This window comes from Pithys albifrons, chromosome Z (genome assembly GCF_047495875.1).
Source record: "Pithys albifrons albifrons isolate INPA30051 chromosome Z, PitAlb_v1, whole genome shotgun sequence".
Taxonomy (NCBI): domain Eukaryota; kingdom Metazoa; phylum Chordata; class Aves; order Passeriformes; family Thamnophilidae; genus Pithys; species Pithys albifrons.
This window is the reverse complement of record NC_092497.1, coordinates 21,167,711-21,311,889: the sequence shown is the minus strand read 5'-3', so window position 1 is coordinate 21,311,889 and position 144,179 is coordinate 21,167,711. Positions and strand designations below refer to the sequence as shown.

Below are 144,179 nucleotides of genomic sequence, written 5' to 3'. Positions count from 1 at the left end.
TCTTTTTGTTTGTTTTGTGTTTATGAAAACTAGCTAGGCTAAGACAATACTAAAGGAAATCTACCTATTAGTTGTTAAATTACCTGCTGTTTGGACACTTGTAGTAAAACAGGTTTCTCAGTCTCTGCTACAAAGTCCATTTCTTTACAGGCAAATACATTTTCATCATTATGTAGGAACTTTAAAAAACCTAGTGTCCTAACAGAACTGATTCAATAGCTAATTTCTTCTTACTAGTTAGTATTTAATTCAGATTAACCCCACCATAACAAGGATACACTAATTGGGTAGCTCTGCAACTGGACTCATTAGATGCAATACTTACTGATTAAATTTAACGCTACTGGGTATCTTAGCACATGACTAAGAATTACTTTTCTTTTAATTCAATGATCTGTTTCTTGGAAGGAAATTAATTTTGCTTGGAATTATTTTAATAAGCCTGTGATAGTGAAGAAGAGCTATAATTAAAATGAGGTATTAGTTACCTTGAAGGACTTTTTACTTATATTGCCTTAAATGCCCCAAATTATATTTTAATCGAAAAACCTACATTCAGTAAATTCTATGCCTTGTATATGTAAAAAAGCACCACTACTATATAATGTGGAAGAGTTCCCCACTATCATTTCATCTTTGACAGTAGTCACTACCAGAGATACTACCTGAAAAACATTCCTGGAGTTATGGAACGTAAGTGTGCAGACAGAAAAATAGATACATATCTGTTCTGTTCCTATTAATTTTGACTTGATTTGTCACCTTTAGAAAACTAAGCATACACTCTTATCCTGTATCATTGACTAATTTGGTTCAGAGACTCATACCTTTGTAAAGTGATGATACAGTGTTTCTCACTGAATGAGAATAAACTATTAAATATATTTATAAAGCTCCTTTCATGAAAACCCACTTCAGTTCTCAGCATATAATACTCTAGGACTCTGGTAGAAGGTGACCACCCGTGAGCAGTCAATGATGGCAAAGGAAAGGAGTGTACTACCACCAGCAAGTGACACTCCTGAAAAACACAATTTCAGAAAGGCAAAAAATAAAAACTAAGCAGTGTTTTTTCTCTAAGGCGTGGGTTTTGGCATGTTGGGGTGTTGGACCTCTCTGGCCTGAGAGCTCTAAGCACCTGACTGTAGACAAACAAGGTAAAAAGCAGTGTCCAGAGCTTATAGCAGTCATTGGCAAATGCTTATATGAACAATTGTTAATGAACATAAATAAATCCAGTTTTCAAACACAGCATTTAGCTGAAGTAACTATAAAATTCACAGAGACATGCAGAAGGCACTCTACTATTTGTCTGAGTGCTAACTTCTTTATTTCTGTCACACTGTTGAGGGCCTGTAGCTTATTCTCCATTAAAATACTTCCTGAACTGTTTTTGAATGCACCTTAGCCTGAAGGAGCACAGATGTCTCCCAGAAGGCTATCGGGTTCAGCAGGAGAAGCTTTCCAGATGATCTCAGATGCATCTCCACCACAGGAGTATCTCAGGAAAATGACCAGGCTGGGGTGCTTGGAGAACACAAGCCTTCCAGAGGCAGAGTGTCTCAGGGATATACAGCAACCACTCTTCAGAATGGAAGTGTCAAGTCAAAGACATTTCCATAAATGGGCTTATTCAGCCTGCTAAAATGAAATTTAGGAGAGGGTTGGATTACTTCTGACAAAAACAAAATGCAAGTGTCTTCCATTCTATACCCCTGTAAAGAATAACCAAACAAACTTTCATAACAAAACCAACTCTGTGATCCCTTTTCATCTTTTAATGGTCTCCTCACCTACCAGTCTGTGTAGCAAAACCTAATTTGTTTAGGGCTAAATAATACACCACTTTCTTCAAAAGAGTGGTATGTATTTAGACAAGTACTCTTATGAAATTAACAGGACTACTCCTTCAATGAAGAGTTTCAGGTTACGACCATGGTAAAGACCTTTTATTGTGAACACTCACAACAAAAGTGCTTACATAAGAGCTAATTAATATGGTAGAGCAGAAGTTTTCATGTTATCTGAATTTTAGTGGTGCTGGGCAGCCTTACCTCCTACTGAGGCACTCACACACTCTAGTTCCCCAACCTTCATAGAATCATTAAGGTTGAAAAAGACCTTCGAGATCCTTGAGTCCACCTTTTGACCAAACATTACCTTGTCAAGTAAACCATAGCACTAACTGGCATGTCAAGTAATTTCTTCAACACTCTTTGGTGGGATGACTCCATCACTTCCCGGGGAAGCTCATTCCAATGTTTAACAACCCTTTCAGTGAAGAAATTGTTTCTGATGTCCAACCTGAACCCTCCCTGGCACAGCTTGAGTCCATTTCCTCTCATCCTGTCACTGGTTGCTTGGGAGAAGAGGCCAACCTCCTTCTGGCTACAACCTCCTTTCAGGTAGTTGTAGGGAGCAGTAAAGTCTCCCCTGAGCCTTCTTTCCTCCAGGTGGAACAAGGACAGCTCCCTCAGCAGTTCATTTTAAGATTATAACTTTTCTCTGGACACACCTCATCACCTCAATGTCTTTCTTGTAGTGAGGGGACCAGAACTGGACATGAGATTCAAGGTGTGGCTTCACCAGTGCCCAGTGCAGGGGTACAATCACTTCTGTGATCCTGCTGGCCACTCTATTTCTGATGTAAGCCAGGATGGCAGTGACCTTCTTGGTCACCTGGGCACACTGCTGGCTTATGTTCAGCAGATGATGAATCCAATTAAAATATAAATACTGAATCAGAACATATTTTCTGTAATTACCAAGCAATTCTGAGAAAAGGCTATTAAAATAGGCTAAGTTGCCTCTCGTACCCTGCCAGCCCTTCTTGCTCCCCCAGGGGCACCTTTCCGAAGCAGGGCTGTGCTTGGCAGGGAGGCAGGAGATCAGCCTGCATCTGCAGAGCTCCCAACTTCAGGCTGGCTTGCAGGCAGTGGTGCTCCACTCAGCTCTAGTACTGTTCCTATGGGAGAAAGGATTCCTGACAAGCCAGTGTCTAATTTAAATGGACACCTCTCCCATCCTCTTCATTTGAAGTCCTCTCCTAGCTGGATATGCTTCTGTCAGATCAGTCAGGGCATCAGCAGGCTTTGCTCTGTGTTTGCACAAAGACAAATATTTTAAATTATAATAGTCACTTGTTGTATTCTTCTATTTAATTAAAAAAATTCTATGAAAAATTCCATAGGCAGTTGTTGGAAGTTTCCTCTTTCTGTAAAGCTGACAGACATGTCAGCAGCATTACCAATTCTGAGAATTTTGAAGACAAAATGCTTTTGTCGTTAGCTGGCCACTTTAATGTCTCTAGCAGGTTTGTGTTTCTAGGGTCTGATTTTTAACTGAGTGGCAGCTTAAATAGCTCAAAGAATTCATAACAGTTTCCCTCAGTTTTGTGCTACTATTTTCCCCAATTAAAACCATGGGACACTAGGCCAGGATGAGGGTGTCACAAAAACAGACTGCCATGAACAATCCTTCCAAAGCAATGGGGTTGTGAGCAGGAGCAAGTACGTGTTCAGCACAGCAGGTAGAAGCATTTTTGAGAAAAGCTTTTTTCCATTTAAAAATAACAGTTGGTTAAACCAAGTATTTCCCAGGAATGGCACAGCTTTGACAACAGAAACAAGAACAGAAATGTGAAGAGTGCCTCAGGGCCAGGGTGATTTTGTGGGATGAGAAGGAAAGGCATGCTCCCTGCCCTAGTCATATGCATTGGGAACAAGGGGGTTTTCCCACCTCCCTGGGCAACATCCTGACTGTGGAGCCATGCTCTGTCCTTCCTGCTTTGCTGCTGGAGATATTCCACTTCAGAGGAACGATCACAAGTTGGCTGGGCTGGGCTGCAAGAGAGAGGCTGCAGATGCCCCTGCTGCATGAGGCTCCCAGGCAGGTGCCAGGGCTGAAGCTGGGAAATGCCAGTGCTTCTGTAGAACACTGCACAGATCATTGCGGGATTGCTCTTTCCTCCTTTCATTACAAAGCACAATTTTACACTTTAAAATACGAAATTAAGCATGTGGGATGAATATGGAAATAAAAGAGTTTGTTAGTGTTTTAATAAACAAAGTTGTTGTTTTCTATCCAGACTCCAACAAGACAAAAACATTAACAGGCTGTTGACATGACTGAGGGCTTTCTGGAATTTTCTAAGTTGAAATCAGATCCGCATCTCATTTTTAATGCTATATATCATGTTGACCAAACAAATAGGAGGAAAAAAACCTCCCTATCTTCAAAATGTTCTGCCCATATCAATAAACATCCTTGTACTGATGATGCTTAGATTATGACTTTATGTATCATTATATTTCAAAGATGCACTTTAAGGATTTACATGTTACAACTTACAGAGCAATACAGACTGTACTTGTCTAGAGCTGTTTCTACAGCACATGTTTTCAACACCCAGTTACTCCATACACAAGATAATTTGTGAAAAATTTTATAAAAACTGCATTAGCCCTGATTTTTACAAGATATTATCAGAATCAAAACAAGAAATCATTAAATCAGTATACAATATCTTTATCTCCTTCTATACCATACACAAGTTCCACACATTTCAGTTTCTTCAGTTGTCTGTCATATTATTAAAATTATAACCTTTAGACCCAGGAAATATGTAAAAGTGTGGAAAGTGATGATAAAATATCTGTGACTTTTATATGAAAACCGGATAGGATAGGATAGGATAGGATAGGATAGGATAGGATAGGATAGGATAGGATAGGATAGGATAGGATAGGATAGGATAGGATAGGATAGGATAGGATAGGATAGGATAGGAGCTGGCATTTTATTTTTCATTTGTGCAGTCTGTGACATGAAAATTTCATTTTGACTCTCAGGTTCTCTTACAGTAAAAACACTAAAGAGACATTGAGGCTAGGCTTGACTGAGGGCTGCAGGAGTGGCCAGTGTTCAAAGTTGGCCTTCCATCTTTGCTGTGGTCTGTAGGTATTAAAATATCTGCAAGCCGGTTCAGGATAATCAACCTTATGCAATGAAAGGATCTTCCTTCTTGATTTGGTTAGAGGTCTTTAGAAACAAGCAAGCAAACAAACAAACAAACAAACAAACTCAGAAAAATTAATTATATGTAATATAAAATTAGTGCTGTAGATAAGTGTTTTCTTAGTAGTTAAAAATAACAAAAAGATATAATCCCAGAATTAAATTCTTCCCAGTTTCAGGACTCCCTGCTTTGCCTGCATTGCAGGTACTGATACTACTTAGCAACAGCACTTACTGAGGATCAGGTACGCTTCTATACATGTTGCAGGCACCATTTCCTAATAACATTGCAAATTAATTAGGAAAACTAATATATTCTCTTTTAAGAGGAGAAGAAATTGTTTGCTTATCTCTTCATCACTGACATATGAGACCCAGTCTAAATACTCCTTTAATAAATACACTATTTAAATATATATGTTCTAGTCTGATCATATTGATATAGAGATTCATTTTTATTGCATCATCTTACCAACACTTCAGCAGCAAGTTCTGGCCTAAATCACCAAATAATTCCATTTGTGAACCATCAACTCATTTCAGGATGCTTAAGGTACAGAAAAGCTTTGTAAAGCTCTTTGACTTTTATCCTTAATACAAAAAAATTCTTAACTTGGCATGGATCATAGGAAGTTCTGAGAAAAGATCCAGAGGACAATAAATAGAATTATTCTACTAAGTTTTACCTTTTTTTTTTCTTTTTCTCCTGAAAAGAGCAAAGAAGGGGGATCCAAATAATTCCCCTCCCCTGGATTTCTTTTCCCTGCTCAACACAAGATTTGCTGGTAAGGAAATTGGAATTTTATAAATAAAATAAGGTAAAATAAATGAATAAGATCCCCAAGTAGATTGTGCATAAACCTAGTTTTGAACTAATATATAAGTTAGTGTTGGAATAACTTTCAGCATCCTTCCAACCATCAATTGTCATTAAAAAGGTTTCCTATTTAATACACAGGTGTTGGTTGGTTTGTATTGGAGTCCAAGCCCACTTTACATTCGGATAGTGAAGCAGTATGGACATCAAGCCCTGTAGACTGCTCCATATCTTACAGTATTAGAGTGCCTTAGTGTCTTTTGTCTTTCTTGACTAGGTGTATACATTTAAGAAACTTTTATTTGCTTCTTCTTTCAAGTTTGAAGATCACTGACATCCACTGACATGTGCAGTCACTAAATTAACAAGTGAGATCAATCTGTTTTGTGTAAATAAGATAGAAGTACATACTCTATTGCCACCAAAAGAAGTATTTTAATACTAGATTTCACACTCCGTCACTTGGTGTTACCCTTCTCTAGTTCTGCTTTGCCAAAACCACAGTGGGAAGTCCATGTGTCATGGACTTCTCCTAAAGACCAAGTACACAGGCAGTTTATTCTAGGGAAGCAGAAAGCACCTGTCTGACCATGGGCCAGAGCTCACCTGCTCAGCTGGTTTGCCATGGCATGGAGAGCATCAGGCTGCATTCCAGTGCACACTGTAGTCAGTAGGGGACAGCAAGACTGGGCAAACCTTCTGTATTTTGCAGAGAACTCAAATCCTATTGTTACACTTTTCAGGCTCTTGCAATCTGCACAACATGCGCCTAGAATAAGCAGTTATATTTTTTCTTAGTGACATATTATTTGAATAAATAAAAATATCATGCATCATACATGTTTCATCACTGATTTATATGTGTATGGTAATTGCCTAAGCCAATTACAGCACATGAGTAAGCAGAAGGGGATTGGGATTGAGGAGTTAAAGTTTTATTTTTAAGGATTAAAGTTTTCTATTAATCTGCTAACACTTGTTTATCCTGTTTGCCTTAGAATGGATCTTGCTGACCCAGAAGCATGACACTAAAATATTTGGTGCAATGATTTCGCTGAGGTCCCCCCCTTACAGTGGGAGCATTGAAAGTCAAGAAGTAGCTGACTACCTCCATGATTAGAAGCACCAGCTCTCTCTGTTTTCATCTGCATTCATCTCAATCTGCAGAGGGTGAATTCACATCTTTCACTTCACAGCTTTTTATAAGTAGTAGAACAGAGTTAAAGAAACCACTGTGATTGCTAATTTTTTAAGTGGACTTGAAAAGATGTCCTACATAAAAATGAGATGGTCTTCAAATCACTTCTGTCGTTAGGCATAGAACAGAAGAGCTGGGAAGAGAGATCAGAGCTGGGCTGAATTCTTCAATTCTTCCACTGCCACTTGGCCATTGCTGAATTTTGTAGAGGTAACAAGATGTTTGGGGCTACAGCTGAAGGAGGGTAACACTCCTAGAGAAAACCTGCAGTCAGTGTGATTTCTTTAAAAAGATTTCCAGCTAAATTTAAATTCAAAGTCTATGCCACTCTAAGCCATGTTGGCTAATCCTAAATTAGTGCCACCAATAATGGCAACAATGTTCATATCACAAAAAGAGACCTTAAATGATGATCCAATATTTCCACTTACAATGTTTTCAACATTATTTTCAGCAGCATTTTAACCATTTGAGGGCCATGTTTTACTTCTCATTAGAGCTGCATCAATGAAGACTCTAAGGCTCTATCTCTCCAAATGCCTCTCAGATATTAAAAAAGCATCACAAATAGTGAACTTCTAATGTTCTCACTTGTCCGTGGTTCACTCTCATTTCAGCCAATATTAATCTCTGTTACTCTTGACTGTTCTGGTAGAAGGCTTAAAATATGCCTGCTACTAAACTATGCAAGGATAGATAAAAAAAGAAGACTAAGAGTAGCAATAATAGCTGTTTAATGAAAATAAACCCAGGCTTTCATGCAGACAGAGTCAGGATTAGCAGATTCACACACTCACAGTCACACTGCAGACAGCAGCTAATGCAGTTGGGCTCACACTGAGACTTTTTGCACAATCAGCATCAAAGCATTCCCAACTCTGGCACAAGTTTTGAATATTAGTTCATTTCTCAGTTCTCACTGTTTTTTGTTGGATTCAGCAGTGAAACTTAAAGGTGGGAATGGAGGGGCCCACAGGAGCTATGAGGTTGTCACAGGGACTGGAAAGTGACTAGAACAGTTATGCAGATGAGGAAGAACTGTGGGGGCTGGTGGAGCATTTGGGGAAGAAGCAATGAGAAAAACTCCAGCAGGGAAACAACAGCCTTATGGGTGATGGGTGGGGAGTAGTGAAATTGAAAAGGAGAGGTGACATCAAGAAGGTAGATGTAGAAACCATTTCTCACTTTAAATGTGCCCTGACACCCTTGCTAAGATAAGCAGAATGGTTCAGGTGGCTGACAATATGGTTAGGAACACTCAAGGTATTCTCACCATATGGTACATGAGTCCTAATGAAAGCTTAGGGCAGTTTGTTATTAGCTTGCTTGTGTAAAATACACAAGATGCACACCAGTAAATTAATATTGCATTCTGAATTTTCAGAGTTTTCTGACTTTTCATATTTGGCCTCTCAATATCATCAGTTTTACTTCATGTACTACATATTCAAACACATCTAAGGAAAGTCAAGCAAAACCACTACAACTTAGATACGGTATTCCTCTCATAAAGGACAAAGCTCAGATTGATGCAGTCACATGAAAATCCAAAAGGTCATCTCTTCTTGTTTTTTTAAATCATATCCTCTTAACTTTGTTTCTTTTATTTTTTATCTTTTCAATTGGCATAGTTAGTAATCATTGATAGGCAGCGTGCTCTGCTGTAGCATATTTTCCTTCAGGAAAAACAAAAGCATCAGGGCCACCCATGTCTAACAGCATGTTTTATAAAATCAGTTTTAAGGAGTGAGGCTCCTCTCCCATTCTGTGCTCTCCCTGCTTTTCCTGCTGGGAATGTTCTTCCAAGCAGTTAGTCTTGCTCTGCCCAGTGTGTCATTTGTTATCCCACATCTCTCCATGAATAATGGGCAACTGAGAGTAATATGCATAGGTTGTAAAGTGTCTCCTCTTCCTTTTTTAGCTACAGATGCAAGCAAGGAAACCCAGAACCTTCCATATTAAAGCCTATTCCTTCAGAGGAATTGTTCCCATAAAGCCTTCTCTGAGCCTCAGACAAGAAAGTCCTGCTGTGGACCAGAAAATACCAAAGCAAAATCCCCCCATGAAAGAAAATCCATTTCCAAACCCAGCCAGCTCTGCACAACTGTCTTTGGGGAGGAGGCATATCCACAAGCTCAGACCACCTTCCTTAAAAATCCTGAGATCTCATTCTTGGAATCCACCTTCTTCCCAAGGTATGAGGAAAAATACGTTCCCCTCTTGAGTTTGGTAGAAGTCTCTGATTAGCTGAAACAAGACCTCGTGGCCAGGAACAGTCTGTTTTCTTCTGTAACTGGCTAGTTACAGATAGAACTCCGTGTGCAGAGTGAATGGTGACAACAAGACTTCTACCCAGCCACCATCGTGCTGGAGCCCTCTAGCCCCTTCATTATGCAAGCCCGAAGTTATAGTTACCAACAACAACCAAGCAGGGGAAAAATAGTATCTGGCGGTTCATTAAATCTGTGGTGAAAAAAGGCATAGGATTTTACATGCAAATAAACTTTAATCAAGTGTATAATTGCCTCTGACACCTAAACTACATCTCCTAAAATCTTAATCTATGAAGGTTATGAAACAAGAAGGAAAATCCACAAAACTTGTACTGGCTTACCTTTGGAACCATCTGGTACCTTAAGCTACAGTCTCTTACCCACAAGAACTCTTGTTATAGTCACAGTTGAGTTCCCCTCTGTGAGTAGTCAAAGGACTGGTGTATTGGATCCACCTTTTGGATCTTATTTTCCTTCAAGCATGGTTGGCTAGAGTTGCAACAACAGAATTTCTAAGCCTTCATTGCCTCATGGACCTTACTCAGACACAGGTGCTGTCTCTGGGGATTATGCAGTCAATAACATAGCTGTTCCAGTTCCCAATTTAACCATCTGGGAATTACATGATGGGTAGAGCATTTATGGCCTTCACAAAAAAACTTTTTACCATGCAGTCACAGCATGGGAAAAAAAGCAACAAGAGAGCTGAGAACTTGAAAAAAAATTATGAATTAGGGTTTTTTCCCAGAATCCTCAGTACCTCTAGGCAGTGGAACTCTTTCTGCTTCCCCTGTATCTGCACTCTTCCAGTCTGGATGTAGTGGAGAACTTCTTTCCCTTTACTGGGTGCTGCCATTTTCCTTTCTCTTTTAAACTTGCTCACCAATACTTGTTAGTAGCTTTCAGCTGTCATTACCCAGGCAAGACATCTTTATTGGTTATTACTCTCAAGGCAGTACCTCATTTTCTCAACCTCCCTTTGCTGACATAAAGTGGACAATTCAGGATGTGCTGAAAGTGATGGGGAGTTCTGTAAATGCACACTGCAGAGTTCCATGGCTCACGACACCCTGGCTCCCTTTGCAGCCTGGGTTAGAGCCATGTGTGTTGCCTTGCCCAATATACAACGAAGAAAAACTGCTTAGAGAACAATCATCTGGTGGCCACATACAACATTCTTTGTATCACGTTTGAGGAACGTGAAGATGTATCCACATAATTAAGAAAACTATGGCACATTCAGTCTTATTTTCACCTTAAATCTTATTTTTGCCTATTTTATCTTTTAGAAAAAAAATTATGGCAACACATTCCATTCACTCACATATTTGTTTCGTTTTATCAAACCTGGTTTTCTTGTTACAATAGCATGTGATACATCAAAAATTTTAAACAATTAAGAAAAAACCATAATGCTGCAAGAAAGCCTGTGCACATTTTCTAGGGCTGTGATAATATCACAAGTCATGAGAGCTTTGCTTTTTTGGGAGTACCATTTTGCCTGAATAACTGTGTATGGGTGCCTTTGGGTTAAGAACTAGTTCTGCAGGGTTTTTTGAGCACAGCTTTTGGCACCCTTGACTGTGTTAAGATAGGAAGGAAGCTTTCTAGTAGTAAATGCTGCATATGACTAATTACACTAGAGATAAGCAGTTCTGGTGCTGATAGGCAGAACAAATTATGAGAATGAACATTTCCAGAATCACCCCAGCATTCACATTTTGACAGTCTAATGTTGTTTAAAATGCTTATTCTGGAAACTTTCTTCCTAAAGTTTCTCATTAGGTGACTTAAAGGAACTGTGTTTCATTTGGTTAAAGATCCCTTGTTTGCTTTCCAGTGCAATTTGGAGCCAGGAATTTGACCCACTCGCACTGACCTCCAAGGTACAATTCTGACTTGCAGTACTGATGGATTTCCAAAGTAACTGTATGTCTCATCTTATCCTAAAGTCTCTTGAATATCAGACAGATCAAGAGATACATTTCAGTGGTTTTATCTCTGGTGAATGCATTCAGGATAGTACGTGCATAATAGTTGCAAGGTCTAGCACTTTTGGTTAAATAGACGAGGCCTTATTTCAAGCATATATACACTTCAGTGTTTTTGTCTCCTTTCCTTTTTGGCTTTTGCATGCCAGCTATTTTTGTCTTCTTTTCCTACTGGTTAATGCATGCCACCTAACATTGCTATGACACAGAATATACCTCATCTGTCACAGACATTTTTTAACAGAGTCTAAGCTGAATGTTGAATGAAGCCATGCCTTATGTAGAGGACTTTTAATTATTCTTCAGTCTGAAGAAGTAGGAAGTAAGGCCAGGATGACGAGGACTGGGTTGTCAGGAAGATAGCTGGAGGGAATCAGAATATATCATTACCTAAGGGAGTGGTGTCCTCAGTCTTCATCTACTTTAATTCTCTCACCAGACACATCAAATGACAGTGCTGTAGGGCTTAAAAAAATTGGAGCAAAGCTGGGGCAGCGGATGGCTGATAATGACAGCCTGTCTAAATGTCTGAGTGGCAGACAAGTGGAGAGAAAGAAATTTGCAATATGGGCTAGCAAATATGGGTAATGTATTTGGATTTTATCTGCTTTCTTTCTCAAGTAAGGTTTGGCAGCTGGTTAAGCTGGCTAGCTCTAAATGAGCTTCACAATGCTGTTTATTAAATTATTTGCTCAGAAAATTGAAATTTGGAAATCATCTCAGTAGTCCACAACTGGTGGCTACTTCATTGAGCACAAGAATTAAGGACTCAAATGACACTTGCTTTATTGGCAGAAGTGAGAGAGTGAGAATCACAGCCTGATTTTTTTTCCACATCTCCTAAAAGGGACCAAAGTTAGGAGTTTGCTGCAGATGAAATTATTCATTGTAAAGAAGAAGCTCTCCAGGAAGGAACGGAGTTGCAGTTCTGCCAATCTCTCTTTCCCATGAAAAAAACATCTCTATTCCATTGCTGGGTCACTATTTACATGCAAAAATCTATTTTCTACTCATTAGGCAAATCTGGCATGTGTTCCTCTGGCTAACTCAGCTCTTGTGGCACATGCATGTGTACTTGGCATAACAGTCACAAGTAACCTGTGAAACCCATGCTGACTGCCCCACGAGCTCTGTGAGGTAGATGCTGCTTCACCAAGCACAGCTAGAAGCCACAGATTTTCATAGGAGATGAGGTGTCTCATTGACCCAGGACTTCGCCTCCCTGACCAGACCTGACAATACACTGAGCTGGCAAGTGAGGGATAGTATAGTGCTACCCCATCACTGTAGCACAGAAGACAATTCCTTAATTAATAAGCCTTTCCATTTCCTGGGAAAGAGAAAAGATGGAAAGATGGTGCGTGCCAACATGGAAGAGTGGGGTTGCTCTTACTCGGCTGTGCGTGTTTAAAGGTTAGGCTTTAATCTGGGTTAGTTACAAGTCCCCACCTATAGAAAAAGGAGAGAACAGGCACTCTGGAGGCACATTCATGCCATCTTAGACAGATGGCTAAAGAGAGTATCCCTGGCAGGTGATTCATGTCATATAGAACTTTCTTCACAGACTAATGAGGGAGTCTAGAAAACTGGGTGTCTAACCTTCAGGTAGCAAAAATTAAGTGACATAAGCTCAATAGAAGATAGATAAAAGTAAACATAGTGATACTATCCTCCAGGAGTTCTTCTAGTGTTGTTGATTTTTTCTTTTTTAATGTTAACTGTTATCTGAAGCCAAGTATTATGCAGTAGTGAAACAGGTCAAACTAGCTATTGTAGCTCTGTCTCCTGATTAGCAGCAGTTTTTGTTTTCACATAAGACAATTAATGCACCATTCCTACCCTGTGCCAAGGCAGCCTTTTAATCAAAGACTGCTCCAGACATCATATGTCCCATGACATCCCAGGGGAAGACACTCAAAGATTTCTCAGGTGATCTCAGGTGATACTGCATCTATTTCCTGAACAGACACAAGAACACATGCAGAATAAGAGCTTCATTTCTTCCCTGGTCTAGGACCACAATGAGTTTCTGTCACGCAAAGAGGAAAAAGAAAAACAAAGAGCAAAATGACATATCCTTCCCTAAATTACTTAGAGCCCTACTATTTAAAAAAAAAGTGACAGTAAGAAACAATAAGAGGGGAGTACAGGAATAATATCAGTAAAAGACCACTGATCAAGTGGTACATGTTGCACTTCTGCATGGTGGCTTATTCAGGCCTCTGCAAACATCATGGAAGAAAGGAACCTGGTGGAGACAAGTTGGCATTCTACAGAGGTTTGCAGAGCACCAGGACAATATGGCAATTTCTCAAACCCAAACATGAGGTTCTCTACTCTTTCAGAGAAAGGAGAAGGTTCAGTAGAGTGATTCAAAGATATCTTTTGTCTAGAGTAAGAGTGTCAGTTCTTAGCAAAGGTTCCAATTTAAAACATATCTTTCTCCCCTTAGCAGCATCATTGCCCAGGTTTGGCAGCTCCCCACTCAGCTGCTTTCTACAAATCCCATTCCAAGATGCCAAATTTCCAGCATACCCATGGATCAGATTTGGGTGTTGGAAATACCACCGGGTGTCTACAACTCAGGAACTATGACCTCCAGCATTATAATGTCCAATTCTCTATGGCTACAGACCAAAGACACTGAAGGGCCCCACAGAAAGAGAGGGGCTGTTCACATACAATTTAGCCAGCAATAAGACATCTCTTTTAAGGCTGTCGGTTTACAATCTGAAGTGAACTAGTGGCTCAGTCCAGCCCTTTCTAAAGAAATAAACAAGACTCCAGTTTTACAACAATACCCATAGGGCAATATCCATAGTGCTACCTTAAGATTAAGGGCCCAAGGCATACAGAATTCAAACAAGCCAAACTGCTGAGTGCAATGGACCCTGGAGGGCTCCAGTACAGGAGATCATTCCTAAACTGGGCAGCTCAGCTTTGTAGAGGAAAGGCACAAGGACTACCGTGGCTGCTTTCCATTGCTCCGTACTTGCAGGGTGGGAAGACACCAGCTCATTACCCTTCCTCATTAGGCCTACTTGCTCACCTCCTGTCCTTCATGGCCCCTTCCATGGTGGCTCAGACTGAAGGAGGGGGAGCAAGGTGGTGCTGGCTCATAAAGGGCTCATTTGCTTTTTTACAGACTAGTGCAAGGGTTTATTTGCCTGACATATTGCTTAATAATAAACCTTTGCAGGAATCAGAGAGCATGGGAATATTTGTTAGAAGCAAACAAAAAGGCTATAAACATTTCTTTCACATTTAAACAAACATCTGGGTATGACCTCATTCCATTTACCCTGTCTTTAGGTGGATATTTCTCAGTAGTAATATCTATCTGTGCTGGATTTATTTATTTATTTACATGCTTGGATTCACATCTCACAGGGGTCCATATTGCTCAGCTCAAGGCAAAAGCCAGGAAAACGTGAGGTTGCACTTAAAATACAACCTGTAAGTCACTCAAAGAGTTCCATATGGAGGCCTTGGTGTCCTGTGAGGAGCTGCTGGCACTGACCGTGTCTGATGGGAGTTTTATCCTTCTGATCCAATCTACCACCCTGTAAAGATGATGCTTGAGCAGCCACGGCCTCTGTGACAGTGTGACTCAGGGCCCCGGTTCAAACACAGAATATGATGCATTGTATCTTAACCTCCATCTCTGCAGAACATGTACATTTTTATTCTGCCTTTTGGTCTTTGCATATTCCAGTAATTAAAAAAATACATTTTTAAAGAATTCACATTTTTCACTCCACATTGCAGTGCCAAAACATGCAGAGCCAGACCTATCTGTTAAAAAGTGCTGTTAAAGACTTAGAAAAGTATATAATTATCTGAAGCCACAGAGCCATTGGACCAAAGTCTACAAAGTGAAACCTCATCAGGGCACATGTACTAACTTACTGAGGAAAGAGCAAACTCTATTCAGTTGTTCTTTGGTTAGCACAGAATAAACCTTCCAGACTAATACACATCATACTCAAAGGCCCATTTCTGGCTTAGGGAACTAGGAACTGAATTGCCTTTTGTTTGGTCCTAGACCTGAGAACAAAAGATTTCAATTAGGGCTATTACTCATTTTCTGAGCAGTAGCAAAACCAATCTACACTCTAAAAATACACTTCTACAGAAGTGTAACTACTCAGTCTTGAACTGAATGTACTCCCTCCTCCCTCATTTATGCTGCACTGGAGTTTGCTGGGCTGCACTGTCAGCCATGAGGACTGATGTGGCTAAATCCCTCTTGCTCCCATTTCGGTCAGAGCACACAGATTTAAGGATGAGCCTCTTCATTTTCTGTAGGGATTCCATGAAAAGACAATTCATTCACTGTCTGCTGGCCCTCACCCTTGGATTTGGTCATCCATTTGGGCCAAATTCTCCCTTTAGGCATGGTCTAACATGACTGCACAATGCTTTCAGTGGTGATCCTGCCCACTGAGCTGAGAGCACAATTTAGCTGTTAAAGATGACAAAAATCCTGATGCAAAGTCTTTCCTTTGTTCTTTGTTATCTCAGAAAGAATTTGTCTCCCTTGCAGCTGTTATTTTATACAGTAAAACCAACAGTTTTGTCATTTTTACAAAAAAATTAGTATCTTTCAAAAGCCTCTGCTTATAATATCACTGTAGAGAATTTAAAGCATCTTTTCTCTTGCATTACTATTTGTAGGCATCACGCTCAGCTCCACAGGATGACTTTTTATGTGTCAACTTAGGTAGTTGCACTTTTTGTTGAAATGAAAATAACACATACATTTTCAAAAAAGTACACTCCAACTTCTAGTGGACAAATCTATTCCTACAGAATCAGTCTGTAGAATGAGGTGCCATTTGGGAATAGCAAATATCCTGATGTTTAATCCTTCTATAACTGCAGCCATGTACCAAACCCAATATATTGCCTAGGACAGTGACAACAAGAGAACCTAAACAAATTATCAAACAAACACTTAACACTCCCTCATGGTTACCTGCATGCTCTTGCATTTAAATGGGCAACAAACTATATATGTATTCTTGGATTTTCTGGATACAAGAGATAACGTCTTTCATGTCTCTGTTCTGTCAAAAAAAAATTAAAAATTAAAAATACTATGCAGAAAACAAAAGTCTGTTTTTATGCTCTGCTTTTCCAAGATGCTTAAAACAATGCTAAGTTTTGGGAAAAATGGGTCAAGAAGTCAGGGAAATGTGAAGATTAACTGAGGTATTATCAATTTCTGAAGATTGCACACACATATACACACATACATTTATTCTCACAGCAATGTAGAATACCTTCTTCTAGGGCATCACCAAGGTTCAGATTTATTATTTTATTGAAATAATCTTGCTGATGAAGACCTGTGCTGGCAAGAGAGGGGGCTGGAATCTTATGTATCTACTAGAAGCACTGCACAGGCTGCACAGGGTTCTGAACTCCTCGCTGCTCACCCCTTGAGGGCCTGCACAGGAACCCACAGTGTAGGCCAGGGCACTTAAGCAACAAGAGCAGAGGGAGACAAGTTGTACAGAAAGAAAGGAAGGCAAATGGACATTCTCACAGAGTCTGCTGTTGGTTTGTGTATCTGTAATCAGAGTGGAAAAGACCAGCTCAGCCATTGAATTTGATAGGGTATGTCCCATGACTTTTTTCATTTATAGGATATGCCTCAGATTTTGAGAAGTAGAGATTTTATATTCCACTAAACTTTTGCTGCATGCAAAGTAATTCTGAAGAAATGATCAGTTCTTAAACCCCAAAAGGGCTTTGGGACTATTACAAAGCTCTACTTCAAATGCAAGTCAGGTTCCTTGTCCATCTCATTGAAGGGAGCAGAACGGCTTATTACATCCTATGCTTCACCCACTGTGCTTTTTGTTAAGATGAGTGTGATGTACAATGGGGATCGTGGGAGTCTTTTGCTTTAGTAGCCAACCATTTGTCCTGTCCTGAAGGTGTACTTTTCATTCAAGGATGTTTCAGGGAATGGAGGTTTCATGGTCAGGATGACTAGATGGGGTTTTTTTCTGTCTGAAAAATAAAATTGAAAAAGAAAAAAAAGAAAATCTTGGAACTAGATTAAGCTCCTTGTACATAAGTGGAGAACGTAACATTTTCCATTACAAAATTACAGAGAAAACAAGATACATTTTTGCAAAAGTACTTCACAGACATCATAGAAAAACAAAGATGTAATTGTCACAGGGAGTGGAAAGAGAGTGAATAAATATCTTAATATTTTAAGAAAGAGCACTTTATGTGTGCTTTTTGCTTTCTAGACTTTTAACTCTGCCCTGACTCTTCTTTTTGTCACCTGGACTATAGCCTACTCAAGACAAGAAAAATATGTATTTTAAGTCAGGATGGACTCTATTCATGGTAGTTAACAATGAAACTGAAAGGTACCATTGAAGAGAGAGAGTTCCTTAGTATGATGTGTCTTTAGTAGGAACTGTATATTTCTTTTCAGGAGAACCACTGTACAGAGAAAGATAAGACTTGAGAGCAAGCTTGGTGTCTGGCACTGATTTTCAGTGCAGAAGACAGGGAGATGTGCTGCACAAAGCTCCATGGTATGCAGGCTGGCAAACTGTTCACTATGCAGATCAGGAAAATATGGTAACAGTGAAGACTGTTTACTAATAACCCAGGGAGAAGAGATCAGTGCCTGCACCTCTACTTCCACATGTGAGGAAGTTGTAACTGCATCGAGGTTTCCTCTCAGTCTCCTCTTCTCCAAACTGAACAGACCAAGAGACCTCAGCTGCTCTGTGTAAAGCTTCACAATCTCCATGGCCCTCCTTTGAATGCTCTCTAACAGATTTATATCCTTATTACACTGTGATGCTCAAAACTGCACCCAATATTCAAGATGAGGCCACCCCAGTGCAGAGCAGAGCGGGGCAATCCCCTCTTTGGATCAGCTGGTAATGCTGTGCCTGATGCCCCCCAGGACATGGTTGCCACCTGTGGCTGCTGCCTCATGACAGTGAAAATGCCAGTGGTTTCCAGAGCCTAATCTATACCCACATTCGCTCTGTGCCTCGTAAAAAGGGAGCAGTGGTGACAGTAGGAACAGCAAACCTTTTTTGCCACACAGTATGAAAGGGAGGGATGACACCTCTTCATCTTGTCCCACCTAGTTCCAGAAATTAACATTCTCCTTTAGGGGAGGGGACGGTAACACAATAGACCAGTAAATTTGGCAAGGAACCCATTATAGTGGATTACTATGGTGTGGCTTGCACTACTATGTAATGATCTATTTTGTTAGGTGAAAGCTGCACATCCCTACATGAGAGGTTTGATCAAATGTTTCATTGTTTTAAATTTTCATCTAAAAATGAGATTGCAATACAGATGTAAATATTGCCTCCTGTTTCCAAAAAGCTTCTAACTCTAAACAGAGGGGGCATTTTGTCTTCTCTGATGGCAAAATGTATGTAGAAGTTGCACTGCAAGGGAATTCCTCGTGAGGTTCTTTTTGCATACACCAGCCATATTTTCTTCTTAGATGTGTCTATTAACCTGGTTTTGCTCCACTGAAGTCAGTGAAATAATTCCAGCTTTTCACTGATGCAGAGAACACCAGCATCTGCTAGCTGTGACATTAGCCTTTAGATTGCCTGTTTAAGCAAGTCCCACATCATTAAGCAGGGGTTTTTTTGCACAGAACAAAGTACACTACAGAGAGGGTGGAGGTGGCTTTGCAGTTAAAACTCCAGCACTGGTTTGAGGCCTCTTTGCACTACTGTTTCAAACAGCTATACTAAGCTTGCAACTCTGGATGACTTTGATTGGGAGATTCAGGGGCCCAAGGGTTGGCTTTATTTTCTCTATTTTTACAGTGTGTGGGCAAGGAGGGAGCAATTCCCTGGCAGAACAGAGATCCCTCCACAATGTAACCATTCACAAAACTCAGAGCTGCCCTGAATGAAGAGCACAGTTAGTGTCTGGACTACAAAATCCTCTCCAGAGAATGTAAATCTGTTCTGCTGTGTAACCTAAACCTTCAATAAAAATGCAAAGCTGTAGTTTAGTGCAATTGTGTCTTTACTTAAGTATATATCTGGGTATGGTTGAGTTTTAATATACCATTAATATAATCACCAATAAGAAACAAAGACTGGCATCTGGTGACACCATAATTTCACACTTGCTATAATCAGAACAGGAGAGGTTATTTGGAGAGCTTCAAAGAATCTTTCCATTCCAGAATCAGACCTCTTGTTGATATCTTAGGCCCTCCATTGAATCATAATGCTGATGCTTTATTAGTTAATCAATAAGACAGAATACAGGGTATGGTTATCATAAGACAAATATACCCTGGAGCATTTTGAGGCATGAGCCTTATGGCTCTAACCAGATTGGGGTGAGATTCTCTTGGTGACCAGACCCTTGTGGACAGGCTTATTTCTATGATGAGAAAATTTTCTGGTTGAGGACTATGTGCATTCCTGCTGTAGAAGAATGAAAATGGTACTTTAGAATTAGCAGCCATTTCTCCCAAGCTAAAACTCCTCACTCCAGATACCCTTTTGGAATGCTCCAGGGGAATTCTTCCCTATCCATGCTATTTCAAGGCAAAAGTAATTTTGTAACAGGTGATATGTTTCAGAGTCAGCTTTAATCTACCATGGAAGTGTGTGTGTGTGTGTGTGTGTGTGTGTGTGTGTGTGTGTGTGTGTGTGTGTGTGTATGTATATATAAAAAAACCTAAGAGCAAACAGGAAAAAAAATCCAGTGCTAAGTTGCCTGTAGAGCTGCAAAACAAAGAAACAACAACAACAACAAACCAACCAACCAACCCAAACCCCAACCAAAAACAAGCAACCTGGCTGATTAGGTATTGTTTTTGTTGTCATATATGCTACACATCCAGTTGCTGTTTATATACACTAGAAAGCTATTTACAGTTAGTTTTTGTCTACTATTTACTAATAAAAAATTGTAATGTTGATAAATGTTTCATTTAAAGGAAAGAAAAGAGCACATTGCACTGAAGCAGAAAATAACCCTTTTAAAATACAATTATAAGAAGTAACAATTGCATCTGAGTGTGTACATTGCAGATGTGCTGATACACCCTCTTTCTATAAAAAAACTCACTGCAGACACTTTGAGATACTTTGGAAGTGCTTTCTCTGAGTGTTTGTAAGAAACATTAATGAATAGAAGTCTCAAATTTGCACTAAATGTGATTGCAAAGTGTATTTTTTTAGATGTTTATGAACACATGGATATGTGAAATAAAATAATTTCAGGGCTTCAGACTTAACCTAGTCTATTTTTATCATTGGTGTGCTGGCATGTCTGTGTTCCACCCCACCCTGCTCCAACACAGTGGGAAAGGAAAGCATAAAGAGATGAAATGTCTAGTCTCAGCTTATCCAAGACTCCAGTGACAAAGGCAGAATCATAATCTAAATACAGAGTAAATTTCTACACTGTAAGTCCCTATATGACTGAGGGACTAAACTGAGCCCATATCAGGGTTCTTGTTTATGCTTACTCAGGTGAAAAACTTTCACTGGTGAGAATACAGAAATGGTTTTTCTGGGGAACCACTGAATATGAGCCTTACTGCAGCAAGCAGACAGCACAGGAGGCAGGCTGTGACCTTTCAAAGATCCAGCTGACAAGAAGCCTTCAAATCAAACAGAAAGGGTGTCAAAGCAACAGCTGTGCCACAGCTTGTATTCCTACTGCCACCATGGTCTTCTGTGCTTACATCCATCCTCCCTGATTGTTATGATTTTTCTAAACTTTGTATTTCATAGGTGTGTGTGACTCTTCTTGAGCAAAATGAAGGAAGATACTCTTAGATGGGGATGCTTCTTGCCATTCCCTTCAGTACACACATCTTTTCCATCTCTATTTGATGCCACTATTCTGAGCCATAACTTTCTGTACAGCCCAACAACATGAGACTTTGTGATCACTTTGAAATCAGAACAACTAAAACCATTGCAACTAACTCAGGACCTTTTGTCAATCTACCAGGACAACTTTGTTAACATATATTTCAAGGTGCAGCTATTTCAATTACTCTGGTATTATACTCTGGTATTTGTGAACATAGAACTCATGGAAAAAGTGATGGTAGCAGGCTGTCCTGGCCACATCAGTCATGAAATGGCTGAATTTAAAATTTTCAGAGTAATGAGAAAAATGACAGCATAGTTGCCTCCCTGGAAATCAGGAGAGCAAACTTTAAGCTACTCAGGGAGCTATTGGGAAGAGTACCCCAGGAATCTGCTCTTAAGAGCTTAGGAGTTTGTGAGTGCTGCTGTCTTTAAGAACCACCTTTCAGGCACAAAAGCAGGCAATTCACAGTGTGACAACTCAGGCAAGTGTGGTAGAAGACCAGCTTGGTTGAATCAGGGAACTCCTTATGGGTCTCAAGAGGGAAAGAAAACTACATGACCTCTGGAAGGAATGCCAGGCTTCACAGGAAGGTTACAGTCCTGTCCTTTCTATACACAGGCAGAAGACATAAAAGGGCAAAGCTTGGCTAGAGTTGAAACTGGATATTGTTGTGTCAGGCAACAAAAAGACTGCTTTTCAGTATGTTAATAGCAAAAGGAAGTCAAAGAGAACACTGGAGTTAGAATTGAAGTCAGTAATTTGACTAATAGGAGTGAGAAAATAGCATATACATTCAATACATTTCTTGCCTCGGTCTTTAATAATACTGATATACCTTGGGCTAACTGGTGCCCTGAGTTAGAATGTGGGACAGTGATTCTCTGTTTGTGGGCACTGATGCAGAAGGGAAGCAGCTGGATCAGCTGCATGTTCACAAGCCCATGGAACCTGAGTCACTTCACCCACAGTATTGAAGGAGATAGAGTATGTTAGGGCAGAACATCTCTCAGTCATCTACCAAAGGTCTTGGGAGCCTTTGAAGTACCCACTAACTGAAAGCTACCTAATGTTATTCCATTTCATAAGAAAGGCATGAGGGAAGGCCCAGGAAACTACCAACCTGTTGGTCTAAAAGCTCAGTACCTGGAAAAATTATGGAGAAAATTGCATTGGGTGCTGTTGAAATGCACTTAAAGAATAATGCAATCATCAGACAGAGTCAGCACACGTTCACAAAAAAATGTCCTGTTTAAGTGATTTGATATCCTTCTATGACAAGGTCACCCACCTAGGGGATGAAGGGAAAGTAGTGAATATAACTTTGATTCTGATCTTCCTTACCGCATCTTTAGTAATGTAATTCTACTGAAATAGTTGGATTGTGTGGAATACCACAAATAAAACATGAACAGGATTCAACTCCAAAGAGGCATAAGCAACAGGATCAGGCCTAGTACTTATATGCTTAAAAAAACCCCAACCCTCAGACTTAATGAAACAAACTCACTGGATACAACTGCATAAAAGATTCTTTTTTTTTTTACACACACACACACCCCTCCCCTGCCACCTTTAGTAGTCAATTTTGAGCCTGTGTGTGATTTTTGTCCCAGTTCATGGTTAGTCACCATCACGCCAGTAAAAGAAACTATGCAACAGAATTTTGATAGCTCAGATTGTTCTGTTCCATTGCCTTGAACCTACTAACAAGTAGAGCAAAGACCAAAAGTTGTCATGGTCTTAACATTTGAACAATGAGGCAGTGTGTGCATGTGGCTGGAACATGTGTTAACAGCGTAAATGTGTCTAGTCTTATATGGAGCCCTTAAGGGTCCAAACTACGCAGGCTGTAGTCATGGAGTTGAGTCTTGAAGCTATAATTTCTGAAACATCTTTCAGGGCCAATTCTCAAAAGTAATCACTAAAGGCAAGTGTCCTTTTTGCTTTTCCTTACAGGCATATGACTGCAACAGTGTCCAGCGGAGGAGTTTGCATCTGAAGCACATCAGATAGCACATCACAAGACAGCATTCCTTCTGTTCCAAATTCCCAATGACTTTGATGAAGTTTGGTGTGCATTAAGGGTTCTAAGAACTTCTACTTATATGGCGATTAAAAAACCCTGCCTTGATAGTTTGTGTCCACTGCTGTTATTGTATGAAGAAATGGTTTTATTTTTTTTCAATTGATAACTCTTTGCAATTGCAGTACAGCTAGAAGAACACAGTTTAGAAGTAGAAAATTAGATACATACACTCATAGTAATCTTTTAAGATGATTATCAATTAATCATAAACTGTCCCAAAGCCCCAAAAAGTCAATGACAATTCTTCCCTTTCATCTGAGGAGAAAGCTGTAATACTTAACAGATTAGGAGTTGCCCCGAGGAGGTACAACAGAAGTTCATCTCATCCTGATGAAAGGCTGATATGCACATTGTTACACCATGCGAGTTGTGACAGGCGTATGGACAACCCTGACAGGATTCTTCCCACAGCTTGTAGCTTACATGAGGGACCAAGCAGGGATCACCTTGCACAGCTGCCCACAGACTGCTCATGGCCCCAGCTCCTGAAACTGCTCTGACTTCCACACTTCTTCTACTACTCCCTGAAGTGGAAAATGTTTAAGACTTAGCCTGCAGTCAATATTTCAGAATTGCTGGTATGCTGGCTGCTGGTGTTGTAAATGGACAAGGCTGTAATGGAGCCAAAATCTGGGTGATATATAGTCCAATTAGTTAAATAAACTTGAATTTTAAAAAGCAAATATGGCAAAGGTGTCTTTGACAAGAATGTTAAAGTTGCACTGGGTATTTGTTAGTTCTATTGTTCTTTTTATTATTCTTTCAGTGTGACTCTTATTATTATTTCTTTTTAATTCCTTGAAGACTCTAATACTGCAAAAATTGAAATTGCATGTATTTTTCACATTGGCTATTCAGATGTGGGATTTTTCATTGAAATAATACACTGGAATGTCCCCTAAAATAATTTTGGTATGTTAGATGACACATGAAGTAAATGTCAACATGAGACTCAAAGGCTAGCATTCCCATCTAGCCTATGTATATCTAAACCCACTAGGGATATGGGAAAAATTAAGGAAAAGATTCAAATTTAAGGAGTGAAACTATAATTTTGTCCTTAAGTGTCTCTCTGAATTACATGGTGTCAGCTTGTACTGAATGTTTCATACTTCTTACATGAAAGCTTCAGTATTGTGAATCTGTCCTTCTTAGTAATTTTCTTCTCTAAGAGCTATTTGCAATGTGAAAGCAGATCCCTCTATCCTGCTGCTCTCTGGATAAACATTGAACAGTCATGTTACTTGCCTTAATGGAATAAAAAGAGTGTAGCTTTTTCAACTGTATGTAATTTCCCCCTTCAAGTACGAATATTCCTTCATTTTTTTCAGGATGAGGTTCTCTTTTAGAAATTTGTTCCTTGATTTAAACATTTTTTAGAAGCACTGTTTGGTTGCATCCTAATGGTCATTCCTCCAACTTAAAGGATAAAAAGTAATGTGTTTTTCTAGTTTAATTAACATAAAAAATAATTGAAGATCTCACTTACTAACTTCCAACCGAACAAAAAATTCCTCCAGCCATGTTACCATGAATCTAAAGTAACATTGGTAGCAAGGTACAGAATTCACAATAACATGGAACTCAATTATGGACAAAGAAGATCCTCAATTTTATGGCATCCAGTATGTGTCAGTGCTGCAAAATTGAATGTATCCTCATATTTCTTTCTTATCTTTTTAAAATTATACACTTGAAAAAAGTCTGCTCTGAGTCTCTCCCACTGCTGGAAACATTAAAGGCAGGAAGGGACCACCTGAAGTAACAAATCCCTGTCCCCTGTTCAGGCAGAGTCAGCTGCAGCAGGTTGCCCAGGACCATGCCCTGTTGGGTTTTGGGTATATCCACAGATGGAAACTCCACACATTTTCTGGGAAACCAGTTTCAGTGTTTGATAGTAAAAAGTGGATTTTGTGTGTTCAGGTTGATTTTCACGTGTTTCAGTCTGTGCCCACTGACTCTTCTGCTGTCACTGGGCACCACAGACAAGAGTCCTTCTCCCTCTTCATTCCCTCCCATCAGGTGTTTAGGCACATTATTAAGATGCTCCCTGATCCCCTCTGTTCAGCGACAGAGGGGATAATGTGCCTATGAAAAACATCAAGGATACACCCCTGTAGCAAAGTACTGCAGGATCTCTAACAGCTGCCTGCAAAACTATTTGATCAGCAAAGTGAATTTACCTCTAGCAACTCACTGAAATTAAAGGAATACTGCTTTCTTTGGAGTTGCACTGTTCTACCAGCACTTTCCCAGAATCTTTTTGATAGAGGGGAAGACTTAATAATTTAGACTCTATAGCTTTCAGAATGCACTTTCCTCTCAATTTTAGAAGCATTTGCAGAGCACAAGGGTCTACTGTGAACTATATATAAAGATGAGAAGATTGGCCTGTCTCAAATCCAGCATTCTCACTCTCAGCAGCCATTCTGTATAGCTGGTCAACAAGTGACACTGGCTTCTCATACAGAAATACAAGAGTGTTAGGAATTGGAGTACACAAGCATCTTTCATTTCCAAGGGCAATGACTGCTGTGTAAAGGAGAAAATTTGTCAGCTCCTGGTGTAGATATTTTTTTTCTATTGACAGAGAAAACTGGTATTAAGAAAATTATGGCCCAAATGGATGTAAATGCACAAAGGCATTTAAAATATAAAATTACAAAATATTAAAATACAAAAATATAAAATCTCTAAGACTGAAAGGAGAACAGAGAATAACTGTGAAAGCTAAAAACTAAGGAAGACACAGACAAATAGTCATTGTGCTGCTTGGCATGTGTGTCCTCTGCACTGCACAGCACCTTGGTTGGACACATCTGGCTGGCTACTGAAAACACAAAGTATCTCAGAAACTGCCTGTTTTGTGGGGTTTCTTTGTTCCTTTGTTTGTGTGGTTGTTTTACTTTGTTTTGAATTTTTTATTAGATACCTTCCATGCAGGGGAAAAGTCAGAGGAGTTAAATTCTCCAAAACAAGAAACTGGACTGGAATGCAGGGCGGTGGCCAGTCTTGTCCCCCAGAGAGGAGATAATTAGCCACAATCTTTCCTTGTGTTCCTGCATTTTTAATGAAGACTTTTCATTAAATTTAAATGCCCCACTTTTTCAGTGTTCACAAGATTTGTAAACAAGATTTTATCACAAAGTCACTACAGGTTGGTAATAATTGATTTTGCCCAAAATTCTTTCCAGTGGCCCTTCCCAATACACAAACCCCCAGCCTGCTGCAGTAAGTGGCAAAGTTGCACTGTCTTCATTTGGCAGGGTTTTGCTCAGCCACACTTAAACACTTCATGGCAGACATCCAATATCTTACTGTAAACTCTACAAGCACACAATTTGCAACTTGTTAACAACTTAATGGTTATGTTCTCAGAGGAGCTTATCACATGTTAATCATTGCCCCAAGACCAGTAAAATCACATATTTTAATCATTCATTTTGAACCTATAAAATAAAGAATGCATTTGTCCTAATGAAACGGACACAGAGCTAGAAATCCAAGAAATACAAGGGAAAGAACATGTGATGGCTCTCCTCTCTCAGCATGCCCTGGTAATTTTGATGTTTGCCATTATCAGGACTGGTGGAATTACTTAGGAATCCAGAAAGAGCATTGCTTGCTCTCCATTACAGTGTACTGTGCATTTTCCATGAACGTAGAAATAGAAAAACCCACAAAAACACAGTAAAAAAAGTAGGAGGGAACTACAACACTTAGAATAAACACAGACTTCCAGTTCAGCCATGATCAGCAAAGCTGATTTCATCTCCATTTCCAGCTGCTTCTGCAGGTTTAGGTCAGGCACTTTCATGGAAAGGAACTACTTGCTTAGTGGGATAAGTTAAGGCTCTTGAGAGCTGTAAATACACTGGCTGTGGCCCACAAAACTGAAAAGAATTAAACTTCCTGTAATTTATGATTGACAGAAAGGATCTGAACTCCCCGGCTTCAGCTACATAAGATAGAAGAGCACCAAATTTGACTTCACTTCAAAAAAAGGTTGTCCTATAAAGTATAATTTAAGCAAATATGTACCTACTTTGAAGCCACATTTAAAACTCAATCCTTATCCCCAAAGCTATTTTTAGATCCACTTACAAACTAAGCATATTAGTAGAAGTATGGCATTCCAGTATGTGAAATTTCAAAAAACTTTCCACCTGAGGCTGGTTATTCAAGTACTTCAGTTGACAATGAATCAGTCATTTTCAATTAAATCATATGATCTCATATTTTATATCTAAAAATTTGCAGAAAAGGCAAGTATTTCCTTGAAAAATTTCTTTCATCTCCTCTTTGAAGTGCTAAAGGTTGAAATGCTAGAAATAAATTGCGTCCCATTTCAGTGGCATGCAGAGTTTTCTCTCATTGCATCAGCTCAGTGTACAGACTGGACTTGCTGATGTTGTCATTCTTCCTTAATGTCCTTGCGAAACAAAATTAGAAACAGTAAATGTCTTAGAAGAAAGAATCTAATTTGAGACTAATATAAGGTAGCAAAGCCCCATATCAGCCAAACAAGCTGTTGAAGTAACTGAGAGAACTTAAGCACTGAGACCTACATACGCAAGACTTGTTCAAGCAGGGTTTTGAGCAGAAAAATTTAGTCCACAGAACTCTCTAGATTCTGCTCTCATCTCCTCTGCCTGCTACTTCTTGCACCCTTAGTTAAGTGAATTTGAGCAATCAGAATCAGATTTAGGCATGCTTGAGGTTTTAGTCCCTATCTAAGCTGCCACCCTCCATATACACTGTGTCCATTTGCTACAAATTAATCTCACAGCCTGTGGGCTGTAGAGTCCCATAACACTACCTGGTTTGTGACAGCTTCCATCAGATCAGGCAAGCACTGCACAGTCCCCACGAGACCTACACACTTGGAGAGTGACATGCTCAGTGAATGTTCTCCAAGAACATCCAGCTGAAGCTGACAGAATGAGATCTTTCACAAAATGGAACTGCATGTGTTATCCTTTTCAGACTCTGTTCCTGGTGGCATAAGTAACTTATATGTCCAACCCCAGGCCTATAGAACTTATGAACTGAGAAATCAAAGTTCAGATCCTTCTTTGGCCACAGTGAGTTCAAGTCCACAAATCTCCTCTTACAGAACACAATACAAAATGCCCACAACACAGGCTATGAAGAAAACAAGCAAATTTTACTACACAGCAGAATAGCAAGTAAAGGGCATGATTCTGCAGTGCTTTGTGGCTCCCAGGCCTTCTCCTGGAAAAAAAATTGGAACTGACCTCAAGATCTCTAACTATAAAATCCAAACACATTTGGAGAGGAAGGAGTGAAAGAAGCATACATGTCATGTTATTTTAAGGCCCTCAATACTGACAATATTTTCACTATGCAGGCATGATTCTTTGTAAATATTATGCCTTTGTCAACAAAGCATCCTAAATGGCTACTTTGTCAGAGAATTTTCTGTCTTGCTATCTGGTCAGCTTACTTAGGTCTTTTTCAGTTTCTGAGATATTCATGTCACATCCACAAACACAGCTCTGCCTAATTTCATGCCAGAAGACATACAAAACCCATACAGAGGGAGTTGATTATGTTGTAAAAGGGAGTAAGAGTTAAAGGCGAGCCATGACAGTATGAACATTAATATTTATGAGTGCTGCAGGTGCCTTTGTTCTTCTGGGAAAGTACACAGAAAATGTGCCAACTCTAAAGCTCTGACTTAGCAGCACAGAACAGAAATTAAGAAAACTGTTATGCAACTTTGCTAAGGAGCACAAGAGGAAACCTTCATGGAAGGATGAAATTTTAAATTTTAATTTAATGGTGATAAAGAAGAATACACTAGATAATACTAAGTAGGAACCAGATGTAAGAAAGATGAAAGTTACATCCCTCCCTAAAAGTTATATCTGCTGCTGAACAGAGCCAAGGGCAAAATGTCATGGAAGACTGCAGGTACTTGGGAATACAAAAAGGATAAAAGCTTGGAGATTTACAATAAGAAGATTATCGAAGTTTAATCAAACTCTTCTGAATGTGACATTCTTAACCATTATGCTGTTAATAAACCACCAGGTGAAAATAATTTTAGGGGAGGAATGAGTCACAAAACATGTGCAAGATGGCAGGGTCTGGGAGGAACATTACTGTGCAGGGAATGTGGCTGAGAGGCAGGAGGTAGCAGATCTATTTCATACTGTGCCACTGGCTTGTTTCTGAGTGAATCACAAAGATTCAAATATTCAAAAGAAGCTTCTAATTCCAGATGCTTTGCTTTAGACACTGAGACTCTTTTCAAAAGTGCTGGACACCTGCAGTTCTCACTGCAATGCGATGGGATATTCCCTGGATAAAGTCAGGAATATCTGAAGCCAAGTTCAGAATAACTAAGAATGAGGTTTCATGTTATGGCAAAAGTGATCGGTCAACAAACTGCTGGTATAAGAGCTTCCCTGCTCCCACCTTACTCTCCCATGAGCTGTTTTGGCTTTTCTTGGGATAGGTCTGACCTCACAGAGCCAGGGCCTAAACTGGCAGAAGGGCTCACTTGTGGGGGTTTACATACCTTAGGATTAGCTCCTTGAGTCATCCTCCTCTGCAGCCTCACAAGCACCAGAGGGTTGCAGGGAATCAGGGAGGCAGTAAGGAGGAGTAAGGATTCCATCTCAGGCAGTGACATTTCAAGACTAATTTGAACCTAGATGTCTTAACCTCAACAAACATTTGTTTCAGTATCACCACTTGTAAAATGGAGATGGATACAGACTACACTAATGGGAATAAGAATGAGGAAGTACAAATATTAAGAGCAACTCCATATAAATACAAATCTTAAGTAGAATGTTCTTATTCTCATGTTTCTTCACAACTCTATTTGCTGCATTCCTTTCTCATCTCTTCAAGATCATCACTTCCCTCCTTCCTAAAGCTGTTGAACATATATTTGTTTCAAATCAAATTTAATTGAAATATGTCCAATGCATAGTACTTTTAATGTTGAAAGAGGTCCTACCTCTTTTAGTTTCACTTTAGCTATGCAGCTCTTTCCTGTACCCTGAGACAATACCCCTCAATCACTGCCTCTTATCAGAGCCTGACAGGAGGTGCTGCTTCCAATTTATCAGCTGGAAGAAAAACACTTGCTGTAGGATAGCCACTGCTCTGCCAATGCCTCTACAAGTCAGCCTTTGAGAGCAATTACTGCTTCAAGTACTCAATTAGTGAAATCTTGGCTCTGCTGAAGAAGGCAGTGGGATCTTTGCCACTTGAGTGTAGTGAAGCCAAGATTTCATCCACTCTCCATATGCAGGTGCAATACACTGAGGCTTCGGATTTTCAAGTTCACCCATAAAAGGTTATTCTCTGCTTCTGATTTAGCTCAGGAGTTTTTACAGTTATAGACCACCCATTATTTCACCACAACAGCTCTCAGAGAGGCAGCATGGCTAAGAGAAAAAGAGCAGATATTGAACATGAAATCATATTTAGAGCTAACAGGTGCTGGAAGGTACAGTCGGAGGGGGTGGTTTCCATACATTTCAGACTGAATGAGTACCTGGAGAAGAGCATGAGAAGCCCCAACCCACATTTGTCAGTAACTAATCATAAAAAAATCCACATGAGCTTAGCTTTTACGTCCACATGAGCAGGTAGTCTCATTATGCAGCTTAGTGATAACAGCAATAGCAGCAACCAATTCAGTCATATGAATTCTTCTTCCAAATACAACTATTTTGTAAACTGATTTGTTGTCTGAAAGATGACATTTCAACAATAGTTAAAAGCCAGTGGTATGTGGTTATAATGCCATAACCTTCCTATAACCTTGTATCATGGACAAAAGAAGGTCCCTACTCCAATTGGTCCCTACTGCAAAATATATACCATTATCCACAAATTTATAACTGATGATACCTGGATACTATTAAAGATTAATATGTAAATATACGTGAAGTCTGGTATTGTGATGTACAATCACATTAGGTTTTCATTAGGACTATCTAGGTTAAATCACAGAAGTTATTAATATACAGAAAACAGTGCATTCTCTTCTCTGGGGACACCCCCTTGTCGCGGGGGAGAAGCTTGCGTGCCCTCATGAGGTTGAGAGCTATGCTGGAGGTGGTTTGTGCCGCTGGTAGGGTCTCCCATGCCAGACAGGTCTCAGCTGAAGGGTCAGACAAAGTGTGTCCATGGGCAGGATGGGCTCGCTAGCCGTCTGGCAACCATCCTATGAGAAGGACAACTCCGACCCCAAACCCGGGCAGATGGAGCTTGCTTAGCCCTGTAAGGCCATCCAAGAGAAGGATACTCTAACCAAACCTACATCCTGAGGTATTCGCTGTCACCATCCAAGCTCGCTAGGCCGTGGCAGATGAACCTTGGTGGGGCCAGTTCTGCGCAGGTTGTGCCTCACCCAAAAAATCCACTGCGTAGGCTGGAAGGGTTCACCCACATTGCAAAGCCCTGTAGCGACAGGCGAGGGTCGAAAACGGCAGGTGATAGGAAGCAGCTGCAAGCCACAGACCCAACTCTGCATGCAGGCGGTTCAGGACAACGCAGAAAGAATCGTTTCTTGTCAATATCACCTAGGGAGACGTTCTGCTGTGCCTTTTGTGACTGAACCTGCCTATCCCGTATCGGCCTTTTTAGCCACCAGCACGCTTGCAGCAAGCATGGGTAGTGCCCTTCTCAAATCTTCATTCGCGAAGCCTAGCCATGATGATGATGACAGTGCATTCAGTAAGATTAACCTTCTTCACCTGAAAGTGGCCTGCATCAGTCAAACACCTCTAGAATTATGCCTCATCCCAGAAAAAAAACATTGAAAAATCAAACTGATAAAGTAGTATGACTGTGGGCACAGAAGAATGAGTTTTCTATAGCTGAGAAACCTGCATAAAAACAGGTCAGCTTGTGCTGTTAAACATTACCCTATAAATAGAAGTGCAGTATGTTATGAAATAAACATGGAGAAAAAAAGGTTGTTTTCTTTGTGTGCTCACTGCTGGATCCACAATTATATTTTTGCAAAGAAAATACCGTATAAACATCTCTGCAAGGTATTTTTTAGTACTTCCTGCCAATATGAATTAAAAAAAAACCTACAGAAAAAAAGGTGTAATACAATACTTCCTTTAAAAACTGGAACAAAACCTTGCGACACTTCTGTACACTTCAGCAATGAAATAAAAACCAGTTACTGCCTGGAATATACACACACTCTGTGGAAACTGGCATCACCCCTTTGGCTAACGTGTGAACAACAAATTTTATAATTCCTTAGCCATTTACTCAACACTTGGAAAAGCCATTCTGTGGATTAAGTAGACTACACTCCATGTTGGCTGCACTAAGCAAACAGCCATTCAAAGCAAATATTGAAAGAACTTCATTTAATGTGAGAGAGGATGCCCATTTGCATCGCTTTATTTTCTTTAAAATGCTGAAGTATTAATCTTCCATTAATATATGCAACCTTACCTCAGACTAGGTCCCAATAATGGAGGTCCATAGTGCCAATTCACCCAGCAGCCACAGAAATTAATACAAGTCCCTCCACTGACTTCTAATACACTGAATCATACAGTTAGTTAGTCACCATTGTGTGAATTTAAAACTACCTATAGATGTCTGGTTTCTTCTTATAAATATATATGCTCATATTTTAATTACCAGAGTTGTTTTACAAATCTCTAATCATGCCCAACAGAAAACAAGGATTCAGTTTTTAAAAGTAAACATTTTGCGTGTCCCAAATGAGTTAATTAGAAAAGTTTCTTCATTCATAAAGAAAGAGACTAGTTTTGACTTATTTCTTAACTTCCTACTTCCACATTAGGAAAGAGGACTGCAATCAAGTTTAAAGGCTGCACTGAAAAGCTAATTTAATTCTGGTATAGAGTAAGAGAAAAAAGTTAGTTTCTTTTTCATTTTCTTATGAATAGCCAAATACACAAGACAACAGAATTAAAATTTATCACAGTTTACTAACAAAGGTGAGAGCTATCCCATGCAATCCAAGGGTATCCATCCCCAGGGGATATCCACAGCATTTTATATATCTATCCATGCAAGTACCAAACCAAGTGAAAAAGAAAACAGTTCTTTCTAAAACCTAAAGAGAATATGTGCTTTTGTTACATAAGCATTATATACACTGGGAACAGGAATTACTTATAGTAATATTTCCTTGGGCTGCCTCAAGGATATTCTGAGGCAAGCTGCTGACTTTTGAAAAGATGACAATTTAAGCACCTGCAGAAATCATCATCATGGCTAGGTTTCGCAAACGAAGATTTGGGAAGGGCTCTACTCACGCTTGCTGCCAGCGTGCTGGTGGCTAAAAAGGCCAATATGGGATAGGCAAGTCCGCTTGCAAAAGGTACAGTACAAAGGCGATAGTGGCAAGGAACAGTTCTTTCTGCATTGTCTTTTCTCCTAGAGACTGACTCTGCCTGCATTCTCAAAGGAAGCAGCAGTGTCGTGAATGGTGTGTCTCCATGAATCCCGATTGGAGGCCAGAGTGGACCATTGATGGCAGTCAATTTGGCCAAAGCTGAGGTGTTGTTTCAGGGAGCCCTTGTATCTCTTCTTCGGGGCTCCTCTCTTGTGGCAGCCGGTGGCGAGTTCACCACAGAGCACAATCTTCAGAAGGCGGTGATCCTCCATCCTGGAGACGTGCCCTGCCCAGCGCAGCTACGTTCTCATCAGCATGGCCTCGATACTGGTGACATTGGTCACATAATCAGACCAGTGGATGTTTAGGATTGAACGGAGGCAGCGCTGATGGAAGCGTTCGAGAAGCCGCAGGTGGTGGCGGTAGATGACCCAGGATTCAGACCCATATAAAAGAGCAGACAGCACAATGGCTCTGTAGACACTGATCTTTGTACTTTTCTTCAGGTCTTTATTGGACCAGACTCTTTTATGGAGTTTTCTGAAGGCTTTGTATGCCTTTGCTAGCCTGTTGTCTACCTCTTTGTCAATCTTACTGTCTGAGGAAATGATGCTTCCCAGATAGGCGAACTTCTGGACTGACTTAAGCTCTGATTCACCTATGGTGATGTGGGGATGATGGAAGACTTCCTAAGGTGCAGGCTGGTAGAGAACTTCTGTCTTCTTCAGGCTGACTTCCAGCCCAAAAAGCTCAGCAGCCTCTGCAAATCAGGATGTTAAGCACTGCAGAGCTGCTTCTGTATGAGCAACGAGGGCGGCATCATCAGCAAAAAGCAGCTCGCGGACAAGGTGATTCATGGCCTTGGTGTGGGCCTTCAGTCACCTTAGGTTGAATAGGCTTCCATCGGTACGATATCGGATGTAGATGCCATTTTCTTCATTGAGGTCTGCTGTGGCTCTTTGGAGCATCATGCTGAAGAAGATTGTGAATAGAGTTGGTGCAAGAATGCAACCTAGTTTCACACCATTGGTTATTGGAAAGGGCTCAGAGAGTGCATCGCCATATCTGACTTGTCCATGCTGATCCTCATGTAGCAGGATGATCATTTTGAGGAACTTGGAGGGACATTCTAAACGTTCCAAGATCTGCCACAGGCCTTTTCTGCTCACAGTGTCAAAAGCTTTGGTGAGGTCAACAAAAGTTACAGAGAGTCCTTTGTTCTGTTCCCTATACTTCTCTTGCAGTTGTCTGAGAACAAACACCATGTCTGTGGTACTCGTATTGGCTCTGAAACTACACTGGCTTTCAGGTAGAAGTTCTTCTGTGATTTTATACTAACAGTCCCAAACAGAGAGTTCCAAGTATCTAGCTGTTTTGCTGGTAAAAATCTGATGGCAATCTAATGTAGGAAAATGAGTGTTTTAACTTGCACTAAGGATTTTACAAATAAAAATACTTTGACTCACTGGTCGTTGTGGTACATGGTCTTTCATGGTCTTTCATAATGCACAGCTAACAAAAACATGGAAAATAAAATTCTTCATACTTTCTTTAAATTAACCTAAATAAAAACTACCCCAAAACATACTCAGTTCCTGCTTTCTGCCAAGTGTAACTACCCTGAACTCATGTAATTGTTTATTTCCACAAAACTGCTGAATACAATGGAAATTCTAGGTTCTAGCTAAAACCTTTAGGAAAGGCTATAAGGTATAAGAGATGTGATAATACAGTCAAGTCCACAGAGAAGGCTGTGTCTTCCACAGTGTTGGACCAAAGTACAGGAGAAACGCATGACTGCATTATGTGTTCAGAAAATCTCAGTCAAATAATAGGAAAAAACCCACAGTCTCTCTAAAACAGTCTCTCTGAGATACACACTTCATATTCTTACATTGATTCCTATTTCATTTACAGTCCTTCTCTTTCAATAGTTAAACTATGAGTTTAATTAACTGTATTTAATTAGCAGGAATCACTATTTTATTAAATACACATTGTCTGGGAAGATGTATTTATGTTTGAACAGAAAAATCTTCTGGCTTTCAGAGTTAGGGCTGCTAACAAATACTGAGAAAAAGAAATTACATATCCCTTCTTTTCTTCTTTATATTTTTTGCACATCATTACTAGATATGTATTAGATAGATGTGGCTCAAAAGCGGAACCCTGAATCTGACACTTTCCAAAGTATTTGGAAGTTCAGGAATACGAGAGTACTCCCCATGTGAGGTCCTAGGCTCTGGAATCTGATTCCCTCTTTGGTTGACTAGTTCCTGGATTTAGAAACATTCCAGGCATGCTACATGTCCCTCTTGTCTTGCAGGTGCTCAAAGAGGATGTGTCTTGAGAGATGGAAGGTTGGAAATGCAAAGAACAATGTACGTGGAGTTTCATAATACTGGTCCCTAGGGTGATTTTGGTTATTGTGAGAGAATATGTAAACAGGAACATTATCGATGAGAAATTCTAAAGCAGTGAAGTATGTACTGAAACCTTGCAGGCTTTCACAATGTGAAATGCTGAAAGGTACTTTGAGCTGTGGGTCGTTATACATGTCTTTTACTTGTTCCACAACAAAAACAGTGGGAATAAACCACGCAGTGTAATTGAATCCCAAATAAACACACTAAATAATACACAAACATGCAAGATACAGCTATGGGGAATGCTGCTGCTCTGACTGGTTTCTGGCAGGTTCTGTGAACACAGAGGGTGCCATAAAAAAGTTCACAAGTGATTTAAAGAGACACTAGTGCATCCTTATACATTATGAAATCAAATTGGTGCTGCAGAAATCAAATGAATAAACAAAAATAAAAGTAGACTGTAAAAAGAAAGCATTCCACTATGTTTTCCTTAATTTTTTTATGAGACAAAGTTAAATGCAATGCTTGAAGGACTTATGATCAATTAGAATAAAATTCTTAAACATCACAAATCATAACTGAGAAAGATTTAGACAATGATGCTAAAGTAATACTGAAGTGGTCTGGAAGCTGAAATGGTCTGAACTGTGTCCAGTTACAGTAGCCTGTGAGGTAGTTTAGTGCACTGTATTTATGTTGTAATTCTTAATCAAACAAGTAATAAATATATACAATTTTTACTCCAAACTAAAACAATAAAAATCTTTAACATAAGTGCAATAACTACCAGAACAGACATATCAATATTTATATGCATGTAGTTATATATATTTGTATGGCTCATTACGGACAACAGTTTTGGCTGTAGCACACCACATCTTGGAATTTGTTGCTTTGGGATTACGCAATTCAATCCCCTATCAGGGTGTAAAAGTGAAAAATTACAGTAGAAACATCTCTGTAAATAAGTTTGAAATTTCCTACTTTGAACATTATTAAAATTAGAGCTTTAATAACACATCAGCTACCACCACTTCACAGCATTCTCTCTACTGTCTCATTATAGCTAGAAGAGAAGTGGGGCCATGGGGGAACTCCTGACCAAGCTACAGTCAAAGAAGTTTCTATATTAAACACCAAATATATAAGAACTGCAACCAAGATGAAAGTGCAACCTGCCTAAAAGAAAACTTTTCAGAGGGGGTGAATGAAGTGGCACACTCTAATGCAGAAGGCAAATATCAGAACCTCATGTTTTTTCTATACTTACTGATCACATTAGTGAACTGGCCATTTTTTAAAAAGAACTAACTAATATAAAATTAGTTTTAGGTGAACGCCAAACTGATACCATTTCATGAAATCACTACCTCATTACATCTGCATTTACTATGTTGTGTGCAATAGATCTTTTGTTTTCAATGTATTTTTTCAATAGACTTTTTTAATGCATTCTCAGGTTAGGGTGAAAGATGCTAAACACAGGACATCAACATATAGCACAATAGGTCACACAGGGCTTATTTATAATACAGATTCTTTGTGGGAAACTTTTGTGCAGTCTATAAGTGATGGAAAGTCAAAGTCTTTTAAAAGTTGTTTCAAGGACCAGACTGAAATGAGGACAATATATTTTGGAAAAAAAATAATTCCAAACCAGAATTGCTTTTGTGTAGTTTATCAACATCTCTTAGGAAGGATTAACGATTTCTCTCCAAAGGGCAAATAGCAAGTAAGGCCCCAGCTTTTACCACATGGCAGCAAAATGAAGATATTTATCTTACACATTTTTTTCCAGTTGTGATTTACAGAAGTGTTATTATAGGAATTTCCTATGAAAGAAGCAACAAACCTGCCACTGTGGCATCCCAATCCTCAGTTCCATTAAAGCTGTTTTATATTTCTCTGGCACTATCAAAATGTTAAAGAGAGCAAAGACTATCTAAGAATATCTCCTCACTAGTCAGCCACTGGTAGCATTAAGGGATTTAATTTGAATCCCTGATACAGGGGATTGGGACATGACTACTCTGTGCTTTTAGAGGAAAGTGCAGTGCAAGGATGAAGTCCTCCTCCATGTTTTACCTGTCTTGGTTATGTGCATCTATTTTAATTTATTCACTTCCTGAGGCACAGGCATTTTGTAAAGCACTAGCCCAACATACAAGTTCAGCAATCATCTCTAAGCAGTTCACACAGACTCTCCTCTGCCTTCAACCTTTTCTTCTGTAGATTCTCCAGTGGTGTAAAATGAAGCAGCAGCTTCCAAAAAAGCCAAACGATTAAATGCCTTCCTCTCCTACAACGATGTAAGTAATGATTTCATGAGTATAAAATTTGCATTTTGACTCTTCTTCCAATCAAGTCAATATGAAATTCAATTCCAGCATGAGCCAGGCAGAACTGGAGTCATGAACACCCTTCATCTGACCAAGGAGTCTGAAGGCTGTTCTCACCCTGCTGGAGCAGTCAGTGCACTTTTTGGGGCAGTTTGTGGGAACCACCAGATCTCACATGTCTTTCTGTTCTCTGTTCCAAAATGAAGAGAGCACAATTCCCCACGGAAATGTTTGAGGAATTAAATAAACACAATAAGCATGGAGCAGTTAAACTTCAGGGTCAAGTATAAACATACTTGATTGGTTCAAAATGTTTTAAGAATGAAAACCAGGGGCCTCACCTCTCCCTGCCTTGCAAAGGACTGTGACTAATGTGAAAAACGCTTTTGAATCAGAGGAGGGAAAAGTGTGCCCTCTGTTTTGAGGAATGTTTCCCTGGTATTTTTGATTAAGTAAAAGTTCTCCTTGGAGAAAACACATTGCCTCCTGTAATGTATGCCTGATGTGAGCAGGGAGAAAAAGGCTTCCCTTTCAGAAGCAAAAAAGCATAAAATTCAACACAGAAATGAAGCAAAACTTTGAGTGGAAAAATAGTAATAGTCATGCAGGTGTTTCTTTGTTAATCACAGTTCACTGGCAAGTCTCAGAATCAAGAACATTGTGTCATATGAGGCTGAAACAATCTTGAAATGTGAGAGCAGGTAATTCAGTATCCAATGACATAAAAGGTTAAGCTGAATCATAGTCTTCAACCACATTATGAAACATTTCAATTTGAAAAGGATATGACAGACATTGAATTTCTCCAGAAAACATTATATAATGTGTAAAATAAGAGACCAAAAAACCTGGGGAGGTGTGACAGAGCGCATGAACATCTACGTATTATCTCAGCTAGATGAAAGATAGTATTGTTGGGAAATAAAATGAAACAGACTCATAAAAAAATACTGTACTTTAATTTGGAGGATCGTTACACAAGGTAATATACTATTGAGTAAGACTGTTTCAAAAGCAACAGAGATAAAATTATATTTTCAAACTGGAAATAAAAACAATGTATGGGAGGCAAAAATTTTTGTTAGGGACCACCATCACACTGGCATCATTGTCACTAGAACAACTGATTTCAATTCAATAAAATATTTGCTAAATATGGAAAATAAGAACCCCCCTGTTATCACCTACTCTACATGCTGTTTGGTTCTGGCTATGAGACTTCTTTGAACCAGCTTCTTCATAGAATCATTCTTGCCCTGTAAAAGGGTCTTTTTGAGATATGTAAACCTGTCCTATCCTTTTATAAGAAAGTGCACACACATATTAGGCCATAAACAAGACTCTTCACCAGATGTAGAGCATAAATGTTTATTAAACATTTTAACTCTTCCTGTACCAATCCTTTCAGTAGAGAAAACATATGCAAAACTCCTACTTATCTTTAACTCTTCTAGCTATAAGCTTATTCTCTTCCTTCTATTACCATCCTTCTGCTCTAGAATAAGAATTAATGTTTAGTTTTCCCTTTCTTGGTATCTATTATTTCTGAAATAGCAGCTTGAATATTCTTTTAAATGGATTTTTTTTTAGACTGTGTCATCTAATTTTTGATTCTGGGACATCTAATTAAAGCCGCTTTAAAAGTTTCTAAAAAACTCACACTTCTTCTGTTCCTTTTAATATGTTATTCAGCTTTTAATTATTTACAGTATTTTTTGATGAAAGAGGAAGATATGAAACGCAAATCTAGGAAAGATATATATATATTACCCCACACAAGTTTTTTAAACAAAAAATACTGCAAGCAAATGAAGTTGTTTAAAATTAGGGTTCACTGCAGGTAAAGAAATTATAGATTTCAACATTTATTGTAGAAAAATAAAGTTAAAACTTTCCTACCGGGATGGATTAATCGTGACAGTCTGGGGTTTTTAAAATTCTTTATTAATATACCTGGCATAAAGTCTTGATGACAAAGTCGGATGTGTGGAGTGTTGTGTTCAGTTCTACACCTCCCTGTACAAGAGAGACAAGGAGACCAAAGCAAGTCCATCAGACATATTCAAAGGGCTTGGAGCATCTGTCATGAGAAGAAAGGGTGCACGAGCCAGCACTGCTCAGCCTGGAGAAGAGAAAGCTTGAAGGGCCTGTACAAACCTGTACAAACACCTGAGTAGGGAAGAAGTGAGGGGGCACAAAGAATACGTGACCAGACTCTTGCCATTGACTTCCAAAGAAAAGACCAGAAGCAATAAGCATGAATCAGGAAATTCCATTTCAACATAAGAAAGTACTTTCTTACTACAAGGGTAACCAAACACTGGAACAGATTATCCAGTGAGGCTGTAGAGTCTCCACCCTTGGAGATACTCAGACCGTACTGGATATAGTCTTGGGCATCTTGCTTTAGGTCACCCTTGCTCAAGCTGGACTAAATGGTCTTGAGGTTCCTTACAACCTCAACCATTTTGTGGTGCTATGAACCTCAAGGATGATGCTGGCATCACAAAAACAAACAAACAAAAAAAGCTTCTCAATTAGCAATAAACACAATAGATCAGAAATCTAAATGTTAAAAACCTACAAAATAAAGAAATTCTGCACAAACCCTCCAAGAGAAAAAAATTACTTTATAAGTTGAATTTGATGAGTTTATAAAAAGTATTAGATGAAAGTTTCCCGCAGTAGCTTGTAATAAGGTTAATCCACTCAGAAGATAACTTCCTGTGCTAATTTTCAAAACTAGGGGTTTTTAGAGCATGAAGTATGTAGACATTTCAGACATCCTGATCTAGACAGTCAGTTTGAATTAAGTGGTTGCTTCCCTTAAAGGCCTACTAGCACTAGTGAATATGTAATTGCTTCCTAACCCAGTTCTATTAAATGATGGACCTAATCTTAAAAACACTTTAAACACAGGTTAGCTCAAGAACATTTCTAAACCAGGTAATTTCAAGAAAACTGCTTGAGAGTAATTACAAAAGTCCAGATGGATGGTGGTCCCTCACTTAAAAGCTTTGGCCAGTATCACTGGGGACCACCTTACTAATTTATATCAGCTATAGGCAGAACAACCTGCCTTACCATCGCCAAAATTACAGGTGTAGCTCTTAATTTTTTTCTAGACATCAGAGGAAGGCAACTCAGACTAAATAGAGATGCAGCTGGCATATTGTCCTAGTTCAGCAAGCTGGGACCAGTTTTTCACTGTGTAGGTGTGACTAAAGCTATGTATTCTAAACCCTCTGTGTCATTTCTCATGAACTGTTAACAATGGACCATTTGCAGCAGCTGCCCAGGGCACACCCGATCCCTCAGGGTGTAAGCTGGGTGTTAAAGAAACCTGTGAGATAAGAACTGTGATAACTTCCCTCAAGCAAGTCATTAGCCCCTTCACACCCAGCCTGAGGTGTCATGTCTGCTAATGGACCATCAATGATTCCAAAAATACCCCATGACTCACAGGGTCAGATCACCCACTGTGGAAGTCCCCACCCTGGGGGTGGTACTGGGCGTTCCACCTGAACCTGAGGGTAATATAATCCTGGGTTTTGGGACTTCTGGGACCACTTGGCGGATCTAGAGGAGGATCAGAACCTCAGCAGGAGGAGACCACCACTCTCGACCAGACTGCAACCATCACCTACACCATCACCATCACCTACACCAACAGGTTTTCCACTTTGGACTCAGGGGAACCATGTGGGGCTCAGCACAGGGGCTAATGAACACTATTGTGTTTGTGCCCCAGGGTGCTGGGTTATACTGCCGGGTTTTGTGGGTTAAAACCAATTTCTCTTTGTGCCATTGCACTTATTGTAATATTTTTATTAAATTGTAACTCTGATTTACAATCTTTTTCATGTGGGTTTGTTTCTCCTGCTGGCTTACCTTTAAACCAGCACACATGTCAAGCTTTGTTAGGGGCCCAAGTGCACCTCTTTTCCAGGGGCTGTGGCCTCACCTCAAGTACTGTGTGAAGTTTTGTGCACCTCAATATTCAAAGGACATAAAACCATTAGAGTATGTCCAAGGGAAAGCAACCAAGATGGTGAAAGATCTTGAGGGTGTCTTAGGAAGAGTAGCTAAGCTTACTTGGTTTATTCAGCTGGCAGAAGACAAGGGCAAGGAGCGAACTCATGGCAGTCCTATAACTTCCATGTGCCTACAAGAAGACCAGTAGGGAGCTGATGGTAGTCCTGATCTCATCTCTCTGGTACTCAGCAATAGGACATAGGAAATGGCATCAAGCTGCATCAAGGGTAAGCTCAGACTGGACATTAGGAAAACATTCGTCTCTGAGACGGTGGCTGACCACTGGAACACACTCCCCAGGAAAGTGATCATGGCATCGAGCTTCCCAGAGTTCAAGGAGCATGTGGATAACACTTTTAGTCATGGTTTAGTTTCAGGCAGTCCTGTGAGGAGCAGGCAGTTGGGCTCAATGATCCTTGTGGGTTCCTTCCAGCTGAAGATATTCTATGTTTCTGTAATTCTATTTTAGCTGCCTATGACTAAAGCTCAGCACTGACTTCATACAGCTCTGTGACCTTGAGTCAGAGGTCTGCATAGAAAAAGCGGTTTGAGAAAAAGCTGTAGGAAGTGGGATCCTTTCCACTTTTCCTCTGGGGCTGCTTTTTAGTTCAGACTCTTGCTCTTACTGTCTGCCTGAATTTTGTTGCAGGAATGCCTGTGCTTGATCTTCCACCTTCCTGGCTCTTGACTCTGATTCTGACCTGCTCACTTGACATTGTGGCTTCATCTTGGACCTATCTCATCACTACAGACTTGACTGGTTGTCTGGACCATTGGGTGAGCCTTGTTGCCATCACCAGACCTGCTCTGCTCTTTGTGCTCCAGTACTGTGGGACTGTGGCCTTGTCAGTGAGGTCACGATCCTGCCTGCCTTCAACCCTGCCTCACCTTCCTGTACAGAGTGGCTGCCCTTGCTGCTTCCTGCTAGATATGGCCATGATCCCTTGGAGGGTACAGAATAATTTCCCATGCTAATCCTGTGAGGAGAGCTCTTAAAAAGCATGCAATAGAGCAAGGAATAGTTCTACCTTTAAAGACATACCTGATCTCTTTCACAGACTTTCTGCTACCCAGAGAAAGTCAGATGTGCATTTGAACCTACTGTTCCTGTATTCCTCAGAATGGAGAAACAATTAAGGAAAAAGCATGGGACTTTGTTGCAGGGTTGAAACACAACGATGGCACTTTCAGTTGTCTGAGCTTTGCAAGCTATGCTACTGAGCTGCTTCTAAACAACTTAGAGTTATACTGCTGTATTCAGTTACAACCAAGTTACACAAATTTAGTCAGCTGATTTTTTTAGCGATGTCTGCTCTAAATGTACACTCCATATGTCTGGAACTTGGTGGTGGACCTGGCATCGGCAAGGATAAGCAAACTGACAGTCACTCATACTGCTAAGCATGTCATGAACAATGCAATTTCAAGAACACACATTTATGTATTTTGCAAAACTGACCCCCACTGTTACGATAAAGGTAAACTTATGGCACTGAGACTCCTCAGCTGTGAAGGCACTTCTAAAAACATTATTTCCCATAATTTGAGAAAGAAAGAAGTAAGTCCCAGTTCCATAGAGGTGAAGTACTTCTCTTTTCTGGTTGCCTTTTGAGCATTCAGTATCATTTAAATCCATGATCCTGAGGCTGAGGTGATACAGACCACAAAAATCAGCATCAAGGCTGGTTGATGTTTAGATATTCTAATCTTGGCAATGTTTCTTTATGTTTTATCATTCTTCTTTGCTAAGAACAAACTCTAAAGCTTTTAGTTTTAGCTGTTTTAACTCTAGCGTGAAAACTAGGTAAGGGAACATATTAAAATTTTCTTTGTTTTGGTAAAGACTCCTTTATGGCCTAGCAGAAGGCAGGAGGGAAGGATACAAAATGCTGCAGACTGCTATAGCATTCCATTCTGTAGGACTAAGAATTCAAATAAGGTCCAGACTCCCACTGACAACAGTTTCTTTCCATGTAAGACAGAGCAAGAAGCAGCCCCCAGTGCTGGCTATCTTTCACATCTCAGTGACTCATACTACTCTCATAAGTCAATACTGAAAAAGCAATCATTATCAGTTCTGAAGATTTATACAGTTTCTTTCAGCAGCAGAGAGCTCAGAATACTTTGCAGAGTATAAACTTTATAAACACACATAAGCTAAAAAAGATACTGCCAAGTTCAGGTGAAAAATGACAGCTGGGCAACACACAAGAAAAATGTGTCATAGCTTACGGGTCTAATTTCCCAAAAAAGAATACGGAATTAGAGTCCTTTTGGTCCAACAGCAGTCCTGACTCATTAAAGTATATTCTATAGTGAGAGTCTCCAAGTTCACTCTTACCCTGGATTACCTGGTGCCCTGGAAAAAGAGGAAATCAAAATCACCAGAAGTGTGAAAAGAAATTTTGTTCAGGAAAACGTATAATTTGAACCTGAATTTGGGAAGGGCACTAGAAGAGCTGTGAAGGATATGCCCTGCCTATGTAATGAACATTTCAGAGCACTGAAATATTACATATATGTTATTATATATAATTACTGCAAGTATCAGTACCTCATTCCTACAGATGACTCAAGTAAAGACATTCTTGCAGACACTACTCTGGGATATTTTTTCAACTTCAATTAGAAACAATGTAAACTGGTGAAAAAGCTGTGCCACTTAGTAAAGCAGTATTATTACTTCCTACTGCTCTTGGAAAGAAATTAGGAAAACAGTAACTATGCTCAGCTCTTCTATGAAAAGTGACGGGTTGGAGAGAAGTATGGTTCTCCTTTTCTACTTCTCGGAACATACAGAGGACATAGTAAGCAGGCTAAGTTTCTTACTTTAGAGTGTACATCAGTTAAGCTCAAATAGGATGTAAGTTAAGACTTAAATGTCAATCAGTCTCCTCAATTTCATCTTACCTGCCGAAGAAGCCAGAAAAACTTATTTGTATATGGTTTTGGGGAGATGTCTAGCTGTACACTAAAAATACCAAATACCAACTTCTAGCAAGTTTTTTCTAACAGAAAATAGGGTGAGATGATAAATAGAAGTATTAGAATGGCAACTCTACTCCCTGAATTTGAAAAGATTGTGTTTACATCCAATACTTGCATATGGCTTTATAACAGACATAAATTGCCTATTAAATTCAAGCTTCTACAAAATCAAGGAAAATGTGAACCCTAAAAGTTCAACCAATAGTCATGCTGACACTGCTTTTTTACGGAACCTCAAAATATTTCGAGAAGGTGGACAAATATTAGACCTACATATACATAAAAACATGGAGTTGATGCACTGAAATATAACACTGTTTGCTTTCCGTACGTTGGTCTTCAATTTGGCTTTTAACTGAAGTGTTTAAGTTGGGAACACTATCCTCAATCCTTACTGTGCCATCCATGGTCTAAACAGGCAGTTTCAGAGAATGATTAGCATTATGGTGGGCCTGAATCACTGTTCCAAAATCTTTATCCAGTGCCATTCAACATTGTTCCATGGGGGTCAGATTTCTATGGAGATGGCCGAAATTTCCCGATTCTGGCCAGACTTAATGCCACAGCTGGTAAATTGTCCTGTGATTCTTGTTTCTCAACTGAACTGCTACACTAAGAAACCTCTGGGAAAAGCACTTTTAAGAATCCTGGAAGTCAGTTAATACCTGCATCAGTCATGACCCTATCAGAATGCAGTAATGATCTAGGAGGTGACAACGCCTCTATTATGTGAATAGCTTCCTTTTCTAGTTTTGGTAATTCTTTTCTCTTTTTAAACTGTAATAAGACCTAAAATAGGAATAAATGAAGGCTTGAATAAAGCGTGACACACTTTAGTTCTTCAGTTATATCATTCATTGTATGAATAGTGAAAACAATGCCACTATATGATCATTCTTTAACCAAATATTAGAAAAATGCCCTTCAATGTTCAATCACTTTCTTGAGATACAGAAGCATGTGCCACATTAATCAGTCTATGGGTCATGCACTGGCCCAACACATGCTCTGTCCTTGAAAATATATAGGAGCAGAACAATTGGTAAGGATGATTTGAAGTAAATTAAGTACAGCAGCAATATTAATCATGACTTTGACTACTTTTTCCTTGGATACTCGAACCAAGTTGTGTTGAATGGTAGCCAAACAATCATTGGGGTTCATCATGCAAATTATGACATAAACATATCCATTTCAACATGAAACACCAATGTTCTTAAACAAAAATTTGTAGCAGAAAAAGAATCCTTAATTCCAAGTGCTGCAAAGGAGTTTTGCTGGCTCAAGTACAACTGTAAAAAGCAGAAAGTTATTGGCTGGCACATACTACGAATATATCACATATGGTCAAAAATGGCCAATAAAGCTTTCATAGCTTAGATATTTAACAGGCTGGAGAAAAAAGAAATGGTCTTTTTACTTTTCAAACCTCTTAAAAAACACCATTGTGCAATGGCAAAGAATTCCACCTAGCTCTTCAAAAAACAGGAAAACTCAGCAAGTGGCTAGAACATGCCCAGGAGATTAATAAGTATACGTAAAGATTACTGGAGAATTCATGCTGCAATGTAGAAAAAAAATGAACTTCAAGGAATTAGTATATCCTCAGAATTTACAAATGATAAAAGGGTAGTTGGAGATCACACTGAGTGAAATATTTAGTAGCTTCCTTATACAGAATGGTTCTGGACTATTGACACATGTCAATACATCAGAGTGCAATTAATACATTTTCTCAAAGCTTGTCTTCGTCACACACCATCAAACACTCACAGACACTTCAGTCTCTGTTGGCATGAGAAAGGCTTTGTTTTCATGCAACTCTTCTGTTTACCAAGACTGTATTACATTCTCAGCAGATTTCTCTGCATCGAATCTTTATTATTGCTTGATTTTTGGAGTGCTGTTTCCATTTCTCTATCCACTCCCTCTTTGTGATCTTTCATGAGTGGATCATTCCCTGACACATACAAAATTAATGACTCTTAAAATACACACAGGCACATACGTAGCTGTAACTAACAGAACAAGGTCATTTAAAGGAATTCTAGATGAGATGCAAAAGAAAGTGCAGATTTGCAATGTGGTAGTTCAGTGACAAAATTATAGTAAACATAAATAGATGGTTAATGTGGTCTTTTAAAGTACTCTGATGGTATGCTAAGGGTTGTGCTGCTTTCTGCGAGCTGTAGTGAAATCTGGAATTTCTATTCTCTCTTTGAGTAACTCAGAAAACCAAAACAAGTATCCTCATCCTCCTATGGCCTCGTGGTTGACTCATTCTGAATTTGGTAGAGTGAAAGCCATAAATGAAGCCTTCCCATCAGGCAGTATTCCCATAACATCTCTTCATTCCTAATAAAGATGCATTGCAGCTTTCAGTCAAGGTGGTAGCCTGGGCCTCTCTTGTCTACCTAGCAGCCAGTTTTTACAGATCTTAAAGGATAAGAATTATTGTTATGTATGAGACTTCTACTACTTTGCCAGTTTAACCAATCAACAGCTGTACAAACTCTTACTGGGAGACAGATAGCAGGAAAGGTAATTATTTAAGAGCCGTTTTCCAGGAAAAGCAAATTAAAAATCCCTTTTATTTTTCCCTGCCCCAATGAATCAGGCACTTCTCTCTTTAAATCAATAAGACAGAGAAGACACTGAAAGACAGACAAGACAATTACTATTATGTGAAAAACTGGAACTGAAAATTAATTTTGTAGCAGACCTAAAGGTAGTAATATTAAACAGTTTGTATATAGCTTTTGACTAAGTCAGTGCTTTGGAATAGGTATCTGAATTTGACATTCAAGCATCAGAAATGTAACTGTCTCCTCTAGCCCACATAATAGCACACGTAATAGCACACATACTTCTAACTTGGCTACATAGCATGCAAAAACTTCTTGCAATGACACCACTAAACACAACACCCCAGAACTAATATCTGAGGTCCAATAAATTGGGATTGTTCCATTTTGCTGATTTACAAACTACAGACCAAATATGGACCCATCATTTTTCTATGAGTTTTAACGCTCACCTAAATGGCTAAGTAACACAGGTACAGAGATATATGTACAGGTATCTGCCAAAGGGCTTGGTGTCTTTGAAGGCCCCTGTTGACTGGAAGCCAGCCAACAATATTCCTATTAACAAAAAGGGCATGAGGGAAGACCCAGGAAGACCTTTTAGTCTAAAGCCAGCACCCGGAAAAATTTGAAGATCACACCAAGTGCTGCTGAAAGGCACTTAAAGAATAATGCAATCATCAGGCATAGTCCACACAGGTTCACAAAGAGAAAGCCCTGTTTAACAGATTTGATATCCCTTTACGACAAGGTCACCTACCTAGTGGATGAAGGGAAGGAAGTGGATGTAGTTTTCCTGGACTTTAGGAAGGATTAAGTATTCTTAATGGATTAAGCCTGGATTAAGCCTACTGATACTGTCCCTCAGACACCTTTCTGAACATGCTCCCCAGTTGTGAGATGAGCAGGTTCACGATGTGTTGAATAAAGAAGTGACTGAAGGGCAGAGCTCAGAGGGGTGCAGTGACTGGGACTACAGCTGGCTGGTGACCAGCTATCAGCACTGCTCCTCAGGATGCAGTTCTTAACAGGTTGTAGCTTTTGTTCAGCCCTAAACCAGTCAGGCAGTTAGATGAGAGGACGCACAGCAGGTGCATCGGAATGGAGGGATCCTATCCTGTCCTGTCCTGTCCTATCCTATCATCAAAAGATATTCCAAGAGCTTGAACAAAAGACAGATTTTGAATAAGAATGCACAAAGAACATAATTTTGCACATAGCACAAAACTGCACTCAACATACTGAAACTAAGGTAATTTAGGTGAGATCTTTTGTTGTGGTGGTGCATCTCTCTCATAACAGTTGTCAATTACTCATTCAGAAAATATATTTTTATTTGTTTGCTGTCCTTTAAATAATACAGATACTCATTTAAAGAAAAGATTTGCAAAACCAGAATGCCCCAGTGGCATTTGCTGGTATGCTACAGAGAAAGAAACTCCTGAATTGATCAACACAATTTGAGTGATTGCAAGATCCTCTCACGTACTAAGCTAATACCCTAATCTGTGCTTTGCTTTGCTTCAGAAACAGAACTAAGTTTTTATTCACATCAGTGTGTGTGTGTGGAGATGTGTGTAGAAAGGGAGAAGACGTGGTGCAACACAAAAAGGCAAATACAAACCTTTTTGAAATTTCAGTACGGGCAAATCAAATATTCCATGATCAGCCGAATTGTCTTCTCTAGGGTCACTTGGGCAGGGGGCGGCACAGCAGCCGCAGCATCCCCGGCACAGCTGGTACCCTCGGGGTGCAGCCACAGCATCCCCCGCACGGCTGGTACCCTCGGGCTGGGTGCAGCAGCCACAGCATCCCCAGCACGGCTGGTACCCTAGGGGTGCAGTCCCAGCATCCCCGGCACGGCCAGTACCCTCGGGGGGGGGGGGGCCGCGGGGAGGGTGAGGCTCCCGAAAGAGGCACGGCACACAGGGGGTGTCTTGCCGAGACACCAGCAGAAGTTTCCTGCGGTCTGGTCCCGACCGCGCAACGCTCCCGAGTTGCACCGCAGAGGGCGCGGGCAGCATTGCACCCTCCACGGGTTTTCCCTCTGCGTGATCCACCCATCCGGGTACCTCGGGAACGCCTCCTTCCCGGCGTGCAGCCGCTCCCCGCGGCGGTGACGAGCGCTCGGTGCTGGCGGCGGGCGGGGCCTGCTCCGCCACTTCCTTCCTGTTTCCGCTGCAGGGCCGCGGCTCCGCGGCGGCGGCGCCTCCCTTCTGGCTCGGCCTCTCTCCGCAGGGAGCTCCGCCTGAACACAGCTCGCAGCCCGCAGGGTGCCCGGGCCCGCAGGTGAGGCGGTGCCGGCCGGGCCGGGGCGGGCAGGGCTGGCGGCGCTGTCGGGGGTGTGTTCCCGGGTACGTGTCCCCGGGGTGTGTTCCCGGTTCGGTACCTGGAGCGCTGCTCGGCTCCATCCGCTCCTACAGAGACCCACCGCGCTGCTGTCCTTCTACACAGAGCAACGGGCCGTGTTCTTCTTACCTTTTAGCAAGTTATTCTTGGTAGTGTCTACAGCCGTGTTGGATGAAATGCCTAAGTACCTCATAAACAGTGAACTTTAGGGTGGGGTCAGTGCTTTGTATTACGTTTTCACATTCCATGCGCTGCTTTTAACTTGTAGCAAAAATGGGCTTGGTTTTTGATGATGCAAGATGACGACTTAAAACAGTACTTGCTATCACAGAATTGTTAGGGTTGGAAGCGACCTCTCTCTGGAGATGATCCGGTCCAAGCCCCGTGCCAGGGCAGGGCCACCTGGAGCTGGGGGCACAGGGACATGTCCAGGTGGGGAGTGATTGTGTCCTGTGGAGACTCCACAGCCTCCCTGGACAGCCTGTCCCAGTGCCCTGCCACCCTCAACGCAGAAAATTTCTTCCTCATGTTGAGGTGGAACTTCTTGTGCTTTGTTTTTCTGTTTGTGTGTGCTTTTATTTTTCTGAGTACTCAGAAATTGTTACTACTATTCCACAGGGTTTTCCCAATAGAAGAAAAGATGTTGGATATTAAGGCTTGGGCTGAGTACATCGTGGAGTGGGCTGCGAAGGACCCCTACGGTTTTCTCACGACGGTGATCTTGGCCCTTACACCACTGTTCGTGATCAGTGCAGCACTTTCATGGAAGCTTGCAAAAATGATTGAGGCCAGGGAGCGAGAGCAGAAGAAGAAACAGAAACGCCAGGAGAACATTGCAAAAGCCAAACGAACAAAGAAGGATTAAATGGGCAAAAATTATCTTCCTTGTGCAAAGAATCCACTTTTTAAATGAAACACTTGTATGTTTTGTGTTGTACCTGTCCTTTGATACTTGATCCTGTTATTTCTTGAAGTATGAAATTTAATACTTTGAGTGTATCTTTTCCTGCTGATTTGTGTTAAAATTTGCCCAAGTGACACTTGTTAAAGTCATTAAATCTACTACTTGTGTTTTCTAGTGCAGGATGTTTTTCTAAATTTGCTTATTATATTAAAAACTTAACCTGTTGTGTGGCTCTGGAGGTAGATTTTTCTCCCTGGATGACCTATGACTTAACAAGTGTCTTAAAATTGTCAGATTTAGGGGAAAATGTGAATAATGAACTAGATTACAGAAATGCAACTTTTGGAATACCTTCAGCAGAGCCATAGATAAGCTAACTGTAGCATTAGGTAGCAGGCATGACTGATTTCCTTTAAGGACACTGCAGATGGCTGTGTGTGCCCACAGTGGCTGCTGCAGTGTCTTCAGTGGTGGGACTTGCCTGCAGAAATAACCTACTGTAGCTTTTCCTGAACTACCAGCCATGAACAACCTTTAAATTCAGCCCAAACACTAGGAAGCTGCTTGTTCTTGTTATCTTCCCTTGTCTTAAGGCACTCGTGTTCTACAAAATACAGTACTATGTTCTTTGATCTTCCCTAACAATGACCTGAGCACTCCACCTGTAACCGATTTGTTTCTGCCTTCATAAATTCTTCATGCCTCCCAAGAATAGCCATAAATGGGATGAGACCAAACACCCAGGTGGCCGGGTGTTCTGTGTCCTAGTGACCTATAGCAGATAGGGGAGGCTATGGGAGGACGATGCACATTCTGGTGACAGTGGTCTTCCTACTTTCTAACCTGGCTACCTTTGATCTAGGACCTTCTGAGTTAGGTGCAATTTTGTTCTTACAGCCCTTGAAACTCTGCTGCCTTTCAGTGTCCAAAATGCTGGTATACTGGAGGAAAAAACCCCAGTTTTGTTTTGGAAAGAAGCCAAAATTATTTACTTCTAATTCATGTTTTCTTAGCAGAATGGATTCTTTTTTCAGAGCCTCTGCACAGTCTAGTTCAAAAGAACTTGTGGCATTCATTAAGTTTTTATCTTGTATGTGTTTCTAAACAGCAGCACAGAGTTGAGCATTCTAGCAGATAGCCTTTGATTATATTTAAAAATACAACCCTAAAATAATAGCATTGTTCAAATAAAGAGACCTGTAGAGCTGGCTGACACCAAAGGGGATCAGAAGTGGGGAGTCTAACTGAAATTACTTAAAGTAAATGTGCAGTTGATCCCCTTTCAATTTTGTTGGTGAAAGCAAGCATTATTAGACTATGATATTTGGGCATTTTATAAATATGTGAAATTATGTCTCCATGTTTTTATGAAGTGGCATCAAATATTTATGTGTTCCACCTTTGATACCTACATAACTTGAAACACACGGAGGAGAATCAGTAAGGGATAAACTCCATAAATAAATTTGATACTTTTGGAAAAAAATTGTGTGGTCTATTTTTATTTGAAGTTCTCAAATATCCTCTCTAAGTGAAAAATCCATGCATTTTATATATGTAAACTATGCCCAGAATGATCTAATCATTTAAGGAAGTCCATGGATACAGCAGAAATAAATTTTTTTTAACATTGATGACAGTTCCTTGTCCCACACCTTATTTTCCAGCAGCTTTATCAGGTACTTCTAGTCTCTATTACAGCAGTTATTTGTAGCTTGATTGATTTTATTCTGTGCAAATTGCTGGCTGCAAATGAAACATTCAAATATGTTGACTGTTTTAAGTTACAAGAACATCTCTGTGATGAATACAGTGCATAATCAGTGTAGTGTCAGTGATTTCTGTCAATGAAATCAACTTTTCCATCTGCTTGCCAGTGGAAAGCACAATGGCAGGGAATTATGCTAAAGAGGTATCTTGGCCAAGGTTTGGGAAAAAGCAAGTGTACTGATTACAATTTATTACATCAAAAACTATTTTAAAAATAAAATTATCTTCAAGGAAGAAACAATTTAGACTTATTTAAGAAAGTGAAGCTGGACAACATTGTAGATGAATTCAAGAGTAATTGATGAACAGCAACTATCAAAGCCAAACTTTCTTAGTAACACATCCCATTTTTTGCTAAACCGAAACACTTTACAACAGCTTGTCTTATTAAGCCCATTTGACTATTTCTGCAAAAGTAAATAAAACTGCTTTAATGCCACTTCATTGCACACTCATATATAGCAGTTCTTTCTGTTGTCTGTTAAAACATTTATCCATTAGCAGTATCTGTACATTACAATTGTTTATTTCTTTTGACTACTACCACTCGCTGGCGGCATCCAGGAACCTGGCTGGAAGGTATTTGCAGTGCTTGTGGGATCTTCTGAAGGCTCGTGCTTTCCATAGTATGGGGCAGATGCATGGCCTTTAACCTGAGTATGACCTGGTTCAGCAACAAGTCCCTCCTTGTATTCCTTGGCCTGAAGCAGCTTATCCCTTTCAGAGACATCTTTGATTTTCTGTTTCATTTCTTCTCTGTAAGTTTCGTTCTTAAGAATCTCCTAAGAACACAGTAGAAAGATAATTAGATAAACAAGAGGCCAATGCACAATGTTGTAATAAAACCTTTTAAACAGCCATTGCTTTTTTTAATTTTATAATCCACATTTTCAGGTATTTAGATAAAATGTGGCAAAATCAATTGGTTTTCCACAACTGCAAATTCAACCCTATTTTCGAATGTTCTTAACATTTCAATCGTATTGTTGAAGCAAAACTGCATTGTGGTGTCCATTTCACTGTTCTATTGCAGCAAAAAGAAGAAATTAAGAAATTAAATACAGTCATCCACAAATGTGAAAATACAGTAAAAATAAGGCTACCTTTTGCATTGTTTTCTGTGTAGGACTTGATGCTTATAGCTATTTATCACTTGAATCTCCTCCTGTAGTTCACTGTGCCCTGTGCTGTTAGGTATCTGTGCCACAGGGCATAGCTTTGGAAGAAACAGATGTACAACCTTGACTCTGCCAGTGCATAAGCTGAAGATATGCAAGAGTAATAAATAAATACCTAAAATCACAGAATGGCTCAGGTTGGAAGGGACCACAGTGGGTCACACCTGGTTCCACCTCCCTGCCCAAGCAGAATCATTGTAGAGCCCATTGTATAGGATTGCATCCAGACAGTTCTTGAGTATCTCTGGTGTGGGGGACTCTTACCACCTCTCTGGGCAATCTGTTCCCATGCATGATCACCTGCACAGTGAAGAATTTCCTCCTTGTATTCAGGTGGAACTACTTCAGCAGTTTCTGCCCATTGTCTCTTGCCCTATTGCTTGGCACCACTGAGAAGAGTCTGGCTCCATCCTCTTGGCACCCTCTCTTTAGATATTTATATACATTGATAAATTCCCCTTTCAGTCAACCCTTCTCAAGCCTGAACAGGCCAAGATCCCTCAGTCTTTCCTTGTAAGAAGCTCCAGTCCCTTAATCATCTTTGTAACACTCTGCTGGACCCACACCAGGAGCTCCATGTCTCTCCTGTCCAGAGAAGCCCAGAACTGGACACAGCACACATGGTGAAGCCTTGCCAGGGCTCAGTAGAGGGGCAGGATCAGCTTCCTTAACCTGCTGGCAGTGCTCTTCCTAATGCAGCCCAGGATCCCATTGGCCTTCCTGGCCATAAGGACACACTGCTGGCTTATGGACAACTTGTTGTCCACCAGAACTCCTCAGGTCCTTCACAGAGCTGTTTTCCAGCAGGTCAGCCCCCAGCCTGTGCTGGTGCAGGGGGTTATTCCTCCCCAGATGCAGGACCCTGCACTTGCCCTTATTGAATTTCAGGCAGTTCTTCTCTGCCCGTCTCTCGAACCTGCCGAGGTCCCTCTGAAGGGCTGCACAGCTGTATCAGCCACTCCTCCCGGCTTTGTGCCATCAGTGAACTTGCTGAGGAGGCAGATGGCCCTTCATCCAAGTCATGGATGAACAAGTTAAACAATACTGGAACCAGTACTGAATTTTGCAGGACACCATTTGTGACGGATCTCCAACCAGGCCCTGTGCCACTGATTTTGACACTCTGGGATCTGCCATTCAGCCAGTTCTAATCCACCTCACTGTCCACTCATCCAGGCTACATTCCCGAGTTTGCCTGTGAGAATGTTGTGAGAGACAGTGTCAAACGCCTTTGCTGAGATTAGTTAGACAATTAGCCACTGCTCTTCCGTCATCTGTCCAGGTAGTTGTTTCATCATAGAAGGCAATCAGGTTAGTCAAGCATGATTTATTTCTGGTGAATCCATGCTGACTACTCCAGATCATCTTTTTGTCATCCATGTGGGTAGAGATGGCTTCCAGAACAAAGAAAAAGGCTGAATGTGCTCTCCAGATTACAAGCATATGGAAGAGTTATGGACAAACCAGACCAGTATACTTCTCTCTGAGCAGAAGATCACGATATTATTTTTGGAATCATGTTAAAGCACACATGATATTGCCAAGAGTTGACACAGCAACTGTGAAGACCTAATAACGTTTTAAAAGGGAGTATTTAAAGAAAATCTTATCTTCAAGGTACCATGGAAAGTACCCCTTTTAACTAGTTTTTAAATTCACAGATGCACAGAGCAGCTGCAGAACTCTTCATATACCTGCACTGCATGGGAATATACAAGCAGCATACAAATGAGTTTGAAAACTGAAGGGAGGAGAAAATTCTCCTATACTCACATAAAAATATTGCCAAGCGTAACAAGATCAAATTTTCAACAGTCAGTATAGCAAAAAATCACTGTAGCATCTCTCAGTTCTATCCATGTTTACCATACGCCTATGTAAATCTACCGTGACCCTACTGATTTCAAAGGGATTACTCCTATTCTGCTTGAATTAACCCAATACTAAGAAACAAGGTCAAATACCTTTGTGATATCTGAAGACTGCATCACAGTCTCTGCTAAAAAATCATGAAATGATTTATAACAACATAAATGTAATTTCCTTACTATAACAGCTACTTAGCCATGCAAAATCTTTTCAAGTGATTACTTTGACATAAAGTTATCTTAGTCAGGTGAAAGCATTCCAAATGCTCCAAGTCCCTTTTAAATGTTGATGTATAATTGTCCTCTGGTTTTCAGACTTTTTTAATCAGCTTTCACTAGACAAAGTGTAGTTGTGATCCATGTGGATCTTTCCAAAAACATAAGAAATGATCCTTATTAGCAAACAGGAAAAAAACAACCTGAACTGACTTGCTCAGAACTTCCTATACCATCCATACCAAGACAAAAACATTCAAGTTTTAAGCATCTGCACACATCCAGTTTAGGTATTAAATTCATGCCACTAACATGTACACTGAAATCTGTGGGTTCCTGGGCTCAAATTAAAAAAAAAAAAAAAAAAAAAAAAGAATTAGAGTGCGGGGATCAACTGGCATGTTAGAAAAATCAGATCAAATAGATGAGTTTTCATATCAAAACACCTTGTCCTTTGGTGTTGGCAAGTTCATTTTGTTGAATTCTCTCTCATAGACACTGAGTTCTTCCTGTTTCTAATATTATGACCTGCAAACACTTTGTTTTCAATTCTCACTAGAACATATACTTTTTTAAAAACATTCTGATTGTGCTTCTAAATACTGCTTGTTCAGTTGCCATAACCACTGCAGTCTGAAGTAGTTATTACCCTGAAGTTACCCTGCCAGGACAGGTACTTCAATAAAAGATCCAAGTAGTTCCAGAGCTGAATAAGATAATCAATTTTGTTCAAAATGCAAATTTTAATGAAATTATTGCATGCATATTTATAGAAGGAATTATCCTTAAAACACACTAGAAAAGTGTAGGATCTTTATAATTTCTCTTCCGGATTTGCCATCAGTTTATACACATGGCTCACTGCAATTAAATATGGTGAGAATTAGAGAGATTCCTCCCCAGACACCCTCTTCTTTCTACAGAGCTTCCTATGACCTGAACAGTGGGAGAGGAACTAACATCTGTGGAGCTCTTCTACTTGTGACAAGTAGTCTATGAATCTGCTTGGCACCACAGGTTCTTCCAACAGGAACACTCTCACTTTGAGGCTCTATTGCTACCCAGACATTTACTGTTTCATATACTATAAAAAGTAACTGAGAGTTAAAACTTTGTACACTTGCTTGTTTGTGCATTTTCTGTTTGCTTGGGGTTTTTTTTGTATTTTATTTTTCTTTGAAGTTACATGGTCAGGCTCAAAATATTTATCTTCTCCTCCAAGATGAATCACAGTATTTCATAAGATGGCTAGCTTCACTATAAACTGCCTCTCCAAACATAGCATTTAAGTTTTCTGCTGAAATGTAAGTATGTGAACATGTAATGTAATGAGCTCTGACCTTCAAGAGAAATACAGAACCATTCCATTCACCCCAGAGAACATAGTATCGACCAGATAGCTGCAGTGTTCTAAGGATTAGCTTGTTCGTCCAACAATTTTTTTGTGCCAATAAATGATATAATCCCTTTGTACCAGCAGTTCTCAGGAAGCACATGGCATCTTAAGGGTATCAGAAATGCCCTTCACTATTTTTATGAAAAGAGAAAACTAAGGATTGGGGTTATGCTCCAAAACTAAAACATGAAAAATACCTTTAGACATCCAGCCATCATGTGCCAACAGCTGGGTCCCACTATATGTTCTAAGGTTTACTTTTAGATGCAAAGTATAAGAAGACATTTCACTCACTGCAGGTAACTAATATGGTCATTATTGCAAGCTGTATGAGATTTTCAATCCTTCTAATGTTTGTTGCTGCATGTCTTCCTTACTTAGGAAGGTAGAACGTAGAAAGGGATGTTTAAGGTTTTCGTGAAGAACATTATTATTAAGGAGACACCGAAGTGGCTCTATGTGGAGTTTGAAGCAGCTGCTTTTCATCCAGAAACTGACAGCTTCTTGCATATGCTGACATCTTAGTATTGGTAACAGCTGCATGAGAAAAGAGTGAGATATGGCCTGCTCATGGGGGCAATGAAGCACAAAATATGTTGCTGCCTTCCCAGTGCATTGTTGCAAAAGGCATCAGGCTGCATTTCCTGCCAGTGGCATGAAATTTCCACTCTTCTTCCACACTATATTTTGTTTAGCTCTCTCACTTAACTGTAGCAGCAGAGATGTATCACAAAGTATCCTCTGCTACTTGGAAACTGTATTCACCTCCACTCCACAGAAGGAGAAAAATGTTTGTGCCCAGTGAAAGGATTTTCAGTGCCTAGTAGGCTGTACTGATAGACCTGCTTTGTGGGGTGAACATTTGGAATGCAGTGTTTTTTTCACTCTTAAAGGATCTCACGTTGCTGCTTCTTTCCCTTTTCTGAATAAACTAGTAGCTTACAAAATTAATAAAATTAATTCCTCATGGTAGGAAAATGTCATGAATACAAAAGAGGATTCTCTAAAGTCACTTGCTCCTTCAGCTAGGGTCTGGTTTGTGAGTGACAGGCCTTTGGTGAACATTTCTCCACAGTATTCTCCACAGGTACTGTACTTAACCCTTTCTATTCTGCAGCACCTCCTGAACACCACAGTCTGAGGAAATACTCCTCCCCTTCCTCTTATTTCCTCACTCTTTTCCTCTCAACCTCAAGCCAACCATCAGTCATTCCATCATTTGCCTCTCACAGAGCGTTTTCAGACTCCTGAAGGCAAAGGGCAACATGAGGTTGTGAATGTAGCTCTGAGATGCAGGTGTCTAGACAGACAATATCAAATATAGCAATATCTAAATGGGATTGGAAAAAATTTAACAGATGGGCACGTGTTTTAGTTTTGTTTTCTCCAGAAGGTTTTCTGAAGACACTATACCAAACCCTACAAATACATGGGTTTTATTTATTATTAATTATAAGCAAGGTGTTTCATTTTATTTCAGATGGGTTTGTATTTCGATTAAATTAAAAATAAATAGCTTCTTTATGTTGTCTTAGAAACTATTTCAACTTTCTAAATTATATATTGGTTGAAATACTCATGATTTCTCCTGATTTGGACAGGGTTAGCTAGCTACTATTTGAAACCAGAACTGAGAAACATCTGGACAGATTAATGCTTTTTGTTTGAATGGTACAGACACTGCATATTCATAGAACACTTGTATTTGTGTCTAGTTTGAATATTTTATGTTTAATCATTAGTGAACTTGAACCTTGAACTCTGCCTGTTAAAAATTCATACATACAAGGAGGCAAAAATATAAAAAATAAATGGGATTGAAAAATGTTCTGGCGCAGTATTTAAAAAAGTGATGGTTATAAGACAGTGTAACATGGCAGAATTTTTCTTCATTATCAAATTAACTAAAAATATGGCAAAGTGCTCCAAGTTAAGCTGAATCACCATTTTTTACAGTATCACTTAAACTCCATTTTCCAGTTTGACAAGTTAAATAGGCCAGATGAAATAATTGGCTATTACATCATATTTCAAGAGTAGGAGGCAGAGAAAGGGGAAGCACTGAATGTTCCAATCCAAGGCAGGTCTTGCTAACTCAGCCACTGAACATGAGCTCAGCAGTGCCAGGCTGGGAAGGAGAAACAATGTGGTAAATGAAGGGCTGTCAGGGCATGGCAAAAACAGAGGAGTAGTATGGATTAGAAAGGCGTATCTGAATTTGCTAAAATACTTATTTAAATCAAACAGTGACTCAACTGACTGCTGATTTGGTAAAGAACATGTTCTAAATATCTTTGGTCAATCAACAATCAACGTTAGTGAAATCAGCGTAACATTTTCTTTACGTACATTCAGTTTTTGAGCAAGTCTCTGATCAGTTGCAATATTTTAGTTTTACATGAAGTGCTAGTACCTCATTTATTACCAGACTAAATCAGTTAAATACTAATTCTAACTCACAGTATTTTTTTTTTAAATTAAATCTACAGAAAAGCAATTCTAACTATAACTGAAGTGCTATATTACTACTCCTGAACTACAGAATCTCTGGCATGAGCTGACATAGAACATTGCAGTGTCACACACGTTTGGCAAGAACATGTAACAAGATGCAAAATGAAGAGAAAAGGCACAGACACTGGACTGTAAAGCGTATCGTCAACACACAGAGACAGTAGGGATTTTTTCCTGAATTATTATTATAATACTGCAAAGATTTTTGTCTGCAACTGCATTGAAGGTCACAGATGAAACTGCAGAAGCAGCAGAACACACAAACTAGCCTGGCACCTCTGTACTCTGTCCTGAATGAAGGGCAACACGTTGCCCTGATGCCCACAGAGCAAACAAGGAACTGTTGCTGTGACTCAGCCACAGTTTGGCCCTTGCCTTCCCCTTAGTCAACATGTGATGTAATCTGTACCAGCCCTTTTTTGGTACACTGTACTTCACCCTCCACCCCCATTCAGCTGTGCTGACAGTGAATTAGGAGACAGAGCCAAGGCCCCATGCACTCCCTCCCACATGGATAGGAGAAGCCGCTCTCTCCCTTGGAGCCATGGGATCTGCAGCATAGGCAAGCTGGAAGGAACAGGACAAACTGGTGCCTCAATAGTCCTGTGTGGAGGCTGACAAGCACCAGTGTTTCAAACCTGAAGAGAAAGTTAAAACGGACAAGAGGGAAAAAAATCTAAAAGATAATGGCTACTGAAAACTCTCGATTTATTTTTTTCTTGACTTCTCTGACAACTACCTTCTGCGTAAGACCTTTGTAGTTTAGCTCTATATATTATCAAATTTTACTGCCCTTTTAGAAAGTAATAATCCTTCCTGGAATCATGCTTAATATACTATGCAAAATGCTACTTAGTGCAAACTAAGTTATTTGAATAGGCCCAAATCCTAGTTGTGATCCTGAACAACAATGTTGGCAATATTTTGCTCAGAGACATGTTTATCCTTGTGACTTTGTAATATTATTTCCAAGAAGTGTAAATCGTATTGTGCAGCTTTTCGTGGTTTCAGAAGTAAAATACTCATGTGGTAAGCCCTATTCTTTATGTAAGAATGTACAATCTCCATGTCAGAACTCTCATTTTAAAACTGAAGCATCTGAAAACAGACAGAGGCAAAACTCTAACATGCAGACTCAAAAATGCGAAAGCATTCTCCTTAAAGGAATGTGAAGCCTGTGTAAACTAATTTCCATGACTTAAGCTAGTTTTGATCGTACCATCTCTTCAATAAGTAATACCTATGATCAAACAAATGGGAAAAGTATGTGTGCACTGTGGGAACCAAACAAATTAATTTCAATGTAATTATTCAACGGGGTCACTGAAACTTTATGCTTATCACAACTCACTGAAGTATGTTTTTTCCTCCCTTGACGAGGAGCTTGTCAAAACAGATAATTATGGAAATGCTAAAAATAGTTTGAAAGAAGACAAGCATGGTCACAAAAAGTTTCTTTTTTTAACATTTCACCTTCCATCCAACTGCAATTCAGAAGCCACTGAGTTTTATTGCTGCATAACAAGTACATAATGCATGAGAAAAGCAATCATCTTCTGTGGTTCTTCTATGTCTAACTATTTTCATAATCTTGACACTAAATAAAGAAACATGCAATTCTGCTTTACCTCCCACTAAATATTAACATAACACACACATGATTTGGACAGGGTTAGCTAGCTACTATTTGAAACCAGAACTAAGAAACATCTGGACAGATTAATGCTTTTTGTTTGAACTGTACAGACACTGCATATTCATAGAACACTTGTATTTTGTGTCTAGTTTGAATATTTTATGTTTAATCATTAGTGAAGTTGAACCTTGAACTCTGCCTGTTGAAAATTCATACATACAAGTTGGCAAAAACTGGTATAGAGCAACAGAGAGGTTTCAATTCAAAGTGAGATGATTCATGGCTGTGCACCCCTGTGTTCACCTACTGCTTGCAGGATACCACACTGTTGGGTTCAGAGATAAACCGTATTTCTCTCCATACCAGTTTCTCTTGGCACTGCCATAATTGCAAGTCTCCTCACTAGTTTTATGGCACCACAAGACAGTCTATAGCTTTATTTCTATTTCCATTCTACAGACAAGGCTTTAAAAAATGCCAAGTTACTCAGACACTCTTGAACCACAGGACGTTATCAAACAAGGTCTGTTACAGGAAAAAACAAGGGTTAAATTTCTAAATACAGTCAGGCATTTTGTGTTACAGACAGTAGGATTCTTTATAAGCTGCTACAAATTTGATGCCCTCTGAGAAACAGGAAAATACTAAAACACTCAAATAGAAGTTAGGCAGAGAAAGTCTTAAAAGCTCATTATATGCCTAATATTTTTAAGGTTTGCTACTTCCTTAAAAATATGGCTCTTAATTCCTTCTAGGTCTAAAAGCTGAAGACTCAAGAATTTCAGATACAAGATACTTAAACCAAGTTTGTCATGACTCCTACTATCTGTGGGGGGAAAACCTAGCTGTGAAAGACAGAGAGGTAGGTACCCTATTGAAGCTGGTACCATCACCAAAGCTTGCAAGTATCTTATGTATCCAGCCACTACCTCAATCAGGAGCTGCACCAACAGAAAATAACAACTTGTTTCATTACTCATTTTAATATATTTACATAATGCTATCTCAAATTTTAAATAATTTTTTTAAGGGAGCATAACCCAGAATGAAAACAGGAGATGGAGAACGAGCAAAGCTTGTGAATGCCTTGCAAAGTTGCCTATCAACAAAGTGCTGAGAAGTTCTCATCAGTAGGACTTCACTTGAAATTCATGAAGGTGCATAAAAAGTGTGAGGCATAGTGACAGTGCTCCAGTAGGTATTACACTGTTTAACATGTTTTAAATTTGAGGAGTTTCACTTTGGTAATGTAATAGCAACATAAACCCAAAAAAGAAGCCCTTAAGAGAAAAGGGTTTCTCCCCCGTGTCTTCCATGAGCAAGTTGTCTTTCCTTCCAATTGAGATGTGAAAACCCAGAATATAAAGATGCCATGTTTTAAGTTAATAGGGAAATCTGTAGCCAGAAGGGCAACTGGATGAAGGAGCACATGTCAGACAGCACATTTATCTTATAAACCTTTTGATGAGCCATGTTGAAGGCAGATTATGGCCTGAAGAATGGAAGGGAAAAGCCTCTTAAAGAAATAATATGCATGGATAGAACATCACTTCCTATAAAACAACTGTAATATCTCAAGATGACTTTTGATAATAAATTCTGACAACACTAACACTTATCAGGTGAACTAATATGCATGTAAAGTGATAAATTATTAAATCTGCTCACACCAAATAGCATTTGGTTAAAATTATTTTAATATTACTAGCCTTTAAAGTGTTTTCATTAATTTAGAACTGCAAGGTCCCTAGACAATGACATGTTTCTTATTTGCCAAAAAACTTGCTACATGCTTCTAGTTTCTTATATACATAATAAAGAAATACATTTGTCTATTTAATTATTCATCCTTTATTAAACTAGTTAAAATATAATTTACAGCTGCACAGGAATAAAGGAGCAGCAAATGTTCCTCACACTATATATATATATATAAATATACATACATAAAGGGACTGATGATAGAGTGCTACAGTAATGCAAGCCCAGATTCTCACCTGTTATGAAACACTATATGCATGTGAATACATACACACATGCTTGCACTAGGTGCAGGCATGATCCAAAATTCTGTATCAATGTGGATTCCCTGATTACCATAGGAACAGAATATGTTTAAGCAGAAAATAAGAAACAACTTGAACTCCATTAATTTGCAAAGTTATCACTCTTACAACTTAGTTGAGACTTGGCATATTTCTAGCTGTAATAAAATCAAAAGGCAAGCAACTGTTGACCCGTATTCTAAAACTGGCTTTAAAGCCCAAAGCTTCCAGCACCAGCATGCCCTGATGTAACTGGTCATGTTAGAAAGAACCAACGTGATGAGCAGCATTCGTGGGTTATGTCTAGCCAGGCACAGAAGTCTAAGTGACTTCCTCCAAAAATGGGGGAAAAAGGATGGAAGCACAAAGAGGAAAGAAACCATTAGGTATGTGATACACTTAACACTGAACAAGTTGACTTGTGAAGTCACTGGAGTATTCTTCCATTTAAAAAAAAATGAAAAAACAGAGGAACTAAAGAAAGAGATGTAAGGCAATTTCTTCTGATAGAAAATGAAAGCTTTATGAGGGAAACAAACATACGAAAAAGATCAGTTAGGTGTTCATGGAAGAACAATAACCTGAACACAAGACATGATCAAGTTACAAGAATGCTGTCAACAGACTTAGCAAGTGTCATGACCCAACTACCCTGACCACTGGTAAAGGAGGACAACTCACATTCATGCTCATTTAAATGACTGACATGTCCTGATGCTTATGAATGACATTTTGTTAGCCTACAATATTTACCTGATCATTAGTTCCCAAAATATGGTCATCAGTGTGATCAGCAACATTAGCAACATCCAGTTGATTTTTGAAGCCATATCTCTGCAATATTTTCAATTAAAAATGACAAAGAGCTCGCCATGAGACCTGATAGCCTGAGCTGTTTGTCAGCCTCTATCATCAACAGCTGAGAGCTGAAGAGAAGACAAGTTTGACAAATATAAAAATCAAACATAAGATACAACAGGTGGTAGGCCAAGAGAAGTGGAACAGAGATCTTAATAAAGAAGGGCAGAAGACAGGGGAAAAAAAGAAAACCATCCAAAAAAGTGGTATTACAGACTGCAAAGGTAGAAACACAGGCATAGCTTCAGAAACTTATGCCTTAGGAACTTTAATGATGTTTTGTGGTTTTAGAATACGATGCTGACAGCAAAATGTCATTAAAACAAAAATGCAAAATTTGTGGGCTTTACATCGTTTTTCAGAAATAGTTTAGTCTCATGAGAAATATGGGAAAGAATAAGAAGATTTGTTATATAGAGTTTCAACATGAAATACGACCATGAACATTCCCTTGTTCCACAGCTGTCAAGCATCAGTTTACTATGTCATCTTTACAGTCAAAAAGAGAATGTAATACAGAACAGCAGCCATTAAAGTTTATGTGGCTAAAACACTAAAACAAATCAGTACTAAAAATTGGGATCAAGTGCTATTCTATATGCATTTCACTACTTAATTATATTTATAATGATATTGTGGTCTAAGGGTTTGTGGTATAGCAGTCTCAAATTAGGAGAAAAGTAGATCATACATATCACCCTACACTAATATAGAGAAAAAAATTATGCTGCACTTTCATATATTTATATTTAAAATATGATTGCAGTATTATTTTCAAAGTATTAGCAAGAATTTTTAACATACCTATATTTGAACTACTTTTTTTATATAGGAAAAAAACATTCTATAGATTATTTAAAAAGATAACAATTTCTAAATTCCTAGTAGATCTCTTTTGCTATGATAAGGTCAATGTGCAGCCCTGCAGGTAAATTACCCAGCTGCTAAATTATTTTTCAGATCTATTATCTCATGAAACAGAAAGTATAAGCAGTCCTGTACCTCTGAATGCACCATTAGTGCCAGCAATCTTTCATTCTCCATAAATTGCTTCTTCTGGAAAGTAAAATATTTAGAACACTATTGTTCCACAGTTCTCTCACCTGTGGAGACTCCCTGCTCTCTATTTCAAAAATGAACCAACATCTCTAGCACCGAGAGGAGCTTTAGTGCACCAATTCCAGACCCAAGGCTGCCCTCCTTGGAGCAGGTTTATCTCAGCACAACTATCACAACAGTGTGCTGACAGAAACAATAGAACAAGAGAGACACAACACCTCTCATCTTCAAATATCACACTAAGTGGTAATTTCAAAAATAAAAATTGTATGAATATAGTCAGTATGAGCCAGAGCTCAGGAGGTCAGTCCAAACTTAGAACAACTGTTGTGGTATCAGTTCTATGATTCAGCAGAAGTAACCAGGATGAGGACGGAAAGGAAAAAAATTTAAAAAAAACCCCAAACCCACACCTAATACTTCCCCAGACAGGTTTAAGGATAAATTTAACTTAAACTTCTTTCTTTCATGGTGTATTATAGGCCTTATTGTCTCTACAGCCTCAAGTGTGAAACAGGGCAGAGATGCAGTTGACAACCTATATGTTGTGTGGAAGCTTGTCTCAATGAGTTAGACCTTGTAAACATCAGCTAACAAGCTTCACCCCCAGGTATCTCAAGATTTCTCTGTTCTCCCCAAAAAGTGACAAATCACAGCACTGAAGAGTCCACTATAAATTAATTTGATCACAACAATGGAAAATTAAAAGATATTTCATCTCACCTCAATGGTGGGTGGATCCTTTCTTTTTTTTCTTATCCATGCTGAAAAAAAAATCAGATGGATTATTTCAAAGACCATGGAGTATTAAAGTTCAAAATTATTATGAATTTGTAATAGAAAGCAAACATTTTTGAAAAAATTGTGATAGAACTTGACACAACCTGGCAAACTGTGTCAATACTCTCAGTCTTCAGAGAAGGAGGGCATGGGGGATGGTGTCACCTCTGTGGATAGCTTGGACACAGTTTACATACCAACTTGGCTGCCAAAACAGGGCTTAAAAAGCAGAGGTTATGGCACAGGCCTACTGTTGAATTTGCTATACAGAGAAGATGATCAGTGGATTGCTTAAAAGTATGAACAGCCTTAAATCACTCCTGTGTATGCATCTGGTATTCTTAAACACCAAAACCTTTTTAAGTTAGTGCCAAGTAGAATTCCTGTACAGGTGTGAAAGGTACAGCCCCAGACGCGACTGAGGGGTTGCAGAGCCTGGACTGCAGTACGTCCTGGGGCTCTGTGGGATTGCCCACTGCATGGAGGGGCAGGTACTGTGACTGAGGGAAGGATCGCTCCATGTCAGACAGTTAATGCTGGAAAGGACAGCAGAGGAATGAAAGCAGTGGCAGTGACAACTTCCTGTGGCTCAAGTTTTCTGAATCAGAATCCACAGATATTTGCCCACTCCCATCGCTACCACTGATGTCAGCTGGGACTGATGGGAGGGAGCAACCCAAAGAAACCCCCCTGCAGATCCCACCAAGTCTTGCATATTTCAGTCCACAAACTGTATGAAATAGCTCCAACTATTACAGGCATTATTTAGAGAAATTACCTGACTTGAACAAGGTAATATTCATCACTGTTTAGAAGTATTACTGTAGCATTTTTTCATGCCTTTTCAATAATCCACACAGTTGATAGGTTCTGGGTTGGATATTTCAGACATTTGCTTCTTCTGGTCATATTTTTCAAATTAAGTAATAGCAGAATGCAAGCAGCCAGTATTGAACAGAATGACAAACATAAGGAAAGCCAGTTCCAAGTGCTGAGATACGGCAAAATGTTATTTCATGTATTTGTTTGGATAGTTAAGATTTTTGTTACTGTGCTTGAAAATTAGAGTAAAAATGACATTTTGTTATCACTGAATCAAATTCCTGGCTTCACCTTTAGCCATCTATAAAGTTTCAGAAATGCTTTAAGCAGGACCTATTCCAGATGCCATATTTTGAGGGGAACCAGAGAATGAGTCAGACAACAAGTCCAAAACACACAAACCTGCACAGAATCATAACAACACCTCAGTACTGAAAATGCAGTTACATAGAAGGTGAAGCACTAACACCACTCTGCTTCAGCAGCAGTATGAAACTGGGTTTAGGAGGAATAACTTCCAATTAACATGAGAACAAATTAAGGGAGACAAAATGACATAACATAGCTTGGAATTTAGCCATGAAGACAAGGCCAACAGCCTTGGTTAATGGTAAAATACCTGCAATGATATGAAGTGTATACTTTTACATAATATACTTAAACTACTTTCCTTAAAAGTAATCTCTGTCAGCTCTTCGCACAGGTCCTAACAAAGAAGAGACACAAATTTGTCTTTATGGAGAAGTGACTGAGCTCTGAACACTCTACATCATCCTTTCTGTAAAAAATTTATGTTAATGGAAAGAAAAACAGCCCATTAGGGTAATTCAAAATACACCCAAATAACTTTCTATTAAATCTGTGGAACTAGAGAATATTTTGCATATGCCTGTAGCACATTGAAACATTTAAATTTTACAAGGATTTCAAAATGAAAATCCAGCAAGATCAGAAACTAAACTGAGACTGCCTCTCCTCAGCAGAAACTCTTGCAGGCACTTTTTAAAAGAACCTGCAATGCTATTGGAGAAAATCCTATCACATAAGCCTTTCCTCCTGACAGAAGTTAACTTTGTCCATACTTAGCAACAGTTCCAACATCGTCCAAAAAAGCAGGACAGTGGTAGAGATTTCAAGTATAGTGAAGTATGTATACTAGACATTAATCAATGAAAGATAGAGATGGGGAAAAAAGGAAAAATTGTGGTTTAAAATGTTTAATGAAGTTTTACACCATCAAAATTTAACAGATTACTTTCACCAACATATCATCATCTACCTTGCCCTGTCTTGCTTCTGACCTATGGAAGGACAGTACCACTGTTTTAAATCCCACTGCTCTCAGCACATAAAAATTGACTTTTTTTTTGAAATCGCCAGTATTTTCTTAAAACATCAGCTGCATTTTAACTTCACTTGATTACAATTACTGATTATTAAAGAAAAAATGCCAAATCCTACAAAAATTAAGCCGCAGGTAGAAACTACTGCTGAAAAATAACCATTACAATAGATTTTCTTTCAATAGCAGCAGTGACTTTTAAAAGTTACTTGATAAATGATTTTCAGATGAACGGAATCCTTCTAGTAAAAGATTTTATCATTTAATTATCTACTTCTGTTCAACAAGCTGCAAACAGAACAGTGAAGGGCAACACAATGACACATGTCCTGTGAACAGAAGCTGTGAAGAAGGAGCATTACACAACACACATTCATTCATTAATAGATCTCAATTATTACCAACACTCAAAAGGAACAAAACAGAACTTAATTTCTTGTTTCAAACATTCCATGATCAGACTGTATCTATTTGAATACATAAATAATGCACACATTTTAACACTGTGTTGTTTTTCTTTCCATTTATAACAAACACTTGAGTGCATAGTTTTATAGGAGCTATCAATGTTCTAATACATGTGAGGAGTACAAGTCTTTTTCAGACTAACTGTAAATGGAACTTGCTGGCACAAACATTGATACAATTTCCCAAATTACTACAGGTAAATTAATTTTAACATCTCTAATGAACAGCATTAGAAAACCATTATTTAATGAAAGATTTCTTTACTGCCACATAGCTGAGGAAGAAACACAGTAAGAAGATTTACTAAAATCTTTTCATGTCCATAAGATGAAGTTAGTTAGCTTTTAATATATCACAGTCCTTTGTGCAGATCCATTATTCAAATATTCTACATAAAGCACAGCTCAAGACACATTGCAATATTAAAAGCAATGAAAACAACATTTGAATTCTGAATACCTCTGAATACCTACTGCACTTCACCATCTAATAGTTCTATCAGTCTTTCAAAAGCAGTACATTTTGCTAACAATTCACCTAACCATTCCTTGATCTTTAGGGGAGATGAATGGGTGGACTCTAAAATATCCAATATCCACCAGTTTTTAGGTGGTTCTCTTTCAGACAAAAAAATTAAAAAGGACTTTCAAATTTTTAAGTTATCAATAAAATTTTGAGCACCCAAGACATGGTTCAATAAAGCACCAACACCTCGTTAACTCAGGCATAAAAGAAATTCACAGTAAAAAAGGAAGAATGAACATATATGAAAATATAGCCACTCATTTACTACTGAAGTAACACTGGCTTTAACAGAATCCAAGTAAATGATACTTTGAAATTAAGACATTTTGCACTCTCTTTGGAAAACATAGTGTATGTAGTTGAGTAAAGAAAAAGCTCTCATACCTTTCTTTACAATCTCCATTACACTTTCGGTCTATGCAGACCTAAATTACTGAACAGATTTATACCACAGTCAAATATTTGTTGATGGAAACAAGGGCGGTAGGTGCTTTACTATGAATTATTTGAACAAAACACACACACATGCATATACTTCATTGGAAAGTATCCACTGAGCATTAGAGCTGGAAAAAAATTCCACACAAACACTTCTGTTCCCCAAGCTAACACAAGGTGCCTTCACCATTGTCAGCAAAGGTGTATTAGACCTGGTACAGAAGATAAAATGTATGTACTGAGTGCAACCAAAACCTGCTTCCCTGTCCCCCAAAACTTTGGCAAAATGAATCATTGCCTCCATTCAAAACTGTTGCTTCTAATTTTATCTGGATGGCACTTTCTGCATTCTGTACTCATTTAATGTTACCTTTGTTTAAAAGGAATTTTGCAAGATAGCTGGACCTTTCCAACCTTTGAGACCTTAGCATTCTTTCATCAGCACTCATTTGCATGCTTATTAGTATGCATGAGATTTTCATTGAACTTTAAGACTCCTACTGGCAGATAACACACTGTAATGACAGTAAAAGTGAGCATGCAAATTAAGACTCCCATTAATCACTCAGTGTTACCAGGAAACAAAACAAAAGAAAAAAAGGAGGAGCTGCAAGCAATCTCATGAATCTCATGTGGTATGTAAAATTACCCATCTCTTCTCAGGAGGACTCTTGACATGCCCTGAGAAGGTAAATTACAGATTCTACAATAGGTGAACATTCAGAACTAGCACACAGAAAGGTTATCTGTCATGTGCATCCCTGCTGCCTAGGGGAAAGTAGCCACTCCCAGCTTGTAGTAAAATATGAGAGGCTTTGCAAAAACTGGAAATAGTTGTATTATGCATACTGAGTGTATTCTAAACGCAAAACTATAGTACAAAGGGAAATAATACACTTCTAGATTTTTAAAATTAAAATTAACTGAATTTTATGTGTACAAAGGGCTAGCACTAAGGATAGCCCAAGGTGTTCTGATTCAGTTTTATGAAAGCCTTACTGGACAGCTCAAAACTTTTGTAAAATTCACAAGTCTGAGAGTGCACGAAATTTAATCCTGCAGAGCACTTAAAACTTACACCTTCAGGAGAAAAAATCTAAACAAGTTCTTCAGGGTAAACCCTCATTCCTGTATTCAGTAAGCTCCTGTCCTAGTTAGAGCAGCCAGGACCAGCTATTATTGTGTGAGTGTAACCAAAACTGTGTATTCGACACCCTTTAGGTCATTTCTGACAAACTGTTAATAATGGATCATTTTCAGCAGCTGCCCAGGGCACAACTGACCCCTCAGGCTACAAACTGGGTGTTAGAGAATCCTGTGAGATTGGGTCTTCACACCAATGACTCAGCTGTGATTAACTCCCCTCTGGGGAGTCATTAGCACCTCCACATCCAGCCTGAGGGGCCATGTCTGCTCATGGGCCATCAAGGATTCCAAAAATATCCCATGACTCACAGAGTAAATCACCCATTGTGGAACTCCCCACCCTGGGGGAGGGATTGGTGGTCCCACCTGAACCAGAGGGTATATAATCTTGGGGTTTGGGGACTTCTGGTACCACTCATTGGATCCAGAGGAGGACCAGAACCTCGACAGAACTGCAACCACCACTCTTGACCAGACTATGACCATCATCCTCACCAATAGGTTTTCTTTTCCTTTTACTTTGAACTTAGGGGGACGATGTGGGCTCAGCACAGGGACTAACAAACACCATTCTGTTTGTCCTCCCAGGATGCTGGGTTGTGTCTCTGCGTTTTGTTGGTTAAACCAAATTTTTCTCTATATCATTACCTTTATTGTAATATTTTTATTAAATTGGAACTCTGACTTATAATCTCTTTTTGAGCTGGGTTCATTTCTCCTGCCAGTTTAAAGCAGCACAGGTCCCAGGACTAATACACTAACACCCTCTCCAGTCCAAGAAAGAGCTTGCATAGACTGAGTCTGTAATCTGGATTACTGGTTTCTCCACTTGCTTGATTGTTTTCTACTTGATCTCTCTTACCTTATTACAAGTTTTTAACTTGATAAACATGGCACTAAAATGAGTCCCTTAGCTTTCCAGCTGTACAAGCAGAATGTCTTAGGTATACAATGAGATTTAACTCAGACTCTCTTCAAATTTCACTACAGCCTGCTCCCACTCCTAACACTATCCCTTGTCCATGTTTTTGTGCAAGTTCTCCTCAGACAAGTCATGCCTGTCAGTATTTATTCATTTTGGTCCCAAGAGGTTTCTTTTTCTAGTCACATGGTGTGATGTAGGGTAGCAAAAAAAGGGAGAGGGAAAGGGTGCTGAGGTGACAGCTTTTAAATCAGATGGTCACTAAGAATTACCCACAAGTGAAAAAAAATGAGTCCTGGAAGAATGAAGACAACATAGGTAAAAGCAGAGCTCTAAAGATCCCAAGAAAAAGGAGAGGAGATAAGGCAACAGAAACTTCAACACAGTCCTTAAAGTGAAAAGCATGAGAGGGACAGGCAAGGAGACTGGTATTGCTGAGCCAGTCAAAACTGAAGTTAAACGGCTGTGGATGTCAAAGTACATGCACAGGGTTTGGAGAGAGGGCCCCTGGAGATTTAAGTATGTGGCTGTCTTGGTTTGAGGGGAAAAAACCCCAAAATGTTTACCCACAAGTGGGGGGAGGGGCCTCCTCCACGATAATCACACCACTCTTTATCAAATTTAAGAAAAGGAATTTTAATACAAGAAGGATAACTGCTATATATATATATATATACAGACTAGTGCAACCCACTTCCCCAACACCACAAGAGAAAGAAAAAAAAACAAACAACAACAAAAAACCCAGCAGGTTTTCCTCCAGGAGGAAAAGTTATACTTAAGTGTCCATGTCACAGCCCGGCTGGCTGCAGAGTGAGTTTCAGTCCCTTTCCAGTGAGACAGACGAGCAGTGAGCTTTCAGTTGGACTCCGTCTCTTCCCCCTGTGTTCCCCGTCCAAGAAGCAGAAAAGTACGAGCAACCAGAAGCAAATCCGAGGCAGGGAGCAGCAGCAACGCGGTCAGAACCAGTCATGGGCAGGCAGCAGCAGCAACATGGCCAGAAAAGCAGTCAGGGGTAGGCAGCAGCAGCCGCGTGGCCAGAAAAGCAGTCAGGGGTAGGCAGCAGCAGCCGCGTGGCCAGAAAAGCAGTCCAGGCACAGCGGCAGCGAGACAGCCAGGAAAGCCCCAGCAGTAGCCAGCAGGGCAGCCTGCCTCCTCAGAGCCCCCACTCCCATGTTCCGCTGAGCCAAGACTGGAAAAAATATCCAAAAAAAACCCCAAAAGAGACAAACCTGCCCCCACCCAAGAGATCAACAGTTAACTACTTCTTTTGTTAACTGCTGGCCTGGGCAGTTAAGTGGCAGGGGAGAGAATTTACATAATAATCCCAAACTACAACAGTGGCCAGCAGAGAGTGCAAGAGTAAAGAGAAAATGTAAGTATGAAATATTATATAACCTTCTAATCTTATATTAATCTTTTACTGTTCAGAGGAAATAGCAAGTATTTTACAACTCTTTCTGCAAAGTCTTAGGCTATTTGCTGGAATGATCAGCATCCATGATAGCACAAATTATAAAGTGAACACTCACAGCAATAAGGTACTGGGAAATTTTCAGGAGTCTTGACAGAAGATACAAAGTGAAAGTTCAGCTCAGCATATGTCCTATGGGCCTAAGAAACTTTTAGACCAGTCCTAAAGTGGTGTGTGTGGGGAGAGACAAAAATGAGCCTTTCAGCAGAGCATGTCTGAAAATCTTGAATTAAGCTGTTCCCACTCAGAAAAGTGGTTTCTATAGTATTATTTGAACAATTTACACTTCCCCCTCTTTCTCATTTCTAACTCATTGATAATTTTTCTTTTTACAAAAGGCAGAAAAGAAGTAGTGATAAACTAAAATTGAGAGCATTCTACATCTCTAACTCATACCCTAGTAAATAGCAAAGGCATAAAAGTTCCTTGAACAGCCTCTATACACACAGCAGAAGTACCAGTTTTGGTTTTTAAAACTGTATGTCCACAAAATTGTTCCCAATGTTTAAATTGGCATTGGACAAAAAAATACGGGTCAGCCTTTTTTCCAGAACTCCCATACTTTATCTGTCAGAAGCATGGACCACCCACTCATTCTGCTTAATGAATGCACAGGGGAAAAAACATTCTTTGTAGAGAAATTCAGTACTGTCATGGTTTAGGAATGACACTCCCCAATTTACTTCTCACAGAGACTCTCAAAATCACACTGCTGCTTTCTCCCTCTCTCTTCTGCCCTCCCCCTCTCCATCTCAGCGTATCAGAGAGGAGAATTGGAGAGCTAAAAGTTACAGATCACAGGTCAAGATAGCAATAATTTACTGGAAATAGAAACAAGAAAATGAACAGTAACAGCAAAAATATTAATAACCAAATGTACAAAGTAGAGGGTGATTTACACGCAAAATGCTCAACGAACCCAAAAGACAGGATGTGGTAATTTTTTTCCCAACCAGAAACTTCACCCTTCTTCTCAGAAGCCAAAGAATCTCTTCCCCCCTGCCTTGGCAATGAGGTGAGGTGGTACAGAATAATACTAGGGTCCGGCCTTGTCCCCTTAGTCACACCCCTTCCCTGCTACTGCAAAAAATTAACCCTGTCCTTGGCTGAAACCAGGAGAAGTACTTAAGAGGAAGAGACTATTCCCCAATCCGCACAGTGCAAATTTTCATTTCCTTTGTGAATTCTATTTGATGACAAAATCAGAAAGAAAAAAATCCACAGGTATAAAGATAAGGAAGTTAAGCGTTAAGGCTGTAAATGCAGCTCATAAAAATAGGACTGGCCAGTTGATCTTTCCTTTTCTAAATCAAATCTGAACAGGATGCCTTGATTTGAAAAGTACATTTCAAGTCTGGCAGCTGCAGCTGTTTATGCAAATCCATATGCAGGGTACCTGACATTTGATCCCAAGGTCCCTGTCTCGCCACAAGCAACCTTCCAAAACGCGGCACCCTCCCAGGCACCACACTATCAAATCACAAGGATTTGTGCTAAGTTTCTGAAGACAGACAGCACAGGCTTCTTTGTGCAACACAGATTACAGCAGTCCTAAGCAATGGGTTCATATAGCAAATTGGCTTATCCAGTCCCAGACCCTTTGTGACAGGATGACTAGCTGAGACAGTCTGACTGTCCATATTGTCTCCTGTTAATTACAGCCAAGTGCAGACAGAAACGACTGAATTACATTTTTTTACTTTAAAAAGGCATCAGCCTTTTAAGGCCAAGATCTTAAATGAGAATTCACTCACAGCACAGCAGTTACCTGAGGCTTTATATGTGCTTCTTGGTGTCTGCGGTGCAGTGTTTACATGACAGTTACATAGAATTCAGATGAGCAATGGGAGTTGGAGAACTTTTACATGAAGGAAGAAGACCTTCAGAAAGTTGGATTAGGTAGCTACCCATTCAAGCATCAGATGATTTAATAAGGACCGGCCCACCAGGTTGGTGCTCTCCTTCAAAGACGGCTATCTTGGACTGACAAAGAACCAGGAGCAACTGGGCTGACTTGCCAGCCGACTGAAGGTACTGCAGAGTACTGAAACTGTCCATACTGTGGTTTCACCGTAGTCGGCAAATGCTGCTACTACGGGTGAAACACATTTGAGAAGCTTTCAGATGCTAATACAAGCTTCAGTTGATCACAACAGAAATCCTAGAAATTAGTGTAATGACAATGATAAAACTCAAAATAAGAATATTTTATATTTCTCTACTGACTCCATGAAGGGCTATAATGGGCCTGAAGTTTTCTCTCAGCTCAGTGACATCTCCCTCAGAGAAGAACATCAAGCACAAAGAGAATGAGGTAAAGCAAACATATTGAGATATTTCCTGAAAATGTGCTGTAGACTTCATTCACTTGCAGCTCACTGACAAATTCAACCACAGTAATGTCTGTGTAGCAGAACAATTTTTCTTCCAAAAAAACTTTTATTAAATTTTTGAACTCTAGCAAACTCACAGCAAGCAGAATATTCAATGACAAGGAACTCAACAGTTTAAAAACATACTGCTTAAAGTTTGTTTGCTTTAAACCTACCAAATCCTGGGAGATGCCTAGATAATTTTCTCCCCAAAAGGCATGTTCAGTGATGGGCAGCCTCTACGGATGATTTCAGGCATTCCTTGCTTATGCTTTAGAGTCCTGGATTTCACGTCACATTTAACCCCACACTTAGCTCAAGCTCCTACCAACCTCAAAGGCCAACATATACTCCCTCTCTCCTTTCCCTGTTTCTCAAAGGGCTGATCAGCTAATCCTAAGGAAATGCTCTAACTTGACTGATTTTTTTTTAATATGTCCCAAATTTCAGACAGGATTTTAATCAGTAGCAGTGGGATAAAATGGTTAATAATAATGGGTTCTCCAACTCCCTACTAGATTGTGCAAGGAAGAGTATTGGAAATGAAATATCACCATAAAAAAAGCAAGGACCATCACTGTGCCACCAATAATTCAACTGTCCTACAAATAAACACAGCAGTGAAGGCATAATACAGAAGTTTAACACATTTGTGTCGTTTTTTCAATCAGATCCCGTTCAGGCACAAATATCTTCACATTTAATGGGACTAAGTCATGACCATACAGGTTTTACTGTTATTAAGTACTGACTTTCTAAACAAACTTTATGCTGCTTATAAAGAGGTTACTTCAAGAATTCATAATTGTTATGCAGTTAAATAACAGCCTGCATTACTAAAGAAGAAAGGTAACAACCAACCTATTCACCTAGTCAGGTGTTCCATTAAAAATACAGAGTCTACATTCAATGTCAAAATTACCTTGAAATAAAACAAAAATTGTCAGGATTTACCTTCCCATTCTGTTGGAAAGTCACCCATTTGATATTGATATGCTTCACGATTTACTGCTTCCACAAATCTTCTTTCTGATATGATCTGCCCTATAGCAGAATAAAGAAAGAAAAAGGCAGTTACATATTTCCATATAAATGTCCATATAAATTTATAATTGCTGATCATCTTACTGTTTTGAAAGAACTGTATTTATTCACAAGTCCAATGATATATACAGGATAAAAATGAAAGATTAAAATACTGAGAAAATTATTACCATCTAGATGTAAATACGAAATGTTTTATTTCGGTGACTTCAAAAAAAGCTTTCGTGTTCTACAGTTGACTTGGACTATTAATAACAAAAAAGTAGCGCTGAATGTGCCCTGATTAGCTTTGCAGAGCAAGCAGGCCCCGTTGTCTCCAATCACCACTGCCCTGTGCATGCAAACTTTTCCACATATGCCTGAAACTAAGTATTTCCTCTGTTAAAACCCGAAAGCCATTGGGGAGCAATCTGATAGGGAACACTCAGAGTACTGAAAGGGGAGCCAGTGTGGGGGATCTGAATCTACATCCCACATTCTGATTCTACTACTGCCAAAGAAAAAGAATTAAAAAGTTCAAACTGCAAGGTAGTGCAGAGTAGACTGACTGTCAAAGATTAAGCTACTATATAGAGAAAGAGTATTTTAATTTGGTTTTTGAACTAGCAGGTACTGCAAAGATCCCATCCCTTATAGGGAAAAACCTGACAATATTCCCCAGGCTTTTTCTACCAGCTTTTTTGCTTCCTGGGGGGCAGATATGGAGAAACTTGTCATTTTGAGGAAACATGAAGTAATATTTGCATTAAACATTTTATGGTATAATGAAGTGATTAATGCAGTTCATTCTCTCAGTATGCTTTTAACAAGTACTTCAACTGAAGTTATTTTGAAACTGATTTTAAAACTGATTCACCTGTCTCTGGTTAATAGCTAAACTCCATACTACTGTTCATTATTAAGTATTTAATGCAGTAAAATAAGAACTTGTATAGAAACTGCAATTCCTTTTCTAAGTGCCTTCTTTAGCTTTGTATTTTATTTTCAAGCAATGCAACACTTTTATTCTTTCAAGACATGCCATCAGGCAAAGAATATAGTGTAGCAAGCCTTCATCTTCCCAGATTAGATATTTTTAATCAGTGTTGAAAGATATATGATTGATACTTGTTTTATAAGTATACCATTCCTATATGCTGATGATACTTGCTTTACTATAACTTTTTTCCAACAATATAATGAATAATTTCATTTCTTAAACTCTTTATCTACAAAGCAAAACAGAACTAGAGCATTATTTTCTTCCCATACAGAAGATTTCCAGAAAAGGTGAAGAGGTATCTAATTAGGCCCAATGCTACACAAGTTTCAGGATTAACACTCTTTTCTATTGCTGGAAAGTCCTTGGATTTTACTGTTATAACAGTACCTTTTAAAAAACTGTCTATAATTTGAGTACTACACTGTCTGAATAAACTGACATAAGGAAAAGCAATGAAGTGCAGTTTTTTAACTGCTACCAAAACCACTGCTCATTCTGCTACAAGCTTTCATGAAACACCTATAAATTCATCCTCCAGATCCCACAGTCTAATCACACTGTAGAGACAAACTCAGAAATTATTTCCCAAAGATGTTATTTTGAGTAGTGCTGGTGGCTTTTAAGCCTCTCTGCATTTGTGATGCACACATAGCACTAATTAACTTCAACTATCTGATTTGCCTTGTCCCCTAGGCTTTTTTTGCAGACCACCACTGACAAATAATTTACACAGACTTTTCTACTAAAGATCACATTGAGACCTCTTTAGATATAATTAAAACCTTTTACAGTTTAGGGAAGTGCTTTTTCATACTGAAGATTGACTTTATTGACTGTTTTGCTTCATATTAATTGATTCCCATAGAATCATAGAATCATAGAATCAATTGGGTTGGAAAAGACCTCCAAGATCATCGAGTCCAACCCTTGGTCCAACTCTAGTTCATTTACTAGATCATGGCACCCAGCGCCACATCCAATCTGCATTTAAAGATCTCTAGGGATGGTGAATCCACCACCTCTCTGGGCAGCCCATTCCAATGCCTGATTACTCTCTCTGTAAAAAATTTTTTTCTGATATCCAACTTAAATTTCCCCTGGCAGAGCTTAAGCCCGTGCCCCCTTGTTCTATTGCTGAGTGCCTGGGAGAAGAGACCAGCCCCCACCTGGCTAGAACTTCCCTTCAGGTAGTTCTAGACAGTGATGAGGTCACCTCTGAGCCTCCTCTTCTCCAGGCTAAACAACCCCAGCTCCCTCAGCCTCTCCCTATAGGACTTGTGCTCCAGTCCCTTCACCAGCCTTGTTGCGCTTCTCTGGACTCACTCCAGCACCTCAATATCCTTTCTGAACTGAGGGGCCCAGAACTGAACACAGTACTCAAGGTGTGGCCTCACCAATGCAGAGTACAGGGGAAGGATCACTGCCCTGGTCCTGCTGGCCACGCTATTTTTGATCCAGGACAGGATCCCACTGGCCTTCTTGGCCACCTGGGCACACTGTTGACTCATGCTGAGCTTCCTGTCAATTAGTACTCCAAGGTCCCTTTCTGCCTGGCTGCTCTCCAGCCACTCTGTGCCCAGCCTGTAGCGCTGCAGGGGGTTGTGGCCAAAGTGCAGGACCTGGCACTTGGCCTTGTTGAACTTCATCCCATTGGAATCAGCCCATCTCTCAAGTCTATCCAGATCCCTCTGCAGATGTTTGCAAATAAATACTGAGATCTTTGCTACAGCAACACAAGAAACTTCACATGTATGAGCATAAATATGAAGCAATTACAAATAAGAACAGTTTACAATTAACCTCATTTTCATGTGACCACTGGATCTTAGAAACAGTGAAGAACCACTAATACTTCAAGCTGGGATTATACACATAGCACAACACTAACAAGCTGTTAGTCCAAAGAGTAACAGCCAATAATGCCTAAAACAAAATGACTACCTCAGAAAACATTTATCAGATGTACAGAATATTCACAGAGAATACTCAGATACAACACGATTTACACAAAACACTGAAGTAGGCAAGACGTGCAGCTTTGCAGGTGTTACAAGCAGGCAAAATGGCCAAGAACTCTTAACAGGTCTTTCAACAAGTGATACAGTATGTACATATTAGATTGTACTTTCCTACTGCACATATTTTCTCTAAACCCTTCTTTCAAAATCTATCTGAAAATCAATGTGTCATGAATGAGGGAAATTTGTACAAAAACCTGAAAAGTGTTTAGCAGAAGTTACACAGCCTGCTGCCATGAGAAAGAGATAGACAAAGTCAGGAAATACTAAGTGAAAAGTGAAGGGGCAGCAAATGACTTAATGAATTAGTTTCCAGATTTCTGCAGCCTTATCTATGGACTAAGAAACCCCCAAACCCCATGGTTAACTGTAGATATGTACGCACATTACAAAGTTAATATTTTCATTTTGCAGTCTCTTGTGAGGAAGAATCCCTTTTCTATGGACAAAATATCCTACTCATTCCCATTGCAGTCACTAAATCTGAAACATATATATATTTACATTTAGAAGAACCCACTGGAGAACCTTTCAGATGAAAATAAACAATGAATTCTAAAATTGTTTTGTTCTACAACCAAATTATTCTTCTGATATCAATTTCCTTAAAAAAAAGTAAAATATGTACACACACTATTTTAAAGATCTCCAGGATCCCTAGACTGATTTTCACTGCTTACAAAACTGTTATTTGAAGAAGGTTTCCTGTCAGCCTTCAAACAAGTTTGTCTAACTTGAACAGCTAGAACAAACTATGGCACATACGATCACTGAAAGGAGAAATGGGACCAGCAACAGGGAACTGGATATTTTTGGTACCTGAACTGAGCAAGAGCCTCTAGGACTAGAAAATATAATCATGTTTTGCACTCAGCAGATGGAAACGGGATGTCCCTCTCACACACATGCATGCATGGACTACCTCAAATGTTCATGAGAACTCAGGAACAGGACTCATTTAGCTTGCTGATTTGCAATGTTTACATGGCAAGAGTCCATGGAAGAAACATTCCATTAATTAAGATTTTTAACTGAACAGACTGAACACACAGCCTTTGTGAATTTAAGACAAATGGCCTAAGTTCCAGTTGCACAGCACTGCTGTAAAACTTAAGATGAAACAAGCATTTTTAAAGCATTCCTATTTAGTGAAGTGCTATGTACTTTGAAGGGACTGTATTGTACTTCACTTACTAAAAGCAGGTTACTTCATTGTCATCAACGCAACATAATGTCACCTACTCAAAACAAGGGGTTTTTAAAATTTTTTTTCAGCAGCATCTTACAAGACTCATGGAATAGATCCTCCATTTCTTTCCTGTTTGGCAACTACCAAACAAACTGTAGTTTTTGCTAAATGTGAAGCAGTACTTAAGTTACAAAAACCACTCGGCCATGAGCAGTTCTTCATGCAGAGCAGAGAAGAACTACTTCTCCAGAAGTAACAAACATAGGTTACTTCTCTGTAGGCTGAAGGAGTGGCCCATCATCTTCAGAGCAAGATACGAAGCTCTCATCTCCACTGGAGGAGAAGTAAAACAGGTTTGTTGTGAAAAAAGTGAAAAACCAATCCTTTTAAAGGTGAACATCAATTTGTGAAAGCTAGTATTCTTCCTTTGCAGAGATCTTTGGCTGAGGGAGTCTGTTCACTGACAACTGTCTTCAAGTAACCTCATGGTCAGAATTCCAGTGTTTCTGCAATAGTTATTTTCACCTTAGAAAAGAAGCAAATATTGTAAATAATTTATTTTCCCCAAAAAGTTATTAATATATTTGTTCCAAATTTAGATTTCTGCTAAGTTAATTAATTTTTGCTGAGTGAGGCTGTGGCACTTAATGCAATTAAATAGCGTTTGTCCAAGATGCAATTTCCTTCAATGGACAGCTAAAATCCATCTGCTAAATGTCCATTGCCATCCTAGTCCCTGAGCTCTCTTCATCTGGCACAGGAACCACCGGTTCCTGCTCCTTGATCACTGGAAAGCTTTATGCCTTCCACCTTATCTATGAAGCCCAACAGATACTATGTACACACAAGGAACCATTGTTTTGTAAATGAATCTACAATAACCTTACTAGAATTATGCAACATAACATTCTTTATTGAATGAAAGTGTAAATGACAGTAGTACAAATGACAGTTCCTTGGAGAGCTGATGGATGTTCAGTGCTCTGGCATGCAGACGCTTTCTCCCAACTATTCTTTTGATTTCTTTTGGTCTATCAGATTTAAGACACAAATTCTACCAGTTACTGTCAAAATGTGAATAAATCCAAGAATGAAGTAATGAATAGTTTTTTTAAGAAAAACAGCTTTAAATGGGAACTTAGCATGCATAAGGGAATTCAGCAAGCAGATCGAAAGTGCACAATAACTTGTACTCTTATAAATAAAAACATAATGCAGGAAGATAAACAAAAAGGCAGTCATACAGAGAAGAGCAATCAGCAAATGACAGCAAGGGTATGAATTGTAAATAAAATGAAAAGAAAATCACAGCTGTGGAGAACATCCATGAAGCAATATGACCCAACACATCAGTGTTACGGACTGGTTTGGATGATTAATTACATTTCAATTATAAATCATTAGTAAATGCTCATTTGCCATCTCCATGTTTTTCCAGAATACAAGGAATTATTACAAACAGCTGCACATACCTAATTAAGCTACTACTGCTATTTTGGGGGTTTAGGACATTTTAATGAATTTCACAAAAGGATTTCAAGTGTGAGATTTGCAAAGAAAACTCACTCTTATACAAGGTCTGAATACAATTATAGCTAATACTGTGTGCAGTACTTGAAGGATTAAGGAATTCTGGTACAGCTGTTTTACTGTGTTTCCTTTCCATTGCAGAGGTTAGGGAAGAATGCTCATGTATTTCAGCCACAGTCAACTCAAGAGTGCAACTTCTGAAGAAAAGTTAACTGAGAGATTTATTACCCATTTCATGTACATGCATATCCTACAGACATTTAAACAGCCTTAAAAATTATTCTTTATCCTAAAATTTACATGCCGCTCATTCTATAAATTACAAAATTAGTATTTGAAGCTGCACTTATACTACAAGACGGCGCATTTTAAGAACATAAGAAAAGGGGGGGGGTGTATTCATACAACCCCACCAGTATTTTTCACTAACAGAAATCTCACAAACACAGACTGAGAGGAAAAATTGAGGTGTAGATACTTCAACAGAATACAACAAACAAAATCCTGCTGTAGTTGTTTGTTCACATCTATAAAGCAATTACACAAAAACTCTTGCAAAGTTCACATCTGAGCAAGATGTGAATGAACAGAGGTCCTAGTATTTCACTTCCCACAAGAAGGTGGCAGTGGTCCCCCTCTAAACCTGCCAACATGGCTCTGTAACTGATGGTGGTGTTGAAAATCAGAGTAGAAGACTGAGCTGAATGTATGTGTTGTGTTCAAAAAAAATTCTTGGGTCATGCAGCAGGGGAAATGCTATTCTTCATGGGCTGAAATATGGCCTTAGGAAGAAAACAAGAAACACTGTTGTGATAGCTCAAGTAAAAGGTACTAATGGGGCACGGGGAGGTGTGTGTGCATGTGAATATCAGAGCAGAGCACCAAAACTTGATGCAGACTTCTCAGAACACCATCTGCAGGACTCTGCCAGTCTACCTGGCATTTCACTGACCTTTTCAGCTGGGCTGATGACTACCAAAACACCATTTTCAAAGGAAGGATGATAAAAGGGAACAGGTTAGTATGGACTCAGAGGGATAGCCAGTTAGGCAAGATCAGGGGAATCTCAGAAAAGAGCAAAAGCTCTCCTTGAAAAAAAGAAGGAAGCAATTTCAATAAGACAATGTAAGTGACTACAGCATGACCATGAAAAGGCAACTAATTCGAGGCAATGTTTGCAGCCTGCTACAATAAAGAGACACACGGAAATAAAAAATCTAATAAACACTGGAATAAATGTACATAACAGTAGAGTCTGCCAGGATTGCCAACAGGATTTTTCATTTCATCACAGAGCTGGGTCAAGCAGGAAGTTTTGTACTTTATAAATAATCTCATGGCAAAGCTAAGTCCTCTGAGATGAGGCAGACAGGGTCAACATAACTGGGGGAAATGGAAACAAGGGACTCTTTTCCCTCAGATTGCAGAAAACAGCACCTTAAAGAGCCATGATAGCACAGATCCCAACACAACAAATAAAGCTACTCCTCTGCTCTCGAGGGCTCTGCTGCCCAACCGAGAATGCAAACATAGGCCTGCCTGGAAGCTGGAGAGCAGGACCTGGTAACCATCTTTTGCATCCAGATATTTCATTCATGTTTTTCACAAAACAATTCTGAAGTTTCCACTTGAACATACAGACCTTTTGCTTCAATTGAGCTTTAACCAAACCTAAAGAATTAATCTGAGATGAAACAAAAATTAGTACTGAAGCAAAATGAAGAACATGAACATCTCCTGGCTTGGGCAAGAATAATTGTATATTGGATTTAAACCTTAAAATGTTATCACAGAAAATTCCTGTGCTCCAAAATACCCCATATTATGTAGCAGATATTTACTGCAGCAGTGAGTTTCATTTTTCCAGCTTGAAAGTTGAATTTTTTACTCAGATAAACTAACTCAACTTGAATACCTTACCCAATAAGCAAACCATAAGGTACTTCCACTATGAGAAAGAAAAAGAAAATATTACCAAAGAGGGCTTAAAGACAACTCTGTATCTACAACATAATAGGCCTATACATATTTCAGTTCTAAAAAAGCAAGGGATATGCCCCTTTATTATAACAGCATTTCAACCTCAGAATCCTTAAGAAGCTGGTAGGTAGTTAACAGGCCAAAGAGAAAAATCTCCTCATGATTCCACTCTTTTTTCCTAATTTGTTTGAAGTCTATGAAGGCTCAAAGAGAGATACTTAAAATGAGATATCTCAAAAAGGGTGTTAACAAATTTAGAAACAGGTTTTTAAAATTTTTCTGATTCATTAGTTTGAACCTGACATATGACTACAGTAGGATTTTTGTTTTCAGTCATTGTATTATCCTTTAGTGTTCATACTTAACAATAAATTTCCAGTGTACTTTTTCACATACCTTTATTATACATTTATTCTGTTAACATTTATTAAAAAGGCATTGAAGTAAAAAATAGGAAATACATTGCAAGTATAATTAGTAACACGATTTTATTAAAAAAAGTTAGAATATTATACCAATACTTATCAGAACCTAAGTTTCATTGTTGTTCAGGTTAGTACGCAGTGACATGGCAAAATGACATCTTTCATTATATAGAAATAAAAATGTTTAATTGGCTAGAGTTCTAAAATAAACAAGTATTTCAAAGGTAACTGGTACTTTTTTTAAACAATATAAAACAACATGTAGTAGTACAAGAATTTAGTTATTAGTATCAGCAATGTGAAATCATTTACCACTCAACAACTGAAATTTTTTTTCCTGATTACCTTCTTGCTTTACTTTTAAGGTTACTTTCAAAACTCAGCTTCCAACGTTTGTTTCTTTAAGCTGGCCTGTGCATGCACCTATTAGTTAATGTACTTTCCTGTAACACTGATTCTAGGGAAAAGCCCCCATACTTCAGCTGATTTTGCTGAGCTCAGAGTGATGTAGGTGGTGAAGCAATACAAAAACTTCACATAACCAAGGAATTGCAGCAATACCTGATCTCCTTTCAAAGCTAATTAGAGCAGAAAAAGACTAAAGTGGAACAGCTGGGCCAAGGACTACCTGTAAGTTAAAACTTTTTACATCTGAGTCAACTCATTATTTTTTTTACTCAACTTTCAGAGTTTCTGTGGTTACTTTTCAAGTTAGAAAGAAAAATGGATAGACAAAAAGCAACACGGAGTCCCCACTTAACAGTTTTACTGTTCTACTTTCAGAGTTCCAGCTTAACTAAGCACATACTGAGGTTCATGTGCTTTTATAGTATGTAAATACCTAATCATCAAATACTGAAATGTATATTGAATAATAAATAAACCACTTAAATATTGAATTGTGTGTTTGTTGATATAAGAGTATTTTGCTGTCACTAGAACCTGAAGCACCAGAGCACCAAGTGTAACTATTGTAGCAAAGAAATACATACAAATTTCTATGTGAAAGCACTTATGCTGATGCCAGTGAAGGGAAAGAAGAAAAACTACATTTGGATGGCAGCTTTTTACAACTGTAGAGCTTGTAGTAACCGGAACGCACAGGTTTGATACGTTGAACACAAGTAGGTTCCTAAATCATATTTTAGTTTTTAGAAATAAAATGAAAAAGTTACTACACTTTATCAATTTCGTTTCTAAAATGAAAGTTCTCAGAAATAATGGCATTCACAGAGACTCTCATTACTGCAAAATTACTCAATTAACTTCATTAGCATTTTAACTTACTCCTTTCTGTTGTGAGCAGCTAAGATACGTATCTTTACATTAAGATGTCACACAAGCACTTCCATTCTTAAATACCTCCATGCAGTAACAAACCACACTGATACCAAAACTGCATGATTTGTGTCTTGCTATACGAAAGCACAGCTTGGCATTGTCCAGCTATGGAGAACTCCCTTTTCTGATTCTGCAACACTCAGCTGTCTGCTGACCTCAAAACTTACCTTTGTTGACTTTGGAAGACATGAGGAACTGCAGCACAGGATGGCACAGAAGGAGACCACTGACTGAGGAAAAGGCTTTGAGCACAGCTCGGTGGGTGCAGCGGCCTTGCCATGCATTGGGAGTTACAAGCAGAAATGTCTAACAACAACATGAAGAAAAACACTTAAAATTAAACTTTCCATAGTCTTAAGATGCACAGGTACTTTGAAACAAAGTTGTCAAGGGAGTTGGAATCTCCCAAGGCTGATAACAATGGTTCTGCTTCTATCAAAAAAGAAATATTTAACTTTTCCCCTCTCCTGTCTTGCTCTGTTCACAAAACCAGAAATAGACAGAAATATATAAAACTTTCTAAACAAAAGACAAATTTGTCCAAATCTATTGTAGCACTTGTCTCAATAGAATTTCTTATTAATTGTTTTGACAACATGGATCTATTTTTGTGGATGCATATTTGCTTTCTAAATGATTGGCATAATGAGACTTGGTACCCAGAAAAATAAACTCAGATCTTACCCATCCTTTCCTATCTGTGTGCATGAATGAGAGGGAGCAGGCCAGAGATGAGACAAGATTTTCATTCCTAGTAAAGACAATCTGGTTTAGCACATTTCAACACCATTCATTTTCTATCCTGCGAATCTATTATAAAATCAAATTACCTGTATGATAAATGTTCTATGATTATCAGGAAGAGTCTTATACTTCAGTTTTTGGACACTTGATTTGCAGTTGCGTTTTACATACTGTACAGATGACTAAATGTATATTTATATACCAAAATTCAGACACTTTTAGTTCAAATCGGTTAAACTGAAAAATCTTTCCCTTCTGGCTGCCTCTATCTCTCTTTAATCCTGGTCATTATAGGACCCTATCACAAGTAATTTGTTACTATAAGGCTGAGAAAAAAATGCTAGTCTCACAATTTTTGTCATTTTCTCTTGCTTTTCTCCTGCAGGCTGCTACTCTTGATGTCCTTTATGGAAATATAAATTCAATCAGCAGCTACAAATTTCATGAGACATCCATCTTCATGATGAATTTCTGACTGAGTGTCAAAACAATCTGTAGATTTCTCCCTGATGAAACACACTTTGAATTGTAAATTTCTGCAATTTTTTCATGTTAGAATTTGAGCTGCACGAAAATAGTGCCAGCGCAGATATGGTGCTTGCCAGCTTGAGACAATTTTTCCTCTCATTATCTCATTCTACCGTTGAAAGGGTTAAAAATAACCTATGAAAAATTACTTGTTTCTTTTTTATTTTACATTAAAAAAATAGATATCATTTTCTGTTCTATTGAGAAGAAATTAGAAAGGCCTTCAAAACATTCCAAATGTCCTCAAATCAGTAATTTCAACCTATTTTACAGTAAGTTAGTTGCAATAGAACTTACAGAATTTCCTATAGTGGCAAAATGGTTCACAGAGACAGTTTGCTTCTTCTAAATCTCAACTTACATTAAATGTTGATGGAAACAGAAAATAGATACATAAGGTACCCAAATCAACACTTTTGTAGAGTTTTGAAAAATTTGCTATTTTCTGAACACAGTAAAGCAATAAGTTTCTCATTCAATTACTTTCTTAACAGTAGCTTAGAAAGCACACACTGCAGACCAAGTATATCACAGCAGCTCAAGTATTTTACTTCAGAAGGACATGTTCCTCTCTTCTCTAGACACTGACATGAAATGTAAAACAACACCACTTTTCCAATTTGCAAGCAAACTAAATAGTCTGTTTATTATAAGGAAAGGAGGTAAGAAGGATTCACAAAGAGAAATTCACTAATAAAGATGATTTACCTACTCGTGGTCAAGAACTGACTTTGTTTTGTTCTCTCCAGAGATAAATCTTGTGGTGGGGCGGGTAGCTTACTGACCTCCACTTTATTATCACTGAAAAGAATTATAATGTTTGGGATGTTTCAGTGCAAGTAACACATGCCAAAACACAAGACTGTCTCTCAGTCTACAGAAAATTCAAAAGAGCTTTCAGTTAATTATCAGAAAGGAAAGTAACCTCAGAGGGAGCTACAGAATAACTGCCTTGCAGAAGAGTTTCAGTGTACTAAGGTTTTATCATTTTATATATCACTACATCATTTTTTTGGGAGTTGTCCCTGTTTGCCACCACCTCCCTCAGTTACCTGCCCTGCATTCTGGTTTATGGGAACCAAAATGCCCTGAGAGTTGATCCTAATTCCAAACTCTCAGAACTGATCTATACAACTTCCCTGAGTGGTTTCTTAAACTTAAGCATAACTTACTGATTTAAAAAACAATAAATATGTGGGAGCACCAGACAATGTCAAAAATCAGGTTAATCTCAAATAAAGGCCCAAGGAAAGAAGGCTGGCATGCAGCACTAGTAGGGTAAAATGTCATGCTCTGGGGCAAGGAGGTCAGAGGGCAAGTCACTCAGAGAAAAATTACTTGGCTGCCTTTTCAACTATGCTTATTAAACTGACCCTTATAAACTTGCTATTAGTAGACTGCTCCTTGCTCAGCATGACAAAAAAACCCCTTAACTTTGCTGAAAATTTTAATTCAACAGAAGTCTGGTTTTGTTTATTTGAGTCACAACATCCAGATAAAATAATCTCAAGACTTTATTTCACTTTCATGTGGTCATATATTTATTAGGTTTAACAGCAAAACAAAAACATACACCAATCTCTGCTCTAATACCAGTAATTCTATATAGTGAAGCAGATGTTCCATAACACACATGGTTTCCAGACACAACTTTTTAGCTACAAATTCTGCTAGGGTAGATAGTAAGAATGGTAATTACTGAATGTATTATAATAGCTTTCATTTAAATACATTCTTGAACACTATTTGGTTATTGTTATCTGTGGGCCCTACCAGAAAGGAAGGTAAGCATAACAAGACAATCCGGTTCTATTTCTCAAAATATCCTCAGTACTACTGATAGAGCTTGCTGTAATACATGCGAAGTAGAGAAACTAAGGATCCATCCTAATTGTATTAATTAACAATTAATGGCTTCTTGTCCCCATTCAGTGTTAGGGTTTAACTTCGTTTTGCCTTATTTCAAAACCTCACCACTGTTCCTCAGAAACAATCACTTCTCTTTTACCTGTATCTTCCAAGTTCTAGGCCATGACACTTTATTAGTGTGCAGTGTTTAAGCACTTCCAAAGGCAGCTGATTAAATTTCCATCTAACACATTAAAGTGCAGAATTGTACAATTTATGTTTGAAGTCAGGCTTGCCAACTTCCAGGCATCCTACCAAAACTGAAACCACCAAAGTAATTAAAATCTTAGGAAAGACAATGAAAATTGAAAGCAGTGTTAATAAGCAACACAGAGATGCACAAAAGAAAACTCACAGTAACACAAACCCAACCAATGTGATCCTACAAATTCTAGTATGTGCTGTGTATTTCTCTAATGCCATTTTCTGCACCATAAAGCTACTAAAGAAGAGTGATTTCTTTTTTCCTTCCAAGATAACCTTGAAAATTATTAGTGTATCAATAACATATGAATGCTTAACAAGAACAGCACTCCAAAAGAGTCCTCACACTCAGCAACAGATTCTAGGATTTTATGCTGTGTAAAAAATTGTATTAAGAGGGAAATTCAGTCATCCACTGATACTAAAAATAAATGCATCAAGCAATGATGTCACAAGTCAGATAAACCTAGGATGACACTAAACTTACATTTCAGCAAGGTGTCAGAAGTATTACAAATAAATGAAAATTGTAACTTGTATGGCATAAAGGTACACCACATGAAGACTGCATTATTCTCCTTCTACATGCCCCCAAGGTCCTATATTTATCATCAAAATACTCAATGTCTGACTCAGAACTGAAGATATGTTTCTAAGCTCAAAAGTCAAGGTTCTTTTCCTGCAAATGTATTCTGTTGTTTTATTAAAGAGACTTCTCTCTACAAACCTAGTCTTGTACATCTCTCCTAACAATCACTCCAATATTTTCCTTGGCTTTTCTATTCAACAGGTAATAATATTATACACCTGATTTAGCCTTGCTTTTAATTTATTAACAGCTCCATTACACACATGCATTGAAGGTCATGAAGATTTCCTTTTTCTTGTCTTCTTCCTAATACAACTAGAAAAGTTTGTAAATGGTAAGACTGTCTAGAAAGGCTGGGAGCACTACCACCTTATGAAGCTAATTTTTAAAACACAGCATAATTATTGCTAATATTGGAAATATGCAAAAGCAAAGCGAATAATAATAAAGAAAAAGGGCTTGATTTTGCTCCCTGTTTTTGTTAACTGTGCATTACTTTCTCATCAGAGGTATTTTGTAACAAGACAGTCACTATGTAAGGTAATAATTCCATTCAAAAACTCTAAAATTGACATGAAGTTTAACGAAGTCTTATAAAGCAAATAATAAGTAGTTTCCAAAACAGGGAAAAGGTTAAAATATACAGTGGTTAAAACTGTAGTATTTGCAGGACTGTCAGTTAATTCACTATAAAATTCATGTTCTCTCTGGGAACATGAACTTTCATACTCTCTACACATCCTCCAGAGCTCATGGCACTTTGATAAGAAAATACAGGTGAGATACACTGAGAACACTGCAAGAGTGGCCAGTTGTCCAATGACATAACCTTGTACCTAAATGTTCTCAGGAAAAGCCTGCAAAAAAGCACTTGGACACAAGCAAGAAGAGAGAAAAGAAACATTACAGTTGTTGCCATTGAGAAGCAGGAAACAGAATCAGTACTTCTGTCAGCTGCTGGATCTCTAGGGAAAAATTGTCATATTAACCAACTAAACTCCCAGGGAAATTAAAAAGTGAATGGAAATGCCAGTATATCCCTCAGGCAAACCCCCAAACATTTCTAGAGTTCTATAAGCATTGCTTGGATAATGGCACCTACAGTAATACTGTATCAACCCCCCCACACAAAACGTTTATCTTTTAAAGGAAATATGGTTAATATCCAGTCTCTAAACAACAATTCTCAGTATAATAGAAATTTGTGCACATTTCCAGAAATGTTCTTCCAGAACTGTTGCATTGTTTGCAAAACTATAATAATCATGTTGCTCATTGATCTCCGGTGTCACTACATATGATAGCCTTGAAAGCCTCATCTGCAGTGAGTCCATGATAGTTAAAGCGTAATCAAGCATATATTATCATTTTTCTGTAATTCCACGCATTAAGTTTAATTTTCAAGTATTTTCCATCAACAGTGATCAACAAAAATATTTAATATTTAGAGTCATTACAAAATCCTAAATAGGCTGTGTGCACAACCTGAGTTTTCCACAGCTTTGATGTAAAAGTCAGTCACTAAAAAACTTTTAGGTATCTGCCAACAAATCCTACCATTCTGTGCTCATTAATATTTACAGCTGCATTCCTAGTTCCCACTAAAACAAGCACAAGCTTAAATGTCCTTCTTTCCCTTCTTCAAAGATTAGCTCAAACAGCTTTTTGTTATTCTCATATTTTCTCTTGATGGAGGGGGAAAAAATCAACTAATCAACCACCATCAACAAAAAAGTGTTTCAGAGTTGTTTCTTATGACATTGCATTTCCTCTACACAAAGTTCTCTCCCTGCAGGGCACAAGTCTTAGAGAATTTAGCAGTCAACAGTGCAAAAAGAGATGCTAAAGGCTCTCTAAATTTAATTGCTCTTGTACTCTGCATCACAAATAGCAGCTTCAGAGTATTACCCTGATGAAAAAGTGTGGAAAGGATAGCACTGAATAAGAGGAGTGAGCACTGGTACGGATTGTTCCATCCAAGGCTTTCCATACCCTGGGAATAGCAAAAGAGAGAAGGATGTGAGATCCACCTTATTTCTTGAAGGCTGACAGTGGAAGGCCTGGGTATGATACAAAATAGTAGCTATCAGACTAAACCAACATCATATCACATACATCCGTATTTTTCACCATTCTGTTTTCTTTAGCACCTATTAAGCATCTATTAGATATACTATCTAAATGCTTATTAATATGGATACTGAGGAAACTACCAATGACTTTCCTTTTAGTCCATTATTTTGTTGCTTCTCAGATGTAGACTTACTATTTTTTAGGTCTTCAATGTTTCTTACACTCTAAAAAATATTCTTATTAATAGTTTCTATTGTATATGCTAAATATATTCTGCATTCTCTTTCCCATTTTATAACAAGTTACAGGTTCTTCTCCTCTACACAGGATTAAATAATGTGTTCTAGACCCCACCCATCTTCAGCCATCACATTTACACAAATCTTCAGATGCACCCAATAGCACCTTCTCTTCTGAGCCAAATCCAGGTCACTCCTTAGATTTTTGGCCAACTTCCTTATGCTGTACCTTTTCCTAATGACAAATGTTGTAATTTTGTTTTATTCAGCTTGTTCTTCATCCTAGTACCGTCTTTTCTCCCCAGTTTAGTTCATCTACTTGAATTTAGTTCATCTAGTCACAGAAACACCTTGAAATTTCCACATCTCCACTCACTCACTTACAAAATGCATCAGAATCCCATTATGCCAATGTCAGTGCAAGAGTTTGCCATCTTATTCATGCAGACTACCAACTCTTGCCTAGAAATTACCTCCTATAGTGTCAATTTCACTTAGCAGTTATGAAGTTTTCTGTTACATATGATAATTTTAAAGTATTAGCACTTTAAAGTATTAAATATTGATAATATGATTTAACCTACTGTGTGAATTTTAACTACAGTAACATAAAAGTTCCAATCTGCCAATAGCTCTTCAAAAATAAATTTTGACACCTTTTGAAAAGACTCACAATAAAGCAATATTCAGTAAATTACAAACTTACAACTAAGAACACAAAATTTTCTAAATTCACACAAATATTGCCTTCCTCATCTGTGAGCTTTTTCAGCACGACAGAAAGGAAGCCACAGAACACACCTTGAGAAACCACCCTGAGAAAAAGGCGCATGTGCAGCTACTCAGAGATATGCCAGCTACAGATGAGCCAGGGAGTCAAAAGGGGTAAAATGTTACTGCTATTTGTGAATTGTTACTAAAATTACACACAGTTGTTGCTATCCTCTGTCACAGTTTGAGGGTGTGAGGGGGAGGCAGGTGAAGAATCTAGTTAATCCTGCACACGTACTGTCATTTGCCAGGCCACTGAGGGCCACAGAACTGACAGATAAAAAATCTGATCATGACACGTCAGTTTTAAATACAGAATCACTTCTTTTTAATCTAAACTGCAGCAAGAGACACCTTCATATAACTAAAATGAAATCAAATTAAATAACATTTAAAAATTAAAATAAGTAAAATAAAATAATAAAATATGTTGTAAATTTTAGATATGATAATATGCTTCAGAGATTAAACACTCTTATACACAACAATTGAACAGATGGAATTTTTCATTGTATGTTAACTGGACCAGTGCTTCAAATATAATTCAAATTACACTGAAAACTCCTGCCTTCTAAGAAGCAGGTGCACCATCCAACCAATCGATTGAGTGCTGCAGAGATTAAGCAGACATTATTATATCACATTATACATTTATGCAATACTTCAAACTAAATGTTAAATAAAAAGTAGGTATTAATGCACAGTGGGTTAATTTGAGAAAAAAAATACACATTCCATATTTGGTAGAGGAAAAAATAAAAATCCTAAATCTCAAAGGCCTACGCATTTCTGTTTTCTTCCCCTCTGAATTCTTAAGCTGATTCCAAGAGCAGTTACAAATGGACTGAATCCTAGATATCAATCATCGTCCAGCATTAGCTCCCACTGAAAAGCACTTTCCTAAACTTTTCAATCCCTCTAATTCCATTTCTTTCTAACTGTATTTATTTTGAGGAAAATTTCTGATCCAAGCCTTTTCTCCTCTCACCTTAATGCCAGTGTATACTTTTTCACTTTTCATAAAACTTCCTCTGTGCAGTCTGACAACAATAGTGCTTTCAAATCGCCACCATACTCTTTCTTGGTATAGTTACATTTTCTCTCTGCACTACTCATTGGCTTCCACCTTCTTCTGTTGCATCATCAAAATGAGCTAGAAAGCTCCAGTGCACTACAGCATTTGCAGCAATTGTTCTAACAGCTGCTCCCAGAAATATGTAACTAATAATTATCTTGCAGTACTTAGAAGGTGTTTTGGTTTAGCTTTGGCAAAATGCCAACTGCTCAAGAGTCTGTGAGAGTCCCCCACCAGGGAAAGGGAGGGAGGAGAGAGGAAAAAAACTAGAAGGGAAACTTAAAATGGCAAGGTTTTTATATTTACACAGAAGAAAGAATTAAAAACAGAGTACAATATAACACACACACACACACATATATATATAAATATATATATAAATGTGAAAAGAAATAACAACACCTCTACTGAGTCGCCCAACCAAATAATAGAGATTCCAACCATCTAGACCCATAAAACTCCCAAAAGACTCTTCCTGAGAAAACTCCCAGCAAGAGAGGAGAAAAACCAGTAACAAGATGTTACTTCTCTAGATAACACAGCCATGGGGGTTGCAACAAGACCTAAGCACAAGCGCGTCCTCCTGGAGCTGGGGTGAAGAGCAAAAGGAGAGAGAAGCTTCACCTCCCCCTCTTTTTATGCTTGCTGTGATGTCAAATGGTATGAAATATCTCTTTGGTTGCATAAGTCAGGTGATGCTTGTCTTCTTCTACCTACGTCACTCTATCTGACCCTGCCAAACTGAGGCCCAGCTAAAACTAAGGTCAAAACTACCACACTGAAGGAAAGTTCCTCATGGCACTAACTGTCCCTCATCCCCCCTTGTCCTTTTGTGTTTCACCTCTGGAGATACTACATTGTTTGCAACACACCCTTCAAACAAATATTTGTAGTATAGATACCACAACATAATGCCAATCACTTTTGCTATTTCTTTCTGATACAAATTACTCCTAAGCACCCTTCACAGTTCTGAGCTTACTCTCAGGGTTCACCCATGTCAAAAATAAATTCTTCGCTTCTAAGAGTTTAAAGACTTGCTTCCTTCTGTCTTAAGATTTCTCTCTCTGACACCTCCACATACATGTATGATCCTGATATTAAAATTGGCATGTCTAAACCAGGTCTTATCCACATCGTTATGATGAAGAATGCCATCATTGTCCTCTTCTCTTTCTGATATTGTTTTAGAAATGAAGTTCTCCTGCCTCTATAGTCAGGATTTCTCTACAATGTATAGGTTCTCTTTGCATAACATTTTTTTCAGTAAGACTTTACTGATTTCCACACTGCTAAATCTGCCATGCAGGCACAACTACAATGACATAATTTTCCCCTGACTTGACACCTGAATCCTACCCTACTCATGAATTTATAACACTGCTGCAATGATTGTTTTTCTAGTCAGGAACTGTGAGCACTTCAATTGTGTCTTCAGATGTTCTGCGGGTTTTGTATTTTTCACCTCAACTACAAGCTGCTTTGTTGTGAAACTCCTCTGTAAACTATCCCCTTCTACTCTTTCTATACTTGAGACAGGTAGACTCCTATCACATATGGGTCTGAATAAATCAAGTTAAATTTATTCTCTGCCCCTTGGCTACATGGGAGAACTCCATAAATATCCACAAACTAATTTCAAAATTTTCTATTACCTTCTATTTTACATGAAGTATAACAGTTCTGCTGCAGGTGGTTTCTGGTTTTGCTAATGAAATGGCCATATATATCTACAGTACCTTCTCTTATGCATCAATTTTAAACACCTTGGATAAAGGCTATTGTTCCATCTCAATGGCCAAGCAGGTACTAGAGATGTGAGACATTGCTGTGGCTCATAAGCAAACAAAAACCTGAAAATAAATTTCAGCTACACAGATGGGAGAAATCATCCTGTAGGTCTCTACAGATAATGAAACTGCAGTAAAGAGAAAATTAATACTTGAGATTTCCTTTCTGCTTTTTTATTAAAAAAAAAAAAAAGAGTTGAAGGGAGAAAGGTACAGTAAGGGTGGTGGCCAGAAAGCAATGATCAGGAATCATCATTCCTATTGCATTACTCTGGGCAGTGTTCATATAAGAGCAAAGTTCCCTACAATCCTTTTAGTAGCCTTGTTGGAGTTAATTTTCTTCACAGTGCCTAGGATGGGGCTGTGTTTTTGGATCTGTGCTGAACACAAGTTTGATAATACATAGATGTTTTTGTTATTGCTGAGTAGGGCTTACACAGAGCCAAGGCCTTTTCTGCTTTTCATACTTCCATTCAGGCAAGGAAGTTCGGGGTGCTTGGGAAGTTTGAAGAGGGATTCAGCTGGGACAAGTGACCCAGACTGACCACAAGGATATCCCAGACCGTATGTCAGGCTTAGTATTTAAAGTAGGGGCAAAAGGGTGGAAAGGGGGCATGCTTGGAGTAATTGCATTTATCTCTCTGAGTAACCATTATGCTGCTCTCCTGGAGATGGTTGATCTGCTTTGTATGCAGGGTTTTGCTTTCCCTCTTAAACTGTCCTTATGTCAACCCACAAGTTTGCCAGTTTTTACCCTTCCAATTCTCTCCCTGATCCTGCTGGTGGAGGAGATGTGTGGTACTCGATTGCTGTCTGGGCTTAAACCACAACAAGTGTATATAAATTCACATTTGATCAACATGCAGAACACATGACCTAGTAGCTGTAATTTTACCATTAAGTAATGCCTAACAATATTTTATCTAGACTGTTTAATACATCTATTCTATCTGGCAAGCCAGGAAGCTGGACATTGAAGCCAGACCTGGTCTCAGGACATGTTTGTCAGCAGAAATAAAACAAACCAAAGTTTTGAACAAGGGGTAAAATTTATTTTTTTCCCTCACCCATCTATAAAGAAGGCCTGCATTTGCACTCTACACATCTGAACAGGGCAGAGCATCACATCAAATCTGCCTTTGGTTCCAACTGCACTACTACTACAGATTAGTAATTACTTCTCTTCTAGCTCATGCAATTCATTTCCACTTAATTGCCCATTTACATTTAGGTAGTTGTAGTCCTGCTTCATGTTATGCCATACCCTCCTACTACAGAAAGATTTCCTTCATCAGCTCTGCAGAAGGATAATACATCTACAGGGATCTTGAGAAAGAGAATGCAATCACTTTCAGCATAAAAGAGGACAGTTTGCAACCTGATGTATTTAACCACCAATTCCTTTGTCTTAATTACCAAAGGTAATGTAGCTTGGTACAACCATTTTCATTACAACTGCTTTTAAAGAGTAACAACCATGCCGTAAAAATTTGCCACAAGCCAGATTACAGAATGTATTGAACTTGCCTGGTAAGTATGTGAATGTTGGTAACCAGTCTGAAACAATCAGTTTATGTATTAACTTCTTGCTATTTTTATCAACTTTTGAGGACAATCCAAATCAGCTTTTTCAAGCCATAGAAGATTTTTGTAGAAAACATTTTGAGGCAAAAAGAAAAAAAAAAGCATCCAGCACAACAGTTTATCCATCAGAATAGATAAATTTTAGCAAGGAATAACTAATAAAAGTGCTTGATTATCAGTCTACATCTTCTGATTAACTTCTCTTAATCAGGAGGAAGGCAAAGTGGGAAATTCAGGAAAGTGTGCCACTGTTTTCTGACTGTTCTTCACAGTAAATTCTATGATCCATTGCAACAAGATGTTCATAGCAGTGGGCCTCCAGGGTGAAAACAGATCATCATTTAGATGCAGCTAGCCAGCCAGCACTCAGAATCTTAGACAACTTCATCTTCCCTTGGCTACTAAAACACAAGTGTTTACTCTTTCTCTGTCCCTCCCCCAGAATCACACTGCTTGTGATAAGGGCAAACTAGACAGTATTTTTAGCTATTCAACCATGTGATAAAATTCAGTATTCTTTTTTGGGTCATGAGATAGTAATTTGTAGTAAAATATTTGACATCTTACATATTTCAACAACAAATGTATTACTATAAGATACTTTGATACTGACTACTCTTCATGCAAAAAGTTACTGTAGAAGCTCAGAGATAGAGAGTCACAATTTGTTTAAACGGACAGCCAGAGAGCCAAGCTGTCACTCAGGAGGGAGGTCAGAATGTGTTACTGGTTGAATCCCTCTTTCTGCTTTAGGCATGACTGTAACTGGCTCCAAGGTGCTTGGAGGACACATGCTTATTCCTTACTTCAATAGTCTGCTCACCAGCTGCCTCAATATAATTAGAGCAAATCTAATATACAACAACTAAGCTGTAGCTTAGACAACTAGCACACTTCTTGCTGGTTTTCTGGTACATAGAAACTATTTTAGTAGGCTGGTGTGGTTAGGCATTCAAGGCCTCTGATATGGATTAGCCACCTTTCTTTTACTGAGGGGAAGATGTGAACAACTGAAGGACATGCAGGAGACGAGGTCAGAGTTATGGACTGCACTGAACTGCCTTGATGCACATTAGAACAGCAGAAATCAGTTAACCAATTAACTATTCCAGAAACCAATTAATTACTCCTCTTTGAGAGTCTGTCTATATTTCTGATTCAGAGGACAGAATTAATCACATTTGAAAGTACCTGTGCCTGTTGCAAAATCTAAAAATTAATATGACCCACAAGAGACAGGGCCTTCCTAACTCCTCTCTCCCCTCAGAGGAAAGTCTTGTTCCGGTATGGACAAATAGCTCCTTGGACACACAACCTTATCATAACACATGACCTGTGCAGACAATACAGACATATTAGTACAGAGGCCACTGGCACAAAGTTTCTATAAAGTCTGTTAAAATCCTCAATTTGGTAATCTTCTCTTCCAGTGACAGGTTTAAACGGCTCTTCCAGGGCTGAAAAAGTACTTATTATACCTGCCAAAAAACTGTAATCATAGCAACAAATCACATTAGATTTCTTATTTCAGCAATTACTACCACTTCTTTCTCATACAGAGGATCCATGTTTTGTTCTAACACAAAAATCAGAATCTCATCAGTAATCCCATACAAACACTAAAGGATAAGCTACACAGGGAGGGATGTGTTCCTGGATTCCCCCATTCAGAGTCACCAATCTCCCACCTCCCTTTTAGCTCAAATGTTCCACCTTCTTCCTTTGTCCCAGCTTCATAACTCATGGGACCACATGCTCAACTTTTTCAACTGAGTTAAACTGGCACAGCAATAGGTCTCATAAATAACTACTGCCAGCTGGAAGGACAGAAGGTAAAGGAAGACCAAGATCTCTCCCTCTCACCAGTGACAAACTTATGTTAATCAACAGTCAACCTTATTTCACCTTCAGGTTTACATGAGATTCTGATGACTTTAACCCATGCTATTACATATTGGGTCAGATCCAAATCTAGGAGTTGCCCATTTTCCCATCTCTGGCACAGAAGCTGCTTACACAGCATATCTTTTCAATTCAAGATGATGAACATGTAAGAAAACCAGCTGATTTCATATACTACCTGTCATTTTCCACCTAATCATTTCAAGAACAACCTAGGAAATTTTGGTACATCACACTGAACCAATGTCATGATCTGCTTCTGGATACTGTATTCTTAGTTCTCAAACCAGGAGCAAACTAAACAAACCTTTTTTTCTTGAAATTAGGAAATATCCGAATAGAAATATCACATACATTTTAACAGCATGGAAAAATTACTCCATTTCTATCTGACGAAACATCTACAAAAGATACAGAACTATTACACCAAGTGAAAAAATATATTACAAACAGATAGTAATCACAACTTATTTCTAAAACTACTCGTGTGATTCTTTTACAATCATTACACTAGGTTTAATTGAGAATTTTGCATGATATGAAAACAGTGGCAAAGTTCTATTGCTATTACAAGTAGGAACTAAGAAAAACAATACCCGTAACTTGGCAAATCACCACAGACAGGTAAAAATGAACAATGCAGCCCTTGAATCTTTACAATTCGTGGAATTACCTGAGTTAGTAGTTCAACTAGCACTTCAAACCACAGGAATCACAGAAAGTAGCCAACTTGCATTGTTTTCATCCCTGGCTGCTTTTTGGCTCCTTCATACAGCTTGTGCCACGAACCAGACCAAGTAACTACTCTTGCTGACCAAATAACTAGTCTTGCTGAAAAAAAGCAGCACTGTAGGTTAGACAGGAGACAAACTCAGGAGAAGGCTGCGAGATAACTTGTAATAAGAAAGAAGGAGAGGCCGGGTTGAAGGCAGCCATGAGCAGCCAGAGGAAGGCAGGGAACTGCTCCGCCTTTTTTTTGGACAAATATTAGATTCTACTAAGTCTCAGGTCGGAGATTTACTTTATCACAGAAATAAATCTGGATGCTAATTTTACTACAGCCAAGAAGTTTTGCAGAAAATGGAACTACTAGCAGTTCATTTTCTGGCAATTTTACCCTCCAATGGTACTACCATACTGTTTAGATCAAGTATTTCAAGTTTGTGTTTATACTTTGCTTTAACCACCAACACATGCCACAAGCATTAAATTAGATATTCACATACAGAGTTCTCTCAGTAGTTACTTTGCAAGACCAGCAAAAAGAAAGGTGAAATTCTGTAAGACAACAGACATTCTGTCATTGACTTCAACTGAATCTGTTTCTTCTCATTTCTTAGGGAAAAACATTCAAAGTCTTCTTTTTAAAACATGATGTAGTAAAAGAGAAAGCATACCAGATGGGTCTGGCCATAATGAAGCCATGATTTATTAACTAACATTTCTTGACTGATCAAAAATAGAAGAAGATATATTACAACTGCTTATAAAAGGTGTGCCACTGTATCCAAAACATAGTTTCACAAGTAGAGATTGTTAATATCAGAATAAAGTTTTTTTTAAAACTTCGGGAATCAGATCAGGAGAAATTTATAATTACCTTGAGTTATTTCAATATTGTGATGACTACACCAACCAGCACTGTAGCTAGTATACAAGGAAAAGCCACAACTTCTGAAGTACAAGTGTGCAAGATATGATAGTTAAACATCAAATCTAACACTTTTCAGCCATAATATTTAAACGGCCTTTGCAGTCACCTTGTAATAACCAGCTCTGAGGCTTCTCTCTTGCTCCATCTGAACTTTTCAAAACTCTCCTATGAGTTTTGAAGCATTTATGTATGAAGCAGACTTACCTGTTTTTCAGTTTCTTTCAACACAAATGAAAGCTTGTTGGTAGGGGAACAAGGAAAGCTGCTGAACTCGCTGTGCCCTGGCCTCATGCTGGACTGAAAAAGTAGTAGCAATGACCACTTGGAGTGAGGGTGCAGGACCACTAAAAAGACTACACCTGCTGCAACACAATCTAAAGAGAAGCAGTGGTCCAAGGACCGAGCAAACAGAACCATGGCAAAACCCTTCCTCCAAGGCCTACCAGGATGGAGCACATTTGCCAAGGCCAAACCTATGAGAGATGGTGGTAGCTCCTCTGTGATAACACATCTAAGAAAAAAAAAAGTAATTGCACAGACTCAGATGCAACCAGAGAAGAAAGGAGTGAGAATATAGGAGAGGAACAGGTCTGCCGACATGAAGGTCAAGTGAAGAAGGAGAAGGTGCTCCAAGTACCGGCAAAGAGATTCCCCTGCAGCCTGTGGTGCTTTCGTTCTGGATATCAGGGACTGGATGTGACTCTATTTCAAGGACTTTAGTTCTCTTAAAGTCTGTTGTAGCTAGTATGTTCAGCTCCTCAGGCTTTGCAGTGGACATCCTACTGCATAACACTATGTATCTTTCTACTCTTTCTGGTTGTAGTTCTCTGGACCAACTTTTCTTCACCCCTCTTACAGACACAAACCATCAAACAGCACATATGCTTCCTAAGTTCTAAAGCTTGTGACATTTACAATTCCTACAGCACTGACCACTTCCCACACCACTCTGCCAGAATCCACCCCTTCTTTGACCTCATCAGAAGCAAATTTTGTACTAACTGCAGTTCCCCTTGATGGTGCTTCCAGACCATACAGATGAAGGTTAGTCTAATCAGACTTTCGCTTCATGAAGCATGAAATGATAACATGTTGCATTTCAAAGGTACATGGCCATAAAAAAGAAACATTAGAAGCTAAAATTTCCCTTATCTCCCTATTTAATCCTTTCCATTCCATCAACCCATCCCACTTATTTCTTGGTGTTCTTCCTTTCTATGCAATCCCTGTACCCAGAGGCTGAGCATGAAACTGATTTTCCCCTCTCCTCGAGGCAAAGCAGCTCTTTTACTACTCTGACCTTAATACCATTAAGCCTCTGATGACAGAAACTTTATTTGGAAGTCAGACCTAATTCTTTATCATTCTCTCTATTCTTCAGGAGAACCTGAAAAGGTTACAGTGGTCCACAAGGTAACATGCCAGCCTTCCTCTACTGAAATCTCTTTCACTATGGTTTCTCAACTGCACTCTTTTGTTCAGCTCTTTGTCATTCTATTCTATCTTCTCTTTTAAAATGAGAGTGTAGCCCCACCACTTTCACTTAAATGCTTTAATTTTCTTTGTAGTGTTATTTTACAGTAACAGTTTCTTAAAAAAGATATACCAAATTATGTGCAAGCAAAAGTGGACAATGAAAATTTTCACATGAGAATCACAATTAACAAAGCATGTAGACAGCATTTATAATCTTGTTAACCCAAATTCATGTAAATAATGCACTGAAATTAATTATACAGACATATTAGAAAAAAAATGTTTCCTTTACCTGCTACTGACACACTTAACTCTTCCAGGTTAAATCTGTTCATTAGTTTCCCAGTACAATTTCAAATCCTAAAACTTTGCACAGAGTAGGTGATTTGTTCTTCCTATGCATATTAATGACAGATTTATTTCCTTCTTTGGAACCAGAAAAGTAAGTTAAATTCTCCTTGTATTTCAGGATAATGAAACTAAAAGGCACAGAATTTAGTCATAAAAAAGGCATGATGCCAACAATCCCGATTGATAAAATGACCACGTTTACAACACACTCAGCTCTGTTACTCTCAGCTCTACAGGTGGCAGCTATTCAAATCAGCATTTTCAACAAATTCTGCTAAGATTTTTTTTATTCCACCAATTAAAACTAACTCTTTTTCTAGCACTGACCTGTTTCTCTATGCACAATAGAAAAAAGTTGTTAACATGATGAAATTTTATTTTTTTTTTGTTTTTACTATCTGATTTTTTGCCTATCAGAGATCAAAAAAAAGGGAAAATCATACCAAACCATCCCCCCTTCACACACCTCTTCTGAAAGAATCAAAACAGGTTTTCAAGCCAAACCCACAATAATTAAAAGTTACAAATGTACAGCATATAAACCTTAATGCTAGCTGGCAGAATCCAGCAACATCAGCATCTCAGTCAAATACCAATATACACACTAAAGAGCAAACCTGGCTGTAGCAACAGATAATATGCAAGTTACTGCCTGTCTGTATGACTACTTATTGCTATTCGTGGTTTTTCAAGTCAGAGAGATTAACATACCATGCCTCTTGCCAGTTCATTTCTAGCAACTAAAGGAAAAACACAGAATAGATTACCATGAGTGCCATCACACAGCAAGTACAGGACAATCAGGAGATGAGGCCCAGTCAGCAGGGTTTAGGAAAGGCAGATCTTGCTTGATCAACAGTATCTCCTTTTATAACCAGGAGACTCACCTACATGGATGAGGCAAAGGCTATGAATGTTGTCTGCCCAGACTTCAGGAAAGCCTTTGACACTGTCTCCCACAACATTTTTCTGGAGGAGCTGCCACCACATGGCTTGGACAGATGTACTCTCCATTGGGCTAAAAACTGTCTGGATGGCTGACCCAGAGAGTGGTAGAGAATGGAGTTACACCCAGCTGGCAGCTGGTCACTAGTGGTGTCCCCCAGGGATCAGTACTGGGCCGAGTCCTGTTCAATACCATTGTGAGTGATCTGGATTAGAGGATTCTCAATAAATTCACAGATGACACCAAGCTGGGCAAGACTGTGGATCTGCTGGAGGGCAGAAAGGTTCTGCAGAAGATCTGGACAGGCTGGATCAAAGGGCTGAGGCCAGTGGTATGAGGCTCAGCAAGGTCTAGTGCCAGGTCCTGCCCTTGGATCACAACAACCTCAGGAAGTGCTACAGGCCTGGAGAAGAGTGGCTGTAAAGATGCCTGGTGAAAAAGAACCTAGAGGTACTGGTCAACAGAGGCTGAACATGAACCAGCAGTGTGCCCAGGTGGCCAGGAAGGCCAATGGTATCCTGGCTTGGATCAACAGGACCAGGAAAGTGATTCTTCCCCTGTATTCAGCACTGGTGAGGATACACCTGAAGTCCTGTGTCCAGTTCTGGGCCCCTGACAACAAGGACATTGAGGTGCTGGAGTGAGTCCAGAGAAAGGCAATGAAACTGGGGAAGGGTCATAGTCTTATACGGAATGTCTGAGGGAGTTAGGGTTGTTTAGCTTGGAAAAATGAGGCTCAGGGAAGACCTTATCATTCCCTAGTACTACCCTGAAAAGAAGGTATAGCCAGGTGGGAGTTGGTCTCTTCTCCCAGGGAACCAGTGGCAGGATGAGAAGACACAGTCTTAAGCTGACCAGCAGAGGTTCAGGTTGGACATCAAGAAGAACTTCTTCACAGAGAAAGATTGTTAAGCATAGGAATGGGCTGCCCAGGGAGGTGGGGGAGTCATCCACAATCCCTGGAAGCATTCAAGAAATCACTGGACATAGTAGTTAGTGCTATGGTCTAGTTGATATAGTCAGCTTTAGTTGGTCAAAGGCTGGTCTTGATAAACTCTGGATTATCTACCTTTAGGATTCTATGATTCTCTATCACTGCAATCAAACACCGATATTTCATATGTTAATGCTTTTATAATCTGCAGTGAGCTCTTCAAAGTGTAATGGCTTTGCTGCATAATGTATCACCCAGATTGAAAAGCTATCTTGATTACTGTCCTAGAAGTTGGCAGTCTGCAGTGAAAATTTTATTTTTGTACAAACACACATACATGCTACTATTTTAGAGCTAGGTTTCTCTATTTCATAATTGCTCCAGAAAGGAATACTCAGCTGTCAGTACTTGCTGTTCCTGAAACAACATTGCCACCACCTGGACAAACCTCTAAGTGCCAGGTACTGCTGGAGTGGGAGTGTGTGTACCTGGAAAAAGCCTTCCAATGTGAAAGAAACAAACAAATAAAAAACTTTCTCCACAGACTTATTTTCATATCCAAGTTAATTAAGTCTTATAAAATTCAGTTTCCTATGCACTGATCAAAATTCAAATTCTATATTTCACTAGTATCGTAACATTAGGACATGTAAAACTAAAACAAATGTATTAGCTCTCCAGCAACATTTGAAAAACTAGCCTGCAAAACTATTTTTCATGTTCAGTAATGTTCTATACAATTACCTGCAACACCCAATAATCATCTTACAAATGTTTCATACAATCAGAATCAGTTTCTGCCTCCTTCTCAGCCTGTTATCCAGAAAGCCAACATTCAGAGTCAAAAGAAAACCACAGCTCTAACCTCAGAAGACACGCTCTGGAGAGATGTCACTTATTCCACTCTCCCTTTATCATCAGAAATTACAGGAAAAAATTACATCATCACGTTACAGGTATGTTTCAGTCTAGTCTTCAAGCAAAACTATATTTCATAGCAAATTTTTAAGAAAAATAGAAATTCTACTCTACACTTCTGATGCACAGGAAGGCAACAGGCCACTATCTAAAACAGAAAACAAGGAATTACTAAAACTATCACAGGGAATTCCTTTAATCTCAACAGAACCATAAATCATTCTAACTTTCTTGAAAAGGTGTATATACTTCTATTGAAGTCTGGATTGAATCAGATTAAGGGCACCTTACATGTATCATGGATTTGAATGCTTAGTACTTTTCCTTACACAGATTCTTCTTTATTTGCACATTCCTGTTTTTTAGAGAATTTAATTCACAAGATAAAGGCCCTTTAGGCAAATGTGAGTGGGCATTTCATATGAAGAAAATGTTTCACACAGTAGTCAGTGCTTGCTCTCACTCAAGTGTTAGCAACAAAAGTTACACCTGAAAATTGGTCATGCCATTTGTATGTCTAGGGATTTATAAGGTATTTACAAGAGTACTGAGAAACTTTAGCTTACCAGTTTCATTCCTCAAGCTTGCAGAATCAGGAGCTCAGGCCACAAGTGCCCCCTAATGCAGAACTTCTGCAATGTATAAAAATCTAGGGAATACGGAATGCTTTGGACTTTTTCCATCTGTTCCTGGTAAGCTGCAGGTACAAACCAAGTCAAACCTGAGTCTGCTGTTCCCCTAAAGGAAACCTCAAAACTTGAACCATGCCTTTAACACTGAAACATAATCTTTGAAATAAATTACCCCCTTGATGGTGACCTACTGTTCTTATACAAACTTGCATATGCTGGTACTTCACAGTCCTCATTTTAACTCTTATTCATTATAATATATATATGAGAGAATAAATGAAGATATTGAAAAATTTTAAATAAAAGCTGCTCATTAATCAGTCATTCAAAAACAAAAATTCAACTCAAAACATATACTTGATCTTAATTATTTAGTGCCTCTCATCTTCCTGCATTTTTAAAATAAACTGGTGATTAATTATTTCCAATGGAAAATGGAACCAGGTATTTCCAGCAAGATATATTTGGCTGTAATAAATGCATAAACTGTAAGAGAGATTTGTTTTGCAATTAAAAAAATACGAACAGTCTAAATATCACTCCATGTACTGCAGAAAGAACAATTAATCATGTACCAAAGCCATGGCAATGCTCCAACACTATGTTACATAATAAGAAAAAATAAATGAGTCACACAGATAAATCTAGTCTGTTTAGTGAAATACTTGTCTGAGATACTGAAATGAGTCATCAGTCACTACTACCCAATTGTCTATTCCCATCTTTTATCACATCCAGCTTAAAACAGGCATCTGAGCCATCTGAGTTAATGAGCTATGCTGGATGCGTCTCTCATGAGAAGCATAGTGTGGTTGAATTATTTAATCACTGTCATCACTTTAAGGTAATCTTATAAAAAACTACCACTTACAGAATGCCATTAAGTACAGAACCATCTTTTCTTCCAAAGAAGCCTATCTCACTATAGTGTTGAAGATTTGAAGTGACTTTGAAGACGACCATTTTTCTCCCACTTGAAAATAAAAGTCCTTGTGCCTCTTGTCTAAAGTTTCACAAATTCAGAACATTAATTTTGAATTCTCCTGTATTCCTGTGGCCAGAACAGGAATATACTAACATTTAATTTTTTTTTCTTTTCTATTTCTAGCCATTACTTTCTGTAGTGATTCTGACTGTTTCTTCTTACAGTCATGGGGCTTTAAACATTCACTTTCCCTCTTTCAAAAGAACTAGCACAACCAGACCGAAATAACACAGTTTTACATGTCTTCCTTTCCTCTCCACAATGCCAATCTTTTCCATACTCACCAAGGAGAATACAATATTCCTACAAACTCATATCTTTGTGCCATCACTCAGAATTTTTTGAATGAAGGCAAAACACACGTTACAATCAGCACTCGCACATCCTTGACAACTGACACCACTTCTTTAATCTCCACAATGATTCCCTACGAAACCAATTCAAGTTGTTGTTTTTCTCCTAATAACCTAATTACTCAGAGAGTCAAAATCAGGAACACAAGCAAACTTTCCTTTGATGACAAACAGGTAAATGTGGTCTCGGGTACAGCTGCTACATCTTGAGTTTGACCTGGACTGTCAAGGGCTTAGAATATTGGTGAGACTATGTCTGGTGTAGCAATTTGAATCAAAGAAAGTGGGGTTTTGTAGTGAATCCTGGGATGCCTCTATTTAGCCCATGCTGAAAGTAGTTTCTGTGAGCACAACTTGCCTTTTTAAAGAAGAAATCATCACTTATAAATAAAAACTTCAAAAAATAACAGGATATTAGGTGCTAAGGCAATGTGAAAGCCACACCTGCAGCATATACCTAACACTTTTTACCTTTTTGGAAATCTCCAAACTCTGTATTGCAGATGCTTAGACCTAGAAAACAGGCTAAATTTAACCTGCAGTAAACTCTCTGAATCACAAGTGATAGAGGTGGGAGGAAACTCAACATTAACCACTTGTATCTCCTGAGCTGCTTCTACACTTCCTATTAATACAGAAAAGACTTCAGGTTCTAAGAGCGTACCAGACTCTGGACTGAGTGTACAAGAGCGCAATTCACAACTGACAGAAAAGAAACATGAATTCTTTGTATCACCCACTTCAGGTATTTCTATTCCAAACTGCTGCCAAAGACTAGGCCAGGCCAAAAGAAGGGTGTGAGGCAGCTACAGCTTTTGCTTGAAGCAGAAGGTGGTGTAAGTACTACATACACCATCCACTCCCAGCTCCTGCTGAAGGAAGGACCTCCATGCCCGTCTGAAACAGAGCCCAGCCTGTCCTGACAGACCTACCATGTCTAAGTCAATAGACAGAAAGCAGGACACATCTGTTTTGCACTCTCTTTCTGCAATATTTGATCAAGTACAGTACAAAGGCATCAAGCACATCAGGCCCAGCACTGTGCTAGAGCTACTCATCCTCCCCAAATGCATAGGACAGACAAGGCACAGTGCTACACACTGCAATGACCTTGCAGTGGAATCTGTACACAACAGCTGTCTCTACACAGCTTCCCCTACAGCTCATTTGGTTTCCAGTGGTGTTCCCATTCTGAACTGGTCTCTACACAGTTAGGGCACTGGGCTAATATGTGAACTATATATGCTGCAGATTTTCCTAATGTACAAGAAATAATGCTCTCCAGCACTTAAAAAGTGAGCATTGCTTTCTCAGCACTGCAAAATTCCTAGTTTCATTAAAAACAGAGCTTCAGAAATTTTCTGGATGTGGACATTTTTTGTTCTACAGACCTTCCTCAATTTCTATTACCTTCCCCATCCATATCTTTAAGCTTCTTCACAAGCTATAAAAATGACAAATTCTGTTTTGACCCTGTTGTACAGAAGTGGGACCAGCACAGGATGCTGTTCAAAAGTGTTGTGAGAGCCAGTTAGTTACCAATAGCCAAAGCAGTGGGTGCAACCACCTGTCATCACTTCCCTCGTGCCAGAATGAACTGACTTCCCAGCAACAAGATCATATAAACCTGAGGGAAGACTGGCATATGTCCCTGCTCTGGAATAGATGAAACCTAGTATTTTTTCTATACTGACACCGCAGGGATTGCCATTGACAGAAGTACAAATTACAGTGGAAATTCCAGTGGATGGGGAAATTTAATGGACAGAGAATCTTCTGCTTCCAAATAACCCCAAATAACAAGTGACTGCTGCAGGAGGCTGGCTAGGATCAGAAAAAAAACTCTATCTTAAAATAGCAATAATACACATTCCCAAGGAGTCCAATTTTAAGGAAAGTGCATGATGGTATTTCAGTTGGAAATGGGGGGAGAAAACAGGTATCCAAATTAGGAAGTCACAGAGATGAAATTTATAACATTACTAATATGCTGTATTACAAAAAATTTGTCAGTTGTGTAGATTCATGTTCTGTGTATGTGTTGATTACATAATCAGTATGTCTTGATTCCAGCTGGTCCCTTAGTTGAACGGTATGCCAGTTTGACAGTGACCTGCCATTAGATGCTCCCAGCTACTCCCAGTTTGCTCCTGCACAGTTTGACCTGCAAATGTAATAAAAGTACTTTATTCTTCATTCAAATGCCTCATAAAAACTTTTGAGTATTTCTGAACTTTGGCAGAGAGCCAGTGCATCTGACAGGGTAACATTTCAGACTATTTCAAGAACAGCTGCCAACCTGCTATGCACTCACATAAGCAAATTCATAATCCATAACACAGACAAGTCTAAAAAACATTGCAGTGTTGTCCACTCAGAAAAAAATTTTGATAAGAACCTATCTCCCCAATCAACAATTTCATATCAGTTTTCACTCACTCCTTTGTGAACATACTTATGAGTTATTACTTGTTCCCGTATTTTCCCAGCAACCATATCAGTTAACTCTGTTTATGGAGGCTTTTTTTTTGTCTTTTTCAGTCACCAAAACCTCCTTATTTACCCCAATAAATTTATTGCTATACTTCCTGGTATTCATCTACAAGTGGGTAATTTGTACTTGTTCCTTTACCAGCTGGAGGAGGTACAGGTATGACTTGTCCTACATGGTTTTACTTTTTCTTCTTAAAATGTTCACAGGATATTTTCTATCTGTTTTCTGAATTTATGGCAGCCCACTCTCCTGTTGCTGTTTTCATTCTACTTATTTTCATCCCTCTTTAATGACTGTTACATTCCATAACTCACGGTCAAATATGTCCAACAGTGAGTTTCATCAATCATTGTAAGACAGAACAATTCAACAGAACAAAAAGCAAAGTTTGAACACTTCACAAAAAAAAATCACCATCAATTTCTTCTTTGTGAGTGGAAGGCTTCCTTACTTCTTTCACAGTTCTGTCATTCTGCTGATGCTGAGGGGTTAAGGTTTTTTTAGATCACCTAAGGTCACAGCTAGAGCACAGTGATAAATATATAGCAAAATGAAATGAATATTCACAGGTAGTATTTTCACACATAATCACAGTAGTATTTTCCATATGCACTTTCCTGTTCTCTAGTTAGATAAAAAAAGCAGTAAGGGAGAATTAACTGACTAACAGTGAACACATTGATGGAAGATAGGCTGTTACTTTTTGTATCTGGAATTTCAGTTTGTAAAGTTTAACTGTAAAAACTCTTCCCTTAGTTTGGTTCCAAACTTGGAAGAAGGGTCTGGGAAGAGTGAATTAAACATTAGTCCACTTGCCAGATTTCTTATTCCGCTTTTTAAAAAATTTTTAATACACAGTTTTTCCCAGATAATATGCATTGACCAGAGAAATTAAAAATTTTAATAGTAAATTATTAGAAAAATGAAGGTAAGTATGGATAGGAAATTTTAGAGACTCTGTAAAAGTTCTAGCTCTTCACTTTGTTGTGATAACAAGCCCATGCAGGGAGAGAAAAAGAGGACTGTAAAACATTACAGCATGTGCACCTGGACACCTTCAGGGAACCTGCCTTCCATGAATTGTACACAGTGCAGAATAAGCAGGGCATCCATAGAGAACTATGTGATGTGTAAGTACATTTGGACTCCTGGAACACAGGCAGAAATCTAGAAAAGTATTTTTCCACAGGAGTGGGATGAATGTACATGTAAGAATTAATTTCACATAATCACAGAACCAACTAGGTTGGAAAGACTTCAGAGATCATTAAGTCCAACCTATGACCAAAGACAACGATGTCAACTACACCATAGCACTAAATGCCACATCCAGTAAAGACAGGGATTGTGACTCCACCACCTCTCTGGGCAGTCCATTCCAATGTCTAGTCACTCCTTCTGAGAGGAAATTCCTCCTCATGTCCAACCTCAACCTCCCCTGGCACAGCTTAGAAGACTGTCCTCTCATCCTGTCACTCGTTGCCTTGGAGAAGAGCCCTAACCCCACCTGACTACAACCTCCTGTCACAGGTAGTTGTAGAGATCAATAAGGTCTCCCCTGAGCCTTCTTTACTCCATGCTAAACAACTACAGCTCCTCAATGGACTTGGGCTCCAGACTCTTCTCCAGCTTCACTGCCCTTCTCTGAACCCCATCACAGCACATGCAAAGGCGGTTCGCGTTACCAAGATCAGTCACCCACTGCTGCCGACAAACCTCCTTCCGAGCGGTGCCTGCGCTCTAACACCCTCCACTGACCGGCTTTAGTGTTTTAATGGCATATGGGCACCAGCTTGAGAAAGTCGCACGTGTTTCCCGAAACACGGGATGCGCCCGCCCTCCGCACTTGCACTTTTGTTTCCCTAAGCACCCGCAGTTTTTTTTCGGTCGGCAGCTGGGCCAGGCGGGGGTGGCGGGACAGGCCCGCGGGGCCCGGGCGAGGGTGGCGGTGTGTTACCTGCGCGGGTCTCATGCCTGGGCACACGGTAGTACTTGTTGCCGAACTGGTCGGTGCCCACCAGCTCCTTCTCGGGGCCGAGCACCCGCAGCCGCAGCGCGCGGAGCGCCCGCCGGGCGAGGCTCATCCCGGGACACCGCCGGCCAAGGGCAGGAACGGGACACGCGGGCAGGAACATGGGCAGGGACAAGGACACGCGACCGGACACACGGACAGCCGGATACAGGAACCCCTCGGCCCCGGCGCGGCCGCGAGCGCCAGCCCCACCCCCAGCCCCTCGGGTCCCGCCTATCAGCGGCGGGCGCGCCGGCAACGCCGCTCGCCATTGGCGCGGCCCGGCTCTCTACGAGCCAATCACGGCCATCCTCGGCCGAAGATGGCGGCGCGGTGCGGCGTGGGGCGGTGCCGCCGCCATGTTGGGGCTGCTCGCGGCGCGCCAGGCCGGGCTGGACGACCCCGCGCGGCTGCGCCAGGCCGAGCGCACCGGCAGGTACCGGGGGTGGGACCCGCAGCGCAGACCCCGGCCCTGCCCTGCCCTCTGCCCTGCCCTCTGCCCTGCCCCGGCCCTGCCCCTGCCCGGCCCTGTCCTGTCCTGCCCTGCCGTGCCTCGGCTCTGCCCGGCCCGGCCCGGCTCTGTCCTGTCCCGTCCCGTCCCGTCCTGTCCTGCCCTGCCGTGCCTCGGCTCTGCCCGGCTCTACCATCCCGGCCCAGCCCTGCCCGGCCTTGCCCTGCCCGTGCGGGGCCGGGGCGGAGGAGCCCGAGGCGGCCCGGTAGCTGCTCCCCCCGGCCCACCGGTCTTGTCTCGGCGTGTCGGTGGGTTTGTGGCGGCGGGCGCGGTCACCGCGGCGGTGTCGGTTGTGACCGCCCGCGGCCGGGCCCGCTCGGCAGGACACGGGGTTGGTGCCGCCGCTGCTCGGCCTCCCCCTGCCCACACCGGCCCGCGGGCACCTGCGGGAGAGCCGCATGCAGGGCTCTTGTCAAGTTCCCAGTGGCTTTGGTGGCCAAGTAGGCAGCCTTGTTAATGTTCATGCTACAGGTTGTAAGGTGATAGTATTTGTTCAGCGTCAGAGAATCAGTTTTGCAGCTGTATTTCAGCATAAATCCGATAATGCCTCCTTCAATTCAGTAGCTTTTACGACTCCATTATGGGGATTTTTGCTGGTGATTCACGGCATTGGAGGTTGTATCGTTGTCAAAAATGTTTTGAATTTAAATGAGTTTGGGTGATTCCGGAAGCTCCTTTCTGTTTTGCATTGTGTCAACAGGGTTTACATAATTTCTGTGCCCCCTGCCCTCGTAGCAGTCAGTCTTAAGAATGGTAGCACAGTCGACAGAATTTATACTACTTGGACAACTGTCTACCTCGCTTTTCCCTTCCTAAACCTTTTCATTTTGACGTGTAAAAAAATTTTTTTACAGGGGATTTTATTTATAGTTGCACTTTAAAGTCATATGCTGTAAAATAGTTCCATAGGGGGATTTCTTGCTTTGCTAAAATTCAATCTGGAGCTGAAAGGTTTTAAATTAATAATCTTGTATACGTCAAAATTCTTATTCTAGGCAAATTCTTGTATAATAATATTTTACATCTTTTAAAAGTGCTTAAATAGCTTGCTGCTTTTAGAGTATGTTTACAAATGTGCCGATGGGTACCTGCCTAGAACAGCCTGAGGTTCTCTCAGCAGGGTTATTGCCCCTCGAGCTGAAGCTGACTGGGGTCACTCTGCCTCACAGCTTTTCAGTTACCTACTTAGTTACATGGTTCTTGTTAGAGATTTTAACAAAATGGTGTGAAGTTCTGATAATCTTGTAAGACTAAACTTTATATCAGATAGTATGGTTTAAAGAAGCAGAATATCTCTTTTTTGATTATGTAGTATATTAGCATATTTAAAAATACAGGCTACTAATTGCAATTCAAAAACGTTTGTCTTGGAAGCTTCAGCGTGTGGGTAGCCTAGTTTTTATTTATTTTGTTACAGGAAATGTAACACGGAAACTTTGTTTCAGTAAAGAAAATACTGTAAACGGTTGTCCACTAGGTGTCCCTACTTCCAAGTAGGATGAAGCTGAAGGAATGTTCCATAATGGAGTGTCAAAGTAACTAACATTTCTTGAGACCGCAACGCATCTTAATGTTCCAGTTGCCTCATGTTTTCAAATTACCTGCCGGTTTTTGTTTCCTGTGTTGATCCCAAATGCAATTTTGCTATTTTTGGGACTTTTTTCCATGTTTATTTCTCTCTTACTTTATGAACAATGAAGTTGGGGGTTTTTACTGCCTACTTCACAAGGCTTATTTCGATCCCTGTGTCATACAGTTTTGCCAAAAATGACAGGGATGAGTTAAATGCATTGAAGAAGCACAAAACTAGGATTTTAGCTGTTCAGAGCTATGTAGTAATATTCAGTAATTCTGTTCTTGTTGTTCATATCTCTATTTTTCTTTTTTGTTGTTGTTTGTTTGTTTTGGGTTTGTTGGGTTTAGGGTCCTAAGTTTGGAATTAAATAAAGACAGAGATGTGGAAAGAATACATGGAAGTGGTATCAACACACTTGATATTGAGCCTGTTGAGGGAAGATAGTAAGTATATACTTTTGGTGGTAAAAATGTATACGAGTACTTAATTGTGTTTTGGTACTATGGATGTGCTTTCTTGTTGAACATTCAAGTATATTGAGCATATTGAGATCATGAATGGTGTAACTTTTGTTCTTTTTTAACACTTTCAGCATGTTGTCTGGTGGATCAGATGGTGTTATTGTACTTTATGACCTTGAAAACTTGAGCAGAAAACCAAGTTACACATGTAAAGCACTCTTCTCTGTGGGAAGGTAAGCACTATGAAATTCTATTAAATGTTCACTCTCGTGTGTCTAGGATTGAATCTGCAGAATAATATGTTTTCTCATTTTGGATAAAAAGACTGGGAAAATAGTGCCAGCAATCTTTGGAGGTTAGTGTGATCCATTGTGGTTTCTGACAACCAAAAAAAAAAAAGAAAGAAACTTTGTGAGGATTATGAGGTCTGCTAAGTAACAGAAGCTAATTGTTTCTTGATTTGTCTATTCTAATGTCTATTCTAATAGTTGCAACTCCACCAAGTCATTGTACATAGATTTTTTGAGCAGATGTAGAGCAGTTCAGAAGTTAAAATGGAGGATATCAATTGTACTCATATGGAAACTGAAGTTAGAGAGTCTTACATTGCTGTAGACCCCACAAAAAGAAGTCAGAGCGAGTACTCAAACCGTGCAATTTAACACTAGAAAAAAAAAGACAGGTGGAAAGAAACCCCTCCAAAACCCCCTTCTAGCTCACAGTTCCTCACCTATGAGTTTTTTTAATTGCTGCATATTGCAAATCGGTGACTCTATGCCAATAATTATGAGAAAAAAAGCTTCATTACTATTGTAGAAATATTATTTTTATCCCCCAAATATCTATAATATATATATTTGAATAAATATGCTTTTAAACAGAAGGAAGGATATCTGCATAAACCTGTTCATCTGATTGGGAAAAAAATCTAGCACCTATTTGCAGTTGTTGGGTTTATTTGCTCTCTCCCTGGTTCCAGCTTTATTAGTAGCTATTTTATCTGGTATTCACCAGATACAGCAGTAATTTATACACAACTTCTTCAGAGCACGTTTGAATGAAGACAGATGTATTACTGAAAAAATGGACATTTTTTTCTAAAGCACAGGGTACTACCATGCTGTGTGTAATCTTTATGAACAGTCACAGCCTTTATTGATTTGTCAGGCTTTCCCTGCAGGCAGTGTGAATTTTTCCATTATTCCCATTAAGTCTTGTAGCAAAAGCTCTTTTCCCCTGTATTTGGATAGTTGGGTTAGCTGGTAGGTTAGAGGTTCATTTGAGAGAGTGAGATACGTCCTACTGTGGTAAAGATTAATGGCTACATTCTCCCCTTATTTTTTCCCAGTCTGCAAATTATTTCAAGTCTAAGAGCTTCATGAGTCAGATGTACAAGAGCAGGATAGATTTGTTAAAGTAAAAGTCCTTAATGATACTTTGGACAGTAAGAAGGACAAAGCTAATAGAACATGCTTCAAAAACAAATGGATCGGGACAGAATCTACTGCAAGTCAGCAGCGTTTGGTAAGGGTTTGTGGCTGCAACTTCTTGCACAATATTGTTTTAAATTCTAGTTAAGAACATGTAATGACTATACATCCCCAACTTGCAAAATTGAAATGAATTCTGAAACAGATGGCAGCAAACTGAAGGAATTAATGTTAAGAAGACACAACGTAAAAGCTATCAAATCTGTGCTAGAATCATGCCAGCATTGGCTTCAGTTAGGTCAGCAGAAATATTCCATACTTGAAGATTCTGTTTATGAGCATGATTAGTTGGTAGTTATTTCTTGAGTAGACGGTAATTTGCATAACCGCATCTTTTATCAGTTGAGACTTAAATCTCACCAGTGCAATCAGACTTTGTGTGACTGTTAGAAATGATTGACTTATGATTATTATTGCTTAAGTAACTTTAGTAGGTTTCTTGTCTCATGTATTCCTAGTACTCATATAGCTTCCTTGTTTGTTTTAAATACTTACTGTAACTAAATAGCTGCAGATTATATATACTGTTAGATATTTTGAATATTATTCAAGCAGAGTTCCTGACATCATAAATTAATTTGTAAATACTGGTAAGAAACTCTTTCTGTCTGATTATCTGATTCCTATCTTTGAAGTGTGTAGTGCTGACGTGTTGCCAAAGGTTGCCTTTCCAGTTTGTGTGGAACAGCACAACTCTGGTTTCGAAGTTGCTCAAAGAAAAAGCTCTTGGAGGAGGCCCTTTGAAATTGTTTCTGAATGGACTCTTAGCTGGGCTTGATGAGGGTCCAGTAGTTTAGTGTTAAAATGGGTTTATATCAATCCACAACTTTCCTCACCTTCTCCATTTGGATGCTTTCCCTCATCTCACCAAAGGGGAGTAAAGTGAGCAAAATGGCTCTGGTGGTGTGTAGCTGCCTAGGCTTAACCGACAGCAACATGGTATTTCTGGGTCTCAGAGCATGGGTTTGGGCCCTGAAGCTGAATCCATGTGAATCCAGCTCAGATGTTAGTAGTCTACAAGGTATAGGAATGACATATATTATTCAGAGCCTGATCAGTCTGTATCTTGGAGCTGTCAAGATTGGCTCTGCTCTCCCTTCTTCCTACTACAGTAAATCTATTATTAGTTATATTGCTAACTATCCATAGTTTAGCTGCAAGTTTCCTATTGTTCTTCCTCTTTCATTTCTGAATGCAAATATAAATAACTAAGATTTACTTTTGAGAACTGTATTTGTCATTGTATTTTTCAGTAGATCCGTTTCTAACATGGGAGATTCCAGAAGTATAAATGGTTTGCAGTGTTAGGCTATGACTTCTAACATTAGAGCTGTAAATACCACAATTTAAACATTTCAAAAAACATTAGTGTCTTCTGTGCTTCAAACTAAGTGTGTTAATTTAAGATATGCTACACACATCATATTTTGAAGACATAATGATCCATAGTTTCTTGAAATCAGAACTGTCTGTAATAATTAATACTGGTTGATTGAAAAATCAAGTGAACAAAAAGCTAGTTCTTGAAAACTTAAAAAAATTCAAGGCATGTTTTCAACCTGTCATCAAATACCAAGACAATTACAAGATGTTTATCAAGACTAACCAATTGGAATATTTTCCTTGATTTTAGGAGCCATCCTGATGTACATAGATTCAGTGTGGAGACAGTCCAGTGGTATCCTCATGACACTGGCATGTTTACATCCAGCTCATTTGATAAAACCTTGAAAATATGGGATACAAACACTGTACAAGTAAGAGAGTTTCTACAACTTGCAAGGTTCTTTGTGTACATGTTATTTATTTGACATCTGCAGCTTTCCCAGAGGTGAACAGGAGCAAGCATACAGAAGGATGACAACCAGCCAGTTGTTTGAACTCTGGATGCAGCAGCAGGGAGTGGTTCTGACATTCATGTATACCCTGGTGTGTGCCTGTCCGTTCCTGAAGACCTGAGTGAGAGCTTGGGGCAGCTCCTTCTTACTTTTGCTGTGATCAGGAATACGGCTGTTGAATTTTTGCTATGTAAATTTGTACACCAAAGTGTAGTCTGATGCTCATTCTTGGGAATTGTTAAATATGATGGTAGTGTATAGCAGGGTGAGTTATTTTTCATAACCAGCACTTCAATACTGCTTTTGACGAACCGGTGGTCTTGACATTCAGGACCATTAAGTCCAGAATGCTGCTTTGCAAGCAGTACAGGCACCATTTCTGGAAACTGATGGAGAATGAGAGAAACTATTAAGAAAATGCTAACCAGTGTAACTGGTATTATTTAAGCAAACAGATTATGTGGGAATTCATGTTGCTTTAACTCATTAATTCTCACATCTCCTGTTGATTCATGACTGCAATTTGTTTTGTCTCCTGTGTGAATGTATTAGTGAATTTACACTGACACTATTTGACGGTTTCAAGCAAGAGGTTTGTCATCCTCGGGACACAATTGAAAACAAATTTTTACCTCTTTTTGGTTTTTGTTTGGTTTTTTTCTGTGAGATGTGAAGCTATGTTTGCAGTTGCTAAATCTTCTCATAAACAATTCACTTTCCAGATAGTTCTGTGAGCATTCCTTTAAACACACAGCATGCACATGAAGGTTGTTCAATGACCTGTTCTGCCACCAAAGGGTGTTTTTGAAAATAAAGTAAACTTAATTTTAAGGGATTTTGCATATACAGTATTTTAAAATGAGACAATGAAAACAGTTTACCTGAAAGCAATTGTATATCTTAAAGTAAATATTAAAGTTTACTGAAGTAAATATTGTATTTCATTAATTTTAAACATTCATAAGGCAGCTACTAATTTTATATGGTAATAGTTTTTTTTTTTTTTAGGAATTGAAGATAGTGATACTTGTGAATGACTTAGTTTTAAGTGCTTCCTTCCTCTTTTTCTTGCTATTATAACTTTCTTATGTTCTTGCTACCTTTATTAATTTTTGGTAATTGTAATGTTTTACATTCATGCTTCTCATTAGCGAATTTTCTTGGTCTTTCTCTTGGGCCATCTCTGAGCTCTGGTGTTGTCAGTGTTGAAAACAGACTTATGGTGTGATGTTTGCATGTTCTCATTTCTAACTAAGAGAATTGTTGTTACTATGTACATAGTAATATTTGTATTAGTCTTACTTGTAGCTGTTACTTGAAAGAAAAAGATGAGCATTTGTATTCTGATAACATACTTGCACCAAGATTAATTTAATCCTTTTACTATCAGCCTGCAGATATATTTCAGTTTGAGGAAACGGTCTATAGCCATCACATGTCTCCAATTGCTACAAAGCATTGTTTAATAGCAGGTATGTATCTTTTTTTAAGAAGTGTCATAAGTGTTTTGAGTTCTTAGTAACAAGCAAGTAATATTCAGTTGGGTTTGTTCCCTGCCCTGTGTTATTTTCACAAAAATTGCATCTGCATAAGATGCAAGCTCATTGGTAAAATAAAATACTGTCCTTTAACTGGATGATGCCAGTGAGAATATCATATTTGTTCTTCTGAAATAATGCATCAATCAGTTCTCCTTACTGATAAAAATTCATAGCTATAAGTAGATTAGCTTTCATTCCATAAACTAGCATTCGAAGGTTAATAGGTACAAATATAGTAAATTGTGTAAATAGATACATGTGTATCGATTATATGTACAGAGTTTTAGTATGTTTAGCAACAAAATGTTTGAGGAGATATTTTTAAGTTTCCTAAGTACTGTCCTATTTACCTGCAGTTTCTGAGTTATACTTGTTAGGTTGTAAATTTACTTGGACTGAAAATGTAAATCTATTAATGTACTAATGCGTTACTTTTACTGAATGAGCCATTATGCAGCTAGCATTTTTCTCTGTTTCTTTGTCATTGCTAAGATTTTTTTGTTGTTGTTCTCTCAAATATTGGGGAGGTTTTTAGCTGTCTTTGTTTCTCTTGTTACAGTTGGTACCAAAAGCCCCAAAGTACAGCTCTGTGACTTGAAGTCTGGATCCAGTTCTCACATACTGCAGGGTACTTTTTAGTCTGAAACATAAATGTTAAACAATAACTACTTTGAGTAAAACAAGTCCTGTAAAGAAACACTGTATACAGTGTATCCTTTGTCAGTAACATGACTAATTTATTTATAGTCAGTTGTGAAAGTTACACAGTGGCAAAAGGTTCTTCTGACTGTTTTCTAGTGCTAATAAATTGCGCAATACAAAAATTAGTCAGTGAGCAATTACTAGAGATGTTTGGGTATTTTCATGATCTAATCAGTAGTGATTACTATTTTTTACATGATTAAGTGTATGCTTTGGTTTGGTGGGTTATGCGGGAGTGAAAGAAACCCAAAAAATGAACAAAACAACCTAAACTCCCCGCTCCATCAGAAAACAAAGAAACCCTACACCAACACACACACACACAAAAAAGAACTATTTTTCACAAAATATCCCATGGAGGCGTTTGAATGGATTTGTTCAGAAGTTTCTGGTTTCTATAGAACAGGCGAGATACTTAGAAAGATGATATCTAATCCTTTGCATTTTCCTAATTCAGTTACATACGTGGTTTTATTGTTCCATAATCCCTTACTTTTGGCACTTAATGAGAATGTACCTTTGGTGTCTGTTTTCTAAGGTGTACTTTTTGGAGTGTGAGGGTGTATGCACGTGCTCAAGTGAACCAATTACGAGGTAAATCTTCATGCCTCAAAAGAGCTGGATAAAAGCCAGGTCTGGAAGCTGTAGAGAAACATTAGGTCAGACACAGCAATGTGCAAATGCAATTTTATTTCTTCACTGTCCAGCTCACATCTAAAAGCAGCCTAGGTGATTTCATGTGATGCAGAGCTTAAGCTATTAAGCCCTTATGAACTGAATTAACCACAGCAGGCATTTCATGTTGTTTCTAGAACTGAGAGCACCAGAGACTGCAATGACAAAAACAGTTCTCTAGAGATTTAGTTTAGTTTCATCACGGCTTCATCATTTTGACACAAAGAGTTAGTACTTTTCAGGCACAAGTTCTGTGTCTTTCTCCACAGCCTGGTACAATTAGCTCAAGTGCATTATTGGAGGAATAAGTGGAAGGAGAATATATCCTCCACTTAGCAAAATCTAGTAATTATTTACAGAACTTGATGCAGTCAGTAGTGTCTTGAAGATAAGTATGAGTATTTTCACATAGTCTAACTCTAGTAGCTGAAATGGAGCTAAATGCATGACTGTGGTTTAATTAATAACTCCAAATAAGTGTGTCTGCCCTGAGCCTTCCAAGTGTATCGTGTAGTATCTGTATTGTGTAGATTTTTCTCTATGGTCCTGGTTATTACAGCCCTTTGATTAATTCAGGTAATGGAAAACCACCTACTAGAAGATGTACCAGGAACAAGGTGGTCCACTTAACTCTAAACTGCATTAGCAAAAATGTGTTTGTATGATTTAGGTTATTTTTGAACAATGTGTTTCTATTATTATATTGCATAGATTGCAGTCTTTCCATTTAGGACACTTCACACTTTCTATTGTATGTATTTATTAAACATTTTTTAGACTTTTCAAGTTTTAAAGTGTATGTACATGTCTATGTATTGGAAAGGGCCTTTCAGACTGTCTTTATTATCAAAATTTATACATATGTAATGCTCCATCACTTCCAACTTACTGCAATCCTACTCGAGCAGGAAGAAGGAGAGATAACTTCTATCCCCAAATTATATAGTTTCACAAAATTCAAATTTACATTCCTTCGGATTACTGTTCTGACTTGGTATGTCCTATAGAACTAAATATTTGCTTTTAGTTACTTACATAAAAGGCTGTGTATAAGCTTTTTCGTATAAATTTTAGGTCACAGGCAAGCAGTATTGGCAGTGTCTTGGTCCCCACGTCATGAATATGTTTTGGCAACAGGAAGGTAGGGATGTTTGTGAACTGTTACAAGCACTAAAATCTTTGTCAGTAAAATTGTATATATTCTTTATGAACTTTTTTTAGAATTCAAATGCACTTTTAGAGGTAATCGTCATCATTGGCTTTTACCTGTGTTAGCTGTTCCATAATAAAACAAAACCTGAAGACCTGTACAAGTGATACTTATTTAATAGAAAGTTTGTACAGGATTTCGAAACACTAATTGTATTTATAGATATAGGAAAATGAGAGAACATTATTGAGATACTTTTTACTGTTTATTACTGTGTGCATTGCTAATCTGTTTTATAACAAACATGTTTAGCTCAAATTAAAATCCTGGTTAATCATGCTCAATCATGTCAAAAAGCATAACTTAGGTAGCTTAGCTGATGGGTTGTAACTTTACAAGCTCCAGAAATTCAGTGAATATGGATTGTATGTTGATACTCCTGGACGTTTTTTATTTTCTGTTCAGCTATTTTTAATGTAACAAAATCCTCTTGACTTTCTTATAACTTCTGTATATGTTACCTTTTGATTATAAGGTGACATTTCTCTTTTTTTTTAGTTCCCATGCTTTTTCTTTTGAATTGGAGAGAGGAGTGGTTGTTTTATAAGCTTAGAGTGAAATTTGAATAAATTGATACCAGAGCTGCAAACCTTTGGCTTCTAAAGCCAGGCTTCTGAAAGGCTCAGTGAAGTTGGAAAATATGTTAACAGTGTGTTGTGATTTTGGTTTTTTTGGTTGGTTGGTTTTGTTTTAGCAGATGAAAAATTGTTTGCTTGTAGACAACTTCTGCACCAGTCATACAGTAGATCTGTGATGGCAAGAGCCCAAACTCAGACAAATTACAGACAATGCTGTAGTCTGTAGCTACAGTTTAATCAACAGAAAAATTAGCAGGTTTATTCCTCATCTGTGCATGTACACAGGGTGTTGTGTTGTAGACAAAGAGTCAAGTGTATTGTGTTACAGATGAAGATTAACCTTAGGTGCTGATAGTGTAACAGCTATACTTACTAGTACATGTAAATGAATGTTTGAAATCTGTCTTTAAAAAAATTTAATGAAATTCTGTTTACTTGAATGTGCCCACATGATGAGTGGTTCAGAATAATTGCTGGACCAGTGTGAGTCCCAGATGGGCTGACGAAAGGCAGTTACTGAATCAATTATCATAATGTTTGCAAATCTGTTTTTCTTAGTGCTGATGGTAAAGTAAAATTGTGGGATGTGAGGAGAGCTTCTGGGTGTCTGAGTACGCTTGATCAGCACAATGGGGAAAAGTCCAAAGCATCTTCTGAGGCAGGTAATACAGAATAAAACTGGTGGTAATCCATATGTAATTAAAATAATTTTATATACTTCATAAATATTTAGAATACTAAGACCAGCAGGGTAAGGAGTGATAATCGAGTTTTTACTTACTACATAACACAAGCCATTCAGTTTTATTTTCTTTTATAGAGACAGTGTTTGTGGTTTGGGATCTTTTTCAGAGGGATCTCCTTGACAACAGGAGCGTGTCTTTTGTACACAGTTTCCCCCCTAAAACAGGAAATTATGTTATCTGTATGTGGGTGAAAGGATTCATTCGTGCTGGAGATCAGTTTTTATATAAACAGCAATCACTTCATACTTGATAAGCTATTCTGGTAATTAGTTATCCTCTGTTGAAAACAAAGACAACACAAACAAACCCACAAAAATGCATTCCTTTTCCTGTTTAAATTAATCTTGTTTCCTTTATAAGTCTCTAAAATATTCTCTCGTCTGTGGTGTTGTAAAATCAGTTCTATTCCTTTTATACTGTCAAAGCCTACAACAGAGTATAAAATTGTGATTATATTTAATTTTATAGGAGGTTAAATTACATGTGTAATAGAACCAAATGTGTTAGTGATGCCTTATATTAGCTGTAATTACTACTGCATTACCGTTTTTGAGTATTTTTAAGTCACATTTCTGAAACCAAAAAAAGCCAACAACCAAACTTCATGAATTGTGTTCAGCTCTGGACAAAATATATTTCATTTTGTTGGTCCAAAAAAATACTCGAGCAGTTGTTACTCTGAGATGGAAGTATGCAGTACTTGCAATTTAGTCCCAAAGTAGAAACTGTATATCATCACTATGAACAAAGGGATTTGTGTAGCATCACTCAGTGATTAAAGCTACCACTCAGTCTGACTTGCTATGTGCTACTTAAACTGCATGTAGAAAAATACATGTAAATGTCTATAAAGTCAAACTAATTTTCCAAAAAGTGGTGTTAGAGGATGTGAAGTAGCAGTAAGTACCTGTATTAATAACCATTCTCTCGACTATGTGATTTGTAGCATGGACAGTAATGTACATGGTTGTTTTTGAGAATTTTAAATTTGATCGAAACTCACAAAATTACTGAGATGCAAATTGTCTAAAAGAAGGTGAGACTTCGTAAAAAAAGGACAAATTTTGTTTAATGAGAAACAAATTCTTTGTAACTCTGAAGGTAAAGATATTTAGTGCCATTTACTGCATTCTTTTGAATAATGTGTCGACTTGTCCAAACACATCATCTTTCTTTTCAACTTTATTTCTGTCTGAGAGATTCAAAATGATTTTTGGTGATCTAAATATCAATCACATAACTAGGATATTTAATTTGTTAAAATATATATGAACTAAACCAAATGCAGCTAATATTTTTTCACAAGACCTTTAAAACGCAGATGACACTCTTACCTAAGAGGTATGTCTAAATTAGTAACTGCATGGCAATGTAGAGATATCTACTCTTGTTTTTTAGTGAGTTAGTTTGTGGGCACCATATTTAGATGCGCTGTGGTAGCACAGAGCTGGATTTTACTCCTTCAGTATACTTAATGTGCAGTATTGGAGCATAAACTCAATGAAATTAACTGATAGTACTCTATAAACGATGTAGAACAGGATATTCAGTTGGAAAGGACCTACAATGATCTAGTCCAGCTGCCTGACTGCTTCAGGCCTGATCTATAGCTACAGCGTGTTGTTAGGGCCATTATCCAAATGCTTTTTAAACACTTGACAGGCTGGGAGCATCAACCACTTGATGATAGATTGAACATAACTGGCCCTTGACTTGCACTCTGAGGAACAGTGCTGTTGGCTGTTTGCCAGCCAGATGTTTTTGTAAACCAAAAATTAAAATATTATTTTACTGAATGTTGCCATTTAAAGAGCACTTCCAGTGCTCTGCATTGAAGTAAAAATGTATACAAAGTAGTAATTCTTCTCAAGAAACCTGAACCAGCTCTTTTTCCTGACAGCAAGCACCGCTCACAATGGGAGAGTTAATGGTTTGTGCTATACCAGTGATGGACTTCATCTGCTTACCATTGGTACAGATGATCGGATGCGTCTCTGGAACAGCTCCACTGGAGAAAACACATTAGTAAGTTTTCAAGGAACTTCAGTGATGATTTTACTTGCACTTAATTCTAGAGATCTATAATTTCTGCCATTGTCATTACAACTGTGAATTTTTATTTGTTTTCATAAAGGATGTATCTGCTTAATGTCATCATTAGAAGATTTAGTGAACTTGTTTTTTTCCAGATTTCTTTTCTTTTACTATAAAAATCCCACATAGTATGAAGAGGCTTAGATCTACTTAAAGATTGAATATGGTAACTCTTAAATTCATTAATTTGGGAGCATAGCTATAAACACTTTGTACAGTAATGAAAACCAGTGAATGCTGTTAGAAAGTTTTGGTGGTTTGGTGTTTTTTTTTTAACTGTTGGGTGTCATTGCAACTTTCTCTGTGTTTGTGGAATCTGTCCTGTGGATTTGTATGGCAGTGTTAAAATTATCTGTCCATCCTTCCCTCTGGATTTGCATTGTAACCAAACAGCAGCAGGGATGGGAGTTGGGGTGGAAAATGTCTTAGGTCTCTACTGCTATTCCAGTCCTTTCTATGGCTTGTCTTTTTTTGCTGAAGGTTCCTGATTTTATTTTCTGTTCAGTAAAAGAAAATTGTTTTCTATGTCTCTTTTGAAAGAAGAACATACTAGGTAAGTCAGTGTCCATGGAATTTTAGGCAGTCATAATTATGGTCTGTCATTGCTCTCAGGAAAGGAAGAAATTTTACCCTACCTCAGAAATCTTTTAATTTTGCTGCTTACTTTCAGAACACAGCAAGAAGAATTCTTTATTTAAATGAAAGGACTTTTCTTCATGCTATTTATATTTGCCAGCTTGTTCTCATCAGCTCATATACAGACATCTTTCTGTCTTTAAATCACCATCACTAGAGTAGATAATAGAGTTTGTTCACTTTCCTATCACCAGCTGGATCACTGTTTTTTGTTTTTCTGTGCCTGTTAGTTCACTGAGTTGTTTCATGGTCTATTTTATAATTTTCTAATTTTGTATAATAGCTTGATCCTGCCCTTAACTTTTTCGGGTCCAGAGTACTATTTTTTCAGACACTGCCCAGAGGTATTTCCTAAAAGGATTTTTAAGGCACCAGCAAACAAATAAATGCTTGTGCAAGTAATACAAGTTTACGACATCTTCCTTTTTTGTTCCTGACTAGCGAGTTGTTTTATCTCCATAGTTTTTTTCGAAATATCTTTTAAAAGGTATAGAAATTAGGCCACACATGTGACCTTTTGGGTTTTTTTTTGAACAGTGAACCAAATTTGGGGCCTAGTGCATTGTTTCACTTAGTAACAGAAATTAATATTGAAGTTGTATACATGTTGCATACATCTTTTGTCACTAAAAGAAATAGAAAATTCGGATTCACTAAGTACAGGAAGAATCAAACAGAAAAAGCCCCAGGTTTTCTGTTTGTGTGCTTAAAAACAAAGCCAGTTTTTAGTATTTTTCTTCAGTTCTTGTTTGGGCAGCGTGCTTTTTTTTCTGTTTTTCTTCTATCACGCAGGAATATTTACACTGAATATATCCATTTAATTTACTTTTCCCAGTCTTCACTTCTCCCTTTCATTGTACATGCCTTTGTTATGAGCAGTGTTGTAGCTTGTGTTGGTGTTACAGCTCATATGCTGTGCAATGGAGTTTAAGTGCTCTTTTCAGCAGTCTCTAAAATGCTAGCAATAGCAAGACTTAACACAGGCAGTCTTTAAAAGACTCTCTCTATAAAATGAACAGTATTACAAAAGACATAAGCACCTCATCTCATGGAGATATCCTCTCAATATGTAAAAAATATCAATCTCAAATACCTTGCCCAAGTGCCTATATATACCAGTGCATGTAGCATGGGAAACATGGGAAGATTTGCAGGTCTGTGCGCAGTCACAGGGCATTGATCTCACTGTAATTACAGAGACATAGTGGGATAGCTCACATGGCTGGAATCTTGTGATGAATGGCTATGTGGTTTTCAGAAAAAGCAGGCCAGAAAGATGAGGTGGAGGAGTTGCCTTTTATGTAGAAGAACATGTGAAATGTATGAAGCTTTCTCTCGAGGAGGAGGGTGAGTGAGTTGGGAGTTTATAGGTTAGGCTTAAAGGGCAGACTAACAAGGGCAACACTGCAGTGGGTGTTTTGCTACAGGCTTCCTCATCAAGAGGAGGAAGTGGATGAGGCCTTTTACAGACTACTAGAAGTGGCCTCAAAGTTCAGAGGTACTGGTTCATGTGAGAGACTCCAACTGCCCTGAGAACTGCTGAAGGAACACAGCAAGACACACACAAGCCAGGAGGTTTGTTGCAAAATATTGATGGTAACTTTCTGATACAAGTGGTGGAGGAACCACTAAGGTGTACTGTTAGACCTTAAACTAATGGACAGACAAGGTCTTGTTGGAGATGTGAAGGCTGCGGGCAACCACAAGATCATGGAGTTCAGTATTCTGTGAGGAGGAAGCAGGGCAGTGAGTAAGATTACAACCTTGGACTTCAGAAGAGCTAAATGGGGCCTCTACAGGGAACTTACTTAAAGAATCCTGTGGAATAGGTTCTAGAGGACAGAGAGGTCCAAGAGAGCTGGTCAATATTCAAGGATCACTTCCTCCAGACTTAAGAACAGTGTATCTCCATGGGGAAAAAAGTGAGCAAAATGGGCAGGAGCCCTGCATGGATGAACATGGAACTCCTGTCAAAGACATAGGCAGGAGATACACATGGGATGGAAACAAGAACAGACAACTTGGAATGAATATAGGGATGTTGTCAGAGTATGCAGAAATGCAATTAAGAAGGCCTAGGCCTGTGTAGAATTAAATCTGGCAAGGTTCTCAAGGATAACAAGAAGGGTTTCTTCAAATACATCAGCATGTGGTCCCACTACTGTATAGAACAGGGTCCCTCCAAACAGAAGTTGCAGAGGAGGCTGAGATACTGAACACTTTATTAGCTTCAGTCTTCACTGCCAGCCCTTGGGAATTCCTGGCCCAGAAGACCAGGAAGAAGGTCTGGAGGAAGGAAGACGTTTCCTTGGTTGAGGAGGATTGGGTTGGAGACCAGTTGGTCAAATGTGATATCCCCAAGTTCATGGGATGCACCCAAGAGTGTCGAAGGAAATGGTGGACATTATTGTCACAATCATTTTTGGAAGAAAGCAAATGTCAGCCCGACCTTCAAAAACAACAAGAACTACAGGACAGTTAGCCTTACCTTGGTCTGTGGAAAGATAATGAAACAGCTCATCCTGGCATCCTCTCTAAGCATGTGGAAGAAAGTGATCAGGAGTAGTCAGGATAAATTCACCAAAGGAAAAATCAGGCTTGACCAACCTGATTGCCACCTGCTACCACCTGGAATGCCATCCTGGGCCTTGAAAAACAAGTCCTGAGGCTACATGGGACCCCAGAAAGAATTGAGTTTAACAACAAGACTCATTTACAGTATAGACTCATAGATACCTGGGCCAGAGAGCACATTATTAGTGGCTGTATCATATTCCCTATCACGCAGCAGCCTCTGGGGAAGTTCAACAGTACAACGGACCGTTAAAAGCCACATTGAAAACAATGGGTGGTGGAACCTTCAAGCATTGAGATCTACATTTAGCAAAGGCCAACTGGTTAGTTAGCACTTAGAGGCTCTACCAGTCGAGCTGGCCCTGCCATAAAGTCCCCGTAGTGCATATGAGAAATGTGTTAAGTATGGCAGTTGTAATTAGTCCTGCCTCAAGCAAAGGCAAACCCATGCATGGGCTTTATTTGCTCAAGGACTGCAGGGCACTTTGTAGGTAATTCAGAGGGTTGGGGAAACACGATGTGTGCCTCAAGAGGATTTGATTTTTGGGTGAGAACCATCTGTAATGTTAAATTTTATGATATTTGTTGTGGAATGACATTGCCACTGTATTCCATAACTACTGTGGACAGTGAGAATGGACTGCTCCAGATACACCAGTCATGAGCTCCTGATATGACTTGCAACCAGTTGAGACACCTGCAGCCTTCCTGCCCTAGAAGACCTCTAGGATGGATGGACCCCACAGGCATGGACTAAGTGAACTCAACAGACATCTTTGAGGGATGGCCATTGACTACTGAAATGACACCTGTACTTGTGTATATTTATATATGACTGTATATATATATATATATATATATATACATATATATAGTAGGAAGGTGTAGAATCTGGGCATAGGTGAATCCAACATATGTGGCACAGAATGAGGGATGGATAATGTTCTGCTTTTGGCCCACATCAGTGGGAGGAGGCGTGCCCATTCCCTGATGATACTCCACCTCATTTCATTGACAAAAGGTGGGGGAAAGGGACTCTCTCACTACTGACAAGGGCAATTGTGGTGACAAAATGCTCCAGTATTGTTTTGCTTTATGTGTAAATTGTTTCCTTGTCTTACAGGTTTGGTTATTAATATTGTTGTTGTTACTGTTGATTTTCTTATTGATGTTTCCAGTAAATTGTTTTTCCCTCAGCCCGGGACTGTCTTTTGTGCTTTCCATCCGAGACGGGCAAGGGGAAGTGAGCAGCAGCATAGTTCTAGTGGGACTGCTAAGTTGGAGAATACCATTCCTAAACCATGATAGGTGGAAATTCCTGAACTATGTGTAATTTCAGTGACAGTTTAGGTGCTTGATGTAGATCTGACATGCAACAGCCTGTGCATGTTAGTGTGGAACTGCTTATTTTTAGGCATATCTTTCTTCTGTTTTCTTCAAGTTGGTATTAAGAAGAGTGAACTTAAATAAACATGAAAATTATTCTCCTGATAGCCATTTGTAATTTGAAATATCAAGATCTATGTTTACATTGCTCAAAATTAATTTTGAGTATTAAATATGAAATAAAATTGACCTTTTAATGTAATTTCCTGTTGTTTCACTTAACAGCTAACTGTGTAATCCTTCATTTTACAGGTAAACTATGGGAAAGTCTGTAATGAAAGTAGAAAAGGACTCAAATTTGCCATCTCTTATGGCTGTAATCCAGAGTTTGCCTTTGTACCATATGGAAGTACCATTGCTGTTTATACAATTTTCACAGGGGAATTAATAACTATGCTTAGAGGGCATTATAGTACTGTCAACTGCTGTGTATTTCAACTTCATTTTCAGGTAAGTAAAATAAAACCAGTATTCCAGACAAACTGGAATATTTATGCAGACTGCTATACAATTTACACTATAAAAGCATTAACTTTTATTGGATATGCTGTATTCAAAGATCTTGACATAAGAGGGAGTTCTGTGGCTTACGTGTCAAGGAAGAAAAGTTCGGTCAAGTTTCTGGGGTGGCCTGTACTGGTTTAGGTTCATTCCACTGTTCAGTTTGTCTCACGTATGTAGCTTATCAATATATCTCTAGAAATTGTTTTGCTTATATACGTACTAATAAATACTATGCATAAAGGCTTTTGCCTATTTTAAAACTGAAGAGGAGGTATTTGTCTTTCTTTAAGATATCTAAGACTAATCCCAGTAAGAAAGGATGTGAAGTGCATTAGTTAGTATTGCTGTCATTACTGAAAAGTCTCCAAAGTACTTTGCCAAGGTGTTCCTGCTCAGATGCCTGTGGCTATATTTTGGATAAAGTACTGAGATGCTTAAATTCATCTGAGAGTATTTCACATGAAAAACATCATAGCTTTACAAGGATTCATGGTGCTCGGAGCCTTTTTGTCTTCTCCATCTATGGTATATTCTTCTCTTGTAATAAAAGACTTAGGGATAATAAGGCTTAGTTTGTTGTGACATGCTTTAGAACAGATTGTTCATATGGTGAGTGTTGTGGCAAGACCAGAATGGATGTTAGTATGATTTTCAGGCAGTTACATAGTTACTCTCATGTGTTAAGGATCGTTCTTCATGTTCTAGCTCTTCCTTCCTTGTCCTTTGTTTTTGACTATTAGGCAGAAATATCTGAGGCAGAAAGGGCATGCAGATACCTTTCCATGGCCTCTCATACAATGCACCATAGAAGTGAATCAGGTAGTTTCCGCTTTGAATGCGGTAACTGATAGAATGTTGCCATATCACTGAGACAGATTTCACTGAAAGTTATGGACATGCAACAGATTCCAAGCTAACAAGCCTGCTAGACCTGGAAGGCAGTTCTGGTACGGATAGGCAGTGAAATACCACATCCTCTGAAAGGTGGAATATTCACATTGTAGCTAAAGTATGTGTTTTCCAGTCTGTTCTTGAAAAGCTAGTGGAATGGCATTGGTATAGTCAGTGTGTCAACACCAGAGGTAGTGCTACTGTTATTTTGCCTGTGTTCACACTTCCAAATAGTTCATTCTGTCTTCAGACAATTAAGTACATTCATCAGTCTTCATATAATTCCAACAGAAATTATGATTTTGCAAGTAAAATTATTTTTCTGAGAATGTAGTTGTTTGTAAAATTTATAGGTACCTGTTTTATTTTACTCTCTCAAGCAATATTCAATCAATGTGCTTCAAAGCTTTGCTTGACAAAACCTGCTTTGTTATAAATTGTGTTGGCTGCTGTTTATATCACTGTATTTTAACTCTATCGTAACTGAATCTTTTAGTCAGCATTTCCATTGTCTTCTTTAGGGTTAAAGCAGTGTCACTACTTTTATATCTGTATCATTATTCTCTTTTTGGTTTTGTTGAATGTCATATTAGATCACTTTTGCCATTGTAAGTTGTAAATATATATCGAAATGTAATTAAGCAAGCCATAAATTTTCATTTATGGTTCTTCTAAGTCTCTGATGTAAGCTATGCATCTGCTGCTGAAATGTGTAGCGGATGGCTTTGTAACACTTCTGTTATTTTTTAGCACATTTGACATTAGTATGCTATCATATGAAACAAGTTCTACATTTTTTTCTGCATAGTTTTGACCATTTTCATCTAGCTCTGTCACTGCTGAGAGTGCTCTTCGTATTAGCAGTCTTCTAGACTTCTTCTTCTGTCTTTGACCCTGGTGACTGATGTTTGTCCTACCCATCATCAAATCTGATCCTAGATTTTTCTTATTATTTTTTACTATGTTGAAAATTTCTTACTGATATCGATTGCTGCCAGTCCCTGATGTTGTTTTTGTTCCTTAAGTGTATTTTAATTGCTATCTTTGTTTCACCTCGTAACCAGAACAGACTCTAAGAAGAACTTAAACTTTGCACCAATTATGTATTTGAGGTGAGAAGTGTCTTCTGTTTGCTCAGAACCATATAATCAAATATGATCACTGATACCCAAGCAGCTAGCTATTTGCAATCCAATGGTACTAGTTGTTATCTGTTCTTATCCAAATTAATTAGTAGGTTTGTGTGGAATACCTTCTATGTTTGAGATAAGGTATGGAGCTCTCTCCACGGAATACTGTGAGTTTTAGTTAATGTGTATGCGTTTTCTGATCTTGGGAACAGAGCCATAAAATCCACTATATTATTGGTTGCCTAAAGTGTTCTTAAATAAATATCTCTGTAAAGTTAATAAGATGTTAGTCTGCTTGAGTAATAAGAACTGCAGAATTTGGCCCTTTAATAAGAGGCATTAATGTAATAGGAGAACAGTAATTTCAAGGGTGGTGTGAAAGAGAAAATCTTCATTGTGCAATATCTTAGATGATGTTTACTGTTGGATGTTAAACGCTAGATACCATTATGCCATATTATGAGCTTAGGGTAATTTAAGTAAACAAACAAGACCTATGTTTCCTTTCAGAAAAAGAAATCGAGTAAGCATTATGCATGGATAACATGTCATAAAATATTAGGAATGCAACAGGAAGAAATTTTGCTTTAAATTATTGCTTCTCATACTGTTCGAGGAATGCTAGTGACATCTGCAAATGTATTTCACAAATCCAGTAGTAGGCTATTAAAGTAAAGTTGACTGAAAGTTAAATTAGGTTTTATTTGCAATCCTTCCACATACTGTAGCATAAACATGCATGGAGCATGTTTGTAGTGCAATATATATATGTCTGTCCTCTATTGTACCATAATAATTTTCTTTTGGTTGACTTGAGGTATGAGTCACCATTTTAGGTTGTTACAATTAATTGTAAGTATTGCTCAATGCAGTGGATATTAACTGAAGATCTTGCCATACCAGGATGAGAAAGTGAGACAAATCATAAGCAGGATTAAATGGAAGTATACTGATGTCACTGTGACCTTGCTCACAAAGATATATTTTGGCATGGAAAGATCTTTTGAAGTTCTAGTGATACTCTTTATTCTGTCAAAGACAGAAGGACCAAGTAGTGTACTGCTGATGGAATTTTTGTCCTGCAGTGAAGTTTGACCTGTACCTTGGTGTAACATACCTTCTCTTAGGCAACATAAGTAAGATGGTTCTCTCTTTTAAAATTGTTAACTCTAGTCTTGAATGTGTTTTATGCCTGAAGAACTTCATGCATAGGACCAGTTTTCAGAAAAGAGGGATGTCAGCTCTATTGAATAAGATTACCCACATAAACGAGTATTTATAGGAATAGGGCACCAAATGTCATAATTCATGCAGTTCTAGAATGAAATATACATAAAAATAGGAGACTTTCTGTACAGACAGACCTGTGATATTGTATTGAACTTAGGTTGAATCAGCATATTAATAATGAGCACATATGCAGAGAGTTGCTAGTTTAAGTGTAAAAGCAAGACTTTCATACTTTCAGCCTGAATACCAAAGAAAATACTCATGTGTTTCACTCATACAGTTTAGGTGCACAACAGTACTCAAGTGTTGTCAGACATCGCATACAATAGGCAGGGGAATGACTCAAGATTTCAGGCATATGAAAATATCTTTCTTTGTTCGTTTAAGTAGCACTTTGGAAAATGCAGCAGGTGTTGGTGCAAAGTTTACTGCAAAAATGGTGCAGTATTCCTCATTAGCAAAAATTTCCTTAGTTTAAAGTGACAGAGAAGTCTGTATTTCCTTTAATACAGAGCTAAAAAAATGAAGGTATATTTGACTTTCTGCTGTTTGGTGTAGGGACTGTTTGGTTCCAAGTGTTTGCAGGGTGCCTTGTACAACGGAATTTCAGTCCTTAGTCATCACCATAATAAATATAGTTATTTATATTAAAAATAATGAATTGGTCTTTCTGATCTATACCTTCCCAACAGGATACAGGCCTCAAATTCTACTTTATTTGCTCTTTTCCTTCCCTGGGCATACTGAAACTATGTTTAGTTAATATTTCTTTGTTCCATACATATGCACTTTTCTGACTTTTATTACTAGATTCTTTTGAGTTTATTCCTATTTTTTAATTATAATAAAATATTTTTCTTCTTTGCTTTTTTTTACTTCTCTATAAATAATCTTTTAAGCTTATTAACTGCTAAAATAGGTGTTTTTTCAAGAGACATGAGAGAGAGTAGAAGAAAAATGTATTAATAAAGTACATTGTGCTAGTTTATTGAGAAGTCTGGGGGAAAATGTATTTTGTTTTGGCATGTTATTTAAAATACTGTTTATTGAGATTACAGTATAAATTAGTAATTGACTACTTGCCTTTATTTTTAAATCAATTCCGTATCTTTTTCACCCCAATATTATGTCACTGTTCTGTTTGAAGGTAATTTTTGCTTGTTTCCTTAAAGGAACTTTATAGTGGTAGCAAAGACTGCAATATTCTTGCATGGATACCAGGTCCACAAGAGCCAGTTCCTGATGATACTTCTGAAAAGGTAATCAATTTTTGAGTTTGAACTATACTTTTTACGGCTATTATACTTGGGGAGATTGTGTGGAAATGAAATGTGAAATGTGTGATTCACTATCAAAATTTGTAACAATCCCTAATTAAGACGAGAATCACATACTGTTACTGTGCAATCTTTTAATTGTTATGTGGTTTAGGATGTTTTCTTTCATCATCTAGTAAAATCTTTTGCAGACTTCTAGCTTCCTACTTAGTTAAAAGTAGTTAATGTCATTTGGCTATGGGTCTTTCAGCTTCTGCTTTAGCTTCCTTAATTTGCAAACTCTTTTCTGTAGTTGTGCTCTTTTGGAATTGTAAAGGTGCCAACAATTGTATTAAAATTCTTTAAGATTATATTGTGTATTAAACAGTAAGATTAGGGATCCCACAGTTCATATGCAAATATTTTTGATGTGGAAATACAATAAAGCAGATTCTAAGTGAGCTTATCCCAGATTTTAAGAAACTGAAACTATTCACAGAATCAGTCTGGCAAACTGTACTAATGTTGAAAAGTGAGGATATATTATTAATGCTTTTCACCATAGCATACAAAAATTCCACTTTTTAAAATTTCTGCATCATTCCATTTTGGATTGGGAAATCATAAGAAGCATGTTACTAGCATTTGCTTTGCTTTGTAAGACAACTTTTTTCAAAACTGCCCTACACCTAAGCAAAGGGGAAAAAAAAGCAGTTTCAGAAGTTAGATATGTAAACCAAAATGTGTTCCCTTGACCTGAAATTAACATTTTTGCTCCAAGAGAGAATTTATATGTGAATAAACTGTATTTTTCTTAGTCTGAAAAACAAAAACAAACCCACAGCAACAAGATTATTTACGTAGCTCGGATTAGAACTGCTCCTGTAAATTTCACATGGTGGTGGTATGTAATATGTGGCATTGTTTTGAAATCTGTTAAGCTACAGCTGCTGTTTGCAAATGTAGATGAGCACTGCCTGTAAGAAGCAGTTCTGCTGCCCACTGGCACTAACTTCTGCTCCCTCTCATGTGGTAGAACAGCCATTTGAGCACATGTATGACCAGTATCTGAACCCAGAACAGAGGTAGATGAGAAAAAAGATTTACCCTAATTCACTGTGATTCAGTGCACTCTGTAGCTGCACAAACCCTTTAGTTGGACCCTGGTGAGGCTGATGGGAGAAGTAGTTCTTGGATATGGGTAGAGCTTCCTGAAACAATGAAGCTCAGTTATGCTAGGCCGAAGAAATTAGAACCTAAATTAAAACAATGGCACACAATAAACACAGTAATATCCATCTGTTATATTTTATTTCAAACATTTGTAATAATTCCAGTCAGTCCTCCAGATTTTTTTTTCAAAAATGGAATTATATTATGAAAAGAAATAGTACTCTATCATGCCTCTAATCAGCAGAATGGCCAAAGAAGTAGTCAAGAACAATTGAGTACTCCTGAGAGACAGAATAGTTTGTGTATATATAATCATTTAAAAAATGCCTTTAGCTTTGTGTTTATAGGATTTTAGTATTTTTAATTATGCAAAATACTGAGAATTTTTATTTTCTTTAGTCTCTGCCTCAACAACATTTAAATCCAGCGTATGAAGACGCATGGAGCAGCAGTGACAATGAAGGCTGAATTTGAATTATGTACTGATACAACGTTGACATTCAGGCATTGCATTCACAGACTTTATCTACAGAATTGGATATTGTTTGATTTATGGTACAGTTCTGTTGGAGCAAGGTCTTTCAGAAATAAGTTTCCACTGTTCTCTGTGGGGTTTTGTTACTGTTAAAGTTAAATCTAAAGGATTACTTTTTCATACTTACTGACTTTTGTACTCTACCCTTACACATTGGTATACTTTATTAAGTGTTAAATAGCTGATAAAGTAAAAATATAAGCCCTTGGGACCAATCAATATTACATTTTTTGTGTTATCACTAGGACATGAGGAGATAACCTCTTCATTTCCAAGACAATTTTGCCTGAAGAAGGATTAGCTCAGGGATACTTCCAGCTTCTTTTTATTGGTGTCTGGATGAGCAGACTGAATCTATTTTCAAGTGCTTATGTGCAAAACCAGAATTTTGTGCCTGTTCTTTTGTATTTTCATATTCCATGTTTTTCCATAAAGGCAATTATAAGTTCAGAAAAATATATAGGGTTCCTCTATTCAAGTGTTTATATGGTGACCCCATCATTTAGTATCTAAATCTGTCCCAGAAAGTTAAGAATAGAAACTGGTTTAATTAGATGGTTTTTTGGTCCTATAGCGGATTTTTAAGATCAGTCTTTTATGAATCTCTCACACATCCTTAGCCAATGTGAAAATTTCCTGGAAAAAACAGACCTGAGATACAGTACAAGACAGAGAGTGGATCACGTTTCAAGTTAGAAATATTGAATGTAATCCTTCAAAAATGTTTCAAAACATTTTGTGGTCCTAATGCCTGCTCAGTTTTGAAAGGGAGGGATTTTGTGGGGTTATTGTCTCATCTGTGTTCCTAGTTTGTGCTTCAGATACAATGTCACCAAGCTAAGAACTGAGTTAAGAGTTTTCTGTCAGATACAGATGCAAAGAAAAAAAATCCTTCAAAAGTTGAGCAGAAGTTTAGACTACAAATTCAGACAAAGGGGAAAAACATTGTACAAATAAAGGTAATAATCTTTGCATAGTGTGTAGTATTTCTATGATTAGTATGCATGGTCTTTCTGTATTTTGGTATCTATACGAGACATAAGTTGTCAGTTTCTTTGTCTAGCATAGTAAAATGATACAAACCGATGAGTGGCCATATCAAGGGAATATTATAATTAAACAAGCTTCATATGTAGTATTTCCCAAATGTTAGGTTTTATCACCAATAGTGGCTGCTCTCCTCTAAGGTTGGAAAAAACTAGGGAACAAATTTGTCCCTGTCTTCTTTAACAGCCTCTTTCAGTTACTGGAAGGTGCTATAAGGTCTCCTTGAAGCCTTCTTTTCTCCAGGCTGAATAGTCCCAATTCTGTCAGTCTTTCCTTATAAATAAGACAGCTGCTCTATCCCTCTAATAATTTGGGTGGCCCTCCTATAGACCCATTCCAACAGGTCCACCTCTTTCCTGTGCTGAGGACTCAGAGCTGGATTCAGTTCTCCAGATGGGTTCCTTTTTACATGTTTAGTTTTGTCAAGAGTTCCTTTTTCATACATAGAGACATCCTTCTACCTTTGCTTATTTTCCTGCATGTGGGCTTGGACTATCCTTGAAAGTCAACCCCCTCTCCTGGACTCTCTGTCTCATCATAGCCATATCCCATGGAACTCTTCCCTGCAGAACCCTGAACAGAGATCTAGCTGTAAATGTGGAAGCTTTCCTCTAAGCTTTACAGGGCTCATTTTCATACTGTTGCTGAATACCTTTTTACACATCAGTTTTACCTAAGTAGCAGCATGAGTGCAATGTGGGATTCAGTTCAAGAAGAGGTGGGCTGAGAATTATTTGCCCAAGTATCTGCCCATCCAGACACCTCTAGTTTTAGTGTCCCAAACAGCTGAAAATAGAAATTAGTTGCCTTCAGGGCTTAGGGCTCCTGCTAAAATAGAAGTCCTTCCAAGTCCTTTTCAGGTATCACTTGTTGATGGTATTATTCTCCCTCTTGACTGTTTTCCTCTGCTGGAAGGAAAGGCATTTCTAGTGAAGGAAATAAGAAACATCTATGTCTATTCTGAGCAAAAATCATGGCACATTCTACAACCCAGCACCTGCAAACCTTCCATATAATGGCAGTAGCTAGTAGGTGGTGTTTAGTTTGCAAGATCTGAAACCTCTTGCTACTAGCTAGCATCTCAAACATCAATTTCTGGTAAAATTCTACTTTGAAAAATGGCATTTATGTTATGATTTCCTTCAATACTTCTATTTTCTGTAGATGTGGTAAATTTGTTACTTCAGCTTTTTCTAGGGGAAAAAAACTATTTTGTGTCTGCTGCATTCTTACAGTGTCTGTACAGAATTTCAAATTAAAGTGTTAGTAGCTTCAAAATGAAAATTTTTAAAGGACAGTGAAGGTATCCTGTATAATATTTTTCACTGCCAAGAATAAAGTACTAAGCCACCAGTGTCAATTGCAACTGTGCAATCTCTTGTTTATATGTAAGTTAGATGTGATAATTAAATCTGAGTCTTCTCCTTTATTTGTTCGTATTCTGCTTCAGTGCTTATAGCATGTCTTTTTATAGTATCAGAGCTCTTTAATAACCAGAAATGGAACAAGTAGAGCAGTATAGACTTAATCACACTTCACATCCTTTTGTCAGTCAGAAAAAAAACACATCTGAAAATCCAGTCAGATGTCAAAATGGGTGCTGTGTTCATATTGAAAAAAAGATATTCACTTGAGAGTCAACTAGCTGATAGTTGGATTCTTACTCTTAGAAACAGTAAGAAAGTTAAGATATTAAGGAGAGAGCTTAGGCTGGAATGAACTGTGTTCTTATCACAGTAGTGGAACTGGGATAACACAGAGAATCTAATCTTTAGATTCTAGAGAATTTAATCTTTTCAGGACATTCCGGGAATTGAATATTGCTTAGTATACTTTCTTTGCCTGCCAAGGCCAAGATTTTTATTTCAGCTTGATACAGCAAGTAGCAAAAGATGGAGAAGAATTTATTTGTTCTTACAAGAGATCAAAGAGTTTCCTTTCCCTTCTAGCCTAAGGAAACAATGAAGGTGGAGTCAGACCGTGCTAGTCCAACTGAGGAAATACAAAGAGTCTAAGACCAAGCCTCCTTCAGCTTCAGTGAAAGTTGAGTTCTGTGGAGACAGTGAGATAGGACTCTGATTATTTGTGTCTGGGTTATGATGCTCAGAAAGAATCTGATATTGAGACAGCCAAGAAAAGCCTTGTTCTTTTTTGCCTCCTATATTTAGATCTGGAAGAAGGCATTGGCACATGAGAATTTAAATATAGCCAACTCCCAGGTGCTGGGAAGGGCAAATTAACACCATATGCTTTACCTCCCTTTGTGTTTTTTTCTGTCTCTATTATACTAGCTATTATACACAGACTGACAAGTCTAAAAAATGTAGGTATTTGTTTGCCACCCTTTTTTGCATTGTAGTCAGTTCAGGCTTCTCACTGCACAGGACATTGGAGTTTTTCAATCAAGAATTGTTTCCTCAGTCAGCTTAAGGCCCAGAATTTTAGACCCCTGTCTCGGTTTGAGGGGAAAAAACCAAAATGTTTTACCCACAAGCAGGGGAGGGGCCTCCTCCACGATAATCACACCACTCTTTATCAAATTTAAGAAAATGAATTTTAATACAAGAAGGATAACTGCTATATATATATATATATATATATGTAAACAGACTAGTGCAACCCACTTCCCCAACACCACAAGAGAAAGAAAAAAAACAAAACAACAACAAAACCCATCAGGTTTTCCCTCCGGGAGGAAAGGTTATACTTAAGTGTCCATGTCACAGCCCGGCTGGCTGCAGAGTGAGTTTCAGTCCCTCTCCAGCGAGACAGACGAGCAGTGAGCTTTCAGATGGACTCAGTCTCTTCCCCCTGTGTTCCCCGTCCAAGAAGCAGAAAAGTACGAGCAACCAGAAGCAAATCCAAGGCAGGCAGGAGCAGCAGCAGCGCGGCACGAAAAGTAGTCCGGGGTAGGCAGCAGCGAGACAGCCAGGAAAACCCCAGCAGTAGCCAGCAGGGCAGCCTGCCTCCTTCGAGCCCCCACTCCCCCGTTCCGCCGAGCCAAGACTGGGAAGAATATCCAAAAAAAACCCAAAAGAGACAAACCTGCCCCCACCCAAGCGATCAACAGTTAACTGCTTCTTTTGTTAACCGCTGGCCTGGACAGTTAAGTGGCAGGGGAGAGAATTTACATAATGATCCCAAACTACAACAACCCCCATCACTGTAAACCTTAAAAAGATCTTAGATTTGAGAACTCAATAGAACTAATTATGTTTTTCCCCTTTTATTTGTCCTTGTATTATAATCTTTATCCCACCTTGAATCTGTACACACACATATATCTATACACACGAGATATAAAAATATTTTACATTCTACAGCTTTGGCACCATTAGAGGATAGTTCTTGGTTTTCTTCCTACCTCATTTTTCCATGCAGGTAAAGATCAGGTGGCGCGGGTAGGTGAGAATTGTAAGCTCTCTAGTGCTCACTGACCAAGGATCCACCACAGTGAATGGGTAAGCCTACTACTAGCTTAGTACATGTGTGCTGAAGGTTTTAACACCTAGGAGATTTCTTGGAAGGCAATATATTAGTTTCAGTGGTCAGCAGTTAGTGCTTATAATACCCAACTAAACAAAAGTATGTAAAATATATCAATAAAGTACTTTTGTGTGGTTAAGTCTGAGTTATGAAATGGATATGCCTTCTTCCATCCTCCCCATCTTTGTTTTCTTTTACTCTATTTTACAAAAACAGTGGGAATAGAGGATAAAAAGGGATGACTGAGTGGCCAGGAATTCAGGCAGGTGCATAACTACTCCCCACAGCTTCATCCCTTCTAATCATATCTCTGTGTATGTAGTCAGCCTTACCCACCACCCCACAGGCTCTGCCCAGATGACAGCTAACCAATGTCATCCAACCCTTAACCACGCCCAGTCCTGCCAAATTCCACCAAGCAGAAGATACTGGAAAAAATGTTTTGGACTATGGAGGCAGCTTTCTATTTACATATGAACGAATGTTTTAATTACAGAGGCATACAGCTTTGTTCTTAATTTTTATTTTATCACCATTTGCCTTCAAATTAAGGCAGAAAGAAATTAAGATATTTTTAGTTATATGTTTTAGCTTTGTTCTAAATAAGTCTTTCAATCAGTCACTGAGGTCTGTACACTTGGAAAACTGGAAATTCACCCTTTTCTTACAGCTGTGGGACAGAGAAAAATCTCCAGTCCTAAACAGGTTTTGTAGCAAATTTCCTCATGCCAAATTGGAGATTATAATTAGCAGTTTAAATCAGTCCAACCATTTATTTTTACAACCATATGTTTGTAATCTGGAGTAACATGCTTAAGCAAGAATAGGGTAATGTATTCAGAAAAAAAAAAGGCATATACCTTTGTTTAATACAAAATCGATTAACATAGGGGGCAGAGAAAGGAGTTTATTAGAACATTTTTTGCAGTTCTCAGCAGATACATTTGGAATATACTGAACATTGGCCTTTTCTATTGACTGCAAGGCATCTATTTAACAAGATACTTTATATTAGTAAAAGGTCTTAGCATCCAAAAGAGTTCTTAAAATATTCTAAGAAAGTTTGGAATCATATTTTTAGAAAAGTTAGCTCAAAAACATATTCATAACAAATGAAGAAATACATTATGGTTTTTCCAGAGATCACTGGCAAGAATAAACTTAAATTTGGCAGCCATCCAGTTCCATTTATATTTAAAATTTAAAGCTGATTCCTAATCCCCTGTGCTAGTAGATGAGGATAGCCTCTGAAGGAACTGTAGCTATTAATGCCTGCCTTCAGCATTCTACTTTCATCCACATAAATAAATCTTGGTCTGTATGATGGATCTTGAAGATGTCACTGCCATTTTAAGAAAGTGGGGGAGTCTGGAAACAAGAGAAAAGAGAAAGAGACAAAAAGTTCCTTGTTTTGTCAAACTTAGTGTGCATCTGTTCTGCAGGCAGCCAGTGTGCCACAGAGCTGTAAGCTGCAGCTCCTGGGAGCAGCCCCACCACATGCCGATGTACCTGGCTGGGGGCGCTGCATTGATTCACCCAGATGGAGCTTTGCTGACGTGCTTCTTGCCTGTTTTCTGGGGGTCCACTTGTGTCAAAGGACACAATGAACACAGCTGTTTGGGGAGCCCTTGTTTGCTGTGATAAAAGATACACCAGAGAGTAGGTGTATGTTAAGAGTACCGAGTTCTCATGTTTTGTGGCAGTCAGTAGGGAGTGTCTTGTGTTGCTCAACAGTTAATTACTGTTGCTATCACCTCCTACACTGTTCTGTAACACCACAGGAAATAAGCCAATGATGATTCTCATGCTAGCAAAGCTGAAAAAAAATGCATTGGGACTTTATAAAATAAGAGATTTTGCTTTTCTCTAGTTCTTCCAGGTGGAGTATATGGCCCAGGGAATGTATTTTGTACCTGAATCAAGCATTATTGCCTATGGGAGTTGAAGCTAAGCTAAATATCTAAGTAGTTTGATGCTGTTCTGTGGTTTTGCACTCTCGCTAGTGCAAAAGGAGCCTTGAATTGGGCAGTTCTGCACATCTTCTGTGGGAAATGGTCACATTTGGCATATGCTTGGAATGTATTGCATGTTCTCAGGGTAGTGCATAAATTGTTTCCCAAGGAAAAAAAAATCTCTAGAGTTGTGTGGAACTTTGCCATCTGAACACTATTCATCATTGTTTATAAAGAAAGTTTCCAGAACACTTAATTGTTTTGCA

The 144,179-nt window shown here is 38.7% G+C and overlaps 3 protein-coding genes across 7 annotated transcripts; 2 read left to right on the top strand and 1 right to left on the bottom strand.

The window, feature by feature from the left end:
• The first annotated feature begins 50,062 nt into the window (after positions 1–50,062).
• On the top strand, positions 50,063–51,416 carry SMIM15 (small integral membrane protein 15). 2 transcript variants are annotated; one of them, XM_071581116.1, is made up of 2 exons: positions 50,063–50,293; positions 50,907–51,416. In XM_071581116.1, the coding sequence occupies exon 2, from the start codon at positions 50,929–50,931 to the stop codon at positions 51,151–51,153; it is 225 nt and encodes a 74-aa protein (XP_071437217.1). In that variant the 5' UTR covers positions 50,063–50,293; positions 50,907–50,928; the 3' UTR covers positions 51,154–51,416. The 2 variants fall into 2 exon arrangements, with proteins under 2 accessions (XP_071437217.1, XP_071437216.1); XM_071581115.1 differs by having other exon boundaries at positions 50,145–50,228.
• A 2,054-nt stretch (positions 51,417–53,470) lies between these two features.
• NDUFAF2 (NADH:ubiquinone oxidoreductase complex assembly factor 2) lies at positions 53,471–112,877 on the bottom strand. 3 transcript variants are annotated; one of them, XM_071581114.1, is made up of 5 exons: positions 112,638–112,877; positions 86,698–86,836; positions 76,976–77,065; positions 66,456–66,496; positions 53,471–53,744 (listed from the first exon to the last, which is right to left on the bottom strand). In XM_071581114.1, the coding sequence occupies exons 1-5, from the start codon at positions 112,650–112,652 to the stop codon at positions 53,487–53,489; spliced, it is 543 nt and encodes a 180-aa protein (XP_071437215.1). In that variant the 5' UTR covers positions 112,653–112,877; the 3' UTR covers positions 53,471–53,486. The 3 variants fall into 3 exon arrangements, with proteins under 3 accessions (XP_071437215.1, XP_071437214.1, XP_071437213.1); XM_071581113.1 differs by lacking the exon at positions 112,638–112,877 and adding an exon at positions 87,215–87,272; XM_071581112.1 differs by lacking the exon at positions 86,698–86,836.
• A 144-nt stretch (positions 112,878–113,021) lies between these two features.
• Positions 113,022–139,841, top strand: ERCC8 (ERCC excision repair 8, CSA ubiquitin ligase complex subunit). Of its 2 annotated transcripts, XM_071580548.1 has the most exons (12): positions 113,022–113,127; positions 115,126–115,221; positions 115,371–115,472; positions 118,363–118,486; positions 119,958–120,039; positions 120,668–120,736; positions 122,560–122,626; positions 123,832–123,935; positions 125,920–126,044; positions 130,962–131,159; positions 135,637–135,723; positions 137,293–139,841. In XM_071580548.1, exons 1-12 carry the CDS (start codon positions 113,051–113,053, stop codon positions 137,359–137,361), a joined length of 1,200 nt encoding a protein of 399 aa, XP_071436649.1. In that variant the 5' UTR covers positions 113,022–113,050; the 3' UTR covers positions 137,362–139,841. The 2 variants fall into 2 exon arrangements, with proteins under 2 accessions (XP_071436649.1, XP_071436650.1); XM_071580549.1 differs by lacking the exons at positions 113,022–113,127; positions 115,126–115,221; positions 115,371–115,472 and adding an exon at positions 116,627–116,763.
• The last annotated feature ends 4,338 nt before the right edge of the window (positions 139,842–144,179 follow it).

Bases quoted from the DNA above. Each gene is read 5' to 3' on its own strand.
- ERCC8 (XM_071580548.1), top strand. From the start codon at position 113,051: ATGTTGGGGCTGCTCGCGGCGCGCCAGGCCGGGCTGGACGACCCCGCG. The intron at 113,128-115,125 runs GTACCGGGGGTG...TGTTGGGTTTAG, and splicing joins CAGGCCGAGCGCACCGGCAG to GGTCCTAAGTTTGGAATTAA. The intron at 131,160-135,636 runs GTAAGTAAAATA...GTTTCCTTAAAG, and splicing joins TATTTCAACTTCATTTTCAG to GAACTTTATAGTGGTAGCAA.
- NDUFAF2 (XM_071581112.1), bottom strand. From the start codon at position 112,815: ATGTTCCTGCCCGCGTGTCCCGTTCCTGCCCTTGGCCGGCGGTGTCCC. The intron at 66,497-76,975 runs GTAAATCCTGAC...TTTTTTTTTCAG, and splicing joins CTTTCCAACAGAATGGGAAG to CATGGATAAGAAAAAAAAGA. The intron at 53,745-66,455 runs GTGAGATGAAAT...CTGTGTTCTTAG, and splicing joins AGGATCCACCCACCATTGAG to GAGATTCTTAAGAACGAAAC.
- SMIM15 (XM_071581116.1), top strand. From the start codon at position 50,929: ATGTTGGATATTAAGGCTTGGGCTGAGTACATCGTGGAGTGGGCTGCG.